The 144179-nt window shown below is 40.9% G+C and overlaps 2 protein-coding genes across 4 annotated transcripts in view; one reads left to right on the top strand and one right to left on the bottom strand.

Annotated features, from left to right (window-relative positions):
• Positions 1-22270, bottom strand: part of snx8a (sorting nexin 8a) — a 34594-nt gene extending 12324 nt beyond the window's left edge. Inside the window, exons 1-9 of one of the 2 annotated variants that reach the window (XM_061905267.1) lie at positions 22113-22270; positions 21934-22000; positions 17702-17829; positions 11222-11351; positions 6752-6942; positions 1131-1251; positions 917-1053; positions 712-792; positions 496-656 (exon numbers count right to left, since the gene is read on the bottom strand). In XM_061905267.1, the coding sequence (XP_061761251.1) occupies positions 496-656; positions 712-792; positions 917-1053; positions 1131-1251; positions 6752-6942; positions 11222-11351; positions 17702-17829; positions 21934-21970 (986 nt within the window). In that variant the 5' untranslated portion in view covers positions 21971-22000; positions 22113-22270. Of the gene's footprint in view, positions 1-495; positions 657-711; positions 793-916; positions 1054-1130; positions 1252-6751; positions 6972-11221; positions 11352-17701; positions 17830-21933; positions 22001-22112 lie in introns of those variants that run through there. The other variant, XM_061905268.1, reaches the window with a different exon arrangement.
• Positions 22271-28778: 6508 nt separating this feature from the next.
• On the top strand, positions 28779-113370 carry ttyh3a (tweety family member 3a). Of its 2 annotated transcripts, XM_061905265.1 has the most exons (16): positions 28779-29044; positions 32291-32464; positions 41918-42087; positions 58216-58327; positions 58422-58639; positions 61853-61948; positions 67856-67928; positions 69543-69618; positions 73838-73893; positions 80739-80831; positions 81236-81328; positions 82084-82220; positions 90081-90254; positions 96179-96254; positions 96644-96748; positions 112082-113370. In XM_061905265.1, exons 2-15 carry the CDS (start codon positions 32339-32341, stop codon positions 96722-96724), a joined length of 1581 nt encoding a protein of 526 aa, XP_061761249.1. In that variant the 5' UTR covers positions 28779-29044; positions 32291-32338; the 3' UTR covers positions 96725-96748; positions 112082-113370. The 2 variants fall into 2 exon arrangements, with proteins under 2 accessions (XP_061761249.1, XP_061761248.1); XM_061905264.1 differs by lacking the exon at positions 96644-96748.
• Positions 113371-144179: the final 30809 nt, after the last annotated feature.

The raw sequence follows: 144179 nt of genomic DNA, 5'->3' as shown, positions 1-144179 counted from the left end.
TCTTGGTAATGAATTATTCTTCCTTCATTTGTTACAAGATTCACGCCTTCTTTCTCTCGTAGTACCACTCGCACCACTCCGCTAGCATCACAGCTCATATTACCCATGTAATATTTGCGCGACCGTATGTAAGAAGGTGCGCTTGTTTTACGTCTCTGTGAGAAGCAGAGACAGGAAAGAGTGAGAAAAGCCTGTAGTGTAATGCCCGCAGCTAAAAGCAACTGCGTGAGAACGTATACTCCAATATCACGATATAGTCATTTTCAGTATCGTACACAGACAGACCCGCGATATATCGAGTACATCCGATATATCGCCCAGCCCTAATTCTAACAACCAATTTAATATCATGCAGCTCTTTTCTTTTGTGCAGGTGTACCTAATGCTCTGACCCAATACAATAAAGTAAAACAGCACTTCCTTTGTACTGCAGGGGGTCAGAATTCCATTTCTTTCTGCAGCCCTCTGGAATTACACTGCTATAATAGCAAATACCTGAGCTCTCTGCCAAACAGGAGGAGGTCGCTGGCATTCCCCTTGGAGCGCTCGGCGATCTTCTCGGCTCGCTCCCGCAGCTTGTAGAAGCTGTTGTGGATGTTCTTGATCAGCTCTCTGCTCAGGGAGAACTGCGCCTGGATGTCAGCGGGGAGGTAGTCCTGCAAAACGTAGGAGTTTGAGCGCTGGACTTTAACAGGATTGTGTTTAGCAGACCTTCGCTTGAGTCGCAATTCTGTTGGTCATGAACTCATCGCCAGTTTTCTTGTAAGCGTCACGCAGCCTGATCTGGACATCCTGTTTGGGAAGCAGGTAGAAGTGCGGAAAAGGAACAATGAGTAACTGAAGTCGTCATGGTGATAACAATCCTTGGATTGCAGAGAAAGCAAGTTTTTTTTTTTAAGAAAAGAAAAACACGTACAGAGCCACTAAAGGTTAGGAAGGTCTTGACCAGTTCATCCTCTGAGAAGAAAGGGTGCTTCGCCACCAAGTTGATGAACCGCCCCAGCGCACGCCGCCTCCCCTCGATGAACTCGCGCTCGGAAACGGAGGTCAGGACTGTGAACCACAGCAAAAAAACAGCTTCAAAATATCAGGGCATAGAAAAAGGGACTCTCAACGTGTATTTATTGTACCTCCTTTTAACATTCTTTTAGGAGGAAGCGACGGCACCACTCTGTAGGCGAAACGTTGCAGCAGAACCTCGTGGAAGACGTCAAAATCGCTGTAGCGTCGATAAACTGATATTTTGAAACGCTGCGAGGGAGGCAAACAGTGAGAATCAGAAAATGTACAGAATGACTTAGTATTTGTGAGATAAACAATCAACAAGGAAATGCACCGTTGTACTGTAGAGAAGTGGTTCTCAACCTTTTTTCAGTGATGTACCCCCTGTGAACATTTTTTTTTAATACAAGTACCCCCTAATCAGGGCAAAGCATTTTTGGTTGAAAAAAAGAGATAAAGAAGTAAAATACAGCACTATGTCATCAGTTTCTGATTTATTAGATTGTATAACAGTGCAAAATATTGCTCATTTGTAGTGGTCTTTCTTGAACTATTTGGAAAAAAAGATTTAAAAATAACTAAAAACTTGTTGAAAAATAAACAAGTGATTCTATTATAAATAAAGATTTCTACACATAGAAGCAATCATCAACTTAAAGTGCCCTCTTTGGGGATTGTAATAGAGATCCATCTGGATTCATGAACTTCATTCTAAACATCCATCCATCCATTTCTACCGCTTATTCCCTTTCGGGGTCGCTGGCGCCTATCTCAGCTACAATCGGGCGGAAGGCGGGGTACACCCTGGACAAGTCGCCACCTCATCGCAGGGCCAACACAGATAGATAGACAACATTCACACACTAGGGCCAATTTAGTGTTGCCAATCAACCTATCCCCAGGTGCATGTCTTTGGAACATTTCTTCACAAAAAAAAAAAATATTTAACATCATTATTTATGGAACATGTCCACAAAAAATCTAGCTGTCAACACTGAATATTGCATTGTTGGAGTTTTTTAACTTACATTCATATTTTGTTGAAGTATTATTCCAAAAATATGTTTATAAAGGATTTTTGAATTGTTGCTATTTTTAGAATATTTTAAAAAGTTTGCATACACAGTACACGTTCCCCCATTCGAGAACCACTGCTTTAGATAGATGGATCGATAGATAGATAGTACTTTAATGATTCCTTCAGGAAAGTTCCTTAAGGAAAATTAAAAGATTTTAAAAAGTGTAGATAACCATATTGTACCTGACTCACCATTTCCATGATTTTATTACAATACCCAAAACCAGCTAAGTCGGCATGATTAAGTAATTCATAAATAAAAACAGAATACAATGATTTTCAAATCCTTTTTAACTCGACAAAATGACAGAAGCTGCATTTCAAAGAAGAGTGGTTAAAAGGTTGACTGTTTGTGTGGAACTTATATAATAATACTATATTTATTGCCACATCATATTGCATGTGCTTTATGTTATTTCCAGCTCAATTTATTATATGACTCTAAAAATTGATTGTATTGCACCAAAATATACAGACCTTTATTTTTTGTTTCCAAAAAACATTTGGTTTTACAAAACCCAAATCCAGTGAAATTGGCACGTTGTGTAAATGGTAAATAAAAACAATGATTTGCTAATCCTTTTCGACTTATATTCCATTGAATAGACTGCAAAGACAAGATATTTAATGTTCGAACTGAGAAACAGATTTTTTTTTTTTCCAAATCATTTACGTATAATTTTTTGGCAGCAACAGATTGGAAAAAAGTTGGCACAGGGGCATTTTTACCACTGTGTTACATGGCCTTTCCTTTTAACAACACTCAGTAAACGTTTGGGAACTGAGGAGACACATTTTTGAAGCTTTTCAGGTGGAATTATTTCCCATTCTTGGGGGGGTCACCAATGCGGGCACCAGGTAGCCCGCAGGCCTGTTCTAAAAATAGCTCATATAGCAGCACTTACCAGTGAGCTGCCTCTATTATTTAAATGTTATTTATTTACTAGCAAGCGTGTCCCGCTTTGTTTGACTTTTTTTTTTCTAAGAGAGACAAAACTAAAGTAGAATTTGAAAATCTAAGAAAATATTTTAAAGACTTGGTCTTCCCTTGATTAAATAAATTCATTATTTTTTTTACTTTGCTTCTTAAAACTTTCAGAAAGACAATTTTAGAGAAAAAATACAACCTTAAAAATGATTTTAGGATTTTTAAACACATATACCCTTTAAATTCCTTCCTCTTCTTTCCTGACCATTTAAAATTTAAAGCCCTACAGGCTGCACCAAACTGTTGGTGCCTTGTTGACACAGAAAAGTACAGTGGTGTATGTGCAGCAGCTATTTGGTTCAACTTATCTTTGTGAATCAGCCTTTTCTGACATGAACTTCATCAAGAACAAACACAGAACACGCCTCACTGATGCACATCTGCAAGACTCACTCAGAGTTGCAGTGTCAAGTTACACACCAGAGTACAACACACTCGGTAACAGCATGCAATGCCGGGTTTCCCACTAACTGACAAAGAAACTGATAACAGATTTGGTGTTCAGTTCAAAGTGTGATTTATTTTTATTTTTGAGACACTAGTGATTTAGGGCTATACAAGTAAACTGATTGATTGATTGATTGATTGATTGATAATTTTATTAGTAGATTGCACAGTTCAGTACATATTCCATACAATTGACCACTAAATGGTAACACCCGAATAAGTTTTTCAACGTGTTTAAGTCGGGGTCCACGTTAATCAATTCATGGTAAAACATTGATTGATTGATTGATTTAAACATTTGCAGAATTGACTTTTGTATTTTACATGAGTTATTTGTACAAACATGGTGCAAAGTAATTCATGATTTGTTAAAAAAGGTTATTGGCTAGCTAGTTAAAATGGGATATTGTGATTTCACAAGACTGTCTTAGAAGTCATCATTTGAAAATGTTCAATTTGAAAAATGTACACTTAGAGAAAATATTAAAATAAAGTGTTGCATATTGATATTTATCTGTTTCTATATATATTTATTGTGAGAAATCATTAAGATGATCAGTGTTTCCACAAAGATAAATATCATTAATTATTAATAATAACAGAGTTAAAGGTAAATTGAGCAAATTGACTATTTCTGGCAATTTATTTAGAATAGAAAGTACTTTATTGATCCCTGTGGTAAATACAGGACCACAGTTTGTTCAAAATAAACAATAATAATAATAAATAATATAGAACATACATTATATATATATATATATTATATAACATATGAATAATATAAATATATTCTACATTTAAGTGCAGTCAAGAAGGAACATATGTATTATACAGTGTGTATCAAACTGGTAGCCCTTCGCATTAATCAGTACCTAAAAAGTAGCTCTTGGTTTTAAAAAGGTTGGTGGCCCCAGATGTACAGCTTAAGTTGTTCAACAGTTTGGGTTCTCCCCTGTGGTATTTCACACCTCATATGCGCCACACATTTTCAATGGGAGACAGGTTTGGACTACAGGCAGGCCAGTCTAGTACCCGCACTCTTTTACTACGAAGCCACGCTGTTGTAACACATGCGGAATGTGGCTTGGCATTGTCTTGCTAAAATAAGCAGGGGCGTCCATGATAACGTTGCTTGGATGGCAACATACGTTGCTCAAAAACCTGTATGTACCTTTCAGCATTGACGGTGCCTTTACAACATATGTTGCTCAAAAACTTGTATGTACCTTTCAGCATTAATGGTGCCTTCACAACATATGTTGCTCAAAAACCTGTATGTACCTTTCAGCATTAATGGTGCCTTCACAATATATGTTGCTCAAAAACCTGTATGTACCTTTCATCATTAATGGTGCCTTCACAATATATGTTGCTCAAAAACCTGTATGTACCTTTCAGCATTAATGCTGCTTTCACAGATGTGTAAGTTACCCATGCCTTGGGCACTAATACACCCCCAAACCATCACAGATGCTGGCTTTTCAACTTTGCACCTATAACAATCCGGATGGTTCTTTTCCTCTTTGATCCATAGGATATCCTTTACACATCTGCGGTCCCCTCCAAGGTTTCTCATCGTCCCATTGGGTTGAGTTTTTACTTGCCCTGATGTGGGATCTGAGCCGAGGGTGTCGTTGTGGCTTGTGCAGCCCTTTGAGACAATTGTGATTTAGGGCTATATAAGTAAAAATGTATTGATTGATTGATGTCAGAGGAAACATGGCAACATATAGATCAGGCCTGGGAAATTTTCTTGCCTCAGGGGGCCAAATTTAGAGAACAAAAAAAAAGTGTCTGGGTGCTATTTTTAGGAACACTAATACAATACCTCACGATAATGTGTGATTGAAAGCTAAAAACATTATGACAGACTGCCTCAAAAAACGGAATGGAATTTTTCGTTTTTTTTACTGGATGTCTAGAATGTACATAAAAATAAAAAATGTGGGATTTACAATATTAACTATGACCGATAAAACACTGAATATTGACAAAATACGAACGTCACACCCCCTCTCGATCGACAGCCGAAACGCAACAAAAATGCAACAAACTGAAATATGAACGCGAAGGGTAATGTGAATTATATTTATATAGCGCTTTTCTCAAGTGACTCAAAGCGCTTTACATAGTGAAACCCAATATCTAAGTTACATTTAAACCAGTGTGGGTGGCACTGGGAGCAGGTGGGTAAAGTGTCTTGCCCAAGGACACAACGGCAGTGACTAGGATGGCGGAAGCGGGAATCGAACCGGCAACCCTCAAGTTGCTGGCACGGCCACTCTACCAACCGAGTTAATTTTTTTTATTTATCATAAAAAAAATAAACTAAAACCGAACATCATCCCTACACACGACCTGGATGAATGAGAACATCCATACATACGGAGACAATTTATGATGATTGGTTGGTGTTCATATAAAATTATGGACTGGCCAATCAGAGGCAAGATAGTCATCGAAACTTGTAAGCAAAATCCTAACAGTTACATAATGACAAGGGAGTTGGAGACAGAGGGACGCTGCAAGCTGACAACTCACCCAAAAAAAAAAAAAACATACTTGAAGAAACAAAGCACTTCGATTTTATTTTTTGGTGTGATTTTAGGCCCAATGTGTTGATACCGTCGCTGTAGTTTATCACAGCCAAATGTATTTGTCCAATTCACTCGCATCTAAACCTGTGGAGTCTTCAGGTTTGGCTATGTCGTGGAAATTTCTTAAAGACTATCCTTTAGTGACAAATAGCTTTAAAATGATTTATTAAAGTAACAAACAAATAATAAGAAGCTTTGCAAAGCGAGAATAAACCAGAACGACACATCTGTTCGTTCCAGCTTGTTCTAACTCCTTTAGAATTTGACATGACAATTATACATTCTCAGAAGTCCCACCCTCCATGCTCATTTACATACAGTACACCAGTGCAATGAATACTCAAAGTCCTGTGAAGGGAAGAGGGTGTCGTTTGCCCAGAGGAGGGGGGTCACTCAGGAAAGGGGAACAATTTAGCTCTGTTGGGGGTCAAGAATAAATGACACATATGCCCAGGTCAACTAAAGTCCACATGTTACATCAAAGACACAGGAGACAGAGCTTGATCAGATAATAGATCTCTTGCTAAGTGTCACATTCCTGAGCCCAATAAACAACTTTTGGTACCCAGTTCAAAGAACATCATCTATTAAAACGAGTACAAGTAATTTTGCGATCACAGATACTAGGGGCTTCCTTACCTGGCTGGTGACCTGGTACTCCACATGTTTGAGAAACAGGCCCTTTTTCTCTGGTATGAGCTCCACCTGGACACTGTCTCTGCCGAGATGCTGGTCCAACGTCTGCGACAGCGTCAGCACATCCTCCTGAACGGGCTGCATCCTAAGAGCACACAAGTCGCCCAACTCCCCCAGCTGAGGCTTCGGTAGCTCTGTAACACACACAGCCAACAGCCCCCAACTTCTAATATTTACACACCAGCACTGATAATACCCAACACTTATTTCACTACTCTAGGCTGCAATTCCGCTCAAGTGTGAGGAATGCTGGTTTTTGAAAGTATCTCAGTTTTCTTTGTCGCAATACGTGCCGTACGCAGGGTTCTAGGTTTTTCCCGTGCATTCCAACAAAGGTCAAAGAATTGAATGCGACCAACGCACAAAACTTATTCTTGCACAAAAGAGGAAGTGGCATGTAGCTGCCCACACCTGAAATAACAAAAGTCTTTAAATAATCCCCTGCAAGTTAGCCTATTGGCTATAAAGTATTGACAACATTTTTGCTATAAAAAAGGAGGTTGGTATGAAGATGCAGGTTCAAACTGTTTTTATATATTAGTAGTTTTAACTTATCGCAGGGGTTTCAAACTCCAATCATCTGGGTGACGCTGGGCCACACCAAGTACCGTATTTTTCGGACTATGAGTCGCAGTTTTTTTCATAGTTTTGCCGGGCGTGCGAGATACTCCGGAGCGACTTATGTGTGAAACTATTAAAGGGGAACATTATCACCAGACCTATGTAAGCGTCAATATATACCTTGATGGTGCAGAAAAAAGACCATCTATTTTTTTAACCGATTTCCGAACTCTAAATGGGTGAATTTTGGCGAATTAAACGCCTTTCTGTTAATCGCGCTGGAAGCGATGACGTCAGAATGTGACGTTGCCGAGGTAATACATTTTCATTTTCAACACATTACAAACACCGGGTCTCAGCTCTGTTATTTTCCCTTTTTTCGACAATTTTTTGGAACCTTGGAGACATCATGCCTCGTCGGTGTGTTGTCGGAGGGTGTAACAACACTAACAGGGAGGGATTCAAGTTGCACCACTGGCCCGAAGATGCCAAAGTGTCTGCCGCCAGACCCCCATTGAATGTGCCAAAGTGGCTCCACATTTTACCGGCGATGACAGACATGGCACAGAGATGTATGGATAACCTGCAGATGCATTTGCAACGATAAAGTCAACAAAATCACAAAGGTGAGTTTTGTTGATGTTGACTTATGTGCTAATCAGACATATTTGGTTGCGGCGTGACTGCCAACTAATCGATGCTAACATGCTATGCTAATCGACGCTAACATGCGTTTTACCGGCGGTGCTAAAGCAGACATGGCACAGAGATGTATGGATAACCTGCAGATGCATTTGCAACTATATTACGTTTACTTCCACCCACATTTATTGCGAAAAAAACACTTACTAATCGAAGGATTTAAGTTGCTCCAGTGTCAAAAGATGCGAAAGTCCTGATCGTTTGGTCCGCACATTTTACCGGCGATGCTAACGCAGCTATTCGGCCATGCTATGGCTATGAATAGCGTCAATAGCTATTCGCTCAATAGCTTCAGTTTTTTCTTCAATATTTTCATACTCCAACCATCTGTTTCAATACATGCGTAAACTGTTAAATTGCTGAAATCCGAGTCTGAATCCGAGCTAATGTCGCTATATCTTGCTGTGGTATTCCCATTGTTTGTTTACATTGGCAGCACTGTGTGACGTCACAGGGAAAGGGATAGTCGCATCGCAAATAGCGAAAATCAAGCACTTTAAAGCTTTTTTTTTTTTAGGGATATTCTGGGACCGGTAAAATTTTGAAAAAAACTTCAAAAAATACAACCAGCCACTGGGAACTGATTTATATTGTTTTTAACCCTTTTGAAATTGTGATAATGTTCCCCTTTAACACGTTACCGTAAAAAATTAAATAATATTTATCTCATTCGCGGAAGAGACGAAGAAAATGTCAGCAATCGTCACACACACGTCAACCAATAAGAATACGGCGGGGGAGGGTCATGGCAGAAGTGCATTGTGGGTCAAGGGATGCTAACTGCTATATGCAATATGCTACTGCTGTAATTATTAAAATGGATCATTTCATCGTTGGAGGTAACTTATAAAAACTGAGAAGGGCTGAACAAAAATGGCACCGAAAGGGAAATCATGTACTGCAGATGACAAGCTGGACGTAGTGAAATATGCAGCAGAAAACGACAAGAAGAAGCGGCGCATACCTTTGGAGTTGGCAGAGTTGTTTAGAAGCGACAGAGGAAGAAGACTTCATGGGATTTATCGATTAGGAGTGACAGATTGTTTGGTAAACTTATAGCATGTTCTATATGTTATAGCTATTTGAATGACTCTTACCATAATATGTTAGGTTAACATAGCAGGCACCTTCTCAGTTGGTTATTTATGCCTCATATAACGTACACTTATTCAGCCTGTTGTTCACTATTCTTTATTTATTTTAAATTGCCTTTCAAATGTCTATTCTTGGTGTTTGATTTTAATCAAATAAATTTCCCCCCAAAGTGCGACTTATACTCAAATGCGACGTATATGTTTTTTTCCTTCTTTATTATGCATTTTCGGCAGGTGCGACTTATACTCCGAAAAATTTGGTATTTAGAATAACATTTGAACCATGTGACTAAATGTGTTAAATACTTCCACCAGCACAGTGGCCCTGAGCTATGGTAGGTAGCTATAAATGTCAAATTGAATGTAAAAATTGCACATTTTGAAGAGGGGTCATCCGATCTAATATTGGCAAAAAAACAAGTGCGGTTGATCTGGGCTTTAATGCAAAATGTCTGATATTAGCTCCGATACAAGCAGTCCTGCAGAGTATTTACTTGTGCAAATCTGGATAGTCAGTTAACATCTAAATGTCTTCCAATAAGCATCTGGAGGCCACAATAAATCATGAAGTTGAGCACAAGGAGTAACTCAAATGATGCAAACACATTTGTCACTGGATACTTTCAAAAACACTTCTGCCTTAGAGAATTTTTATCTGCAAGTAATAAGTCACTATAATTGTTTATTACTTGTTTACATGGACAAATGTGCTGTTTTAGACTGCAATATTGTATATAATTAGGACACTTGCTACGTACTGTATGTCTAGCTGCTGTGTGCTTAGCTGTTGTGTAACTGCTAGCTCGTACCGGCCTATAGCCAACAATGTTTACCTTTTTGCAAATGATTTGACAAAAATATAAGAATATTCTATTGTTATATTTTAGTCTAATCATGTTTTAGACTGAAGTATTGTTTAATTAGGCCACTTATGTACTGTATGTCTAGCTTGTGTGCTATTGTGTGCTTAGCTGTTGTGTAACTGCTAGCTCGTACCAGCCTATAGCCAACAAGGTTTACCTTTTTCCAAATGATTCGACTAAAATATAAGAATACTTTATTCTTATAATTCAATCAAATCATGTTTCAAACTGAAATGTTTGATTAGGACACATTACATACTGTATGTCTAGCTGTTGTGCTATTGTGTGCCTAGCTGTTGTGTAACTGCTTTTTTTGATTTATTGATTGATACTTTTATTAGTAGATTGCACAGTTCAGTACATATTCCGTACAATTGACCACTAAAAGGTAACACCCGAATAAGTTTTTCAACTTGTTTAAGGTCGGGGTCCACTTTAATCAATTCATGCTAGCTCGTAGCCAATAGCCAACAATGTTTACCTTTTTGCAAATGATTTCACTAAAATATAGGAATAGTTTATTCTTATATTTTAATCAAATCATGTTTCAGGCTGAATCATTGTTTAATTAGGACATTTATTACATACCGTATGTCTAGCTTGTGTGCTATTGTGTGTTTAGCTGTTGTGTAACTGCTAGCTTGTACTGGCCTATAGCAAAAAATGTTTACCTTTTTGCAAATGATTTGACTAGAATAAAAATTGTTTATTCTTATATTTTTATCAAATCATGTTTTAGACTGAAATATTGTTTAATTAGGACATTTATTACGTACTGTATGTCTAGCTTGTGTGCTATTGTGTGCTTAGCTATCGGTATCGGTTGATATCGGAGTTGGACAATATCGGAATATCGAATATTGGCAAAAAAGCCATTATTGGACATCTCTACTTTCCAACGGTATAACATTTGTGGGGGTTTGTTGGCCGGTTCGTTTTGTATGAACTTAATCAGAGGGCCACAAAATATGGGTCTGCGACTTTGAGAATCCTGTTTTAAACTATATTTAACTGTACAGGTTATTGACCTTTCAGAATTTTTCTTCTCGTCTTTTTAACGTCAGAAATCTTTCACTTTCTGTATGCTGTTAAACAATGACTTGCAAAAGCGTTTACAACCTTGAGCTTTGACACCCACCATCGTGACAGCCGAACTACTAACTAAGCAAAAACATTTTTATGCGGTTATCCACCTTGTATGTAGTTCTCCAGGACTTTGGGACTGGGCTGCTTCCCCTGCTGAGCGATGGCAATTAAAGCCAGCATTTTATAGAGTGTCAGCTTGCTCAGGAATCCGTCTGTAGAGTGGACGTGCTCGACTATCTGAAGGACAAAGACAGACAAGACAGTGTGTTACCGTCCCTCTGTAATACCACATCTTAATACAACTGTTCTTGTCCTTTGTTGCAGAAAGTACACTGTGAACATGAATTGTGACCAGCCATGTAATACTGTTAAAGGGGAACATTATCAGCAGACCTATGTAAGCGTCAATATATACCTTGATGGTGCAGAAAAAAGACCATTTATTTTTTTAACCGATTTCCAAACTCTAAATGGGTGAATTTTGGCGATTTAAACGCCTTTCTGTTAATCGCGCTGGAGGCAATGACGTCAGAATGTGACGTCGCCGAGGTAACACACCCACCATTTTCATTTTCAACACATTACAAACACCGGGTCACAGCTCTGTTATTTTCCGTTTTTTTTACTATTTTTTGGAACCTTGGAGACATCATGCCTCGTCGGTGTGTTGTCGGAGGGTGTAACAACACTAACGGAGGGATTCAAGTTGCACCACTGGCCCGAAGATGCGAAAGTGGCAAGAAATCTGCCGCCAGACCCTCATTGAATGTGCTGGAATGTCTCCACATTTTACCGGCGATGCTAAGACAGACATGGCACAGAGATTTATGGATAACCTGCAGATGCATTTGCAACGATAGTCAACGAAATCACAAAGGTGAGTTTTGTTGATGTTGACTGCCAGCTAATCGATGCTAACATGCTACGCTAATTGATGCTAACATGCTATTTACCAGACACGGTACAGAGATGTATGGATAACTTGTAGATGCATTTGCAACTATATTACGTTTCCTTCCACCCACATTTAATGTGAAAAAAAACACTTACCAATCGACGGATTTAAGTTGCTCCCGTGTCAAACGATGCGAAAGTCCTGATTGTTTGGTCCGCACATTTTACCGGCGATGCTAACGCAGCTATTTGGCCATGCTATGACTATGAATAGCGCCATTAGCTATTCGCTCAATAGCTTCAGTTTCTTCTTCAATATTTTCATACTCCAACCATCAGTTTCAATACATGCGTAAACTGTTGAATCGCTTAAGTCGCTGAAATCCGAGTTTGAATCCGAGCTAATGTCGCTATATCTTGCTGTGCTATTCCCATTGTTTGTTTACATTGGCAGCACTGTATGACGTCACAGGGAAATGGCCAGTGTCTTCGCAGAGAGCGAAAATAAGGCACTTTAAAGCTTTATTTAGGGATATTCCGAGACCGGTAAAATTTTGAATAAAACTTCAAAAAATACAATAAGCCACTGGGAACTGATTTTTATCGTTTTTAACCCTTTTGAAATTGTGATAATGTTCCCCTTTAATACTATCATGATTGTAATAAGTTTGAAGTTCAGTTGAAAGTTTCTGGAAAAGTATGTCTCAAAACAAAAACAGGGTCAAGTTCGGCTGCCCGGAAAAGGGTTGGGAACATTTGAAAATACTAGGGCTGTAACAGTACGTGTATTTGTATTGAAACGTTTCGGTACGGGGGTTCCGGTTCGGGGGTTCCGGTTCGGTTCAGAGGTGTACCGAACGAGTTTCCACACAAACATATGAAGTAACCGCCTAAGTTTAAAGGCCTACTGAAAGCCACTACTACCGACCACACGGTCTGATAGTTTATATATCAATGATGAAATATTAACATTGCAACACATGCCAATTCGGCCTTTTTTTGTTTACTAAATTGCAATTTTAAATATCCCGCGAAGTGTCCTGTTGAAAACGTTGCGGTATGATGACGCGTGCGTTTGACGTCTCGTTTTGTAGAGGACATTATTTTCCAGCCCGATCCAAGCTATAAGTAGTCTGCTTTAATCGCATAATTACACAGTATTCTGGACATCTGTGTTGCTGCATCTTTTGCAATTTGTTCAATTATTAATGGAGACGTCAAAGAAGAAAGATGTAGGTGGGAAGCTTTTAGCCTTTAGCAACACAAACACAGCCGGTGTTTCTTTGTTTAAAATTCCCGAAGGTGAAGCTTTACTATGGAACAGAGCGGTCAAGCGAACATGGATCCCGACCACATGTCAACCGGCAGGTTACGGTGAGAAATTCCTACCGTAGTTATGAGCGGAGCCTGCGTCCTCCTGCAGTTGCTGCGGCGACTATTACCTCCTCCCACGGAGACACTGGCGGTCACCACACCCGTGGCCACACCCCTCCGACTTTCAGGTACTATATAATCTCACTAAAACACTAGCAACACAATAGGCAGATAAGGGATATTCCAGAATTATCCTAGTAAATGTGTCTAATAACATCTGAATCGCTCCCACTGCCCTGTCTTTGTTTTCTTATTTTTTTGTTCTAGTCCTTCATACTCATCTACGAATCTTTCATCCTCGCTCAAATTAGTGGGGAAATTGTCGCTTTCTCGGTCCAAATCGCTCTAGCTGCTGGTGGCTATGACTGTAAACAATGTGAGGATGTGAGGAGCCCTACAACCCGTGATGTCACGCGCACATCAGCTGCTACTTCCGGTAAAGGCAAGGCTTTTTTTATTAGCGACCAAAAGTTGCGAACTTTACGACGATGTTCTCTACTAAATCCTTTCAGCAAAAATATGGCAATATCGCGAAATGATCAAGTATGACACATAGAATGGACCTGCTATCCCCGTTTGGATAAGAAAATCTCATTTCAGTAGGCCTTTAAGTCTTAACAAGCTGCTCCGCTCCCTTCTGCCTCTGTCTGTACACAGCACCCAGCATTGTCCCACCCACACAACCATCTGATTGGTTACATATATAGCAGTAACAGCCAATCGGCAGTGCGTATTCAGAGCGGTAACAACCAATCAGCATGTAGTCAGCGCTTCAGCTTCGAGCAGATAGGCGTTTAGCAGGTGAGCAGCGGACTATCCCCAAATTATAATAAACACCTCCCAGTCAACGTTCTAGATGACATTCTAGAATCAAACTGCAGCTCAGCTCGCTCGCAGTCCTGGCTTGAGTTGAAGGCTAATTAACTTTTAGCGTAAGGTTAGCTCATTTTGCGGTGTGTGTGTGTGTGTTAGCTCATTGTGCGGTGTGTGTGTGTATGCTAGTGATATAATAATCTAACTGCATCATAAAGCCTACATGAACTCCATGGTGTTCAGGGATGAATAGTCCTATTGCTATTGTACTATTTTTTTTAACTATAGTTACATTAATCATCAGTAATGTAGCTGCCTAGTTTTGAATGGTAGGGTCCCTGCTATTACATGTTGATAAAAATATAACATTTACATTAAAAAAAAATCAACTACAGGCTTCCCAAATACTGTAATTAATTAAGTATGATGAGTTGACTTACAACTGTTTAATGTTGCACTTTTTATATGTAGAAGAAAAGTTTTGTCATTTTATTTAATCTGAGCAACAAGTTGAGGTTGTTTATTGTTGATTAACGTGGGCAGATTTATTATAGTGTTCCCAATGTTAAAAGGATAAAGCCATTGTTTACAAATGTGGTAAATAAATAACCCAAAAATGTATATTTTGCTGTTTTCTTACTGTACCGAAAATTAACCAAACCATGACCTCTAAACCGAGGTACGTACCGAACTGAAATTTTTGTGTACCGTTAAACCTCTAGAAAAGACGCTTTATCAACTTTCTTGGTTTTATTTTCTCCATTTGAATATTTACTGGGGCTTGTTAGTAGGGCTGGATAATTACGGGAAAAAATATTAATCACGATTATTTAGATTGATAATGTAATCATTTGAAAAGGAGTAGTTTTTGTATCACCCAAACTATAATTATACAAAACCAGTGATGACAGGGAATGCTAATCAATAACAGTGCAATACTTTTTCATAACATGGTCACTACTGCCTAGTTTCTCTTGTTGTATTCTTATTTTACTGTTTTATTTGTATTCCCATTGTTGCTTTTTATTTTTATTCTTATTGTAATATTTGTCAATTTTGTTTCCACTTATATCCCAATTATTTACTTTTTTAATTGATCGCAACTCTGTACACTGCTGCTGGAATTTTAATTTTCCTGAAAGAACTCTCCTGAAGGAATCACAGTACTATTTACCTAAGCTGGCATGTTGTGTAAATCAGTGGTCCCCAACCACCGGTCCGCGGACCGGTAGATTGGTACCGAGCCGCACAAGAAATAAATAAATTAAATTAAATTAAAAAAAATATATATATATATATTTTTTGTAATTATTATTTTTCAATTTTTTTATTAAATCAACATAAAAAAACACAATATATACATTATATATCAATATAGATCAATACAGTCTGCAGGGATACAGTCTGTAAGCACACATGATTGTTTTTCTTTATGAAAAAGAAAAAAACAGAACCCCCTCCCCCACCAACTCCCTGGTCCATGGGACAAATTTTCAAGCGTTGACCGGTCTGCAGCTACAAAAAGGTTGGGGACCACTGGTGTAAATGGTAAATAAAAACAGAATACAATGATTAGCAAATACTTTTCAATCTATATTCAATTGAATAAATTGCAAAGACAAGATACTTAATGTTCAAATTGGAAAACTTTGCTATTTTTTGCAAATATTAGCAAATATTATTGGAATTTGATTTTTTTTAAAAAGCCAGCACAACAGGCACAAAAGACTGAGAAATTTGAGGAATGCTCTTTAAACACTTATTTAGAACATACCACAGGTGAGCAGGCTAATTGTTAACAACAGGTGGGTGTCATGATTGGGTATAAAAGCAGCATCCATAAAATGCTCAGTCATTCAGATAGGTCTTTATTGTCATTGCACAAGCACAACGACACTTTGGAGCGAGGGTCACCAGTTTGTCAACAAATGCGTGAGCAAATTGTCCGACACTTTAAGAACATTTCTCAACGAGCTACTGCAAGGAATATAGGGAATTCACCATCTCCAGTCCGTAATATCATCAAAAGGTTCAGAGAATCTGGAGAAATCACTGCATGTAAACGATGATATTACGGACCTTCTATCTCTCAGACGGTACTGCATCAAAAAGCGACGTCAGCGTGTAAAGGATATCACCACATGGGCTCAGAAACACTCCAGAAAACCACCGTCGGTAACTACAGTTGGTCGCTACATTTGTAAGTACAAGTTGGGGCGGCATGGCGTAGTGGGTAGAGCGGCCGTGCCAGAAACCTGAGGGTTGCAGGTTCGCTTCCCACTTATTGACATCCAAATCGCTGCCGTTGTGTCCTTGGGCAGGACACTTAACCCTTGCCCCCGGTGCTGCTCACACTGGTGAATGAATGATGAATGAATGATTGGTGGTGGTCGAAGGGGCCATAGGCGCAAACTGGCAGCCACGCTTCCGTCAGTCTACCCCAGGGAAGCTGTGGCTACTGATGTAGCTTACCACCACCAGGTGTGAATGAATGATGGGTTCCCACTTCACTGTTAGCGCTTTGAGTATCTAACAATAGAAAAGCGCAATATAAATCTATCCATCCATCCATTTTCTATCGCTTATTCCCTTTTGGGGTCGCGGGGGGTGCTGGCGCCTATCTCAGCTACAATCGGGCGGAAGGCGGGGTACACCCTGGACAAGTCGCCACCTCATCACAGGGCCAACACAGATAGACAGACAACCTTCACACTCACATTCAAACACTAGGGCCAAATTTAGTGTTGCCAATCAACCTTGGGGGGTGCTGGCCCCTATCTCAGCTACAATCGGGCGGAAGGCGGGGTACACCCTGGACAAGTCGCCACCTCATCACAGGGCCAACACAGATAGACAGACAACCTTCACACTCACATTCAAACACTAGGGCCAAATTTTGTGTTGCCAATCAACCTATAAATCTAATCCATTATTATTATCACTATTAAGTTAAAACTATATGCCATTTATCAACAACACCCAGAAAACGCCGCCGACTTTGCTGGGCCCGAGCTCATCTAAGATGGACTGATTCAAAATGGAAGTGTTCTGTGGTCTGACGAGTCCACATTTCAAATTGTTTTTGGAAACTGTGGACGTCATGTCCTCTGGAACAAAGAGGAAAAGAACCATCCGGATTGTTATAGGCGCAAAGTTAAAAAAACAGCATCCGTGATAACGTTGCTTGGATGGCAGCATATGTTGCTCCAAAACCTGTATGGACCTTTCAGCATTAATGGTGCCTTCACAGATGTGTAAGTTACCCATGCCTTGGGCACTATCAAAAATCAAATATCTTGTCTTTGTAGTGCCTTCAATTGAATATGGGTTGAAAAGGATTTGCAAATCATTGTATTCTGTTTATATTTACATCTAACACAATTTCCCAACTCATATGGAAACGGGGTTTGTAGTTTTATTACCCTGTGATGCATTAAAGATTGCAGCATTGAGATTGGTTAAATTGAACTCACTACCATATTTTGAGCATGTGTGTGCCATTTTACCTGGGCTTGAACGGCTTTGGAGAGTTTAGTCCTTTCCAGCAACCTATGGAAAACCTCCACTTGGACTTTTTCATCATTCCTGCAGCAGATGGCCTCGTAGACTTCTCTGTAGTAGGCAGGCACCGAGCCTGGTTTAAAAGAGAAAACATGGTAAAAAACAAACAAAAACAAAAAAAAACCCAGATCAATAAATGTTTATTTATATAGCCCTAAATCACTAGTGTCTCAAAGGGCTGCACAAACCACAACGACATCCTTGGTAGAGCCCACATATAGTGGGGCAAAAAAGTATTTAGTCAGCCGCCGATTGTGCAAGTTCTCCCACTTAAAATGATGACAGAGGTCTGTAATTTTCATCATAGGTACACTTCAACTGTGAGAGACAGAATGTGAAAAACAAATGCAGGAATTCAAATTGTAGGAATTTTAAATAATTTATTTGTAAATTATGGTGGAAAATAAGTATTTGGTCAACCATTCAAAGCTCTCACTGATGGAAGGCTCAAAATCTCACGATACATGGCCCCATTCATTCTTTCCTTAATACGGATCAATCGTCCTGTCCCCTTAGCAGAAAAACAGCCCCAAACATGATGTTTCCACCCCCGTGCTTCACAGTAGGTATGGTGTTCTTGGGATGCAACTCAGTATTCTTCTTCCTCCAAACACGACGAGTTGAGTTTATACCAAAAAGTTCTATTTTGGTTTCATCTGACCACATGACATTCTCCCAATCCTCTGCTGTATCATCCATGTGCTCTCCAGCAAACTTCAGATGGGCCTGGACATGCACTGGCTTAAGCAGGGGGACACGTCTGGCACTGCAGGAGTTTATTCTGTGTCGGCGTAGTGTGTTACTGATGGTAACCTTTGTTACTTTGGTCCCAGCTCTCTGCAGGTCATTCACCAGGTCCCCCCGTGTGGTTCTGGGATTTTTGCTCATTGTTCTTATGATCCTTTTGACCCCACGGGATGATATCTTGCGTGGAGCCCCAGATCGGGGGAGATTATCAGTCGTCTTGTATGTCTTCCATCTTCTGATAATTGCTTCCACAGTTGATTTATCCACACAAAGCTCCTTGCCTATTTTAGATTCACTCTTCCCAGTTTGGTGCAGGTCTATAATTATTTTCCTGGTGTCCTTCGACAGCTCCTTGGTCTTGGCCATAGTGGAGTTTGGAGTCTGACTGTTTGAGGCTGTGGACAGGTGTCTTTTATACAGATAACAAGTTCAAACAAGTGCCATTAATACAGGTAATGAGTGGAGGACCGAAGAGCTTCTTAAAGAAGAAGTTACAGGTCTGTGAGAGCCAGAGATCTTCCTTGTTTGAAGTGACCAAATATTTATTTTCCACCATAATTTACAAATAAATTATTTGAAATTCCTACAATGTGAATTCCTGGATATTTTTTCACATTCTGTCTCTCACAGTTGAAGTGTACCTATGATGAAAATTACAGACCTCTGTCATCATTTTAAGTGGGAGAACTTGCACAATTGGTGGCTGACTAAATACTTTTTTGCCCCACTATAAGGAAAACTCACCCCAGTGGGACGTCGGTGACAGTGACAATGATGACTATGAGAAACCTTGGAGAGGACCGCTCCCCCAGGGGACCGAAAGCAATGGATGTCAAGCGGGTCTAACATGATACTGTGAAAGTTCAATCCATAGTGCAGTGGTTCTCAACCTTTTTTCAGTGATGTACCCCATGTGAACATTCTTTTTAATCCAAGTACCCCCTAATCAGAGCAAAGAATTTTTGGTTGAAAAAAAGAGATTGAGAAGTAAAATACAGCACTATGTCATCAGTTTCTGATTTATTAAATTGTATAACAGTTTGACAACCAAATAATAAAACAAGGTGACTCGGTAAAGAATCTGGGTATTATCTTCGACCCAACTCTCTCCTTTGAGGCACACATTAAAAGCGTGACTAAAACGGCCTTCTTTCATCTCCGTAATATCGCTAAAATTCGCTCCATTCTGTCCACTAAAGACGCTGAGATCATTATCCATGCGTTTGTTACGTCTCGTCTCGATTACTGTAACGTATTATTTTCGGGTCTCCCCATGTCTAGCATTAAAAGATTACAGTTGGTACAAAATGCGGCTGCTAGACTTTTGACAAGAACAAGAAAGTTTGATCAAATTACGCCTGTACTGTATATACCTTTATATACATATATACATACATATATACCTATACTGGCTCACCTGCACTGGCTTCCTGTGCACTAAAGATGTGACTTTAAGGTTTTACTACTTACGTATAAAATACTACACGGTCTAGCTCCATCCTATCTTGCCGATTGTATTGTACCATATGTCCCGGCAAGAAATCTGCGTTCAAAAGACTCCGGCTTATTAGTGATTCCCAAAGCCCAAAAAAAGTCTGCGGGCTATAGAGCGTTTTCCGTTCGGGCTCCAGTACTCTGGAATGCCCTCCCGGTAACAGTTCGAGATGCCACCTCAGTAGAAGCATTTAAGTCTCACCTTAAAACTCATTTGTATACTCTAGCCTTTAAATAGACCTCCTTTTTAAACCAGTTGATCTGCCGCTTCTTTTCTTTTTCTCCTATGTCTCACTCTCCCTTGTGGAGGGGTCCGGTCCGATCCGGTGGCCATGTACTGCTTGCCTGTGTATCGGCTAGGGACATCTCTGCGCTGCTGATCCGCCTCCGCTTGGGATGGTTTCCTGCTGGCTCCGCTGTGAACGGGACTCTCGCTGCTGTGTTGGATCCGCTTTGGACTGGACTCTCGCTGCTGTGTTGGATCCATTATGGATTGAACTTTCACAGTATCATGTTAGACCCGCTCGACATCCATTGCTTTCCTCCTCTCCAAGGTTCTCATAGTCATCATTGTCACCGACGTCCCACTGGGTGTGAGTTTTTCTTGCCCTTATGTGGGCCTACCGAGGATGTCGTAGTGGTTTGTGTTGTGGTTTGTGCAGCCCTTTGAGACACTAGTGATTCAGGGCTATATAAGTAAACATTGATTCATTGATTGAACAGTGCAAAATATTGCTCATTTGTAGTGGTCTTTCTTGAACTATTTGGAAAAAAATTGTGTAAAAATAACTAAAAACTTGTTGAAAAATAAACAAGTGATTGTGGAGGGGGTCCGGTCCGATGACCATGGATAAAGTACTGGCTGTCCAGAGTCGAGACCCAGGATGGACCGCTCGTCTGTATCGGTTGGGGACATCTCTACGCTGCTGATCCGCCTCCGCTTGGGATAGTTTCCTGTGGACGGGACTCTCGCTGCTGTCTTGGATCCGCTTGAACTGAACTCTCGCGGCTGTGTTGGAGCCACTATGGATTGAACTTTCACAGTATCATGTTAGACCCGCTCGACATCCATTGCTTTTGGTCCCCTAGAGGGGTGGGGGGGGGGGGTTGCCCACATCTGAGGTCCTCTCCAAGGTTTCTCATAGTCAGCATTGTCACTGGCGTCCCACTGGATGTGAATTCTCCCTGCCCACTGGGTGTGAGTTTTCCTTGCCCTTTTGTGGGTTCTTCCGAGGATGTTGTAGTCGTAATGATTTGTGCAGTCCTTTGAGACATTTGTGATTTGGGGCTATATAAATAAACATTGATTGATTGATTGAATTTTAAATAAAGATTTCTACTCATCAACTTAAAGTGCCCTCTTTGGGGATTATAATAGAGATCCATATGGATTCATAAACTTAATTCTAAACATTTCTCCACAAAAAAAAAAAAAAGAGCTCTTTAACATCAATATTTATGGAACATGTCCACACAAAAAAATATTGCATTGTTCCATTTGTTTTCTCAGTTTATGAACTTATATTCATATTTTGTTGAAGTATTATTCAATAAATATATTTATAAAGCTGATTTGTTGCTATTTTTAAAATGTTTTTTTTTTTAAAGTCTCACGTATCCCTTTTTGAGAACCACTGCCACAGTGGATCCAACACAACCATGAGAGTCCAGTCCAAAGTGGATCCAATATATATCAAATTAGACCTCCCCAGTTATAGTTTATTACCGTGTCTCCCATTTTAGTGCAAGTTAGACGGAGTAAAACAAAATAAAGGCACACAACACACGAAGCCACCAACTCTGCTCTTTTTCTAACACGCTCGGCTACTTCCCCCGCGCGTCGGACGACATTGTTTGAAAAGCATTTCTACACTGCAAACATAAATTATCGACAAGAAAAAGAGGCGCAGAAGAGTGAGAAAAGGACACTTTGTACCTTCATTGATCTCCGCTGCCATGGCTCGGACTGTCATGTGAGCGCCACAATACCTCCATGTGACTTCCTGCAGGAAAGAAGAAGGGAAGGAGAAAAAAAAAAGTCACTTATTTCTTAAAGTTGTAGGCCGCTCTGGTTAAAGTCCAGCTCCCCGGAGAATATAAAGTGACATAACTGACTTATTTGAGGTCGTGTTTCGCCATTAATGTTTGGTCCGTCGTCGTCTAATGTTGTCCTACTTCCTGTTTTCACGGCTGATTTGTGTGCTGATTAGTGTGGGTTTTAGGACTTTCCCCACATATATCACGTGGATACCCTTAAAATGCTGCTCTTGTGCATGTTTTATTAATGTCCCCCTCATGTCACGTGTGCCATGTTTCACCAATTACACGTAAACACCCTTAAAAAAAACAGTGACCACGCAATCTTGTGTGGAGTGGGCGTTTTTCCGACGTCACTTGAACAGGTCATTAGCCTACTGTCTGCTAAGGGGTGTCCAAACTTTTTCCACTGAGGGCCGCACATGGAAAAATTAAAACAAGCGGGGGCCACTTTGATAGTTTTCATTTTCAAACCATAACAAAATATATGGATTTTTTTTTTTAATCATTAGGGCTCCTGGGGAGCATAGAGGGTCTCAGTCACTTAAATGTTAAAAATAAGTCAAATTATGATTATTATTCTTATTTAATGCTTACAGTAAATCTGTATATCAACTTGAGGTTGATACAAAGTAAAAAGTTTCTTTTTCACAGTAAAACTGAAATATGCAGTATCAATCAATCAATCAATGTATTTTATTTCGGCAATCTTCACATAAAACAAAGAACAACAACAAGAAAAAAAAAATAAATAAAAAAAAACACTCATTTGAGCAATGATTGAGCCGAAAGGGTGTAGGTTGAAGCAACGCTTATATAAACCTACCCCATCACAACAAGAACAAGGTTCAAAATATATAAAATCTAAAACATGCTTCACTTATATTACTTTTTTTTTTTAAACAATATATAAGCAACATATATGTAGCACACGTCTCATATACACAGTTTAACATTTAAATCAAACATATACATTTGTACACTTATATATATATATATATATATATATATTATATACACAATTTATTTAAATTCCATATAAAGTGGTAATATATACATTTTAATATAACCTATATGTATAATTATGAAATCATAAATTGTATTTATATACATATCATATATTATTGTCTTTCTAAAACAATGTTTGCTCTTCTTTCTTCTATTTACTAATGATAAATGATTTAAAAAGCTTTTTAAACTGGTTTATGTTGGTGCTGTGTTTTATTTCATCCTTTAAACAGTTCCATATATGCAGTATTTAGATAGATAGATGGGTGGATGGATGGATGGATGGATGGATGGATGGATGGATAGATAGATAGATAGATAGATAGATAGATAGATAGATAGATAGATAGATAGATAGATAGATAGATAGATAGATGGATGGATAGTACTGTATTGATTCCTTCAGCAGAGTTCCTTTATTTAGCAATTAAAGCCCTCAAAGATCAATAATGCAGGAAACCATTGATTTTTAATTATTTAATATTTTTGAGTAATCACAGTGATAAGTTAAATAAAATCCTACTAAATATATTTGAGATCCAAAAAGTTCCCCATTCATAAAGTGATGCATTTTTATTAGTTTTTTTTTTTAACTTTTAACACTTAAATTTCAAGATCAACTTCCGATATATCTGTCGGTTATAAGTTTGAACTATTATTTTGTTTGTTTTATGCTCTTTGGTCAAAACGTTGATGTTTTTATATGGCAACCACACAACATATGCAATATTTTTTTCACATATTTAGTTTAGTTTATTTAGTTTATTAAGGATCTGTGTTGGCCCTGCGATGAGGTGGCGACTTGTCCAGGGTGTACCCTGCCTTCCGCCCGATTGTAGATGAGATAGGCGCCAGCGCCCCCCGCGACCCCAAAAGGGAATAAGCGGTAGAAAATGGATGGATGGAAGGATCCCCATTAGTCTACACCGCAGTGGAGACTATTCTTCCTGGTTTTTTTTTTTTTTAACATTTTAAAGTGATATATTTTAAGTAATAATTCATCATAACATAATTTTTGTTGTCCTTTTTTTTTGAGCAATGGAAAAAAAAGAAAATAAAGACAAAAGGGGGAAAAAACTGCCTGCATGGCAGCTTTGTGTCAACATTGCCACTTTTTCCTCATTAAATTTCACCTCATTCCACTTTTTTAAATGTTTATTTTTTATTTTTGCAATACTATCAATTTTGCAATTTTTACAGAATGTGTAAACTATTAGCTGTGGGCCGCAAATGGCCCCGGGGCCGCACTTTGGACACCCCTGCTTTAGGGGGAATTAATTTGTCATTTCAAGATCAAAATAGTGACCACGAAATCCTTTCCTTTTTTAAATTTATTTCGAACATGACCTACATACAACATTATACATCAGTTAATTTCATCATTTCGCAATACACAATACATCATGTCCGAAAAGGAGTAGGAAGAAGCAAAGCTTATTTAATCCTACCCCTTTTCCACTTCAGGGCGCCCACAACATATACATTCATTCACTGACCTTCTTTACAGCAAAATATCAAAATGACATCTATGAGTGAGTAACACAGCAGTTTTCTAACATGTACTTAATTATTTCAGTCATTATTAACATACTAAGATGAAGAATATCTTATTTTCAATAAGTTTGAAAGTGTTTCTCATAATACTTCTTTGTAAGCACTATTAATTTGAACATTCTCATATCAGTACAATGTTTCACTTCTTCCATCCATCCATCCATCATCTTCCACTTATCCGAGGTCGGGTCGCGGGGGCAACAGCCTAAGCAGGGAAACCCAGACTTCCCTCTCCCCAGCCACTTCGTCTAGCTCTTCCCGGGGGATCCCGAGGCGTTCCCAGGCCAGCCGGGAGACATAGTCTTCCCAACGTGTCCTGGGTCTTCCCCGTGGCCTCCTACCGGTTGGACGTGCCCTAAACACCTCCCTAGGGAGGCGTTCGGGTGGCATCCTGACCAGATGCCCGAACCACCTCATCTGGCTCCTCTCGATGTGAAGGAGCAGCGGCTTTACTTTGAGTTCCTCCCGGATGGCAGAGCTTCTCACCCTATCTCTAAGGGAGAGACCCGCCACACGGCGGAGGAAACTCATTTCGGCCGCTTGTACCCGTGATCTTATCCTTTCGGTCATGACCCAAAGCTCATGACCATAGGTGAGGATGGGAACGTAGATCGACCGGTAAATTGAGAGCTTTACCTTCCGGCTCAGCTCCTTCTTCACCACAACGGATCGGTACAACGTCCGCATTACTGAAGACGCCGCACCGATCCGCCTGTCGATCTCACGATCCACTCTTCCCTCACTCGTGAACAAGACTCCTAGGTACTTGAACTCCTCCACTTGGGGCAGGGTCTCCTCCCCAACCCGGAGATGGCATTCCACCCTTTTCCGGGCGAGAACCATGGACTCGGACTTGGAGGTGCTGATTCTCATTCCGGTCGCTTCACACTCGGCTGCGAAACGATCCAGCGAGAGCTGAAGATCCCGGTCAGATGAAGCCAACAGGACCACATCATCTGCAAAAAGCAGAGACCTAATCCTGCGGTCACCAAACCAGATCCCCTCAACGCCTTGACTGCGCCTAGAAATTCTGTCCATAAAAGTTATGAACAGAATCGGTGACAAAGAGCAGCCTTGGCGGAGTCCAACCCTCACTGGAAATGTGTTCGACTTACTGCCGGCAATGCGGACCAAGCTCTGACACTGATCGTACAGGGAATGGACCACCACAATAAGACAGTCCGATACCCCATACTCTCTGAGCACTCCCCACAGGACTTCCCGAGGGACACGGTCGAATGCCTTCTCCAAGTCCACAAAGCACTTTCACTTCTTTACTTAATCCATTCCATCATTTAATTCCACATACTGATATGCTAAAAGTTTTAAGTGTTGTACGGGCATACAAATGTTTTAAGTTAGATTTTCCTCTAAGGTTACATTTCTCCTCTTTAGTTGAGAAGAATTGTTGTACATTCTTTGGTAGCAGCTTATAGTTTACTTTGTACATCAATTTAGCTGTTTGCAATTTTATCAAGTCATCGAGCTTTAATATTTTTGACTCAATAAATATGTTCTCTATATCCAACATTGTGTATTATTCTAATCGATCTTTTTTGTAACACAGTTAGCGAATGTAGCGCACATTTGTAGTTGTTCCCCCATATTTCTGCACAATAACTCAGATATGGTAACACTAGCGAGCAGTAGAGAATATAAAGTGATTTTTGGCCCGGGACGTATTTTGCTTTATTCATTATTGACATATTTTTTGCCACCTTATGTTGTATGTTTTGTATATGAGATTTCCAGTTCATTTTATCATCTATTAATACTCCCAAAAATCTGGTTTCTTTTACCCTTTCGATATCTATTCCATCTATTTGTATTCGTGTCTGATGCTCTTTTCTACTGTTACCAAATAGCATTATTTTAGTTTTAAATCCTGTGTGGAGTTGGCATTTTTCCGACGTCACTTGAACGCGTCATTAGCCCACTGTCTGCTGTAGGCAGCCTCTCTAGGGCAGTGGTTCTCGTAGGGGGTACGCATACCCCTGGAGGTACTTGAAGGCATGCCAAGGGTATGTGAGATTTTTTTTTAAATAGATCGACAGGCGGATCGGTGCGGCGTCTTCAGTAATGCGGACGTTGTACCGATCTGTTGTGGTTAAGAAGGAGCTGAGCCGGAAGGCAAAGCTCTCAATTTACCGGTCGATCTACGTTCCCATCCTCACCTATGGTCATGAGGTTTGGGTCATGACCGAAAGGATAAGATCACGGGTACAAGCGGCCGAAATGAGTTTCCTCCGCCGTGTGGCGGGGCTCTCCCTTAGAGATAGGGTGAGAAGCTCTGTCATCCGGGAGGAACTCAAAGTAAAGCCGCTGCTCCTCCACATCGAGAGGAGCCAGATGAGGTGGTTCGGGCATCTGGTCAGGATGCCACCCGAACGCCTCCCTAGGGAGGTGTTTAGGGCACGTCCAACCAGTAGGAGGCCACGGGGAAGACCCAGGACACGTTGGGAAGATTATGTCTCCCGGCTGGCCTGGGGAACGCCTCGGGATCCCCCGGGAAGAGCTAGACGAAGTGGCTGGGGAGCGGGAAGTCTGGGTTTCCCTGCTTAGGCTGCTGCCCCCGCGATCCGACCTCGGATAAGCGGAAGAAGATGGATGGATGGATGGATGGATGGATGGATTCTAAAAATGGCAACAATTAAAAAAAATCCTTTGTAAATATATTCATTGAATAATACTTCAAGAAAATATGACTGCAAGTTCATAAACTGTGAAAAAAAATGCAACAATGCAATATTCAGTGTTGACAGCTAGATTTTTTGTGGACATGTTCCATAAATATTGATGTTAAAGTTGTGAAGAAATGTTTAGAATTAAGTTCATGAATCCAGATGGATCTCTATTACAATCACCAAAAAAGGCACTCTAGAGCAGTGGTTCTTTACCTTTTTTCAGTGTGAACATTTTTTTTTAATTCAAGTACCCCCTAATCAGAGGAAAGCATTTTGGGTTGAAAAAAAAGAGATAAAGAAGTAAAATACAGCACTATGTCATCAGTTTCTGATTTATTAAATTGTATAACAGTGCAAAATATTGCTCATTTGTAGTGGTTTTCCTTGAACTATTTGGAAAAATACCTAAAAATAACAAAAAACTTGTTGGAAAATGAACAACTGATTCAATTATAAAAACAGATTTCTACAAATAGAAGTAATCATCAACTTAAAGTGTCCTCTTTGGGGATTGTAATAGAGATCCATCTGGATTCATAAATTTAATTCCAAACATTTCTTCACAAAAAAAGAAATATTTAACATCAATATTTATGGAACATGTCCACAAAAAAATCTAGCTGTCAACACTGAATATTGCATTGTTGTATTTCTTTTCACAGTTTATGAACTTACATTTATATTTTGTTGAAGTATTATTCAATAAATATATTTATAAAGGATTTTTGTATTGTTGCTATTTTTACAATATTTGAAAAAAAAAAATCGCACGTACCCCCAGGGGTACATGTACCCCCATTTGAGAACCACTGCTGTCGGGGGAACTAAACCGTCATTTCAAGATCAAAATAGTGACCACGCAATATTTTTTATTTTTTTATTGGATTAAAAAGATGCAGCACTCCAAAAACACAACGCTAGTCCGCTGTTCTCGTCTTTAAATAGCAACTTCCGGTTCTGCTGTCGAAATATGTGAAAACATCTGTGGTCCGTTTTATGTTTTTGCTGACCGGTCATTTGAATTGTGTTTGTATGAAATATTAAATTTAAATACAAAATAATTAGTTTTTGACAGTGAATGAGAAGAACGCTTTGTTTTTTCAATTCTTTCAAAATAAAACTCTCCAAATAAACCAATCGGAGTTTTTGTTTTTGTTTTTCGATACCGATTCATAAAACATACTGCGACCCATTTTGTACTAATCATGCTTCCTTTTATCCAGTAATTATCTTTCTTCGTCATTTTTTTTTGTTACCACGCAATTCTGTGTGTAGTTGTCATTTTTCCGACGTCACATGAACGCGTCATTAGCCCACTGTTTGCTATAGTCAGCCTCTGGGGGGCGCGAATGTGTCATTTCAAGATCAAAATAGTCACCACGCAATCCTGTGTGGAGTTGTCATTTTTCCGACGTTACTGAACGCGTCATTAGCCCACTGCCTGCTATAGTCAGCCTCTGGGGGGCGCTAATGTGTCATTTCAAACTCAACGCGGAGGAGGAGGAGGAGGAGGAAGGGCGGATGTGAACCAGATCTTTAGTCAACCAGACGAGTATCTCGATAGATCCAGTCCGGATCCATGGGGATCCCAGTCGAAGCCTCGCGTTTGTCGAAGCCGCTGGAATGAGAACGACGACGTTCACGGATCGGATCCGCTCAGCAGGATGTAAACAAACCGCAGGGAGAGAATGACGAGAGGAACAAAAGAGACTCGTTATCAGCTACTAACTAGCAGCTAAACCTTAGCTGCCGACCTCACTGCTGGTATGAACAATGCAAACATTTTTCATTTTCTGTTGTATAAACGTTGCATGCCAATTGTTTACATTACACCGAAGAACGAAAACGTTCAAGTTGACTAGTTGCTAGTACTAGTTGTGGTGCTAGCTTACTTACTTAAACGATACCAGCAAGCACACTCATTGACAACATGTTGAGACTTCAAATAGTCTGTATTGTTAGTATTTGGACAGGGATTACACTAATTTCATAAGGAGAAACAAAAGTAAGATATGTCTAATATTTTACACTGTTTCAGTCAGAGCTTTTCTTACTGTCACTCACATACCCAAAATGAGAATTTGCAAATGATTCAGGATCTCTGAGTAAAAGCGGCTACGAATAACGAATCGTGACACGGATTGGATCCGCTCAGCAGGATGTAAACAAACCGCACGGACAGAATGACGAAGAATTAAAACGTTAAAGTTAACTAGTTGCTAGTACTAGTTGTGGTGCTAGCTTACTTACTAAACAATGCTAGCAAGCACACTCCTTGACACAACATGTTGAGACTTCAAAGAGTCTGTATTGTTAGTATTTGGACAGGGATTACACACATTCAAAAGTAATGTTTTTTAAACTGTTTCAGTCAGAGCTTTTCTTACTGTCACTCACATGCACAAAATGATAGCTGGCAAAATCTCCAGGGTCCTGTCTTAGTAAAGTTAAAACACCAATGATTGCCCCACACACACTTGGTGTAGTGAGATTATCCTCTGCATTTGACCCATCACCCTCGACAACATGTTGAGACTTCAAAGAGTCTTTATTGTTAGTATTTGGACAGGGATTACACACATTCAAAAGGAGAAACAAAAGTAAGATATAAGATATGTCTAATATTTTGTACTTTTTCAGTCAGAGCTTTTCTTACTGTCACTCACATGCACAAAATGAGAGCTGGCAAATTATCCAGGGTCTCTTGGTAAGAACAAGAGCGATTACGAATAACGAACCGTGACATGGATTGGATCCGCTCAGCAGGATGTAAACAAACCGCACGGACAGAATGATGAAGAAGGAAAACGTTAAAGTTAACTAGTTGCTAGTACTAGTTGTGGTGCTTGGTTGCTATCTTGCTTACTAAACGATGCTAGAAAGCACACTCCTTGACACAACATGTTGAGACTTCAAAGAGTCTTTATTAGTATTTGGAGAGGGGTTACACACATTCAAAAGGAGACGATGTGGCTGATGTTTTAAACGGTTTCAGTCAGAGCTTTTCTTACTGTCACTCACATGCACAAAATGATAGCTGGTAAAATCTCCAGGGTCCTGTTTTAGTGAAGTTAAAGCACCAATGATTGTCACACACACACTGTGTGGTGAGATTATCCTCTGCATTTGACCCATCACCCTTGACAACATGTTGAGACTTCAAAGAGTCTTTATTGTTAGTGTTTGGACAAGGATTACACATTCAAAAGGAGAAACAAAAGTAAGATATAAGATATGTCTAATATTTTGTACTTTTTCAGTCAGAGCTTTTCTTACTGTCATTCACATGCACAAAATGAGATCTGACAAATTATCCAGGGTCTCTTGGTAAGAGCAAGAGCAACTACGAATAATGAACCATGGATCCGCTCAGCAGAATGTAAACAAACCGCACGGACAGAATCACGAAGGAGAAAAACGTTAAAATTAACTAATTAGTTGCTAGTACAAGTAGTGGTGCTTGGTTCCTAGCGTACTTACTACACAATGCTAGCAAGCACACTCCTTGACACAACATGTTGAGACTTCAAAGAGTCTGTATTGTTAGTATTTGGACAGGGATTACACACATTCAAAAGTAATGTTTTTTAAACTGTTTCAGTCAGAGCTTTTCTTACTGTCACTCACGTACACAAAATGATAGCTGGCAAAATCTCCAGGGTCCTGTTTTAGTAAAGTTAAAGCATTAAGGATTGACACACACACTTGGTGCGTTGAGATTATCCTCTGCATTTGACCCATCACCCTTGACAACATGTTGAGACTTCAAAGAGTCTTTATTGTTAGTATTTGGACAGGGATTATACACATTCAAAAGTAAAATATGTCTAATATTTTACACTGTTTCAGTCAGAGCTTTTCTTACTGTCACTCACATGCACAAAATGAGAGCTGGCAAATTATCCAAGGTCTCTTGATAAGCGCAAGAGCGACTACGAATAACGAACCGTGACACGGATTGGATCTGCTCAGCAGGATGTAAACAAACCGCACGGACAGAATAACGAAGGAGAAAAACGTTAAAGTTAACTAATTAGTTGCTAGTACAAGTAGTGGTTCTTGGTTCCTAGCGTACTTACTACACAATGCTAGCAAGCACACTCCTTGACACAACATGTTGAGACTTCAAAGAGTCTTTATTGTTAGTATTTGGACAGGGATTACACACATTCAAAAGTAATGTTTTTTAAACTGTTTCAGTCAGAGCTTTTCATACTGTCACTCACGTACACAAAATGATAGCTGGCAAAATCTCCATGGTCCTGTTTTAGTAAAGTTAAAGCATTAAGGATTGACACACACACTTGGTGCGTTGAGATTATCCTCTGCATTTGACCCATCACCCTTGACAGCATGTTGAGACTTCAAAGAGTCTTTATTGTTAGTATTTGGACAGGGATTATACACATTCAAAAGTAAAATATGTCTAATATTTTACACTGTTTCAGTCAGAGATTTTCTTACTGTCACTCACATGCACAAAATGTCACTCACATGCACAAAAGGATAGCTGGGCAAATTATCCAGGGTCTCTTGGTAAGAGCAAGAGCGACTACGAATAACAAACCGTGACACGGATTGGATCTGCTCAGCAGGATGTAAACAAACCGCATAGACAGAATGACGAAGAAAGAGAATGTTCAAGTGGACTAGTTACTAGTACTAGTTGTGTGGTGCTAGCTTACGTACTTAAACGATGCTAGCAAGCACACTCCTTGACAATATGTTGAGACTTCAAAGAGTCTTTATTGTTAGTATTTGGACAGGGATTACACACATTTAAAAGGAGAATATATGTCTGATGTTTTAAACTGTTTCAGTCAGAGCTTTTCTTACTGTCACTCACAAGCACAAAATGAGAGCTGGCAAACTCTCCAGGGTCTCTTATTCAGAGCAAGAGCATACCCACAATATTATGAATTATGCAAGTGATGCTGTTTGGAGTGCAGGCTAGGTTGTTTAGCTCTGGGAATTCAGCGCCGAACGCCCTTTGTTTTGTTTCCTGTACAGACTTTACGAGCGTCTTTGTTTACCAACCGACCGGACTTGTGGGTGGCCATGGCGGCGGTGGTTAGCTACTCTCCACCGTGGTGGGTCAACCTGCTGCACCGGCTCCCCCATTTCAACCTCATGTTCGAGCAAACCAGCAGTGACTTTCAGCCGGAGGACTGGACGTATCAGCAGGTAAGGCTATTTTTCGACCGGAGCAGACTTCAGAGAGACACAGCAGCTTCAGAAAAATAAGAAGAATCTAACTTTCGTTACGGCAAAGGCTAAGTCCAATTGATGAATATATTTTTTAGCTGTTGTCGTGAGAGAACGTTTCGAATTCTAGGGTGAGAAGAAAGTATGTTTCATAAAATCGTTATTCTGAGAGCTTCATTGATCCACAATTAAACTTCTGAGGTGATTTACTGTCAATATTTACATATGTTTAAGTAGGTGATAAAACAATATCAATATATATCGTGATAAGTATACACACATAAAAAATGTTTTTGATAAAATGTTGGATTTTTTTTCTTCTATTATGTCGGAAGAAACCCAAATTGCAAAACAAGGTTTGTTATCTGTAACCAACCAACGCAGGAATTATCGCTGATATGTGCAAGGGACAGTAAGCCTGGGCAGTAAAACGATCTGGGCGATATGGCTTTTTATTACTATCTCGATATTTTTAGGCCATATCGCGATATACGACATATATCTGGATATTTTGCCTTAGCCTTGAATGAACACTTGATGCATATAATCACAGCAGTATGATGATTCTTTGTGTCTACATTAAAACATTCTTCTTCATACTGCATTAATATATGCTACTTTTAAACTTTCATGCAGAGAAAGAACTCACAATTAAGTCAATTGACCAAAACTGTATTTATTAAACAGTTATTAACCAATGGCGCAAACATTCATGTCATTTTCAAAACAGGAAGTGCAAGATTGTCAGGGACATTTTAAGTGTCAAATATAAATGAGCTGCATGATAGGAAATCAAATAGTATTCGTCCTTCGCTATGTGGTATGTTACTACGGACGTTATGAAATCCTCTTCATTCTCGAGCTGGTGACTTTTCAAACGATGCTGCATCATACTTGCCAACCTTGAGACCTCCGATTTCGGGAGGTGGGGGGCGGAGGCGTGGTTGGGTTGGGGGGCGTGGTTAAGAGGGAGGAGTATAATTCACCAACTCGAGTATTTCATTTATATATATATATATATATATATATATATATTAGGGCTGGGCAACGATTAAAAATTTTAATCGAAGTTAATCGCACTATTTCTCCGATTAATCGCGATTAACTGCATTGTATACGCAAAGCCCAATAATGAATTCAAAAGTAGTGTGCAGTGCACCTTTATTGGAATATTCTCCCACATGAACAAAAGCGCCAAAACATTTGTTGTGCAAACACAATTTAAATCAGTCCTTGTTAAACAGTAGCAGTTAAATAGCATATTTTATGAAAATCAACTCAAAAAATGTAAATACAAACATTTAAGCTTATTGCCACTGCCAGAGTATTTAAGTTATCTTGTTTGTAATGGAAAATAAATATAATCTACATACAAATCTCTGAGCCACAATCATAACATCTGAACAGGCAATTTCTGAGGTAACAGCAGAAACATTTTTGTTTATCAGGGATCTTATGTTTAAAAAAACCTATATTATAGGTAGTGGGCTGTTTTAGGGAATTTTTGATCAAATTATCCGTAGTAGCAATATTAATAATGTTGTGTTTATTCTGCGTAGTGCACTTAAAATAATTATGACCATATCTAGGAATTGATATGATGGGAATTTTCCGATTGTTTGCTTGGTGCTTTGATAAACTGAACGCATCATATACATGGTACTATATTGTGATGTTATGAGCCAGGGGAAAAAAAGAACTACCCTACCCAGCATGCAACAGGAGTGACGAGCATGCACGGTAGCCTGGTATAGGTTGTGTCGCCATGACGGCATCTTGTATGTTGTGATAAATAGACAGACAACACATATACTCCGCTGCTTCACAGGCCGCTGGATGTAGCCGGCGAAGTATTCCCATGCTAGCTAGCCGGTTTAGCAAGCAAGCGGCATTCAGTCCAAAACGGCCCGATCTATCCACATCCAGAATTGTCTGGCGGTCGTAAGTGATCCTGGAGTGACCACGCTGTAAGCCAGCCATGAAATTTGCAGAATTGTCCGGTATTTTTGCCAAAAGTTCCATCTTTACCAAGAGCCCCTCGACCCTGTAGCCCATCCGGGCGACGCCATCTTTTTAAGAAAAGGCGTTAACAAAATAAAAGTATGTAAACAACATACACAAATGTGCGATAAAATAATTGTCGGCGTTAATAGATTGATGAGTTAACTCGTAATTAACGCATTAATTTTCCCACCCCTAATATATATATAAATATATATGTATGAAATAGTTGACTTTCAGTGAATTCTAGCTATATATATTTATTTTACTGTAGTGTATATATAAATAAAAGAAATAGTTGAATTTCAGACGGCACCTATCAAATACACAGTAATAAAAACACAGTTGTTCTACTAACTGTACTATGCTTGCTGGTTACTAAAAAACAACAACACTTACCTTTCACTATTTGAGTAACCTTTGTTCTTCCATTTGCGTACTGGCGAAAGTCACTCACTGTCAAGTGCGCAACACCACGTATATCGTTGGCCAATCAAAAAGCAACCCCATAACGCTATAGCCAACATTCACCAGGAGATGGCAACAGACAACATAGAATCACTCTATTACAGACGGCGTCGCCATGGCTGTAACTTCCTCGTTTTTATGCTTCGTTTCCTTGTGTGTGCAGTTTTTTATTCAAATCCGTAAATGTTGTAACGTGATCGGGCAGGCAAGCTGTTTATGTAGTGGGACGTGAAAACAGGCTGTCCCCACTCAGGTCCGCATGGAGCTGGAGGGGCCATGGCCTCCAGCTCCGCTGAATTTCGGCAGAAAATTTCTTCCGGGAGGTTTTCAGGAGAGGCGCTGAATTTCGGGAGTCTCCCGGAAAATCCGGGAGGGTTGGCAAGTATGTGCTGCATAGTAGCAGTAATGCTACTTTTTATAGCAACGCTTGTGCCGCATGCTTGACTCACTACGGTTGTCTGTTCAACATATTCCCACTTGAAGCCAAACCACCGCCAGACGATGGACCCCCTGCAGTTTTTCTTGGGAATTAATTCTTCATTCATTCGCACCTTTTTTCTCTCGTATTACCACTCGCACGATTCTGCTAGCACCACAGCTAACGTTACCCACGCTGCTACCTCTCTGCTGGCCGAGGGTGTATACCAGGGGTCGGGAACCTTTTTGGCTGAGAGAGCCAAAAAGCCAAATATTTTAACATTTATTTCCGTAAGAGCCATATAACATTTTTTTTAACACTGAACACAACTAAACACGTGCATTTTTAAGTAAGACCAATATTTCTAGAGTATAATAGGTGTCTTATTCTTTGTAATAACATTATTATTCTTAAGCTAACTGTGGAGGGGGCGTGGCCTGCTGGCCTGCAGTGATCTGGGGTGTGCCAGGACCGGCCTCTAAATCAGCCACAGGTGCGTAAAAGGCCCACGTGGGCCTTGTTATCTAATCACCTGTCGCTCTGTTATAAGCAGCAGCCAGGAGGAGAGATGGGGTTGGGGCTGGAGCCAGAGTGCGAGCGAAAACGAAAGAGCAAAAGACAATTGCTGGAAAGCAACTGAGAGACTTATTGAAAAATAAAACAATATTGTAACCCTGAAACAGGCTCCTATGTCGGTGCTTGGTGGTCTGCAGAACCCCAAGGAAGGCATGCCCCACACTAATAAATAATAAATGAATAACTTCTTACCATTAACGCAACTTCATGAACAGGTGTGGTAGGAAACGGATGGACGGATTAAAAATGCTTGACAATGTTTTATATTTTGAACATTATTTTCAACACTGTGATTACAAGTGGATTTATTCGTTACTTATCGTGTTAAGCAACGTCAGCTCAGATTTATCCGAGAGCCAGAGGCAGTCATCAAAAGAGCCACATCTGGCTCCCGAGCCATAGGTTCCCTACCCCTGGTGTGTACGTATGTGACGTATGACGTGACGTGTGTAAGAAGGTGCGCCTGCTTGTCTGCGAGAAGGAGAGACAGGAAAGAGCGAGAAGAGCCTGTAGTGTAATGCCCGCAGCTAAAAGCAACTGCGTGAGAACGTATACTCCAATATCACGATATTGATATTGGAGTATAACATGTTAGACCCGCTCGACATCCATTGCTTTCGGTCCCCTAGACAGGGGGGGTTGCCCACATCTGAGGTCCTCTCCAAGGTTTCCCATAGTCAGCATTGTCACTGGCGTCCCACTGGATGTGAATTCTCTCTGCCCACTGGGTGTGAGTTTTCCTTGCCCTTTTGTGGGTTCTTCCGAGGATGTTGTAGTCGTAATGATTTGTGCAGTCCTTTGAGACATTTGTGATTTGGGGCTATATAAATAAACATTGATTGATATAGTCATTTTCTATATCGCTTACATCGTGTATATCGATATATCGCCCAGCCCTAACATGATTGCATTTCCACTTCATATCCTTAATTTGAGTAGGTCATAAAACAGCCAATAATTACAGATCAACCAATATAACACACTTATATCATGATAGGGCTTCACGGTGGCAGAGGGGTTAGTGCGTCTGCCTCACAATACGAAAGGTCCTGCAGTCCTGGGTTCAAATCCAGGCTCGAGATCTTTCTGTGTGGAGTTTGCATGTTCTCCCCGTGAATGCGTGGGTTCCCTCCGGGTACTCCGGCTTCCTCCCACTTCCAAAGACATGCACCTGGCCACTAAAATTGGCCCTAGTGTGTGAATGTGAGTGTGAATGTTGTCTGTCTATCTGTGTTGGCCCTGCGATGAGGTGGCGACTTGTCCAGGGTGTACCCCGCCTTCCGCCCGATTGTAGCTGAGATAGGCGCCAGCGCCCCTCCCGCGACCCCAAAAGGGAATAAGCGGTAGAAAATGGATGGATGGTTGGATATATCATGATACAGTTTTCAGTCATATCGCCCAAGACATACAAGCTTACCATCATGGTTATGACTAATGTATGAATTCCCCCCCCATTCATGCTAATTCTTGGAAGATGAAATGTTTTCCTCAGCACCTGTTCTTCCACCTGCTAACCTCTTGGATCTATGGCACCATCTGTTTCGCTACTATATGTGTCTGCCTTGGCCTATTCAAGGCCTTAGACCAGCTGGTATTGTCCTAATCCAGGCCAAGCCACCTTAGTGGGGGGGCTTCCTTGCACATTTTTCATACACAAGCATTTTTACAATCCCATCCATCCTACCTGGTTTGTAGCACTTCCATCACGTTGTGATACGCCTTGGATCTCAAGCCTTTCAGAAGCATTTTTCTTTTACTTGACACAAAATGAAGCTCTTTTTTTCACACGATGATTCATAGTTCTATTTCAGTTGCTATGAAACGGAAAGACTCAGCCCCAGACGTGCGTCATTATCACATTGTCTCTTTACCAAGCGTTGCGCTGACATTCCATACACTGTGTACGTACAGTAAGTCATCTCAAAGGTGTACTTGAGTGGACACGGCGAGCCCTGCTCGGCGTCATAGCTCACAGATTAGATAGAACCAACGTTTGAAGTAAGGAGGACTTTATGACATGGAGTTCTTTCACACGTGTTGTCTGACCCCCACGGGTGTAATTGGGCAATTCTTGATAGGAAGTTTGGGTGGAACATTTGTAATGGTGCTGTTTGCAGACCGTACAAACAACCTCATAGGTAACAGTGGGAGGGTATTTGTAGTGCATTCTAAATCTATTCAGTTTAGGACCTATAACCTGTTTTGGAAAAGTTTCGTTATTCAAACCCTGTTTCCATATGAGTTGGGAAATTGTGTTAGATGTAAATAAAAACAGAATACAATGATTTGCAAATCATTTTCAACCCGAATTCAGTTGAATATGCTACAAAGACAACATATTTGATGTACAAAATACTGATAAAGTTGAGGAATGCTCATCAAACACTTATTTGGAACATCCCACAGGTGTGCGGGCTAATTGGGAACAGGTGGGTGTCATGATTGGGTATAAAAACAGCTTCCCAGTCTTTCACAAGAAAGGATGGGGCGAGGTACACCCCTTTGTCCACAACTGCGAGAGCAAATAGTCAAACAGTTTAAGAACAACGTTTCTCAAAGTGCAATTGCAAGAAATTTAGGGATTTCAACATCTACGGTCAAATAATATCACCAAAACTTTCAGAGAATCTAAAGAAATCACTCCACGTAAGCGTCATGGCCGGAAACCAACATTGAATGACCGTTACCTTCGATCCCTCAAAAACCGACATCCATCTCTAAAGGATATCACCACATGGGCTCAGGAACACTTCAGAAAAGCACTGTCACTAAATATAGTTGGTCGCTACATCTGTAAGTGCAAATTAAAGCTCTACTATGCAAAGCGAAAGCCATTTATCAACAACATCCAGAAACGCCGTCAGCTTCTCTGGGCCTGAGATCATCTAAGATGGACTGATGCAACGTGGAAAAGTGTTCTGTGGTCTGACGAGTCCACATTTCAATTTGTTTTTGGAAATATTCGACATGGTGACATCCGGACCAAAGGGGAAGCGAACCATCCAGACTGTTATCGACGCAAAGTTCAAAAGCCAGCATCTGTGATGGTATGGGGGTGCATTAGTGCCCAAGGCATGGGTAACTTACACATCTGTGAAGGCACCATTAATGCTGAAAGGGAACAACATATGCTGCCATCTAAGCGCCGTCTTTTTCATGGACGCCCCTGCTTATTTCAGCAAGACAATGCCAAGCCACATTCAGCACGTGTTACAACAGCGTGGCTTCGTAAAAAAAGAGTGCGGGTACTTTCCTGGCCCACCTGCATTCCAGACCTGTCTCTCATTGAAAATGTGTAGCACATTATGAAGCGTAAAATACGACAGCGACTGTTGAACCGCTGAAGCTCTACATAAAACAAGAATGGGAAAGAATTCCACTTTCAAAGCTTCAACAATTAGTTTCCTCAGTTCCCAAACGTTTATTGAGTGTTGTTAAAAGAAAAGTTGATGTAACACAGTGGTGAACATGCCCTTTCCCAACTACTTTGGCACGTGTTGCAGCCATGAAATTCTAAGTTAATTATTATTTGCAAAAAAAAAAAGTTTATGAGTTTGAACATCAAATATCTTGTCTTTGTAGTGCATTCAACTGAATATGGTTTGAAAATGATTTGCAAATCATTGTATTCTGTTTTATTTGCATCTAACACAATTTCCCAACTCAAATGGAAACGGGGTCTGTATTAAAAAAAAAAAAAAGAAACAACACATTGCGAGAACCCGTTTAGTTTCCTAATGAAGCATTAGCTTGACGCTCCTGTCCTTTTTCCGGCTCCCACTTGCTGCGGCAACAACCGACAAAACTCCAGATGCTCCTCTTCGTTTTGTATCGTTTACTTGTCAACGTAATCCTTAAAAAATGTAAAACAATAACGACGTGGGCACAAATGAATGGCAAAATAAAGCGATTTTGTTACAGTAAAGAAAGTAAGACTGAGGTCAAAAAACAGTTTTTGACCTCACAGGCGGTTTGAGGTGGGGGGATTGGGGGCAGCGGGTGGTGTTAATTATAGCGTTCCGGACGAGTTAGTGCTGCAAGGGGTTCTGGGTATTTGTTTGTTGTGTTTATGTTGTGTTACGGTGCGGATGTTCTCCCGAAATATGTTTGTCATTCTTGTTTGGTGTGGGTTCACCGTGTGGCGCATATTTGTAACAGTGTTAAAGTTGTTTATACGGCCACAGTGTGACCTGTAGGGCTGTTGACCAAGTATGACTTGCATTCACTTGTGTGTGCGTGTGTGTGTGTGTGTGTGTGTGTGTGTGTGTGTGTGTGTGTGTGTGTGTGTGAAAAGCTGTAGATATTATGTGATTGGGCCAGCACGCAAAGGCAGTGCCTTTAAGGTTTATTGGCACTCTACCTCTCCCTACATCCGTTTTAAAAAGTCACACATTTTACTTTTTGAAACCAATACCGATAATTTTGAAACCGATACCGATAATTTCCGATATACATTTTAAAGCATTTAAAGCATCCCTACTGTCAACTCAGATATTACATCGAATTTGTGTATTATTTCACTGATATTTAAAATGTGAGATCCAGGTTTTCTCTTAAAGGGGAACATTATCACAATTTCAAAAGGGTTAAAAACAATAAAAATCAGTTCCCAGTGGCTTGTTGTATTTTTTGAAGTTTTTTTCAAAATTTTACCGGTCTCGGAATATCCCTAAATAAAGCTTTAAAGTGCCTTATTTTCGGCTCTCTGCGAAGACACTGGCCATTTCCCTGTGACGTCACACAGTGCTGCCAATGTAAACAAACAATGGGAATACCACAGCAAGATATAGTGTCATTGGCTCGGATTCAAACTCGGATTTCAGCGACTTAAGCGATTCAACAGATTACGCATGTATTTAAACAGATGGTTGGTGTATGAAAATATTGAAGAAGAAACTGATGCTATTGAGCGAATAGCTATTGACGCTATTCATAGCCATAGCATGGCCGAATAGCTGCGTTAGCATCGCCGGTGAAATGTGCGGACCAAACGATCAGGACTTTCGCATCTTTTGACACTGGAGCAACTTAAATCCGTCGATTTGTAAGTGTTTGTTTCGCATTAAATGTGGGTGGGAGGAAACGTAATAGTTGCAAATGCATCTACAGGTTATCCATACATCTCTGTTACATGTCTGCTTTAGCACCGCCGGTAAATAGCATGTTAGCATCGATTAGCATAGCATGTTAGCATCAATTTGCTGGCAGTCAACATGAACAAAACTCACCTTTGTGATTTCGTTGACTATCGTTGCAAATGCATCTGCAGGTTATCCATACATCTCTGTGCCAAGTCTGCCTTAGCATCGCCGGTCAAATGTGGAGACACTCTGGCACATTCAATGGGGGTCTGGCGGCAGACACTTTGGCATCTTGGGGCCAGTGGTGCAACTTGAATCCCTCCCTGTTAGTGTTGTTACACCCTCCGACAACACACCGTTGAGGCATGATGTCTCCAAGGTTCCAAAAAATAGTCAAAAAAACGGAAAATAACAGAGCTGAGACCCGGTGTTTGTAATGTGTTGAAAATGAAAATGGCGGGTGTGTTACCTCGGCGACGTCACATTCTGACGTCATCGCCTCCAGCTCGATAAACAGAAAGGCGTTTAATTCGCCAAAATTCACCCATTTAGAGTTCGGAAATCGGTTAAAAAAATAGATGGTCTTTTTTCTGCACCATCAAGGTATATATTGACGCTTACATAGGTTTGGTGATAATGTTCCCCTTTAAGAAAATAGAAATAGTCTTATAGTCAGGGTTATTATAGTCCGATATTTAGGTCAGGACTAAAAGTGACTAGCTGCACATATTGACAACACAAGCTAAAAAGGTTTTAATACACGCTGATGCGAACACAACACTCTTGAGTGGTATTTCTCTCCAGAGCACTTGAAAACTCGAACGTCCATTATCCTCACAGTGTCGATAATGGTATCCATTATGTCTCCATCACCCTCTTCTCGTGCAGTCCATCCTCCTACTGGGAGGCACGGCGCTGGTCTGCCTGGCCCTGGACCTCCTGTTCCTGCTCTTCTACTCCATTTGGCTGTGCTGCAGGCGGAGCAAAACGGAGGAGCAGCCGTCAGCCGACTGCTGCTGCACCGCCTGGTGTGTCATCATCGCCACGCTGGTGTGCAGGTGAGTGCAGGTAGAATTGTTCAAAAGAGTGAAGCAGAGGGGAAAAAAAAAAAAATCCACTGCATTGTTACAAAATGCACCATCTGGAATTGCGTCAGCATTTGTTTCCTGTTTTTTTTTTTTTTCTCCGTATGTTTATGAGCCACTAGAGAGCCATCACAGTTGATTCAGAGCCACACAAAAAAAGAGCTTTGGGGACCTGACGAGGACGCCAACTGCATCACAATCACTCCGTGTGTCTGGTCGTTACTAATAGCAGTAAAGACGTCATGCTGAGCATCACTTGTCCAAACAGACTACTTAGGAGGATGGCTTTTAAAAATGGCTTTTCATAGTTTCCATACTCTTCCGCCCCTGTCCTGTTTTGCTGTCACACGGCTTTTGTCCTCTGTTTTTCCCACTGCCAAGCGTGAGAGGAAGAGATTAGCGGCCCAGGAAGAGGAGACGAGCACAATGATGCACTGTTGGCTTACCACCACTACACCGGTCTGACTCTTATTTTGAAGTGGTACTCATGTCATCACCCTACTTGACAACAGACAACCACTATGGTTTAAATGGATGTCATTAAAAGGGCAGATGCTGCCATTTCCACCCTGTAATAATCTTATAGAAAATAATGTAATAAGTGGTTGTTTAAGGTAAAACGTTTTAAACAAAAAATATAATAACACCACTTACTAGCTTATGTTACTTACCATTAGTGGTTTAACAGAAGATATATACAGTACAGGCCAAAAGTTTGGACACAATGAGTTTTCTCTGTTTTCATGACTATTTACATGGTAGATTGTCACTGAAGACATCAAAAATATGAACGAACACATGTGGAGTTATGTACTTAAAGGTGAAATAACTGAAAACATGTTTTGTATTCTAATTTCCTCCAAATAGCCACCATTTGCCCTGATTACTGCTTTGCACACTCTTGGCATTTTCTCGATGAGCTTCTAGAACAGGGGTAGGGAACCTATGGCTCTAGATCCAGATGTGGCTCTTTTGATGACTGCATCTGGTTCTCGGATAAATCTGAGCTGACGTTGCTTAACACGATAAGTAATGAATAATTCCACTTGTAATCACAGTGTTAAAAATAACGTTCAAAATATAAAACATTCTCATGCTTTTTTATGTTCAAGAAGTTACATTATGGTCAGAAGTAATTTATTTATTATTGGTTAGTGTGGCGCTTGCCCTTCTGGGGGTTCTTCAGACCACCAAGAGCCTGTTTTAGGGTTACAATATTGTTTCATTTTATTTTTCTCTCAGTTGCTTTCCAGCAATTGTCTTTTTCTCTTTCATCCTCACTCGTGCTCTGGCTCTAGCCCCAACCCTGTCTCTCCTCCTGGCTGTTGCTTATAACAGAGGGACAGGTTATTAGATAACAAGGCCCAGGTGGGCCATCTACGCACCTGTCGCTGATTTCGAGGCCGGTCCTGGCAACATCCTGTTTTGCTGCAGGCCCACAGGCCACGCCCCCTCCACAGTTAGCTTCAGAATAACAATATTATTATAAAGAATAAGATACCTATTATACCCTGGAAATGTTGGTCTTACTTAAAAATGCACACGTTTAGTTGTGTTCAGTGTTAAAAAAAATATTATATGGCTCTTAGGGAAATACATTTTAAAATATTTGGCTTCTTGGCTCTCTCAGCCAAAAATGTTCCCGACCCCTGTTCTAGACCAGTGGTTCTTAACCTTTTTTCAGTGATGTACCCCCTGTGAACATTTTTTTAATACAAGTACCCCTTAATCAGAGCAAAGCATTTTTGGTTGAAAAAAAGAGATAAAGAAGTAAAATATATCAATATGTCATCAGTTTCTGATTTATTAAATTGTATAACAGTGCAAAATATCGCTCATTTGTAGTGGTCTTTCTTGAACTATTTGGAAAAAAAGATATAAAAATAACTAAAGGCGTGTTGAAAAATAAACAAGTGATTCAATTATAAATAAAGATTTCTACACATAGAAGCAATCATCAACTTAAAGTGCCCTCTTTGGGGATTGTAATAGAGATCCATCTGGATTCATGAACTTCATTCTAAACATTTCTTCACAAAAAAAAAGAAATCTTTAACATCAATATTTATGGAACATGTCCACAAAAAACAGCGGGCGGTGTTGATGAACGTGGACCCCGACTTAAACAGGTTGGAAAGCTTATTGGGGTGTTAGCATTTAGTGGTCAATTGTATGTACTGTACTGTGCAAACTACTAATAAAAGTCTCAATCAATCAATAAAAAAAAACACTATGTGTAGAAAGGTCTTGTTAAGAAACCATTCTGAGCCTTATTTTATTTAGTTTTTATTTATATTGTTTTATTATATTGACCACATTAACCCTGGCAATGGACCCTGTGTGTATATGTATGTTATTCTATTGTTTACAAATTTGGTAAATAAATAACCAAACGGTGGCAGAGGGGTTAGTGCATCTGCCTCACAATACGAAGTTCCTGCAGTCCTGGGTTCAATCCCAGGCTCGGGATCTTTCTGTGTGGAGTTTGCATGTTCTCCCCGTGAATGCGTGGGTTCCTTCCGGGTACTCCGGCTTCCTCCCACTTCCAAAGACATGCACCTGGGGATAGGTTGATTGGCAACACTAAATTGGCCCTAGTGTGTGAATGTTGTCTGTCTATCTGTGTTGGCCTTGTGATGAGGTGGCGACTTGTCCAGGGTGTACCCCGCCTTCCGCCCGATTGTAGCTGAGATAGGCGCCAGCGACCCCTAAAGGGAATAAGCGGTAGAAAATCGGATGGATGGATGGATGGATGGATGGATAACCAAAACATTTATATTTAGTTGTTTTCTTACTGTACCGAAAATGAACCGAACCGTGACCTCTAAACCGAGGTACGTACCGAACCGAAATTTTTGTGTACCGTTACACCCCTAGAAAATATATCGTCAATAAAAGTGGCACTGAGGCTGGTAATTCTGGTTGGTCTTGTAATTTCAGGATTTTAAACTAGTGCTATATGTTGTATTGATGAAGTCATCAATGGTCTTTTGCTTATTGGGCTTCAAAAGGTCAATGTTGAAAGTCCTTAAATAAGTCAATTATTTTCATGAACTTAATTCCAAACATTTCTTTAACATCAATATTTATGGAACATGTCCACCAAAAAATCTAGCTGTCAACACTGAATATTGCATTGTTGCATTTCTTTTCACAGTTTATGAACTTACATTCATATTTTGTTGAAGTATTATTCTATAAATATATTTATAAAGGATTTTTGAATTGTTGCTATTTTTGAAAAATCTCACGTACCCCTTAGCATACCTTCAAGTACCCCCAGGGGTACGCATACCCCCATTTGAGAACCACTGTTCTAGAGGTAGACTGTTTGCATTGTAGATTGTCACTGAAGGCATGAAAACTGTGAATGAACACATGTGGAGTTATGTACTTAACAAAAAAGGTGAAATAACTGAAAACATGTTTTATATTCTAGTTTCCTCAAAATAGCCACCCTTTGCTCTGATTACTGCTTTGCACACTCTTGGCATTCTCTGCATGAGCTTCAAGAGGTAGTCACCTGAGAGGGTTTTCACTTCACAGGTGTCATAGTTTTGATGCCTTCAGTGACAATCTACAATGTAAATAGTCATGAAAATAGAGAAGTGTGTCCAAACTTTTTGCCTGTACTGTTTATATATTTTAACGGGTATGTTTTTTAACATAACTTATTATAATGACTAAAATAGGCTAAAGGAATTAGTTTGTTGTTCAGGCTTGTCACTCACCGCTGTCTCATCCACATGTACAGACAAGAGAGCGTGAGCACACACAGAAGCAGTCACCGAGAATCAACTGACAATTTGCAGTCACGTCATTACAATAGGCATTGATGAGCAGGACCGAGCTACATGTAGCTAAGCTATGTAGCTTAACTACATTTTCCAGTAATTTGGCGGTAGCTTATCTACTTTTAGACCCATGTAGCGAGGTAGTTTACAATAAAGCTACAAAGAGAGAAAATGGAGTGTGAATCCAGGACCCTGAAAAATACGGAGAAAATCCAAGATGATTGGTTGGTGTTTATATGTGTCAGGTTCAAATACTGATGACATCTATTAAACAGACAAGAAGCAAGGAATCATGCAGTGACAGAGTTCAATTTAGCTCATGAGGAGAACGCATGGAGCTGCACACTGTCACAGTCTCGCCCTATGCTCTAAGGTACAGCTCCCGGGTCCCTCTATTTATTCAGGAGTTGCCCAGTCAACATCACTGAGGTCGCCTCTAAAAGGAGTGGTCACACATATCATGCAAAGCAGCTCCAGTACGCACAATACATGACGGATTGTGCTGGGGCCTTGTAAATTTCGCCTTGTCTCCGCTTCGTCTGCTTGCTGTCTTATCTTCGTTGAGGTCCTTGAAGTCCTTGGCTGTTAGCGGGCTAAAACCAATATAACATCTGCGGCTGAGGCCACCCCTCAGACAATAGGTTTTTGTCCTTGCACAGATAGAAAAAGTACAGCTTGAGCACAATAACTAATAGCTTTTGCACAATCAGCCTTTTCATATAAAGCCATAAAAAAATCCATGATGATTGGTTGGTGTTTATATGTGTCAGGTTCAAACACTGATGACATCTATTAAACAGACAAGAAGCAAGGAATCATGCAGTGACAGAGTTCAATTTAGCTCATGAGGAAAACGGATGGAGCTGCACACTGTCACAGTCTCGCCCTACGCTCTAAGGTACAGCTCCCGGGTCCCTCTATTTATTCAGGAGTTCCCCAGTCAACATCACTGAGGCCACCTCTAAAAGGAGTGGTCACTTATGTCATGCAAAGCAGCTCAAGTACGCACAATACATGACGGAATGTGCTGGGGCCTTGTAAATTTCGCCTTGTCTCTGCTTCGTCTGCATGCTGTCTTATCTTCGTTGAGCTCCTTGAAGTCCTTGGCTGTTAGCTGGCTAAAACCAATATAACATCTGCGGTTGAGGCCACCCCTCAGACAATAGGTTTTTGTCCTTGCACAGATGGAAAAAGTACAGCTTGAGCACAATAACTAATAGCTTTTGCACAATCAGCCTTTTCATACAAAGCCATAAAAAAATCCATGATGATTGGTTGGTGTTTATATGTGTCAGGTTCAAACACTGATGACATATATTAAACAGACAAGAAGCAAGGAATCATGCAGTGACAGAGTTCAATTTAGCTCATGAGGAGAACGCATGGAGCTGCACACTGTCACAGTCTCGCCCTACGCTCTAAGGTACAGCTCCCGGGTCCCTCTATTTATTCAGGAGTTCCCCAGTCAACATCACTGAGGCCGCCTCTAAAAGGAGTGGTCACACATATCATGCAAAGCAGCTCCAGTACGCACAATAAGTGACGGAATGTGCTGGGGCCTTGTAAATTTCGCCTTGTCTCCGCTTCGTCTGCATGCTGTCTTATCTTCGTTGAGGTCCTTGAAGTCCTTGGCTGTTAGCGGGCTAAAACCAATATAACATCTGCGGCTGAGGCCACCCCTCAGACAATAGGTTTTTGTCCTTGCACAGATAGAAAAAGTACAGCTTGAGCACAATAACTAATAGCTTTTGCACAATCAGCCTTTTCATATAAAGCCATAAAAAAATCCATGATGATTGGTTGGTGTTTATATGTGTCAGGTTCAAACACTGATGACATCTATTAAACAGACAAGAAGCAAGGAATCATGCAGTGACAGAGTTCAATTTAGCTCATGAGGAAAACGGATGGAGCTGCACACTGTCACAGTCTCGCCCTACGCTCTAAGGTACAGCTCCCGGGTCCCTCTATTTATTCAGGAGTTCCCCAGTCAACATCACTGAGGCCACCTCTAAAAGGAGTGGTCACTTATGTCATGCAAAGCAGCTCAAGTACGCACAATACATGACGGAATGTGCTGGGGCCTTGTAAATTTCGCCTTGTCTCTGCTTCGTCTGCATGCTGTCTTATCTTCGTTGAGCTCCTTGAAGTCCTTGGCTGTTAGCTGGCTAAAACCAATATAACATCTGCGGTTGAGGCCACCCCTCAGACAATAGGTTTTTGTCCTTGCACAGATGGAAAAAGTACAGCTTGAGCACAATAACTAATAGCTTTTGCACAATCAGCCTTTTCATACAAAGCCATAAAAAAATCCATGATGATTGGTTGGTGTTTATATGTGTCAGGTTCAAACACTGATGACATATATTAAACAGACAAGAAGCAAGGAATCATGCAGTGACAGAGTTCAATTTAGCTCATGAGGAGAACGCATGGAGCTGCACACTGTCACAGTCTCGCCCTACGCTCTAAGGTACAGCTCCCGGGTCCCTCTATTTATTCAGGAGTTCCCCAGTCAACATCACTGAGGTTGCCTCTAAAAGGAGTGGTCACACATATCATGCAAAGCAGCTCCAGTACGCACAATACATGACGGATTGTGCTGGGGCCTTGTAAATTTCGCCTTGTCTCCGCTTCGTCTGCTTGCTGTCTTATCTTCGTTGAGGTCCTTGAAGTCCCCTACTGTTAGCGGGCTAAAACCAATATAACATCTGCGGCTGAGGCCACCCCTCAGACAATAAGTTGTTGTCCTTGCACAGATAGAAAAAGTACAGCTTGAGCACAATAACTAATAGCTTTTGCACAATCAGCCTTTTCATATAAAACCATAAAAAATCCATGATGATTGGTTGGTGTTTATATGTGTCAGGTTCAAACTCTGATGACATCTATTAAACAGACAAGAAGCAAGGAATCATGCAGTGACAGAGTTCAATTTAGCTCATGAGGAGAACGCATGGAGCTGCACACTGTCACAGTCTCGCCCTACGCTCTAAGGTACAGCTCCCAGGTCCCTCCATTTATTCAGGAGTTCCCCAGTCCACATCACTGAGGCCGCCTCTAAAAGGAGTGGTCACATATATAATGGCAAACAGGTCCAGGACGCACAATACATGACGGAATGTGCTGGGGCCTTGTAAATTTCGCCTTGGCTCTGCTTCGTCTGCGTGCTGTCTTATCTTCGTTGAGGTCCTTGAAGTCCCCGACTGTTAGCGGGCTAAAACCAATATAACATCTGCGGCTGAGGCCACCCCTCAGACAATAGGTTTTTGTCCTTGCACAGATAGAAAAAGTACAGCTTGAGCACAATAACTAATAGCTTTTGCACAATCAGCCTTTTCATATAAAGCCATAAAGGAATGGAACAACCTCACAACAAACTTGAAAAGTTTAACAGATTACTCTTCATTCACAATTGAAGTTAAAAAGTGGCTTTGGAGCAATCAAAGCTGGTCACAAAGGTGAGCACTGTGTTTGACAGTTCAACCTAAAGTGTATTATATTTATCCATGAGAGCATTTTTGTTGTAAATTGTGAGGTGTGTCTGTTAAAATCATGGTTGTTTTTTTTACAAATGATGACAGAGTATGTATTGTCTTTGTGTGATGATGTAAATGAGGTGTGGTTGTATTGTATATTAAGTATGTGTCCATGAAAGGGCATTTTATGATTTTTCTTAATTTGATTACATGATATGGTATGATATTATTGTCATTTTATTGCATGATTTTTGTATCCCTTCAATTTAGGTAGCCGGGGACTGCAGATGGAAATTAGCTATTTAGCTATAATCTGGTACAGAACTTATCTGTCTTTGAGTTTAATGTTTCTGTGCATTGTCCCTTCAAATAAAGACTAAATAAACAACTATAGCAATGGACTTTAGGCATACTAAAATTGTGTGACAACTTACACATAATTATACTAACAGTATGATGAGTCACATATGAGTCATATTTTATATATTGGCCAATCAGAGGCAAGATAAGTCGGGTCATCGAAACTAGACTTAGACTTCCTTTTTATTGTCATTCAAATTTGAACTTTACAATACAGATAAGAACACATTTTTGTTCCGTTAGCTCATGGTAGTGCAGGATTAAAAAAGTAATAAGGTGCATATATAAATAAATAGATGACTGTACAGATACATATATTGCACTTTTTCATATGCATTCACGTTTTATTCCAGCGAGTTAATCCATTTTTGCGGGAATTGAGGGCATAATTATGATGCGTTCAAGAGTCTTACGGCTAGTAAGCAAAATCATAACAGAAATGCACTCATGTCACATGTTGACAAGAGAGTCGGAGACAGAGGGACGCTTCAAGCCGACGACTCAAGAAAAAAATAAAATATATACTTTAAAATGGCAGAAGGATTCTCTCCCGCAGATTAGATTTTTCCTATAGTGATAAAGACGACATCCAGGAAACCCACATAAATGCAAGTCCTTGACCGTATTTGGACAGATGTATGCGTTTAGAGAAAACTTTATTTTTAGCGGTTTATTCTGTAAACCAAAATTATAGCTGCTTTATTAATCTAAGACGTCCAACACATATTTAGGAACACACATTTATTAAGGTGAGTTGAGCTCATGAAAAGTTTTACTGCACATAACCATTACCAACTGTTCCCAAACAACACACGTCTTTTGATTTTTTTTTTGCCAAGATACAGATAGATGCTGTTTTTTTTTTACTGTAGGTAGAGAAAATGAATAACATTATAGGGGTGGGCCAAAGAAAAGGCAAACTAAATAAATACATACATGAGTCCGGGGACCCATAGAGGTAGTTGTAGGGTGTCCCCAGCTAAATGACAGTGAAGTGAAGTGAAGTATATTTATATAGCGCTTTTCTCTAGTGACTCAAAGCGCTTTACGTAGTGAAACCCAAAATATAAGTTACATTTTTAAGCCAGTGTGGGTGGCACTGGGAGCAGGTGGGTAAAGTGTCTTGCCCAAGGACACAACAGTAGTGACTAGGTTGGCAGAAGCGGGGATCGAACCTGGAACCCTCAAGTTGCTGGCCCGGCCACTCTTCCAACTGAGCTATACCGCTATACCGCCGACACATAGTTATTAGGTCCATTTGTACACTTTAACTTATATTAACGTTAATTTTATACAGGTGGGCCAAAAGATATCCATCCATCCATTTCCTACCGCTTATTCCCTTTTTTGGGGTTGCGGGGGGCGCTGGCGCCTATCGCAGCTACGATCGGGCAGAAGGCGGCCAAAAGATATAAATGCAATTAAATGTAGCAAACTACTTTGGTAGCTAGGTACAATTCTGCCGGGATAGCTTCCCCTGTCGCTAAACTACATTTAATCGAGAGTAACTTGTAGCTTAGCCTACAACATTTTCCAAGTAGCTTGTCCGCCACTGGCAAAATGCTATACATTCAATGATAGCTAAAGTTAGACAACGAAATTTCTATCACTAGTTAAGACGCGTACAATCGTAGTTTGTCTGTGTTAAAGCCGTAAAAGGGCAGATTATGTCCATCCTTCCATCCATTTCCTACCGCTTATTATCTTTGGGTCTTTATGTGTTAAAAACCGTAAGAGGGCAGAATATAATGCTTAAAACTAGGGATGTCCAATAATATCGGACTGCCGATATTATCGGCCGATAAATGCTTTTAAATGATCGGTATTGGTTTCAAAATTATCGGTATCGGTTTCAAAAAGTAAAGTGTATGACTTTTTAAAACGCCGTTGTGTACACGGATGTAGGGAGAGGTACAGAACGGCAGTAAACCTTAAAGGCACTTCTTTTGCACATACTATCTACGGATTTTCACACAAACAAACGAATGCAACGCATACTTGGTCAACAGCAATACAGGTCACACTGAGGGTGGCCGTATAAACAACTTTAACACTTGTTACAAATATGCGCCACACTGTGAACCCACACCAAACAAGAATGACAAACACATTTCGGGAGAACATCCGCACGGTAACACAACAGAACACATAACCAGAACCCCTTGCAACACAAAATCTTCCGGGACACTAAAAAAAAATAATGCACTTTGTAACTTCAATAATAAATATGCCAGTGCCATGTTGGCATTTTTTTTCCATAACTTGAGTTGATTTATTTTGGAAAACCTTGTTACATTGTTTAATGCATCCAGCGGGACATCACAACAAAATTAGGCATAATAATGCGTTCATTCCACGACTGTATATGTAGGTATCGGTTGATATCGGAATCGGTAATTAAGAGTTGGACAATATCGTCAAAAAAGCCATTATCGGACGTCTCTCCTTAAATCACATAGGAAAGTTAGCGCCCTATAGGCATCTACGTAAAGGTGGCAACTAAGCCTGGGCCAATTGTCAATAAATAATAGAACAATAAATGCAGCCGGAATAGATGCCAGCCCCCCGCAACCCCATAAGGAACAAGCAGTAGAAATGGATGGATTGATGGAATAAATAGATATTAACTCTAAAACTTTGCTGTCATTGATAAATTGTATTTTCTTCCGTGTGTGTGTTTGTTTTTGTCTCTGGCTTTCAAACAGGGTATAAGAGGGTTTACTTTATGCATCACTCTCAGCACCTGAGCTCAATTGCAGAGTTAAACCAACGTAGATAACCCTCTTGTCTGTCATCAACAGTAGTTGTCTGGGTGGAATATTTTGATGAGCCCATAATAATAATAATAATATTACATTTTACTTATAAGGCGCCTTTCTGGGCATTCAAGGACACCGTACAAAATCTAAACAATAAAATCAAATTGGATAAAAACAACAACAACAAAGATGGATAAGATAAGATGATTACAATGAATAAGCAGTCAGAATTGTTTTGAGTCTTAATTTAAAGAGGGATATTGAGTCTAAGTTACAAAGGTCTGGTGGTAAAAAGTTCCAAAGATGTGGGGCAGAGCGGCTGAAAGCTCGAGCACCCATGGTGGACACTTTAAATAAGGGGACAGTGAGATGGATGGATGAAGAAGATCTTGGGGAACGTGAGGGCGTGGCGACATGGAGCAGGTCGGAGAGATATGACGGAGAGAGTTTATGGATAGCTTTGAAAGTGAGGAGAATTATTTTAAAGTGGATACATGTACACATTGTTGGAAAGGGACCGCAACAAAACCAAAAAAATCAAGCAAACCACTCAACTTTTTTTTACCAACTGAAAAAAACTGCACTTCATGATGTTCACTGATATTTATTGAAGTGCATTTTTTGCTAACAGAGGTTAATAATAATAATTCTACCTGCCCAACCAGTCTACATGTGCTTTGTGGACTTGGAGAAGGCATTCGACCGTGTCCCTCGGGAAGTCCTGTGGGGAGTGCTCAGAGAGTATGGGGTATCGGACTGTCTTATTATGGCAGTCCGATCCCTGTACGATCAGTGTCAGAGCTTGGTCCGCATTGCTGGCAGTAAGTCGGACACGTTTCCAGTGAGGGTTGGACTCCGCCAAGGTTGCCCTTTGTCACCAATTCTGTTCATAACTTTTATGGACAGAATTTCTAGGCGCAGTCAAGGCGTTGAGGGGTTCCGGTTTGGTGACCGCGGGATTAGGTCTCTGCTTTTTGCAGACGATGTGGTCCTGTTGGCTTCATCTGGCCGGGATCTTCAGCTCTCACTGGATCGGTTCGCAGCCGAGTGTGAATCGGCCGGAATGAGAATCAGCACCTCCAAATCCGAGTCCATGGTTCTCGCCCGGAAAAGGGTGGAGTGCCATTTCCGGGTTGGGGAGGAGACCCTGCCCCAAGTGTAGGAGTTCAAGTACCTAGGAGTCTTGTTCACGAGTGGGGGAAGAGTGGATCGTGAGATCGACAGGCGGATCGGTGCGGCGTCTTCAGTAATGCGGACGTTGTACCGATCTGTTGTGGTGAAGGAGGAGCTGAGCCGGAAGGCAAAGCTCTCAATTTACCGGTTGATCTACGTTCCCATCCTCACCTATGGTCATGAGCTTTGGGTCATGACCGAAAGGATAAGATCACGGGTACAAGCGGCCGAAATTAATTTTGGTCTCTTCCTTAGAGATAGGGTGGGAAACTCTGTCATCCGGCGGGAGCTCAAAGTAAAGCCGCTGCTCCTCCACATCGAGAGGAACCAGACGAGGTGGTTCGGGCATCTGGTCAGGATGCCACCCGAACGCCTCCCGAGGGAGGTGTTTAGGGCACGTCCAACCGGTAGGAGGGCACGGGGAAGACCCAGGACACGTTGGGAAGACTATGTCTCCCGGCTGGCCTGGGAACGCCTCGGGATCCCCCGGGAAGAGCTAGACAAAGTGGCTGGGGAGAGGGAAGTCTGGGCTTCCCTGCTTAGGCTGCTGCCCCCGCGACCCGACCTCGGATAAGCGGAAGAAGATGGATGGATGGATGGATGGAGATTAGGAGTCAGTTTTATTTTTATTGTTTGTTTACTTATCTAGAATAATTACAGTTTTTAGACTTCCAGTTGCAAGGGGTAAAAAAAAACAACTCATGAAAAATCTAACTTTATTGTGTTTGAAAGGAGTATTTGCATTATATTTATTATATGAGTATGTTAGCGCTTAATTTTAGCTCAAATTAATACTGCAATAATATTGTTAAAAGGCAATACTATGAGGGACATTCTCCTGCAAAATGTCTTTTCAGCCCAGGCCTACCATTTAACTGTACAGGCATGTTGAACAGTAACATTCTAAACTGTCATTCAAAAAAACGTTCAACACCATCTTATGATTTAAACGTAGCCTTACTGTCGCACATTTCCAAGGCGCACCCATTATTCCAAACTTGTCATGCTAGTGCAGGGTTCTGCAACTTGGGGCTTGCCTTTGACATAAAATTGCACGAAATAATGGCTATTTAATTTGTATTAATTATATTTTATTTGTTTAGTTTATTTTAATGTTACGGTTTTTATTTTGGATAGTTCTGTGATCATCCATCCATCTTCTTCCGCTTATCCGAGGTCGGGTCGCGGGGGAAACAGACTAATTGTATAAAAAAAAAAAAAAAAGTAATATAAGTGAAGCATGTTTTAGATTTTATATATTTTGAAGCTTGTTCTTGTTGTGATGGGGTAGGTTTATATAAGCGTTGCTTCAACCTACACCCTTTCGGCTCAATCATTGCTCAAATGAGTGTTTTTTTTGTTTTTTTTTCTTTTCTTGTTGTTGTTCTTTGTTTTATGTGAAGATTGCCGAAATAAAATACATTGATTGATTGATTGATAAGCAGGGAAGCCCAGACTTTCCTCTCCCCAACTACCTCGTCCAGCTTGTCCCGGGGGATCCCAAGGCGTTCCCAGGTCAGCCTGGAGACATTGTCTTCCCAACGTGTCCTGGGTCTTCCCCGTGGTCTCTTACCAACCGGATGTGCCCGAAACACCTCCCGAGGGAGGCGTTCGGGTGGCATCTTGACCAGATACCCAAACCACCTCATCTGGCTCCTCTCCATGTGGAGGAGCAGTGGCTTTACTTTGAGTTCCTCCCGGATGACAGAGCTTCTCACCCTATCTCTAAGGGAGAGCCTTAGAGCCTTCGGCCGCTTACACCCGTGATCTTGTCCTTTCGGTCATAACCCAAAACTCATGACCTTAGGTAAGGATCGGAACGTAGACCAACCGGTAAATTGAGAGCTTTGACTTCCGGCTCAGCTCCTTCTTCACCACAACGGATCGATACAGCGTCCGCATTACCGAAGACGCCGCACCGATCCGCCTGTCGATCTCTCGTTCTTTCATCTTGTAATATAAGAATAAAACGTAATTTAATATTTTGTAGATCGAAAAGCAATGTCACACCCCCTATTGTTTTTATTATCATTTGGTAAGCTGGCAATTAAATGATAAATGATAAATGGGTTGTACTTGTATAGCGCTTTTCTCCCTTCAAGGTACTCAAAGCGCTTTGACACTACTTCCACATTTACCCATTCACACACACATTCACACACTGATGGAGGGAGCTGCCATGCAAGGCGCTAACCAGCACCCATCAGGAGCAAGGGTGAAGTGTCTTGCTCAGGACACAACGGACGTGACGAGGTTGGTACTAGGTGGGATTTGAACCAGGGACCCTCGGGTTACGCACAGCCACTCTCCCACTGCGCCACACCACGCCAATTGATGGAAAATACATTATTTAATGCTTCGTGGACAGATTTATTTGCCCTCACTGTTGAAGAGGTTGGTTCACCTGTGTGCTTATTAATATGTGGGGAGAAAATAGCACCAACAAAAAAAAAGAAATGAGAACAAACGCACAGCATTTTCGGACAAATACCCAGCTGGAAATGACCGAAAAAGCTGATCCGAGCCAAAAAAAACTTGGCGAGTCATTCTCTTGTCTCGGGTTTGATTTTAATGAATGCGATTTCATAAGAGTAGTGAAAGTGTAGTGGTGTTCTCGTCATTTTTAGGGATCAAACAGAGTTTGCGGGTCTCTGTGGATTTTATTTGGTGGGAAATGGGCTCAAACGGCTCCCCATGAATTGATTAACTTGGACCCCGACTTAAACAAGTTAAAAAACGTATTCTGGTGTTACCATTTTAGTGGTCAATTGTACGGAATATGTACTGTACTGTGCGATCTACAAATAAAAGTTTCAATCAATCCAAAAAAATAATTTAAAATAATTCTCCTCACTTTCAAAGATATCCATAACTTCTCTCCGTCATAACTCTCCGACCTGCTCCATGTCGCCATGCCCTCTCGTTCCCTAAGATCTTCTTCATCCATCCATCTCTCACTGTCCCCTTTTTAAAACTGTCTTATCATTCGGTGTCCGAGCTTTCAGCCGCTCTGCCCCACATCTTTGGAACTCATTCCCACCAGACCTTTGTAACTTAGACTCAAAATCCCTCTTCAAATCAAGACTCGAAACACACCTATTCAATCAATCAATCAATCAATCAATCAATGTTTATTTATATAGCCCTAAATCACAAATGTCTCAAAGGACTGTACAAACCATTACGACTACAACATCCTCGGAAGAACCCACAAAAAGGCAAGGAAAACTCACACCCAGTGGGACGCCAGTGACAATGCTGACTATGAGAAACCTTGAAGAGGACCTCAGATGTGGGCAACCCCCCCCCCCTCTAGGGGACCGAAAGCAATGGATGTCGAGTGGGTCTAACATGATACTGTGAAAGTTCAATCCATAGTGGCTCCAACACAACCGCCAGAGTTCAGTTCAAAGCGGATCCAAGACAGCAGCGAGAGTCCCGTCCACAGGAAACCATCTCAAGCGGAGGCGGATCAGCAGCGTAGAGATGTCCCCAACCGATACATCCTGGGTCTCGACTCTGGACAGCCAGTACTTCATCCATGGTCATCGGACCGGACCCCCTCCACAAGGGAGGGGGGGACATAGGAGAAAAAAGAAAAGAAGAGGCAGATCAACTGGTCTAAAAAGGAGGTCTATTTAAAGGCGAGAGTATACAGATGAGTTTTAAGGTGAGACTTAAATGCTTCTACTGAGGTAGCATCTCGAACTGTTACCGGGAGGGCATTCCTGACTGCTTATTCAATGTAAGCATCTTATCGATCTTTGTTGTTGTTGTTGTTGTTTTTATCCAATGGATTTTATTGTTTAGATTTTGTACGGTGTCCTTGAGTGCCCAGAAAGACGCCTTATAAGTAAAATGTATTATTATTGTGTTGTAAAAAGGCCAAAGAAAAAGAAAAACATTCAACGTTGAGCTTTTTTTTCAGTCTTTGCTGAGTTGAGCTCTCATATTATTGTCAAATTCATAATTATGGAGTGCCCAGAAAGGCGCTTTTCAAGTAAAATGTATTATTATTATTATTATTATTATTGTGTTGTGAAAAGGCCAAAGAAAAACATGCAAAGTTGAGCTTTTTTTTTTTTTTTTACAATCCTTGCCGAGTTGAGCTCTCATATTATTGTCAAATTGATAATTATGGAGGCCAGATATTGGATTTCTACTGGCTTCTATTTGCATTCATCACTCAATGCTGAATTTGCCACATTAAAATACAGAAAATGAAATTTCAGTCCTGCTTTTCTGCACGCCGAGGCCGTTCTTTTCACATCGGATCTGATAAGCCGAGCAAAGTGCACCCTTTTGTCGGCACACATACTGTACTCATACAGGGTCCATTCCACGATGTTCCCATGGTTCTGAAAAGAAGCCTGGCCAAGTGGCGTCTGAACTACTGGGGTTAATTTGGGGTTCACATGCCTCCTCCTCTCCCTGGCTCGCCGTCTCCCTCGTCCGTTTGTCTTTTTAAGCAAATCCCCTTCCCGCCCCCTTCGCTCGTCTCTCCTCCCCTTCCTTATTCCCTTTGTCTCCTCCCAGTGCTGGCATTGCTGTGGGTTTCTATGGGAACGGCGAGACTTGTGATGGAGTGAACCGGCTGACGTACTCCCTGCGCCACGCAAACCGCACAATCACTGGTGTGCAGTATCTGGTAAGAGCACATAAAACTGAAGTATTTCATAACTCAGCCAGACCAAGTTTCACATTCCTTCTTCACCATGACTGTCCCCCTCGCCGGGGTCCAGGTTTCCAACGGTACGTCCTCGCTGAACCAAACCATAGATGACAAGCTGCAGCAACTCGAGAGCCAGTACGCGCAGAATGCAGACTACCAGTCCATCATCCAAAAGCTGCAGGGCCAGCTGGACGAGCTCGTCAGACAGATGGTGGAGATTCCTTTCTGGGACAACACAATCTCCCTGGAGGAGCTGGCTGTCAGGATCGAGCTGTATGACTGGTACAGGTGAGCCAGAAAAAGTGCTATTCACTTATAAAGCTTCAATTGGTAAACATCACTGCATCTGCAACATGTTTCGAATATTTTGCCCCTGTCATGTCGCTAAATAAGGATGAAGGTCGTCTCTCTAGCTTTGGACCTCATTAGATTGAGTCATGAATGTTTTATTGTCCTTAAGCTAATGAGCAAAGATGCTATTTTTCACTTTTACCTGGTTTCAGTCTCATTGGCCTTCTTTAGGATTACTTAGCATTTTGCATATGGACTATAGCAGTGGTTCTCAAATGGGGGTACGCATATCCCTGGGGGTACTTGAAGGTATGCCAAGGGGTACGTGAGATTTTTTAAAAATATTCTAAAAATGGCAACAATTCAAAAATCCTTTATAAACATATTTATTGAATAATACTTCAACAAAATATGAATGTAAGTTCATAAACTGTGAAAATAAATGCAACAATGCAATATTCAGTGTTGACAGTTGGATTTTTTGCGGACACGTTCCATAAATATTGATGTTAAAGATTTCTTTTTTTGTGAAGAAATGTTTAGAATTAAGTTCATGAATCCAGATGGGTCTCTATTACAATCCCCAAAGAGGGCACTTTAAGTTGATGATTACTTCTATGTGTAGAAATCTTTATATATAATTGAATCACTTGTTTATTTTTCAACTAGTTTTTAGTTATTTTTTTATATCTTTTTTCCCAAATAGTTCAAGAAAGACCACTACAAATGATCAATATTTTGCACTGTTATCAATCAATACATCAATCAATGTTTATTTATATAGCCCTAAATAATGGGTTGTACTTGTATAGCGCTTTTCTACCTTCAAGGTACTCAAAGCGCTTTGACACTACTTCCACATTTACCCATTCACACACACATTCACACACTGATGGAGGGAGCTGCCATGGAAGGCGTCAACCAGCACCCATCAGGAGCAAGGGTGAAGTGTCTTGCTCAAGACACAATGGACGTGACGAAGTTGGTACTAGGTGGGATTTGAACCAGGGACCCTCGGGTTGCGCACGGCCACTCTCCCACTGCGCCACTACGACATCCTCGGAAGAACCCACATAAGGGCAAGGAAAACTCACACCCAGTGGGCAGGGAGAATACACCCCCAGTGGCACGCCAATGCTGACTATGAGAAACCTTGGAGAGGACCTCAGATGTGGGCAACCCCCCGCCCCCTCTAGGGGACCGAAAGCAATGGATGTCGAGCGGGTCTAACATGATACTGTGAAAGTTCAATCCGTAGTGGCTCCAACACAGCCGCGAGAGTTCAGTTCAAAGCGGATCCAAGACAGCAGCGTAGAGATGTCCCCAACCGATACACAGGCGAGCGGTCCATCCTGGGTCCCGACGAGCGGTCCATCCTGGGTCTCGACTCTGGACAGCCAGTACTTCATCCATGGTCATCGGACCGGACCCCCTCCACAAGGGAGAGTGGGACATAGGAGAAAAAGAAAAGAAGCGGCAGATCAACTGGTCTAAAAAGGAGGTCTATTTAAAGGCTAGAGTATACAAATGAGTTTTAAGGTGAGACTTAAATGCTTCTACTGAGGTAGCATCTCGAACTGTTACCGGGAGGGCATTCCAGAGTACTGGAGCCCGAACGGCAAACGCTCTATAGCCCGCAGACTTTTTTTGGGCTCTAGGAATCACTAGTCTTTTGAACGCAGATTTCTTGCCGGGACATATGGTACAATACAATCGGCAAGATAGGATGGAGCTAGACCGTGTAGTATTTTATACGTAAGTAGTAAAACCTTAAAGTCACATCTTAAGTGCACAGGAAGCCAGTGCAGGTTATACAATTTGATAAATCAGAAACTGATGACATAGTTCTGTATTTTACTGTTTTATCTTTTTTTTTTCAACCAAAAATGCTTTGCTCTGATTAGGGGGTACTTGAATTCAAAAAATGTTCACAGGGGGTACATCACTGAAAAAAGGTTGAGAACCACTGGACTATCGTGTAGGTTCTTCAGTGGTCTGCTACAGTATGCAGAATCAGTGATTGACAAAATAATAATTATGTGATAGCAGCGTAGGGCTGGGCGATATGGCCTTTTTTAAATATCTTGATATTTTTAGGCAATGTCACGATACACGATATATATCTCCATATTTTGCCTTAGCTTTGAATGAACACTTGATGCATATAATCACAGCAGTATGATGATTCTATGTGTCTACATTAAAACATGCTTCTTCATACTGCATTAATATATGCTCATTTTAAACTTTCATGCAGAGAGGGAAATCACAACTAAGTCAATTGACCAAAACTGTATTTATTAAGCAGTGGCACAAACATTCATGTCGTTTCAAAACAGAAAGTGCAAGATTGTCAGAGACATTTTAAAAAAAGCTACGAATGCACTTTTGTGCATGATGTCACTAAGATGACATATCAAAACAACACTAAATTAAAGTGCACTTTTTGTACAGAACGCCACTACAATAGTTTAAAACAAATAAAGTGCACTTTTTTGCATGACGGCACACAAGATATTTCAATAACTGTCAAATAAAAATGAGCTGCATAATAGGAAATCAAATAGTGTATGTCCTTCGCTATGTGGTAGGTTCCTGCGGACGTTATTGCCTTCTGTTGTTGACTATTTTGTTTTCATACGGTGTTGATGTGGAAATGGTTGCCTCGGCATTTTGTTGGTGTGGCACCGAACGGAGATGTTGACATGCGGAGTTTCAAACACTCATTCTCTAGCGGGTGACTTTTCAAATGATGCTACAAATTAGCAGTAATGCTACTTTTTGTAGCAACGTTTTTTCCCCACACTTGACAAATTACGGTTGTCTGTTCGACATATTCCCGCTTGAAGCCAAACCACCGCCAGACGATGAACCCCCTGCTGTTTTTCTTGGGAATTAATTCTTCCTTCATTTGTTTCCAGATTCGCACCTTCTTTCTCTCGTACTACCACTCGCACCACAGCTAACGTTACCCATGCCGCTACCTCTCTGCTCCGCGAGTGTGTATACGTATGTGACGTATGTAAGAAGGTGCGCTTGTTTTATGTCTCTGTGAGAAGCAGACAAGAAAGAGTGTAATGCCCGCAGCTAACATATACTCGAATATCACGATATATGCATTTTCTATATCGCATAGAGACAAACCCGGCGCTACTATACGCCCAGCCCTATAGTATCGCTCACTATTTTTTTGTTTATGTATGCTTACAGGTGGCTGGGCTACCTTGGTCTGCTGCTGTTCGATATCCTCATTTGTCTGCTGGTGCTGTTTGGCCTCATTCGAAACTCCAAAGGCACCCTCATTGGGTAAGTTTCCACCATGAGATTGCATGTAACTGGCTCACAGTTAAAGGGGAACATTATCACAATTTCAAAAGGGTTAAAAACAATAAAAATCTGTTCCCAGTGGCTTGTTGTATTTTTTGAAGTTTTTTTCAAAATGTTACCGGTCTCGGAATATCCCCAAATAAAGCTTTAAAGTGCCTTATTTTCGCTCTCTGCGAAGACACTGGCCATTTCCCTGTGACGTCACACAGTGCTGCCAATGTAAACAAACAATGGGAATACCACAGCAAGATATAGTGACATTAGCTCGGATTCAGACTCGGATTTCAGCGATTTAAGCGATTCAACAGATTACGCATGTATTGAAACAGATGGTTGGAGTATGAAAGTATTGAAGAAGAAACTGAAGCTATTGAGCGAATAGCTATTGACGCTATTCATAGCCATAGCATGGCCGAATAGCTGCGTTAGCATCGCCGGTAAAATGTTCGGACCAAACGATCAGGACTTTCGCATCTTTTGACACTGGAGCAACTTAAACCCGTCGATTGGTAAGTGTTTGTTTTGCATTAAATGTGGGTGGGAGGAAACGTAATATAGTTGCAAATGCATCTGCAGGTTATCCATACATCTCTGTACCATGTCTGCATTAGCACCGCCGGTAAATAGCATGTTAGCATCGATTAGCGTAGCATGATAGCATCGATTAGCTGGCAGTCAACATCAACAAAACTCACCTTTGTGATGTCGTTGACCATCGTTGCAAATGGATCTGCAGGTTATCCATACATCTCTGTGCCATGTCTGCTTTAGCACCGCCGGTCAAATGTGGAGACACTCTGGCACATTCAATGGGGGTCTGGCGGCAGACACTTTGGCATCTTCGGGCCAGTGGTGCAACTTGAATCCCTCCCTGTTAGTGTTGTTACACCCTCCGACAACACACCGACGAGGCATGATGGGTCCAAGGTTCCAAAAAATAGTCAAAAAAATGGAAAATAACAGAGCTGAGACCCGGTGTTTGTAATGTGTTGAAAATGAAAATGGTGGGTGTGTTACCTCGGCGACGTCACATTCTGACGTCTTCGCCTCCAAAGCGATAAACAGAAAGGCGTTTATTTCGCCAAAATTCACCCATTTAGAGTTCGGAAATCGGTTAAAAAAAATAAATGGTCTTTTTTCTGCACCATCAAGGTATATATTGACGCTTACATAGGTCTGGTGATAATGTTCCCCTTTAAGAATATTTGTATAATGGATGCCACCTAGTGTGGCGGTGCGTGGACTTCCTCACTTCCTGACACCTTAAGAGCAACGCTAGACAATGAACTGACAGCTCAGGGCTTTTAGCCATTGCTGGGGATTTTTTGGTCACTGGTTTGCGCCCAAGGCTTAGCTGATGGCTACTGTTTTATCCGCCCAATTTAATGGGACACAAAATATATAATGCATAATAACAATGTTCTAACATTAAAATGTGTCCCTAGAACAGGGGTCGGGAACCTTTTTGGCTGAGAGAGCCAAGAATCCAAATATCTTAAAATATATTTCTGCAAGAGCCATATAATATTTTTTTCGACACTGAACACAACTAAACGCGTGCATTTTTAAGTGAGACCAATTCCTACAGTATAATAAGTCTCTTATTCTTTGTGATAACATTGTTATTCTGAAGCTAACTGTGGAGGGGGCGTGGTATGCGGGCCTGCAGCGAAGCGGGGTGTGCCAGGGCCGGCCTCGAAATCAGCGACAGGTGCGTAGATGGCCCACCTGGGCCTTGTTATCTAATCACCTGTCGCCCTGGAGGAGAGACTGGGTTGGGGCTGGAGCCAGAGTGCGAGCGAGAACGAAAGAGAAAAAGACAAAAACGGAGAGACTTATTGAAAAATAAAAAATATTGCAACCCTGAAACAGGCTCTCATGTCTGAAGAACCCCCGGGAGGGCAAGCCCTAAACTAACCAATAATAAATAAATCACTTCGTACCCTTAATGCAACTTCTTGAACAAGTGCGGTAGGAAAAAGGATGGATGGATTCAAATGCATGAGCACGTTTTATATTTTGAACGTTACTTTTAAAACTTTGATTACAAGTGGAATTACTCACTACTTATCGTGTTAAGCAGTGTCAGCTCAGATTTATCCGAGAGCTAGATGTAGTCATCAAAAGAGCCACATCTGGCTCCCGAGCCATAGGTTCCCTACCCCTGCCCTAGAACCTGTTTTTGAGTACTAAACGTGGCAATCATCTTGTTGGCTCCAGTTTTGAGAGAAGAGCCACTCAAGAGCGAGCTTGCCCCCTGTATACTTCCATACCCCTAAAAACGGGGCATTCAATCGATCGCAAATGGACTGTTAGGTTTGTCTTAGAAGACGTTTCGCCGCTCATCCGAGGAGGCTTCATCATTTCGTGCTTGTACACTTAGATTGGTCAAATCAGTGTGGCAGACCTCATAGTGAGCACCTCAAATGATTCATATGTTTTACTTAAGTTAGGGGTAAGATTAAGGTTTTGATTGGACATTAGTGTGACCCCTCCGCACCTTTTAAGGGAGACGGGATGCCTCGTTAGGTAGGAAAAATTAATCTGGTTTTAGCAAGGTTTTGCTGGGACCAATGGCGGTAAGATTGTTGCCTCTAATGACCTCATTAGTCAATGTTTTGGGAGACAATGATATGATGTTTAAAAAGCTCATATTATAGATAGAGTGCTTTTTTGAGGATTTTTTTTAATGGTATACGTAGTGGCTTCACGGTGGCAGAGGGGTTAGTGCGTCTGCCTCACAATACGAAGGTCCTGGGTTCAATCCCAGGTTTGGGATCTTTCTGTGTGGAGTTTGCATGTTCTTCCCGTGAATGCGTGGGTTCCTCCCACTTCCAAAAACATGCACCTGGGGATAGGTTGATTGACAACACTAAATTGGCCCTAGTGTGTGAATGTGAATGTCTATCTGTGTTGGCCCTGTGATGAGGTGGCGACTTGTCCAGGGTGTACGCCGCCTTCCGCCCGATTGTAGCTGAGATAGGCGCCAGCGCCCCCCGCCAACCCAAAAGGGAATAAGTGGTAGAAAATGGATGGATGGTATCCGTAGTACTGATGTTAATAACAATGAGTTTATTTTGTGTCGTGCACCTTAAATAAGTTTGATCACATGGTTTGTTAGTTCTAGCTTAACTGACTCTTCACCTGGACCAGCAGACACTGTAATAGCCTGTGTCCGAGCATGCTCTAGTGTAGTTAGTCAGGGTTAACTCAAATAGTGGTCTATATTTCTGGACACACTGGAGGCCGTCCCTCAGCAAGCCTGGTTTGACCTAGAAAAAGGGCCGATTATCAATAAAACGTTAGTCCAGGATCTCTACAAAAACTAGAGAGCCACTTGTTAAGCGAGACTTATCTGCCATACCTCTCATCATTGCGTCTCATAGGCAGGTGGCCAGAGACAAATACTCGATGCCAGAACATCTTTCTAGCGAGATTACAACCCTTGCTATGTTAGTCTTTATAGTCTCTGACTGTCTCATCATAGAGTCATGGGAGCCGACATGTACAACTATGTTCACGTAGCTAGTGACGCAATTAGCCTGTCATACGTGTTTACGAGGCATGTTGCGAGTCAGCTCCCTGAGACTACCTTCAATGTCAGGTGCTCTGGTTCCAGGAATACACTAAACTATGGCTGGTTTGCTAAGATTTATGTTCCACGTAATGGAGTCGCCTATATAAGGTGTGGTACCCGGTAGACTGGGGTGGAGGACTAGCTAAAGGGCTAAATCTAGTATGCGCCTCAACCAGTTCACCGTGGATTGTATACTTTAGCTTAGGGTTGTCACAAGTTGGGCTAGTCAGCTCGCGACAGCTAACGCCAATGGTAGTCTACCGACTACCATTGCCTTGCCAGGTCTGTCACGTTTTTGATAATTTCCTATTATTTCTTTAGTTCAATGAATATCATCTGATTGTTTTCCTCAGCACTCTGTCACGCTCACATTCCCCGTTCCCATAGTTGAAGAAAAAAATGTATGCGGACTTCTAGCTATAAGCTAATGCTTGCTAGTATGACCGGATGTTTTAGGGGTGGATCTTATGGGGTTTGTTCCAACAGTCCGTATGCCCACAAGTGATGTGAAGTGAAGTGAATTATATTTATATAGCGCTTTTCTCTAGTGACTCAAAGCGCTTTCTTTACATAGTGAAACCCAATATCTAAGTTACATTTAAACCAGTGTGGGTGGCACTGGGAGCACGTGGGTAAAGTGTCTTGCCCAAGGACACAACGGTAGTGACTAGGATGGCGGAAGCGGGAATCGAACCTGCAACCATCAAGTTGCTGGCACGGCCACTCTACCAACCGAGCTATAGTGGCATACTTTCCAACCTTCCCGATTTTCCCGGGAGACTCCCGAATTTCAGTGCCCCTCCCGAAAATCTCCCGGGGCAACCATTCTCCCGAATTTCTCCCGAGTTCCACCAGTAGAACAATATCAGGGGCGTGCCTTAAAGGCATTGCCTTTATTTATTTATAATTTTTAATTAAGGATCCCCATTAGCTGTTTTCCCCAACAACCCACTTCCTGGGGTCCACAACTCAATACAATTACAAGTAAAAGCATATAATTATAACTACTCGATACAGAAAAAAATAAAAGCATCAATAAGAAAACAGGCAAACAATTTCCATTCCCAGAATAATTATTACCATGTAAATATAACTATACAATATAAAACCAAACAAAATCATCAACGAGCAAACTACCGTATTTTTCCGATTATAAGTCGTAGTTTTTTTCATAGTTTGGCCAGGGGTGCGATTTATACTCAGCAGCGACTTGTGTGTGAAATTATTAACACATTACCGTAAAATATCAAATAATATTATTTAGCTCATTCACGTAAGAGACTAGACGTATAAGATTTCATGGGATTTATCGATTAGGAGTGACAGATAGTTTGGTAAACGTATAGCATGTTCTATATGTTATAGTTATTTGAATGATTCTTACCATAATATGTTAGGTTAACATAGCAGTTAGTTATTTATGCCTCATATAACGTACACTTATTCAGCCTGTTGTTCACTATTCTTTATTTATTTTAAATTGCCTCTCAAATGTCTATTCTTGGTGTTGAGTTTTATCAAATAAATTTCCCCCCAAAATGCGACTTATACTCCAGTGCGACTTATATATGTTTTTTTCTTTCTTTATTTCGCATTTTCGGCAGGTGCGACTTATACTTTGGAGCGATTTATACTCCGAAAAATACGGTAATTTAAAGACTCAGATAAAATATTATTTTTAAAAACCTGTTTACTTTCAATGCCTAATACTTTGGCGTCCTCTACAACCTGTCGCCACGTCCGCTTCTTCTAAATACAAACAGCGTGCCGTACCAGCCACATAATATAAGCAGCTATTACACACACATAAGTGAATGCAAGGCATTCTTGAACTACAGCCATACAGGTCACACTGAGGGTGGTCGTATGTATATAACACAGTTACAAATATGCGCCACTCTGTGAACCCACAACAAACAAGAATGACAAACACGTTTTGGGAGAACATCCGCACCGTAATACAACATAAACACAACAGAACAAATACCCAGAAACCCTTGCAGCACTAACTCTTCCGGGACGCTACAATATACAACCCCGCTACCACTGAACCCCCCCCACCTCCACAATTCGGAGGTTGGCAAGTATGGTTATGGGGAGGCTCCTACTTCCAATTTATGCTCACAACTTGAAGCATAGCAAAAAGCAGAGATTTTATCTCAAAATACTCCTAAATTGATGCACCATTGTACAGTATCCGTAAAAGCATGATTGCAGTATTATTAAATGATGTAGATATACATAAGTCTAAGTACATTCTTCAAGACTGTATCACTTTTACAGTTTCAATGGTGTGCTTCTCTTGACAGGGTGTGCTTGTTTGGTGTTTTGGCGCTGGTGGTCAGTTGGGCCTCGCTCGGTCTGGAAATCGCCGCCTCTGTGGTAGGTTTGAATCTGTATAGATCAGTGGTTCTCAAATGGGGGTACGCGTACCCCTGGGGGTACTTGAAGGTATGCCATGGGGTACGTGAGATTTTTTTTTAAATATTCTAAAAATAGCAACAATTCAAAAATCCTTTTATAAATATATTTATTGAATAATACTTCAACAAAATATGAATGTAAGTTCATAAACTGCAACAATGCAATATTCAGTGTTGACAGCTATATATATATATATATATATATATATATATATATATATATATATATATATATATATATATTTTTTTATTTTTTTATTTTTATTCAATTCAACAAAACAATACACAGCAATACCTTAACAATGCAATCCAATTCCAGAACCAAACTTGACCCAGCAACAATAAACAGAGCTACTATTCAATCAATCCATGTTTATTTATATAGCCCTAAATCACAAATGTCTCAAAGGACTGCACAAACCATTTTGACTACGACACCCTCGGAAGAACCCACAAAAGGGCAAGGAAAACTCACACCCAGTGGGCAGGGAGAATTCACATCCAGTGGGACGCCAGTGACAATGCTGACTATGAGAAACCTTGGAGAGGACCTCAAATGTGGGCAACCCCCCCCTCTAGGGGACCGAAAGCAATGGATGTCGAGCGGGTCTAACATGATACTGTCAAAGTTCAATCCATAGTGGCTCCAACACAGCCGTGAGAGTTCAGTTCAAAGCGGATCCAAGACAGCAGCGAGAGTCCCGTCCACAGGAAACCATCTCAAGCGGAGGCGGATCAGCAGCGTAGAGATGTCCCCAACCGATACACAGGCGAGCGGTCCATCCTGGGTCTCGACTCTAGACAGCCAGTACTTCATCCATTGTCATCGGACCGGGCCCCCTCCACAAGGGAGGGGGGGACATAGGAGAAAAAAGAAAAGAAGCGGCAGATCAACTGGTCTAAAAAGGAGATCTATTTAAAAGCTAGAGTATACAAATGAGTTTTAAGGTGAGACTTAAATGCTTCTAAAAAAAATAACTCTTTAACATCAATATTTATGGAACAATTGAAACTTTAGCCTGAACATTTGGTCCTATTAAGGTATTGAAGGGACACACAAGCACATGAAAATGCAGTACCTTAATAGGACCAAATGTTCAGGCTAAAGTTTCAATTGTTCCATAAATATTGATGTTAAAGAGTTCTTTTTTTTTGTGAAGAAATGTTTAGAATGAAGTTGATGAATCCCGATGGATCTCTATTACAATCCCCAGAGAGGACACTTTAAGTTGATTACTTCTATGTGTGGAAATCTTTATTTATAATTGAATCACTTGTTTATTTTTCAACAAGTTTTTAGTTATTTTTATAACTTTTTTTCCAAATAATTCAAGAAAGACCACTACAAATGAGCAATATTTTGCACTGTTATACAATTTAATAAATCAGAAACTGATGACATAGGGCTGTATTTTACCTCTTTATCTCTTTTTTTCAACCAAAAATGCTTTGTTCTGATTAGGGTGTAACTTGAATTAGACAAATGTGCACAGGGAAAAGGTTGAGAACCACTGGTATAAATGATATCTTTCTGTATTTTATGTGACATCCTTCATCTTTTCAACTCTCCCAGACCTCCAGTGACTTCTGCGTGGCTCCTGACATGTACGTAATCCAACTAGCAGACCAGCATGGAGTCATCAATCAAGGTAGGATTATTTTGCACGTTGTGTTCTCACCATCATCTCTAAAGTGGCCTTCTCCATTTCCTTTTTCCCTGCGCTCAATGCCGCGATTATTGCGCAGCAGTGAGATGTCATTGTTCTAAAGAGCAGGGCTTTTGCGCCGCTTATGAAAAAAGCCCCGAGTAGTGGCTGCCAGCCGTGTCACAGGGCAACGGGATACCATTTTAGGCTGAACAGAAGCTTCTATAGACTACAGCTCATTCTAGTAATTGGTCAAAAACGATGAGGCATGGTTGCAGAAAGACCTTTTTTTTTTAAAGACAGAGAGGCTTGTGTAGAGGCAAATAAGATGAATGGAATAGTTCAATAGACTCCACTGTTGTCAAAGTATTTCGGACATGTTCTATTTTTCCTCACCGCTAAAGGCTAAAAATCTGTTCTAAAAATTGGATGCCCTTGTGGTTGAAAATCCAAGCGTTTGACAAAAGCTGCAGGGAATAGGCCAATTTTTATTGAGCTTGCACAAGCTGTATTCTTTGAAGCAGTCATGTGATTCCTTTTCGATTTTTTATCAACAATCACAATTGGCATGAGTCACAACCAAAGCTTTGTTCGAATACTACACGGTCTAGCTCCATCCTATCTTGCCGATTGTATTGTACCATATGTCCCGGCAAGAAATCTGCGTTCAAAGGACTCCGGCTTATTAGTGATCCCCAAAGCCCAAAAAAAGTCTGCGCTTTTTCATTTCGGGCTCCAGTACTCTGGAATGCCCTCCCGGTAACAGTTCGAGATGCCACCTTAGTAGAAGCATTTAAGTCTCACCTTAAAACTCATTTGTATACTCTAGCCTTTAAATAGACTCCCTTTTTAGACCAGTTGATCTGCCGTTTCTTTTCTTTTTCTTTTATGTCCCACTCTCCTTTGTGGAGGGAGTCCGGTCCGATCCGGTGGCCATGTACTGCTCGCCTGTGTATCGGCTGGGGACATCTCTGCGCTGCTGATCAGCCTCCGCTTGGGATGGTTTCCTACTGGCTCCGCTGTGAACGGGACTCTCGCTGCTGTGTTGGATCCGCTTTGGACTGGACTCTCGCGACTGTGTTGGATCCATTATGGATTGATCTTTCACAGTATCATGTTCTCATATGTTCTCATAGTCATCAGTATCATCAGTATCACAGTATCATGTTCTCATAGTCATTATTGTCACCGACGTCCCACTGGGTGTGAGTTTTCCTTGCCCTTATGTGGGCCTACCGAGGATGTCGTAGTGGTTTGTGCAGCCCTTTGAGACACTAGTGATTTAGGGCTATATAAGTAAACATTGATTGATTGATTGATTGAAGGTGGAAATGTGATCCAGAACTAACCGTAAAGAACCATAGACAAGTTTGCTTCATGCTTGTTATTAGGGTTTTTTTTAGCAGCATGAAAACAAACTGTGTTCACTTCAGGAAATGTGCTGCTCTTGATATTGTTTGTGACAGATGTGGTTATCTTCTGAAACGTCTCATGAGTCAGCATTGACGTGTGCTTGCTTGCACATCACTTAGTATTTGTTGGTCCTCTTTCAGCCCAGCTTGTAAACTTACAATAGCTCCTTCACAGTTACATTTGAAAAAAAAACATAATATAAAGCACTTACAGGATCGTAGTGATGCGGACCGTGTATCCATAGCATACCATACCATACCAACTTTATTTAAAAAGCCCTTTAAAAACAACCGCAGTTGAAGAACAAAGGGCTGTACACCACAAAGGACAGACTAAAAAAATAACATTTAAAACAGATGTAAAAAACACATTGAAATAGCAAATACAAATTACCCTAACAATTTAAAGTCTTATGCTGGGTTAAAAGCCTGTGAATAAAAATGGGTTTTAAGTAGGGTCTTAAAAATAGCCAAAGAAGGGGCCTGTCTCACAAAATGAGAGGGAGATCGTTCCAGAGATTTTGGACCCGCAACAGAGAAGGCTCTGTCCCCTCTGAGCTTGCGCTTTGATTTGGGTACCTCCAGGATCAGCTGATCAGCTGACCTGAGGGACCGGCGTGGGGGCATTGAGGTGGAGCAGCTTAGAGATCCGTAGTGGTGAAAAAGGAGCTGAGCCGGAAGGCAAAGCTCTCAATTTACTGGTCAATCTACGTTCCCATCCTCACCTATGGTCATGAGTTTTGGGTAAGGACAAAATTAGTCTTCGGATAAGGGGACTGGATTGATAGAATCATGTCAGCCCGACAATTTTCCGTCCAAACTTTATCATGCACCCCTGTTATTAACTTGTGTGGGCAATACAGAGAGCCGATGAGAAAGTACAGTAAGATGTAACAGAGTTCAGAAACGTAACGATCATCAAAACATTAGGGTCTGAGCATGGAGGTGGAAGGTTTCATTTTTTATTATTCTCATTCCTGCAACGAAATCGCCATTTGCGGGCATTTTTACGTACTTGAAAACTGTGTGTCAAAACGTGTACCTGTACTCTAACAAAAATATATGCATTTTGAGCACGAAATAATAAAAAAAATCACATGTTCTGAAATTTAGTCAGCGGTTTTGTTTTGTATTGTTCCCAAAAGAAGCGCAGTCCTTCAACTCATTAACAATCTATTAAAAAACAACATATGATGGAAGGGTGAGCATTTGCTCTTTTCAGTCTGAGCTATTATCCCTCCCCATCAATTTGACTTTCTTTGGATCAATGGCAGCATCATCAGCGGGAAAAACGATGATGTAATGCTTAAGAATCCTATAAAAAATGTATGTTCTTCTCTTAACTAACGGCGTGCGCGGTTGGGAGAGTGGCCGTGCCAGCAATCTGAGGGTTCCTGGTTCAATCCCCACCTTCTACCAACCTTGTCACGTCTGTTGTGTCCTTGGGTGAATGTGGAAATAGTGTCAAATCAATCAATGTTTATTTATATAGCCCCAAATCACAAATGTCTCAAAGGAACGCAGATTTGTGCAGTCCTTTGAGACATTTGTGATTTGGGGCAATATAAATAAACATTGATTGATTGATTGATGACTGCACAAATCATTACGACTACAACATCCTCGGAAGAACCCACAAAAGGGCAAGAAAAACTCACACCCAGTGGGCAGGGAGAATTCACATCCAGTGGGATGCCAGTGACAATGCTGACTGAGAAACCTTGGAGAGGACCTCAGATGTGGGAAACCCCACCCCCCTCTAGGGGACAGAAAGCAATGGATGTCGAGCGGGTCTAACATGATACTGTGAAAGTTCAATCCATAGTGGCTCCAACACAGCCGCCAGAGTTCAGTTCAAAGCGGATCCAAGACAGCAGCGAGAGTCCCGTCCACAGGAAACCATCACAAGCGGAGGTGGATCAGCAGCGTAGAGATGTCCCCAACCGATACACAGGCGAGCGGTCCATCCTGGGTCTCGACTCTGGACAGCCAGTACTTCATCCATGGTCATTGGACCGGACCCCCTCCACAAGGGAGGGGGGGCACATAGGAGAAAAAAGAAAAGAAGCGGCAGATCAACTGGTTTAAAAAGGAGGTCTATTTAAAGGCTAGAGTATACAGATGAGTTTTAAGGTGAGACTTAAATGCTTCTACTGAGGTAGCATCTCGAACTGTTACCGGGAGGGCATTCCAGAGTACTGGAGCCCAAACGGAAAACGCTCTATAGCCCGCAGACTTTTTGGGGGCTTTAGGAATCACTAATAAGCCGGAGTCCTTTGAACGCAGATTTCTTGCCGGGACATATGGTACAATACAATCGGCAAGATAGGCTGGAGCTAGACCGTGTAGTATTTTATACGTAAGTAGTAAAACCTTAAAGTCACATCTTAAGTGCACAGGAAGCCAGTGCAGGTGAGCCAGTACAGGCGTAATATGATCAAACTTTCTTGTTCTTGTCAAAAGTCTAGCAGCCGCATTTTGTACCAACTGTAATCTTTTAATGCTAGACATGGGGAGACCCGGAAACAATACGTTACAGTAATCGAGACGAGGCGTAACAAACGCATGGATAATGAACTCGGCGTCTTTAGTGCACAAAATGGAGCAAATTTTAGCGATATTACGGAGATGAAAGAAGGCCGTTTTAGTAACGCTTTTAATGTGTGACTCGAGGTACTCAAAGCGCTTTGAGTACCTTGAAGGTAGAAAAGCGCTACACAAGTATAACCCATTCATTTCTAACAAATGCATTCAGTCCTTGTCTACATTCCGAGAGTATGCTAATCTGTTCCCTTCTGTTTAATTCCCAGAAATCCTCAAGTACTACCTGAGTTGCAGTTTGGACCAAACCAACCCTTTCCAGCAGGTCAGTTCCTTGTAAATACAACATTACGATCACAAGGGTTTGCCTTTAAACTTATAGTTTGCTATTAACACAGCGTTTGCTGATGTTATTCGAATCCTGGTGGATACATTGCATCAATAGTTTGTATATTGTGTACAATTGTGGGCACAGCAAGTGACAACTGCAGCCCTAGAGAATATGCTGACAATCTTACTGCTAATAGCATCGCGTTTATTAGATCAAAGATATTACACTGAAATGGAACTTCCTTTTTATTTTTGCAAATAATCTATACCGTATTTTTCAGACTATAAGTCGCAGTTTTTTTCATAGTTTGGCCGGGGCTGCGACATATACTCCGGAGTGACTTATGTGTGAAATTATTATCAATCAATCAATCAATGTTTACTTATATAGCCCTAAATCACTAGTGTCTCAAAGGGCTGCACAAACCACCACGACATCCTCGGTAGGCCCACATAAGGGCAAGGAAAACTCACACCCAGTGGGACATCGGTGACAATAATGACCCAGTGGGACGTCGGTGACAATGATGACTATGAGAACCTTAGAGAGGAGGAAAGCAATGGATGTCGAGCGGGTCTAACATGATACTGTGAAAGTTCAATCCACAATGGATCCAACACAGTCGCGAAAGTCCAGTCCAAAGCGGATCCAACACAGCAGCGAGAGTCCCGTTCACAGCGGAGCCAGCAGGAAACCATCCCAAGCGGAGGCGGATCAGCATCGCAGAGATGTCCCCAGCCGATACACAGGCAAGCAGTACATGGCCACCGGATCGGACCGGACCCCCTCCACAAGGGAGAGTGGGACATAGAAGAAAAAGAAAAGAAACGGCAGATCAACTGGTCTAAAAAGGGAGTCTATTTAAAGGCTAGAGTATACAAATGAGTTTTAAGGTGAGACTTATATTATTCATCTCATTTGCGGAAGAGACGAAGAAAATGTCAGCAATCGTGACACACACGTCAACGGGGGAGGGTCATGGCAGAAGTGCATTCTGGGTCATGGGATGCTAACTGCTAAAGGCTATATGCTGCTGCCGTAGCTATTAAAATGGATCATTTCATCGTTGGCGGTAACTTTTAAAAACTGAGAAGGGCTGAACAAAAATTGCACCGAAAAGGAAATCATGTACTGCAGATGACAAGCTGGATGTAGTGAAATATGCAGCAGAAAACGACAAGAGGAAGCGGCGCATACCTTTGGAGTTGGCAGAGTTGTTTAGAAGCGACATCAAGGAAGAAGATTTCATGGGATTTAGCGATAAGGAGTGACAGATTGTTTGGTAAACGTATAACATGTTCTGTATGTTATAGTTATTTGAAGGACTCTTACCATAAGCCAGGGGTGTCCAAACTTTTTCCACTGAGGGCCGCACACTGAAAAATCAGCAAGCTGGGGCCATTTTCATAATTTTTATTTTAAAAACCAATACAATATATGATTAAAAAATATACATTTATGCCTCCACTCAGTTATGATCCCGGGGACCCCAAAGGGTTTTGGTCAAAAAAAAATATAAAAAATGTGTCATTATTCAGTATTATAATTTTTATTATCATGCAAGTTTTAAATCTCTAGATCAGGTGTCGGGAACCTTTTTGGCTGAGAGAGCCATGAAAGCCGAATATTTTAAAATGTATTTCCGTGAGAGCCATATCATATTTTTTAACATTGGATACAACTAAATGCGTGCATTTTTTAAGTAAAACCAAATTTTTTAGAGTATAATAAGTCTCTAATTATTTTTAACAACATTGTTATTTTTTGAACAGGTGCGGTTGAAACGGATGGATGGATTAAAATGCATGAGAATGTTTTATATTTTGAACGTTATTTTTAACATCGTGATTACCAAGGGAATTATTCATTACTTATCTTGTTAAGCCAGTGGTTCTCAAATGGGGGTACGCGTACCACTGGGGGTACTTGAAGGTATGCCAAAGGGTACGTGAGATTTTTTTTTAAATTCTAAAAATAGCAACAATTTAAAAGTCCTTTATAAATATATTTATTAAATAACACTTCAACAAAATATGAATGTAAGTTCATAAAGTGTGAATAGAAATGCAACAATGCAATATTCAGTGTTGACGGCTAGATTTTTTGTGGACATGTTCCATAAATATCGATCTTAAAGATTTCTTTTTTGTGAAGAAATGTTTAGAATTAAGTTCATGAATCCAAATGGATCTCTATTACAATCCCCAAAGAGGACACTTTAAGTTGATGATTACTTCTATGTGTAGAAATCTTTATTTATAATTGAATCACTTGTTTATTTTTCAACAAGTTTCTAGTTATTTTAATATCTTCTTTTCCAAATAGTTCAAGAAAGACCACTACAAATGAGCAATATTTTGCACTGTTGTAAAATGTAATAAATCACCAGTTGATAACATAGTGCTGTATTTGACTTCTTTATCTCTTTTTTTCAACCAAAAATTATTTGCTCTGATTAGGGGGTACTTGAATTAAAAAAAAATTCACAGGGGGTACATTACTGAAAAAAGGTTGAGATCCACTGTGTTAAGCAATGTCGGCTAAGATTTATCTGATAGCCAGATGCAGTCATCAAAAGAGCCACATCTGGCTCTAGAGCCATAGGTTCCCTACCCCTGCTCTAGATCAACATTAGAAAAAAAAAATGGAAAGAACAAAAAATATGCAATATTTTCACCCAATAACTTTTTTAGGTGGAATATTTGAGATTAAATAATAATTGGAGCCTTAATTTTGGATTTTGATTCATTATTACTTTTTGAGCAATGACACTTAAAAACAAATCACACTAAAATAATTGGGGATCCAAAAGTGTCCTACTTATTAAAGTGTTAAAAAAATAAATTATACATTTTTTTTACTGTTTACTTTTAGCACAATAATCTCAAGATCAACTTCAGATACATTGGGACGGCGTGGCGCAGTGGAAGAGTGGCCGTGCGCAACCCGAGGGTCCCTGGTTCAAATCCCACCTAGTACCAACCTCGTCACGTCCGTTGTGTCCTGAGCAAGACACTTCACCCTTGCTCCTGATGGGTGCTGGTTAGCGCCTTGCATGGCAGCTCCCTCCATCAGTGTGTGAATGTGTGTGTGAATGGGTAAATGTGGAAGTAGTGTCAAAGCGCTTTGAGTACCTTGAAGGTAGAAAAGCGCTATACAAGTACAACCCATTTATCCGTCAATTTTAAGTTTTACTGTTGTTTATGTTTGTTTGTGTGTTTTAGGCCCTTCTTTAAAAAAACAGCTCAGTTTTTTATATGGCAAAACACAAAATATGCAACATTTTCCCCCAAAAATATCTCAAAGTAAAATATTTAATGTGACGTAATCGAAGCCTTGAAAAGGTTAATAATTCAAAATGACATTGATTTTGATTCATTATTATTTTTTAAAGAAAGAAACAGCCTGCATGGCAGCTTTGTGTTATAAGAGTAAGCATTGCAACAATTTCTTGTTACATTTCACCTGTTTGCTCTTTTATACCACTTTTTATGTTTTTAATTTTTAATTTTTTTCAATTGTTCAATATGTTACGTTAACATAGCAGGCACCTTCCCTTCCAGGATATCTACACAAACTAGTGAGCCACTTGTTAAGCGAGACTTATCTGCCATACTTCTCATCATTGCGTCTCGTAGGCAGGTGGCCAGAGACAAATACTCGATGCCAGAACATCTTTCTAGCGAGATTACAACCCTTGCTATGTTAGTCCTTGTAATCTCTGACCGTCTCATCATAGAGTCATTGGAGCCGACATGTACAACTATGTTCGTGTAGCTAGTGACGCAATTAGCCTGTCATACGTGTTTACCAGGCATGTTGCGAGTCAGCTCCCTGAGACTACCTTCAATGTCAGGTGCTCTGGTTCCAGGAATACACTAAACTATGGCTGGTTTGCTAAGATTTATGTTCCACGTAATGGAGTCGCCTATATAAGGTGTGGTACCCGATAGACTGGGGTGGAGGACTATATGCACCTTAACCAGTTCACCGTGGCTTGTAGATTTAAGCTTAGGGTTGTCACAAGTTGGGCTAGTCAGCTCGCGACAGCTAACGCCAATGGTAGTCTACCGACTGCCATTGCCTTGCCAGGTCTGTCACGTTTTTGATAATTTCCTATTATTTCTTTAGTTCAATGAATATCATTTGATTGTTTTTCTGAGCACTCTCAGTCACGCTCACATTCTCCGTTCCCATAGTTGAAAAAAAAAAATGTATGCGGACTTCTAGCTATAAGCTAATGCTTGCTAGTATGACCGGATGTTTTAGGGGTGGATTTTACGGGGTTTGTTCCAACAGTCCGTATGCCCACGAGTGATGGGCATACTTTCCAACCTTCCCGATTTTCCCGGGAGACTCCCGAATTTCAGTGCCCCTCCCGGAAATCTCCCGGGGCAACCATTCTCCCGAATTTCTCCCGATTTCCACCAGTACAACAATATCAGGGGCGTGCCTTAAAGGCATTGCCTTTATTTATTTATTTTTTTTAATTAAGGATCCCCATTAGCTGTTTTCCCCAACAACCCACTAGTCTTCCTGGGGTCCACAACTCTATACAATTACAAGTAAAAGCATATAATTATGCTTAATTATGACCTCGGACTACGTTAAGGTAACGTGTGGAGTTCCCCAGGGTTCGGTCCTTGGCCCTGCACTCTTCAGCATCTACATGCTGCCGCTAGGTGACATCATACGCAAATACGGTGTTAGCTTTCACTGCTATGCTGATGACACCCAACTCTACATGCCCCTAAAGCTGACCAACATGCCGGATTGTAGTCAGCTGGAGGCGTGTCTTAATGAAATTAAACAATGGATGTCCGCTAACTTTTTGCAACTCAACGCCACAAAAACGGAAATGCTGATTATCGGTCCTGCTAGACACCGAACTCTATTTAATAATACAACTCTAACATTTGACAACCAAACAATTAAACAAGGCGACACGGTAAAGAATCTGGGTATTATCTTCGACCCAACTCTCTCCTTTGAGGCACACATTAAAAGCGTTACTAAAACGGCCTTCTTTCATCTCCGCAATATCGCTAAAATTCGCTCCATTCTGTCCACTAAAGACACCGAGATCATTATCCATGCGTTTGTTACGTCTCGCCTCGACTACTGTAACGTATTATTTTCGGGTCTCCCCATGTCTAGCATTAAAAGATTACAGTTGGTACAAAATGCGGCTGCTAGACTTTTGACAAGAACAAGAAAGTTTGATCACATTACGCCTATACTGGCTCACCTGCACTGGCTTCCTGTGCACTTAAGATGTGACTTTAAGGTTTTACTACTTACGTATAAAATACTACACGGTCTAGCTCCATCCTATCTTGCCGATTGTATTGTACCATATGTCCCGGCAAGAAATCTGCGTTCAAAGGACTCCGGCTTATTAGTGATCCCCAAAGCCAAAAAAAGTCTGCGGGCTGTAGAGCTTTTTCATTTCGGGCTCCAGTACTCTGGAATGCCCTCCCGGTAACAGTTTGAGAGGCCACCTCAGTAGAAGCATTTAAGTCTCACCTTAAAACTCATTTGTATACTCTAGCCTTTAAATAGACTCCCTTTTAGACCAGTTGATCTGCCGTTTCTCTTCTTTTTCTTCTATGTCCCACTCTCCTTTGTGAAGGGAGTCCGGTCCGATCCGGTGGCCATGTACTACTCGCCTGTGTATCGGCTGGGGACATCTCTGCGCTGCTGATCAGCCACCGCTTGGGATGGTTTCCTACTGGCTCCGCTGTGAACGGGACTCTCCCTGCTGTGTTGGATCCGCTTTGGACTGGACTCTCGCGACTGTGTTGGATCCATTATGGATTGATCTTTCACAGTATCATGTTCTCATATGTTCTCATAGTCATCAGTATCACAGTATCATGTTCTCATAGTCATTATTGTCACCGATGTCCCACTGGGTGTGAGTTTTCCTTGCCCTTATGTGGGCCTACCGAGGATGTCGTAGTGGTTTGTGCAGCCCTTTGAGACACTAGTGATTTAGGGCTATATAAGTAAACATTGATTGATTGATTGATTGATATAATTATAACTACTCGATACAGAAAAAAATAAAAGCATCAATAAGAAAACAGGCAAACAATTTCCACTCCCAGAATAATAATTACCATATAAATATAACTACACAATATGAAACCAAACAAAATCATCAACGAGCAAACTACCGTATTTTTCCGACTATAAGTCGCAGTTTTTTTCATAGTTTGGCCAGGGGGTGCGATTTATACTCAGCAGCGACTTGTGTGTGAAATTATTAACACATTACCGTAAAATATCAAATAATATTATTTAGCTCATTCACGTAAGAGACTAGACGTATAAGATTTCATGGGATTTATCGATTAGTAGTGACAGTTTGGTAAACGTATAGCATGTTCTATATGTTATATGATTCTTACCATAATATGGAATCAGTTGGTTATTTATGCCTCATATAACGTACACTTATTCAGCCTGTTGTCAACTATTCTTTATTTATTTTAAATTGCCTTTCAAATGTCTATTTTTGGTGTTGGATTTTTATCAAATACATTTCCCCCAAAAATGCCACTTATACTCCAATGCGACATATATATGTTTTTTCCCTTCTTTATTATGCATTTTTGGCCGGTGCGACGTATACTCCGGAGCGATTTATAATCCGAAAAATACGGTAGTTTGACTGCATGAATAAGTCACAGCCTCTGAGTGCTTGCAGGCATCTATCGTTAAAAATATTCCGTAGTGCCTACAGTGTGCATCGTCGGTCTATAAACTGACAGCATGCTTTCACGTGAGCGTGAATCAAAACCTTGACTGTTAAGTCCTAATGCTCTCTTTTGCAGAAGCTTTCTGGGAGCCACAAAGCGCTCGTTGAGATGCAGGACGACGTGCTGGAGCTTCTGCGATCCGCCACCGGGGAATACAAACAGACTCAGGTCCATCTCAGCGTGCCGAGACTCACATACGCCATTGTTCTAATTTATGATGACACGCAGCGAAGCACAGTGCACCTGGGGCCTTGGCATTATGTCCATTTAGCTGCATTAGCCTTTCAGTCAATGCGGAGCTCCGTTATTGTCCTCCCCCTGTGTGTTGATGGGCACAAACTGCAGCTGATTTTTTTAGCGAGAAATGTGCTGAGCTGGTGGAATCATTTGTGAGAGGCAGACTTTTTTTTTTACACTGGTGCACAATTGCTAAATAAAAACTATGCTAGCGTCCTGTTATTGTTACTATATTGCTGTAGCATTGCTATTCATTTATAATGCTTACTACAAGCTTTGTTGTACGTGTAGCATGCAGTAAAGTCTGTCTTTTTCCCTGCCTCGTTAATTTTCAGGTAAGCTTGGAGGAGATTCAGGGGATACTGAACACCACTGAGATCAGCCTTCATCAGCTTACCGCCCTGGTGGACTGCCGCAGCCTACACATGGTGAGCCGCCGAGACTTTTCTGCCTTGTGGGGCGGTATAGCTCGGTTGGTAGAGTGGCCGTGCCAGCAACTTGAGGGTTGCAGGTTCGATTCCCGCTTCTGCCAGCCTAGTCACTGCCGTTGTGTCCTTGGGCAAGACACTTTACCCACCTGCTCCCAGTGCCACCCACACTGGTTTAAATGTAACTTAAATATTGGGTTTCACTATGTAAAGCGCTTTGAGTCACTAGAGAAAAGCGCTATATAAATATAATTCACTTCACTTCACTTGCTCCTCTGCTCGCAAGGAGAAGGTGGCCAGGCGGGCGCTGATGTGTTGTGACATCAGCGCAGCGCAGCGCTAAAGTTACATAAAAGGCACCTTTCTTCCATGCAGCTGACTCCACTCGTCTTCATAAATAACAACTCCTGCACGGGACTTCCTGTCCGCTGTGAGGACTCGCTGTAGTCGCATCCAAATTGCACATGTGCGCCCTTTTTCCTTCTTACGGTCTTGACTTCTCCTTCGAGCCTTTTCCCCGTTACCAAGCCATGCATATAAGATGGGGGGTTTGTGTAGTGCTTTCTGAATGTAGGAGAGAAAATATGCGGCTTCTTGCTTGTGTGTGTGTGTGTGTGTGTGTGTGTGTGTGCCAACTGTGAGCTCAGCACTTTGACCTAGTTAGAATCGCAAAAACCAAGAAATGTGAAAATAGAAACTCTCGCGTTGTCATTATTAGGTCTGCTTTTCATCCCTGCCGTCTCTCCAATTTGCAGGACTACGTCCAGGCCGTGACCGGGGTGTGCTACGACGCACTGGAGGGCCTCATCTACCTGGTGCTCTTCTCCTTTGTGACGGCCCTCATGTTCAGCTCCATCGTCTGCAGCGTTCCTCATACCTGGCACAGCAAACGGTCAGTAAGCCCTGAAACTGTAGAGCACGGGTGTCAAACTCTGGCCCGCGGCCGCCGTGTAATTTCATTTGGCCCTTGAGGTAATATCAAATTAAGATTAGAGCTGGCGATGCCTTTGTAACACTGCATCCACCGCTGATACTCATACTTGCCAACCGTCACGATTTTCCCGGGAGACTCCCAAAGTTCAGTGCACCTCCCGAAAATCTCCCGGGGCAACCATTCTTCCGAATTTCTCCCGATTTCCACCCGGACAACAATATTGGGGGTGCCTTTAGCGTCTTCTACAGCCTGTCGTCACGTCCGCTTTTTCTTTCCGGTCCAGTCGCATAATATATGCTGCTTTAAAGGGGGACATTATGACAATTTCAAAAGGGTTAAAAATAGTAAAAATCAGTTACCAGTGGCTTGTTGTATTTTTTGAAGTTTTTTTCAAAATTTTACCGGTCTCGGAATATCCCTAAATAAAGCTTTAAAGTGCCTTATTTTCGCTATCTTCGAAACCACTATCCATTTCCCTGTGACGTCATACAGGGCTGCCAATACAAACAACATGGCGGTTACCACAGCAAGATATAGCGACATTAGCTCGGATTCGGACTCGTATTTCAGCGGCTTAAGCGATTCAACAGATTACGCATGTATTGAAACAGATGCTCGGAGTATGGAGGCAGATAGCGAAAACGATATTGAAGAAGAAATTGAAGTTATTGAGCGAATAGCTATTGACGCTATTCGGCCATAGCGTGGGTGTACCTAATGAAGTGGCCCATAGCATGGCTGCCTTATTAGCATCGCCGGTAAAATGTGCGGACCAAACGATCAGGACTTTCGCATCTTGTGACACTGGAGCAACTTAAATCCGTCGATTGGTAAGTGTTTGTTTCGCATTAAATGTGGGTATCTGGTTTCAAATGTACATACAGCTAGCGTAAATAGCATGTTAGCATCGATTAGCGTAGCATGTTAGCATCGATTAGCTGGCAGTCATGCTGCTACCAAATATGTCTGATTAGCACATAAGTCAACAACATCAACAAAACTCACCTTTGTGATTTCGTTGACTTAATCGTTGCAAATGCATCTGCAGGTTATCCATACATCTCTGTGCCATGTCTGTCTTAGCATCGCCGGTCAAATGTGGAGACACTCTGGCACATTCAATGGGGGTCTGGCGGCAGATTTCTTGCCAGTGGTGCAACTTGAATCCCTCCCTGTTAGTGTTGTTACACCCTCCGACAACACACCCACGAGGCATGATGTCTCCAAGGTTCGGAAAAATAGTCGAAAAAACTGAAAATAACAGAGCTGAGACCCGGTGTTTGTAATGTGAAAATGAAAATGGCGGCTGTGTTACCTCGGCGACGTCACATTCTGACGTCATCGCCTCCAGAGCGATAAACAGAAAGGCATTTAATTTGCCAAAATTCACCCATTTAGAGTTTGGAAATCGGTTAAAAAAATTCATGGTCTTTTTTCTGCAACATCAAGGTATATATTGACCCTTCATAGGTTTGGTGATAATGTTCCCCTTTAACACACACAAGTGAATGCAAGGCATACTTGATCAACAGCCATAAGGGTCACACTGAGGGTGGCCGTATAAACAACTTTAACACTTTTACAAATATGCGCCACACTGCGAAGCCACACCAAACAAGAATGACAAACACATTTCGGGAGAACATCCGCACCGTAGCAAACATAAATTCAACAGAAGAAATACCCAGAACCTCTTGCAGCACTAACTCTTCCGGGACGCTACCATTTTTATTTACATTTTATTTGATATGCCATTGATATTTTTTACTCATTATTATAATTTGAAACTCGATTTTGTATGTGACTATAAAGCTACATAAGCCTCGCTTGTTTGATATTCAATGCAAAACTTGTTTGGGTCCCTATTAAAAGGTTAATTTGCTCTACCTTGGCCCGCGGCTTTCTTCAGTTTTAAAATTTGGCCCACTCTGTATTTGAGTTCGACACACCTGCTGTAGAGGCTTTTTGAAGGGGACCTGCCTTTTGGGGGGATTTTGCCTAATTTTCACAATCCTTATATGTAAAGAGAATCACACGTTTTTACTTTTTTAGTGCATTCTAAATAGTAAATAAATGTCATTGAAAGTCAGCTTACAATACAGCCTATGAGAATCACTCTATTCTGCCTATAAAGCCCTTAAAAAAACATTAAAACCCCTCCATAAAGGTTTTATACACATGCTGTGAGTATATACCGTATTTTTCGGATTATAAATCGCATTTTATTTCATAGTTTGTTTGGCCGGGGGTACGACTTATACTCAGGAGTGACTGATGTGTGAAATTATTAACATATTACTGTAAAATATCAATCAATCAATCAATCAATGTTTATTTATATAGCCCCAAATCACAAATGTCTCAAAGGACTGCACAAATCATTACGACTACGACATCCTCGGAAGAACCCACAAAAGGGCAAGGAAAACTCACACCCAGTGGGCAGGGAGAACTCACATCCAGTGGGACGCCAGTGACAATGCTGACTATGGGAAACCTTGGAGAGGACCTCAGATGTGGGCAACCCCCCGCCCCCTCTAGGGGACCGAAAGCAATGGATGTCGAGCGGGTCCAACATGATGCTCCGAAAGTTCAATCCATAGTGGCTCCAACACAGCCGCGAGAGTTCAGTCCAAAGCGGATCCAAGACAGCAGCGAGAGTCCCGTCCACAGGAGACCATCTCAAGCGGAGGCGGATCAGCAGTGTAGAGATGTCCCCAATCGATACAGGCGAGCGGTCCATCCTGGGTCCCGAGGAGCGGTCCATCCTGGGTCTCGACTCTGGACAGCCAGTACTTCATCCATGGTCATCGGACCGGATCCCCTGCACAAGGGAGGGGGGGACATAGGAGAGAAAAGAAAAGAAGCGGCAGATCAACTGGTGTAAAAAGGAGGTCTATTTAAAGGCTAGAGTATACAGATGAGTTTTAAGGTGAGACTTAAATGCTTCCAATAATATTATATATCTCACTCACGTAAGAGACTAGATGTATAAGATTTCATGGGATTTAGCGATTAGGAGTGACAGATTGTTTGGTAAAGGTATAGAACAGGGGTAGGGAACCTATGGCTCGCGAGCCAGATGTGGCTCTTTTGATGACTGCATCTGGCTCTCGGATAAATCTTAGCTGACATCATATTAAGCAACAAGTAATGAATAATTCCACTTGTAATCACAGTGTTAAAAATAATGTTCAAAATATAAAACATTCTCATGCATTTTTAATCCATCTGTTTTCTACCGCACCCGTTCAAGAATTTGCGCTAATGGTAAGAAGTTATTTATTTATTCTTGGTTAGTGTGGGGCTTGCCCTCCTGAGGTTTGTCAGACCACCAAGGACCAACATGAGAGCCTGTTTCAGGGTTACAATATTGTTTTATTTTTCAGCCAGTCTCTCAGTTGCTTTCCAGCAATTGTATTTTTCTCTTTCGTTTTCGCTTGCGCTCTGGCTCCAGCCCCCAACCCCGTCTCTCCTCCTGGCTGCTGCTTATAACAGAGCGACAGGTGATTAGATAACAAGGCCCAGGTGGGCCATCTACTCACCTGTCGCTGATTTTGAGGCCAATCCTAGCACACCCCAGTTCGCTGCAGGCCAGCAGGCCTCGCCCCTCCACAGTTAGCTCGAGAATAACAATGTTATTACAAAGAATAAGAGACCTATTATACTCTAGAAATGTTGTCTTACTTAAAAATGCACGCGTTTAGTTTTGTTCAGTGTAAAAAAAAATATTATATGGCTCTTACGGAAATATCAATCAATCAATCAATGTTTACTTATATAGCCCTAAATCACTAGTGTCTCAAAGGGCTGCACAAGCCACAACAACATCCTCGGTTCAGATCCCACATCAGGGCAAGGAAAACCTCAACATAATAGTGTGAGAGTCCAGTCCATAGTGGCTCTAACATAATAGTGAGAGTCCAGTACATAGTGGATCGAACATAATAGTGTGAGAGTCCAGTCCATAGTGGATCGAACATAATAGTGAGAGTCCAGTCCATAGTGGATCTAACATAATAGTGTGAGAGTCCAGTCCATAGTGGATCTAACATAATAGTGAGAGAGTCCAGTCCATAGTGGATCTAACATAATAGTGAGAGAGTCCAGTCCATAGTGGATCTAACATAATAGTGAGAGAGTCCAGTCCATAGTGGATCTAACATAATAGTGTGAGAGTCCAGTTCATAGTGGATCTAACATAATAGTGAGAGTCCAGTCCATAGTGGATCCAACATAATAGTGAGAGTCCAGTCCATAGTGGATCTAACATAATAGTGTGAGAGTCCAGTCCATAGTGGATCTAACATAATAGTGAGAGTCCAGTCCATAGTGGATCTAACATAATAGTGAGAGTCCAGTCCATAGTGGATCTAACATAATAGTGTGAGAGTCCAGTCCATTTTAAAATATTTGGCTTTTTGGCTCTCTCCGCCAAAAAGGTTCCCGACCCCTGGTATAGCATGTTCTATATGTTATAGTTATTTGAATGACTCTTACCATAATATGTTAGGTTAACATAGCAGGCACCTTCTCAGTTGGTTATTTATGCCTCATATAACGTACACTTATTCAGCCTGTTGTTCACTATTCTTTATTTATTTTAAATTGCCTTTCAAATGTCTATTCGTGGTGTTGGGTTTTATCAAATAAATTTCAGCTTTTTTTGTTAAGTACATAACTCCACATGTGTACATTCATAGCGTTGATGCTTTCAGGGACAAGCTACAATTCAAATAATCATGAAAATAAAGAAAACCCGTTGAATGAGCAGAAGGTATGTCCAAATTTTTGGCCTATACAGTTTTGATTGATTGATTGATACTTTTATTAGTAGATTGCACAGTGCAGTACATATTCCGTACAATTGACCACTAAATGGTAACACCCGAATAAGTTTTTCAACTTGTTTAAGTCGGGGTCCACGTTAATCAATTCATGGTACAAATATATACTATCAACATAATACAGTCATCACACAAGTTAATCATCATAGTATGTACATTGAATTATGTACATTATTTACAATCCGGGGGGTGGGATGAGGAGCTTTGGTTGATATCAGAACTTCAGTCATCAACAATTGCATCAACAGAGAAATGTGGACATTGAAACAGTGTAGGTCTTATTTAGTAGGATATGTACAGCCAGCAGAGAACATAGTGAGTTCACATAGCATAAGAACAAGTATATACATTAGAAGTACATTTGAGTTGTTTATAATCCGGGGAGATGGGATGTGAATGGAGGAGGGTATTAGTAAAGTGTTGAAGTTGCCTGGAGGTGTTGTTTTAGAGCGCTTTTGAAGGAATATAGAGATGCACTTACTTTTATACCTGTTGGGAGTGCATTCCACATTGATGTGGCATAGAAAGAGAATTAGTTAAGACCTTTGTTAGATCGGAATCTGGGTTTAACGTGGTTTGTGGAGCTCCCCCTGGTGTTGTGGTTATGGTGGTTAAGGAAGTAGTTCGACATGTACTTCGGTATCAAGGAGGTGTAGCGGATTTTATAGACCAGGCTCAGTGCAAGTTGTTTTACTCTGTCCTCCACCCTGAGCCAGCCCACTTTGGAGAAGTGGGTTGGATTGAGGTGTGATCTGGGGTGGAGGTCTAAAAGTAACCGGACTAGCTTATTCTGGGATGTTTGGAGTCTAGATTTGAGGGTTTTGGAGGTGCTGGGGTACCAGGAGGTGCAAGCGTAATCGAAGAAGGGTTGAATGAGAGTTCCCGCTAGAATCCTCAAGGTGCTTTTGTTAACCAGAGAGGAGATTCTGTAGAGGAATCTCGTTCTTTGGTTGACCTTTTTGATCACCTTGGTTGCCATTTTATCACAGGAAAGATTAGCCTCTAGAATGGAACCAAGGTAGGTGATCTCATCCTTCCTGGTGATAACAATGTCACCCACTTTTATAGTGAAGTCACTGACCTTCTTAAGTTTGATATGGGACCCAAATAGGATGGATTCCGTATATTTACAAGTTAGAGTGCATTGAAAAAAATACATCTGTCGTCATGTCCTTCACAATGATAATGTCAAATATTGGCAAAATCCCCCCCCCCAAAAAGTGCAGTTCCCCTTTAAAGCTTTTATTGGCACATGCGTGTGTGTGCGTGCACAACTAGGAATGATTTATGAGGACAAACACATAAATTAATCATGGCTTCAAAACATGTACTGCAAGGTCTCGTTTGGACATGAAACCAGTAAGTGTTGTTTTTTGTGTGTGTGTGTTGAGCACAAATTACTCGGCAAACATTCACTTCCGGACTACACCAGCTGCGTCCTCAAGTAGTACTCATTTCCTCCCCCCACGCTAAATTGTGAAGAGTCGGCCTGAATCTGTCACAGCCACTGCCAGAGTTGAAGTCATCTCCCACATCGGGAAGGCGGATTTACTCAGATGTGTTTGCTCTGGCAGATTTTTTTGCATTCTTCTCACAGGAAAGTCTCACACTTAATTAAGGGATCCCTCAAGCTAATGAAGGTAGCGTGTTCATCTGCTCCATCACAGCTGGAGCTTCCTGTTAGAGCAGGGGTGTCCAAACTTTTTCCACTGAAAAATTGAAGCAAGCTGGGGCCATTTTGATATTTTTATTTTAAAAACCAATACAATGTATTATAAAAAATACACATTTAGGCCTCCACTCAGGGTTTTGGTCAAAAATATATAAAAAGTGTGTCATTATTTAGTATTAATATTATTATTATTATAGGCTTGAATCTCTAGATCAACATTAGGTCTATCGTTCAATATAACATTGAAAAAAAATTAAGTTGTTTGCAGTTTTTGTCAAAGAAAACCATTTTTTTATAGAAAAAACCCCAAAATATGCAATATTTTTACCCAATAACATTTTAAAGTGGAATAGTTTAGATTATATAATAAGTGTAGCTTTAAAAAGGTCAATAAGTCATAACAACATTGATTTTAATTCATTATTATTTTTGGAGCAATGACACTTAAAAAAAAAAAATCACACAAAAATGATTGGGGATCCAAAAATAAATTATAATTTTTTTGTTTTATTTTTAACACAATAATCTCAAGATCAACTTCAGATCCATCCGTCAGTCATAAGTATTATTGTTGTTTATGTTTTTTGTTTGTTCGTTTCAAAAACAAAAACATGTGGCAAACACTAAATGTGCAACATTTTACACCAAAAATACCTCAAAGTGGAATATTTAATGTGATGTAATTGGAGCCCTGAATAGTTTTAAGTTTTATTGTTGTTTACGTTTTTTGTTTGTTCGTTTCAAAAACAAAAACATGTGGCAAACACTAAATATGCAACATTTTACACCAAAAGTACCTCAAAGTGGAATATTTAATGTGACGTAATTGGAGTCCTGAATAGGTCATAATTCACAATGACATTGATTTTTATTCACAATTTTTTTTTTAAAGAAAGAAACCGGCTGCATGGTAACTTTGTGTTATTAGAGTCAACATTGCAACATTTTCTTGTTAAATTTCACCTCTTTGCTCTTTTATACCACTTTTTATGTGTTGTATTTTTTTAATCGTATTTTTTAGAATGTGCTGTGGGGCCTTTAAAAAATTCCTTGCGGGCCACACTTTGGACATCCCTGTGTTCGACACTGTTCTGCTCAGTTCTCCCTGCAAAGCTGATGCGATGCACATAATTAGTTTTGTGTGTCTTTTATTTCTTTACCCTACAGGCGCTAATGAATCGGCAAACGTGACAACAAGGCACGGCTTCCATATTCCTGTCAATTTGAAAAAAAAAAAAGACAGGGACGGGGCTCCCTCTGGTGGCTCACATTGCCTGTGCTTTTTTTTTTTTTTTGCAGGGCTGAGGAGGAGAGCGATGACGGCTCCCTGGGTCGCGGCGGGAGGCAAAACCACGACAACCTGTACCGCGTGCACATGCCGAGCCTGTACAGTTGCGGCAGCAGCTACGGCAGCGAGGCGTCCATCCCGGCCACCGCACACACCGTCAGCAACGCCCCCGTCACCGAGTACATGTAAGACACTCCCCTTTGTCAACTACACCGTCTCTCTCCAGCTGTGATGCATGTGAAACCCCAAAGTGACAAATAAACAGCGGAATATACAGTCTGTCACATAGAGAGGGGGATGTTTGACTAGTCTTTTTTGCAGTAGGTGCTTAAAACCCACTAGAGTGCTCGCGTCAAATGGAGGATGTTTGATTAGCCTTTTTTGCAGGACGTCCTTTCAATACATTTCGAGGATTTCTGATTTAAAACCAACAGAGCCTTTTTGTCATGTAGAGCAGAGTTTCTCCAATGGGGGTATGCGTACCCCTGGGGGTACTTGAAGGTATGCCAATGGGTACGTGAGATTTTTAAAAAGTATTCTAAAAAAAAAAAGCAACAATTCAAAAATCCTTTATACATATATGTATTGAATAAGGGACGGCGTGGCGCAGTGGGAGAGTGGCCGTGCGCAACCCGAGGGTCCCTGGTTCAATCCCCACCGAGTACCAACCTCGTCACGTCCGTTGTGTCCTGAGCAAGACACTTCACCCTTGCTCCTGATGGGTGCTGGTTAGCGCCTTGCATGGCAGCTCCCTCCATCAGTGTGTGAATGGGTAAGTGTGGAAGTAGTGTCAAAGCGCTTTGAGTACCTTGAAGGTAGAAAAGCGCTATACAAGTACAACCCATTTATCATTTACTTCAACAAAATATGAATGTAAGTTCATAAACTGTGAAAAGAAACACAACAATGCAATATTTAGTGTTGACAGCTAGATTTTTTTTGTGGACATGTTCCATAAATATTGATGTTAAAGATTTCTTATTTTGTGAAGAAATGTTTAGAATTAAGTTGATGAATCCAGATGGATCTCTATTACAATTCCCAAAGAGGGCACTTTAAGTTGATGATTAATTCTGTGTAGAAGTCCATCCATCCATCCATTTTTCTACCGCTTATTCCCTTTTGGGGTCGCGGGGGGCACTGGCGCCTATCTCAGCTACAATCGGGCGGAAGGCGGGGTACACCCTGGACAAGTCGAAGTCGTTATTTATAATTGAATCACATGTTTATTTTTCAACAAGTTTTTAGTTATTTTTATATCTTTTTTTCCCAAATAGTTCAAGAAAGACCACTACAAATGAGCAATATTTTGCACTGTTATACAATTTAATAAATCAGAAACAGATGACATAGTGCTGTATTTTACTTCTTTATCTCTTTTTTTTCCTACCAAAAATGCTTTGCTCTGATTAGGGGGTACTTGAATTAAAAAAATGTTCACAGGGGGTACATCACTGAAAAAAAGGTTGAGAACCACTGAAGTAGAGGATCCCTGGCTTGTGCGTTTATATTTTAGTATTTTACAAGGACCAGAATCTGTTTAAATATATACGGTAAATCAAAACAGTTGGCATTGTGACAATGGCCCCACCACAACTATTTAATTCATGGGTGTCAAACTCTGGCCCGCGGGCCAAATTTGGCCCGCCGTGTAATTTTATTTGGCCCTTGAGGCAATATCAATGTAACATTAGAGCTGGCCCGCCGATATCATACAGCGACGGTGCCGCTGTAACACTGCATTCACCGCTAATACTCATACTTGCCAACCCTCCCAGTTTTCCTGGGAGACTCCCAAAGTTCAGTGCCTCTCCAGAAAATCAACCATTCTCTCGAATTTCTACCAAATTCCACCCGGACAACAATATTAGCGTTCCCTACAACCTCTCATCACGTCTGCTTTTCCTCCGTACAAACAGCGTGCCGAACCCAGACACATTAATATTTGCGGCTTTTACACACACACACACACACACACACACAAGTGAATGCAACGCATACTTGGTCAACAGCCATACAGGTCACACTGAGGCTGGCCGTATAAAAACAACTTTAAGACTGTTACAAATATGTGCCACACTGTGTACCCACACCAAACAAGAATGACAAACACATTTCGGGAGAACAAATTGTATTTAATATACCATTGATGATTTTTTTTTAAAGTTGATTTTGCACTATTAAGTTATGTGTTATAGCAAATTAGTGTAGCAAACTGAGCAGTATTTTTTTTTTTTTGTTTACCTCAGAACGCTGCAAATAGAAAAGAGGCATTCCATTTTTATTAAAATGGTATTTGATATGCCATTGATATTTTTGTATTATTATTATTTGAAACTGGATTTTGCATGTCACTATAAAGTTATACAAGCCTTGCTTGCTCAATATTCAATGCAAAACTCATTTGCGTCCCTATTAAAGATTAATTTGTGCAACTTTGGCCCAGTTCAGTTTTAAATTTTGGCCCACTCTGTATTTGAGGTTGACACCCCTGATTTAATTAGACACTCCAGACCTAACCCTATAAGAGCGCTTGAAGAAGATTACAAAGCAGACCTAGAAAGAGTAACTTAAACGAACCCTATAAGAGCACTTAAAGAAGATTACAAAGCAGACCTAGAAAGAGTAACAAGAGAGCTTAAAGATAAGAGAAAAGCAAAAACAGAATACAAAGAAGATGGGAGAAGTGTGCAGGAATATATAGAAAGTCTTCAAAGTCAGAATAACAACATAAGAAAGGACTTTCAGGAAATGCGACAAGAAATGAGGATTCTTCAAGAAGTTATTGCAGTGAAACGAGACAACATGTTGAGGAATATCTGGATAAACGAATGAATGATATCATCGAATTAAACCAACATCCTACGTGAAAGCTGTGAATAATGGAGAACCAGATGAAATATGTGTTGCTTCAGCAGAACAGCAAGTGGTCATCTTTCTGCATTGAAAGGAAATTTAAATGGACATTAATACCATCGAAACATGCATCCCACCGATTGGAAGAAACCACACCAGTCCTCCAGTCTTCTGAAACTCGTTAAAGAAGCTGAAGGGAGAAAATGTGTACATGAATGAGAATCTCAAAGGAAAGTTAAAATTCCAGCCGCAGTGTACAGAATTGAGATCGAATTTAATAAATAAAAAGTAAATAATGAAGGTATAAATAGAAACAAAATAGAAAAATATAACCTTAGAGGCAGGGTTTCCTCCCCAACCCGGAGATGGCATGCCACCCTTTTCCGGGCAAGAACCATGGACTCGGACTTGGAGGTGCTGATTCTCATTCCGGTCGCTTCACACTCTGCTGCGAACCGATCCAGCGAGAGCTGAAGATCCCGGTCAGATGAAGCCATCAGGACCACATCATCTGCAAAAAGCAGAGACCTAATCCTGCGGTCACCAAACCGGAACCCCTCAACGCCTTGACTGCGCCTAGAAATTCTGTCCATAAAAGTTATGAACAGAATCGGTGACAAAGGACAGCCTTGGCGGGAGGGACTCAAAGTAAAGCCGCTGCTCCTTCACATCGAGAGGAGCCAGATGAGGTGGTTCGGGCATCTGGTCAGGATGCCACCCGAACGCCTCCCTAGGGAGGTGTTTAGGGCACGTCCAACCGGTAGGAGGCCACGGGGAAGACCCAGGACACGTTGGGAAGACTATGTCTCCCGGCTGGCCTGGGAACGCCTCGGGATCCCCCGGGAAGAGCTAGACGAAGTGGCTGGGGAGAGGGAAGTCTGGGTTTTCCTGCTTAGGCTGTTGCCCCCGCGACCCGACCTCGGATAAGCGGAAGAAGATGGATGGATAACCTTAGAGAAAAAATTGTTTACACGTGCTTTAAACTGATCAAAGTATGCAGTGTAATGCAGTAATTCAACTTGAACCCAGCAGTTTAAACCCAACAAATCAGGATAGTCCAGTCAGCAAATTAGCGAGCTTGCAGGTTCAAGTTGAGCATATCAAACAAAGCATTTCGATCCTCATCAAATGAAGCATATTCACCGACCAGTGGTGTGTTTGGAGAAACTTGTTGAGTGGATCTTGCGGTTGTGGCTGCTTGCTGTTCTTCCTTCCATGTAGCTTGTTTGCACTGCAAAAAGTGTGTTCAAAAACAAGGGGAAAAAATACAAAAATGAGGGGTATTTTACTTGAACTAAGCAAAATTTTCTGCCAATTGAACAAGAATGTGAGTGTGAATGTTGTCTGTCTATCTGTGTTGGCCCTGCGATGAGGTGGCGACTTGTCCAGGGTGTACCCCGCCTTCCGCCCGATTGTAGCTGAGATAGGCGCCAGCGCCCCCCGCGACCCCGAAAGGGAATAAGCGGTAGAAAATGGATGGATGGATGGATGAACAAGACAATTTGTCTTGTCAAGACTCTCCAAAACAAATAAAATTAGCTAACCTCAATGAACCCCAAAATACCTTAAAATAAGTATATTCTTACTAATAACAACTGTACTTTTCTTGATAGAAAAAACAAATATGAGACCTTTTTGCTCAACATGTTGAAAAATATTCTTAAATTTAGTAAATGCTAGTGCCATTATTTTGACATAATAATATGCGCTCGGCATTACATTTCTTAAAACCAGCAAACTTATACTAAAAACTGATTAATTGTTGTAATGGAAAGGCAAAAGGCAACCGCTTGTTACTCTCAGGGTCTATTAGCCATTTAGGCAAATCATCAATCAATCAATGTTTACTTATATAGCCCTAAATCACTAGTGTCTCAAAGGGCTGCACAAACCACCACGACATCCTCGGTAGGCCCACATAAGGGCAAGGAAAAACTCACACCCAGTGGGACGTCGGTGACAATGATGACTATGAGAACCTTGGAGTGGACGAAAGCAATGAATGTCGACCCGCTCGACATCCATTGCTTTCGTCCACTTTTAAGTAAACATTGATTGATTGATTGATTGATAAGATCTGCTTAGTGAGAAGAATGATCTTTTCAGACAGAAAATAAGCAAATATCAGAGCTATCTAATCTTACTTAGAGTTCAGTTTTTGCAGTGTGGTGAATGAGTCTGACTGAACCTCCTTCCTTTTCAGCTGCCTTTCATACTCAATCAATCAATGTTTATTTATATAGCCCCAAATCACAAATGTCTCAAAGGACTGCACAAATCATTACGACTACAACATCCTCGGAAGAACCCACAAAAGGGCAAGGAAAACTCACACCCAGTGGGCAGGGAGAATTCACGTCCAGTGGGACGCCAGTGACAATGCTGACTATGAGAAACCTTGGAGAGGACCTCAGATGTGGGCAACCCCCCCTCTCTAGGGGACCGAAAGCAATGGATGTCGAGCGGGTCTAACATGATACTGTGAAAGTTCAATCCATAGTGGCTCCAACACAGCCGCGAGAGTTCAGTTCAAAGCGGATCCAAGACAGCAGCGAGAGTCCCGTCCACAGGAAACCATCTCTAGCGGATCAGCAGCGTAGAGACGTCCCCAACCGATAGACGCGAGCGGTCCATCCTGGGTCCCGACGAGCGGTCCATCCTGGGTCTCGACTCTGGACAGCCAGTACTTCATCCATGGTCATCGGACCGGACCCCCTCCGCAAGGGAGGGGGGGACATAGGAGAAAGAAAAGAAGCAGCAGATCAACTGGTCTAAAAAGGAGGTCTATTTAAAGGCTAGAGTATACAGATGAGTTTTAAGGTGAGACTTAAATGCTTCTACTGAGGTAGCATCTCGAACTGTTACCGGGAGGGCATTCCAGAGTACTGGAGCCCGAACGGAAAACGCTCTATAGCCCGCAGACTTTTTTTGGGCTTTGGGAATCACTAATAAGCCGGAGTCTTTTGAACGCAGATTTCTTGCCGGGACATACGGTACAATACAATCGGCAAGATAGGCTGGAGCTAGACCGTGTAGTATTTTATACGTAAGTAGTAAAACCTTAAAGTCACATCTTAAGTGCACAGGAAGCCAGTGCAGGTGAGCCAGTACAGGCGTAATGTGATCAAACTTTCTTGTTCTGACACTTCAGAGTTTTTAACTCCGCAACCACTACCGCCATCATTTCCATATTCAAGCACTGCAAACGTCTCATTTCATTGTTTGATATCGATCCTTCTTTTCCCTTTTGCAGGGCGCAGAACGCCAACTTCCCCAACTCCCGCTGTGAGAACACTCCTCTGATCGGACGAGAGTCTCCTCCCCCCTCGGTGAGTTCAAAGCGACAAATGCCCTGGAACCTACAGCTAAACCCAAATCACCACAACAGATTATTTTAGTATATTTATCGCTCGTTGAAAACATGGCGCTATAACCCTGAAACGGGAAGATCCACCAAGAATCCTGTAGTAACATGAGCGCCCTCTCTGGCTGGTATTATTACTTAAGTCATTTTAAAAAAGCTGACAGTTTCATAGTGGTCACCAGCTATCCCACAGCTAACACCACCCCCTTTCTCCAGTCTAAACCCCCACACCCTCTCTCTCCTCATTACCTCGTGTGTCTGACCTGGACACTGCTGCTTCACATTTCTTCTCTACTCTCTTGTCGTCTTTTTTTTTCTCTCTCCCACTTCGACCCCCTTTGCCAATCCATCCAGTTGTATTTGACTCCCGCCCACACTAACAGTGGCCACAGCTGGCAGTTAAAGCCTTCGGACAGCTCGAGGTCGTTTTGGTAACCTTCTGGTCTGCTATGCTAACAGGTACAACACTAACCGCCCTCCCCCTGTTCCCCACCTGTTGGCCTGTAAACCCCAAGACCCGCTTCCCTTCAAGTGCAACCTCCCAATACCCGGCTCAACTTACCCTCTCGATTCTTGCTCAGTGTCCCACCTGTTTGTTGCCTGCAGCCCAATGGGCTGCATTCCACCCTTTTGCAGCCCCTCACATTCTTTGGATTCAATGACGCTATGTTGAATTATGTACACATACGGGAGCCACATTCAAAATGGAGTCATCAATAACAAGTTACAGCAAGCTGCAAAAACATATACCGTATTTCCTTGAATTTCCGCCGGGTATATAGTATGCGCCTGCCTAGAATTACTGCCGGGTCAAACTCGTTTCGCAAAATAATTAGCGCATGCTTAGCATTACCGCCGGCTCAGCATTAACGCCGGGTCAAACTCGTTTCGCAAATTATTATTTTTATTAGCGCATGTCTAGAATTTCCGCCGGGTCAAACTCGTTTCGCCAAATAATTTGCATATGCCTAGAATTTCCACCGGGTCAAACTCGTCACGTCACGAGTGACACTTCTTCACCTGTCATCATTTTCAAAATGGAGGAAGCTGATTTCAATAATTTGAAATCGACTTGTCCAGGCTGTACCCCGCCTTCCGCCCGATTGTAGCTGAGATAGGCGCCAGCGCCCCCTGCGACCCCGAAAGGGAATAAGCGGTAGGAAATGGATGGATGGATGGATGGTTGAAATCGCTTAAAGGGAAGAAGATTAAGAGCTATTCAGTAGGATTCCAGGTCCAAGATTTTGAATATGCTAAAAAGAACAGTAAGCAGCTATGTTTTATTAATATACCGTAGCTGCGTGTGTCAAATATGAGTCATTAAGTGACTCCCGCCTCCTGGTGGTAGAGGGCGCTAGTGATCCTTCTTGCGACTACTCGGCTGCGGAAGAAGTGACAACAAGCAGCAAGAGTGAGCAGCGATCGTTTATTTTTTCCTCTCGCTTGCACTTTTAACATGGAGGATTACATATCTAAAATAAAACAATTTTCTAAACTGGACTTTTAATCGAAGCAGGAGGTAATAAAGGAAGATCTTCATCGGGACAGAGATTTTTAAAACTGAAGAAAGATAAGGAAGACTTCTATAAACAAGTTATCAATGCGGCGGCATAGCTCGGTTGGTAGATTGGCAGTGCCAGCAACTTGAGGGTTGCAGGTTCGATTCCCGCTTGTGCCATCCTAGTTACTGCCGTTGTGTCCTTGGGCAAGACACTTTACCCACCTGCTCCCAGTGCCACCCACACTGGTTTAAATGTAACTTAGATATTGGGTGTCGCTATGTAAAGCGCTTTGAGTCACTTGAGAAAAGCGCTATATAAATATAATTCACTTCACTTCACAATTGAGTCAAAGTCATGATTTTGGATGAAATTGGAAATTATTACTTTAAAAAAGCAGTTTTATACTTGTGAGTGTTGATGACACAGCTTTGCAACAGTTGATATTCTAGTTTCAAGCATGTTTCACTCAATATAGGTCATGGGTGTCAAACTCTGGCCCAAGGGCCAAATTTGGCCCACCGTGTAATTTAATTTGGCCCTTGAGGCAATATCAATTTAACATTAGAGCTGGCCCTCCGATATTATAACACCGCATTCACCACTAATACTCATACTTACCAACCCTCCCGATTTTCCCGGGAGACTCCCGAATTTTAGTGCCCTTGCCGAAAATCCCCCGGGGCGAGCATTCTCCCGTATTTCTCTCGATTTCCACCACAAACAACATCATTGGGGACGTGCCTTAAAGGCACTGCATTCAACGTCCTCTACAACCTGTCGTCTTGAGAAAAGCGCTATATAAATATAATTCACTTCAATGCTTTTGATCAGAAGGAGCTGCGCATGGACTTCATTTATAAGTAAAGGTAAGACCATAATAACATTTTTTTTTATTAAATGTGCTTTTCATGATGGTATCCTTACATCACACTCAAATTTATAAGCGCAGGCCTAAATTTACCGCATGCCTTTGGTAAGCATTCAACATCCTCTACAACCTGTCGTCTTGAGAAAAGCGCTATATAAATATAATTCACTTCAATGCTTTTGATCAGAAGGAGCTGCGCATGGACTTCATTTATAAGTAAAGGTAAGACCATAATAACATTTTTTTTTTTAAATGTGCTTTTCATGATGGTATCCTTACATCACATTCAAATTTTTAAGCGCAGGCCTAAATTTACCGCATGCCTTTGGTAAGCATTCAACGTCCTCTACAACCTGTCGTCTTGAGAAAAGCGCTATATAAATATAATTCACTTCAATGCTTTTGATCAGAAGGAGCTGCGCATAGACTTCATTTATAAGTAAAGGTAAGACCATAATAAAATTTTTTTAATTAAATGTGCTTTTCATGATGGTAGCCTTACATCACACTCAAATTTTTAAGTGCAGGCTTAAATTTACCGCATGCCTTTTGTAAGCATTCAACGTCCTCTACAACCTGTCGTCTTGAGAAAAGCGCTATATAAATATAATTCACTTCAATGCTTTTGATCAGAAGGAGCTGCGCATGGACTTCATTTATAAGTAAAGGTAAGACCATAATAACATTTTTTTTTATTAAATGTGCTTTTCATGATGGTATCCTTACATCACACTCAAATTTTTAAGCGCTGGCCTAAATTTACCGCATGCCTTTGGTAAGCATTCAACATCCTCTACAACCTGTCGTCTTGAGAAAAGCGCTATATAAATATAATTCACTTCAATGCTTTTGATCAGAAGGAGCTGCGCATAGACTTCATTTATAAGTAAAGGTAAGACCATAATAAAAATGTTTTAATTAAATGTGCTTTTCATGATGGTAGCCTTACATCACACTCAAATTTTTAAGCGCAGGCCTAAATTTACCGCATGCCTTTGGTAAGCATTCAACGTCCTCTACAACCTGTCGTCTTGAGAAAAGCACTATATAAATATAATTCACTTCAATGCTTTTGATCAGAAGGAGCTGCGCATGGACTTCATTTATAAGTAAAGGTAAGACCATAATAACATTTTTTTTTAATTAAATGTGCTTTTCATGATGGTATCCTTACATCACACTCAAATTTTTAAGCGCAGGCCTAAATTTACCGCATGCCTTTGGTAAGCATTCAACGTCCTCTACAACCTGTCGTCTTGAGAAAAGCGCTATATAAATATAATTCACTTCAATGCTTTTGATCAGAAGGAGCTGCGCATGGACTTCATTTATAAGTAAAGGTAAGACCATAATAACATTTTTTTTTATTAAATGTGCTTTTCATGATGGTAGCCTTACATCACACTCAAATTTTTAAGCGCAGGCCTAAATTTACCGCATGCCTTCGGTAAGCGCCGGAGTGAGAAGAGGTCTTAAATTAATTAGCGCATGCTTGCCTTTACCGCATGCCTTTGGTAAACGTCGGAGTGAGAAGAGGTTTTAAATTAATTAGCACCCCGGCGGCAATTCAAGGAAATACGGTACTCCAAAATCTTCTTGCGATAACGGTATACAGTACAGGCCAAAAGTTTGGACACGCCTCATTTCAATATGTTTTTTTTTTTTTTTAATCAACGTAAAAAACACAAGATACACTTACAATTAGTGCACCAACCCCCAAAAAAACTCCCACTCCCATTTACATTTATTCACACAAAATAAATGGTAAATGGTCGTACTTGTATAGCGCCTTTTCTCCCCCTTTTTAAGGAAGACTACTTCCACATTCACCCATTCACACACACATTCACACACTGATGGCAGGAGCTGCCATGCAAGGCGCTAACCAGGACCTAATAGGAGCACGGGTGAATTTAGAACCCAAGTGGTGTTTTGTTATTGGACTTTTGTGCTGGTCCCAGATTGTCCATAACAAACACCATGTTCAAACATAAGGGTGTCCATATGTGCACTTGGCACCAGGACACTATAGGCCGCAGTTCCATGATCGACTTTGTAGTTCTGTCGTCGGATTTGGGGTCTCATGTTTTGGACACTCGGGTGAAGAGAGGGGCGGAGCTTTCTACCGATCCCCACCTGGTGGTGAGTTGGCTGCGAGGGTGGGGGAGGATGGCAGGGTCCAAACACATTGTGAGGGTTTGCAAAGTTGTTTTTTGAACTGGAAATATTCCCCCGTTTTCCTGAAATTCCAGTAATTCCGTAATACCATTTCTCAATGCAAAATGTTACTACCTTAACGTTTTTTGAGTGATTTGAAAAATTCCAACACCAACCATTTCAACTCATTCCGAACATTCACATATCTGAGCATTTTCAAAAAAAAATTGTCGCTTTTTTAGAAATTCCCATATTTCCGCGAAGTGAAGTGAATTGTATTTAAATAGCGCTTTTTCTCGAGTGATTAAAAGCGCTTTAATAGTGAAACCCAGTGTCTAAGTTACATTTAAACCAGTTTTCACTGGGAGCAGGTGGGTAAATTGTCTTGCCCAAGGACACAACGGCAGTGACTAGGACGGCGGAAGCGGGGATCGAACCTGGAACCCTCAAGTTGCTGGCACGGCTGCTCTACCAACCGAGCTATGCCGTTCGAGCAATTGCCATGGATAAGAATGGGACATTTTTCAAAGTTCCACATATTTTTTATCTGGTTTTAACCGTTTCAACTTCAAAATAATCAGCCTGTTCAGGAATTGTGTGCTCTTTATAAACAATTATACAAAAAAATTCCCAGATTTCCTAGAATTCCCAGTCTTTAGGGACATTTTCCTCATTCAAAATGAATTATCCATTCTTTTAAACTTTCACAATTCCCACATTTTTCAACCGATTCAAACCTTTCCAACATCAACACATTCAATTCATTCCGGAAATTAAAACAACCATTTTTCCACGTTCAACATTTCCAGAAATGTCAGTTTTTTTCCAACCTCGTCTCCAACCTTTTATTAGTGTGATGACTCCTTTCACATTTTTCAACGCATTTCAACCGTTCCACCGTCAAAATATTCCTCTTAGTCATGACAAAAAAAAAACAAGTTGATTTAAGAACTTGAAAAATTCCCGGTTTTTCTGAAATTACATAATAACATTTCTTGCCTGAATTAAACAATTTCAACACTAACCAGTTCAACCCATTCAGGACATTCATGCTCTTAATAATTATTTGTTTTTATTCCCACTTTTCCCAAATTTCAATGAAATTCCTTTTGAAATGAATGGGACATTTTCCAAGTTGCAAAATTCCCACGTTTTTCAACCTATTCAAACCTTTCCAACATCAACACATTCAATTCATCCCGGAAATTAAAACAACCATTTTTCCACGTTCAACATTTCCAGAAATTTCTGTTTTTTTCTAACCTCGTCTCCAACCTTTTATTAGTGTGATGACTCCTTTCACATTTTTTAACGCATTTCAACCGTTCCACCGTCAAAATATTCCTCTTAGTCGTGACAAAAAACCAAGTTGATTTAAGAACTTGGAAAATTCCCGGTTTTCCAGAAATTCCATAATAACATTTCTTGACCGATTTAAACAATTTCAACACTAACCAGTTCAACCCATTCAGGACATTCATGCTCTTAATAATTATTTGTTTTTATTCCCACTTTTCCCAAATTTCAATGAAATTCCTTTTGAAATGAATGGGACATTTTCCAAGTTGCAAAATTCCCACGTTTTTCAACCTATTCAAACCTTTCCAATATCAACACATTCAATTCATCCCGGAAATTAAAACAACCATTTTTCCACGTTCAACATTTCCAGAAATTTCAGTTTTTTTCCAACCTCGTCTCCAACATTTTATCAGTGTGATGACTCCTTTCACATTTTTCAACGCATTTCAACCGTTCCACCGTCAAAATATTATTTTTAGTCATGAGAAAAAACCAAGTTGATTTAAGAACTTGGAAAAATCCCGATTTTCCAGAAATTCCATAATAACATTTCTTGACCGATTTAAACAATTTCAACACTAACCAGTTCAACCCATTCAGGACATTCATGCTCTTAATAATTATTTGTTTTTTATTCCCACTTTTACCAAATTTCAATGAAATTCCTTTTGAAATGAATGGGACATTTTCCAAGTTGCAAAATTCCCACGTTTTTCAACCTATTCAAACCTTTCCAACATCAACACATTCAATTCATCCCGGAAATTAAAACAACCATTTTTCCACGTTCGACATTTCCAGGAATTTCTGTTTTTTTCTAACGTTGTCTCCAACCTTTTATTAGTGTGATGACTCCTTTCACATTTTTTAACGCATTTCAACCGTTCCACCGTCAAAATATTCCTCTTAGTCATGACAAAAAACCAAGTTGATTTAAGAACTTGAAAAATTCCCGGTTTTCCAGAAATTCCATAATAACATTTCTTGACCGATTTAAACAATTTCAACACTAACCAGTTCAACCCATTCAGGACATTCATGCTCTTAATATATATATTTTTTTTATTCCCACTATTACCAAATTTCAATGAAATTCCCATTGAAATGAATGGGACATTTTCCAAGTTGCAAAATTCCCACGTTTTTCAACCTATTCAAACCTTTCCAACATCAACACATTCAATTCATCCCGGAAATTAAAAAAAAACATTTTTCCACGTTCAACATTTCCAGAAATTTCAGTTTTTTTCCAACCTCGTCTCCAACATTTTATCAGTGTGATGACTCCTTTCACATTTTTTTACGCATTTCAACCATTGCACCGTCAAAATATTATTTTTAGTCATGACAAAAAACCAAGTTGATTTAAAAACTTGAAAAATTCCCGGTTTTCCTGAAATTCCATAATAACATTTCTTGCCCAATTTAAACAATTTCAACACTAACCAGTTCAACCCAATCAGGACATTCATGCTCTTAATAATTATTTGTTTTGATTCCGGCTTTTCCCGAAATTCCCAAATTTAAACGAAATTCTCATTGAAATGAATGGGACATTTTCCAAGTTGCAAAATTCCCACGTTTTTCAACCTATTCAAACCTTTCCAACATCAACACATTCAATTCATCCCGGAAATTAAAACAACCATTTTTCCACGTTCAACATTTCCAGAAATTTCAGTTTTGTTCTAACGTTGTCTCCAACATTTTATCAGTGTGATGACTCCTTTCACATTTTTCAACGCATTTCAACCGTTCCACTGTCAAAATATTCCTCTTAGTCATGACAAAAAAACAAGTTGATTTAAGAACTTGAAAAATTCCCGGTTTTCCTGAAATTCCATAATAACATTTCTTGACCGATTTAAACAATTTTAACACTAACCAGTTCAACCCATTCAGGACATTCATGCTCTTAATAATTATTTGTTTTTATTCCCACTTTTCCCAAATTTCAATGAAATTCCTTTTGAAATGAATGGGACATTTTCCAAGTTGCAAAATTCCCACGTTTTTCAACCTATTCAAACCTTTCCAACATCAACACATTCAATTCATCCCGGAAATTAAAACAACCATTTTTCCACGTTCAACATTTCCAGAAATTTCTGTTTTTTTCCAACCTCGTCTCCAACATTTTATTAGTGTGATGACTCCTTTCACATTTTTCAACGCATTTCAAATGTTCCACCGTCAAAATATTCCTCTTAGTCATGACAAAAAAAAAACAAGTTGATTTAAGAACTTGAAAAATTCCCGGTTTTCCTGAAATTCCATAATAACATTTTTTGACCGATTTTAATAATTTCAACACTAACCAGTTCAACCCATTCAGGACATTCATGCTCTTAATATATTTTTTTTTTTTTCCCACTTTTCCCAAATTTCAATGAAATTCCTTTTGAAATGAATGGGACATTTTCCAAGTTGCAAAATTCCCACGTTTTTCAACCTATTCAAACCTTTCCAACATCAACACATTCAATTCATCCCGGAAATTAAAACAACCATTTTTCCATGTTCAACATTTCCAGGAATTCCTGTTTTTTTCCAACCTCGTCTCCAACATTTTATCAGTGTGATGACTCCTTTCACATTTTTTAACGCATTTCAACCGTTCCACTGTCAAAATATTCCTCTTAGTCATGACAAAAAACCAAGTTGATTTAAGAACTTGAAAAATTCCCGATTTTCCTGAAATTCCATAATAACATTTCTTGTCCGATTTAAACAATCAACACTAACCAGTTCAACCCATTCAGGACATTCATGCTCTTAATAATTATTTTTTTTTTATTCCCACTTTTCCCAAATTTCAATGAAATTCCTTTTGAAATGAATGGGACATTTTCCAAGTTGCAAAACTCCCACGTTTTTCAACCTATTCAAACCTTTCCAACATCAACACATTCAATTCATCCCGGAAATTAAAACAACCATTTTTCCACGTTCAACATTTCCAGAAATTTCTGTTTTTTTCCAACCTCATCTCCAACCTTTTATTAGTGTGATGACTCCTTTCACATTTTTCAACGCATTTCAACCGTTCCACCGTCAAAATATTCCTCTTAGTCGTGACAAAAAACCAAGTTGATTTAAGAACTTGAAAAATTTCCCGTTTTCCTGAAATTACATAATAACATTTCTTGCCTGAATTAAACAATTTTAATACTAACCAGTTCAACCCATTCAGGACATTCATGCTCTTAATAATTATTTGTTTTTTATTCCCACTTTTACCAAATTTCAATGAAATTCCTTTTGAAATGAATGGGACATTTTCCAAGTTGCAAAATTCCCACGTTTTTCAACCTATTCAAACCTTTCCAACATCAACACATTCAATTCATCCCGGAAATTAAAACAACCATTTTTCCACGTTCAACATTTCCAGAAATTTCAGTTTTTTTCTAACCTCGTCTCCAACCTTTTATTAGTGTGATGACTCCTTTCACATTTTTTAACGCATTTCAACCGTTCCACCGTCAGAATATTCCTCTTAGTCATGACAAAAAACCAAGTTGATTTAAGAACTTGAAAAATTCCCAGTTTTCCTGAAATTCCATAATAACATTTCTTGCCCAATTTAAACAATTTCAACACTAACCAGTTCAACCCATTCAGGACATTCATGCTCTTAATAATTATTTGTTTTGATTCGCACTTTTCCCAAATTTAAATGAAATTCTCATTGAAATTAATGGGACATTTTCCAAGTTGCAAAATTCCCACGTTTTTTAACCTATTCAAACCTTTCCAACATCAACACATTCAATTCATCCCGGAAATTAAAACAACCATTTTTCCATGTTCAACATTTCCAGAAATTTCTGTTTTTTTCCAACCTCGTCTCCAACCTTTTATTAGTGTGATGACTCCTTTCACATTTTTTAACGCATTTCAACCGTTCCACCGTTAAAATATTCCTCTTAGTCATGACAAAAAACCAAGTTGATTTAAGAACTTGAAAAATTCCCGGTTTTCCAGAAATTCCATAATAACATTTCTTGACCTATTTAAACAATTTCAACACTAACCAGTTCAACCCATTCAGGACATTCATGCTCTTAATAATTATTTGTTTTTATTCCCACTTTTCCCAAATTTAAATGAAATTCCTTTTGAAATGAATGGGACATTTTCCAAGTTGCAAAATTCCCACGTTTTTCAACCTATTCAAACCTTTCCAACATCAACACATTCAATTCATCCCGGAAATTAAAACAACCATTTTTCCACGTTCAAAATTTCCAGGAATTCCTGTTTTTTTCTAACCTCGTCTCCAACATTTTATCAGTGTGATGACTCCTTTCACATTTTTTAACGCATTTCAACCGTTCCACTGTCAAAATATTCCTCTTAGTCATGACAAAAAAAAACAAGTTGATTTAAGAACTTGAAAAATTCCCGGTTTTCCTGAAATTCCATAATAACATTTCTTGACCGATTTAAACAATTTCAACACTAACCAGTTCATCCCATTCAGGACATTCATGCTCTTAATAATTTTTTTTTTTTATTCCCACTTTTCCCAAATTTCAATGAAATTCCTTTTGAAATGAATGGGACATTTTCCAAGTTGCAAAATTCCCACGTTTTTCAACCTATTCAAACCTTTCCAACATCAACACATTCAATTCATCCCGGAAATTAAAACAACCATTTTTCCACGTTCAACATTTCCAGAAATTTCTGTTTTTTTCCAACCTCGTCTCCAACCTTTTATCAGTGTGATGACTCCTTTCACATTTTTTAACGCATTTCAACCGTTCCACTGTCAAAATATTCCTCTTAGTCATGACAAAAAAAACAAGTTGATTTAAGAACTTGAAAAATTCCCGGTTTTCCTGAAATTCCATAATAACATTTCTTGCCTGAATTTAAAAAATGTCAACACTAACCAGTTCAACCCATTCAGGACATTCATGCTCTTAATAATTATTTGTTTTGATTCCGGCTTTTCCCGAAATTCCCAAATTTAAATGAAATTCTCATTGAAATGAATGGGACATTTTCCAAGTTGCAAAATTCCCACGTTTTTCAACCTATTCAAACCTTTCCAACATCAACACATTCAATTCATCCCGGAAATTAAAACAACCATTTTTCCACTTTCAACATTTCCAGAAATTTCTGTTTTTTTCCAACCTCGTCTCCGACCTTTTATCAGTGTGATGACTCCTTTCACATTTTTTAACGCATTTCAACCGTTCCACTGTCAAAATATTCTTTTTAGTCATGACAAAAAACATAGTTGATTTAAGAACTTGAAAAATTCCCGGTTTTCCTGAAATTCCATAATAAAATTTCTTGCCTGAATTAAACAATTTCAACACTAACCAGTTCAACCCATTCAGGACATTCATGCTCTTAATAATTTTTTTTTTTTTTATTCCCACTTTTACCAAATTTCAATGAAATTCCTTTTGAAATGAATGGGACATTTTCCAAGTTGCAAAATTCCCACGTTTTTCAACCTATTCAAACCTTTCCAACATCAACACATTCAATTCATCCCAGAAATTAAAACAACTATTTTTCCACGTTCAACATTTCCAGAAATTCCTGTTTTTTTCTAACCTCGTCTCCAACCTTTTATCAGTGTGATGACTCCTTTCACGTTTTTCAACGCATTTCAACCGTTCCACTGTCAAAATATTCTTTTTAGTCATGACAAAAAACCAAGTTGATTTAAGAACTTGAAAAATTCCCGGTTTTCCTGAAATTCCATAATAACATTTCTTGACCGATTCAATCAATCAATCAATCAATGTTTACTTATATAGCCCTAAATCACTAGTGTCTCAAAGGGCTGCACAAACCACCACGACATCCTCGGTAGGCCCACATAAGGGCAAGGAAAACTCACACCCAGTGGGACGTCGGTGACAATGATGACGATCATAAAAGCTTTTTTTACAAAAATCTACTACTCTGCTAGCATGTCAGCAGACTGGGGTAGATCCTGCTGAAATCCTATGTATTGAATGAATAGATAATCCTTTTAAATCGGGAAAAAAAAATCGATTTTGAATCGAGAATCGTGTTGAATTGAAAAAAAAACAAAAAGATTTTGATCGAATCGTGACCCCAAGAATCGATATTGAATCGAATCGTGGGACACCCAAAGATTCGCAGCCCTAGGTGAGAAGCTCTGCCATCCGGGAAACCACTGCTCCTCCACATCGAGAGGAGTCATATGAGGCGGTTCAGGCATCTGGTCAGGATGCCACCCGAACACCTCCGACCGGTAGGAGGCCACGAGGAAGACCCAGGACACGTTGGGTAGACTATGTCTCCCAGCTGGCCTGAGAAGGCCTCGGGATCCCCCGGTAAGAGCTGGACGAAGTGGCTGGGGAGAGGGAAGTCTGGGCTTCTCTGCTTAGGCTGCTGCCCCCGCGACCCGACTTAATCTGCAGGTTTTTGATAGCATCCAGAGACCTGTAGACCGTCTCTCCTGTGTCGGTGTTGCACCAGTCTGACATCACCGCGCACAAGCTAGGCTTCACACAAACTTTCTTCTAAATTACGACTGCTTATCCAACTTGGATGAATTTGAACGGACCAAAACGAGCGAACTGTACAGGAAAATGACGACCAGCTAGCCACGCCCCGCTAATTTACAAAAGCACAACGCTAACAGAGTTCTGGTTGCCATGGAGACGAGCCGTCTAACTTCTTCTCGAGCAATGACGCAGAAACAACCTCGCAGCCAAACGAAATATAGTGTAGTCGAATATAATCGACTAAAAATAGCAGTTAAGGTTTTTTTTTTTTTGCGTTTTTAGTTTTTCTGTAGGTGAGGTTAAACAATTTCAACACTAACCTCATGCTCTTAATACTTTTTTTTTTTAATTCCCACTTTTCCCAAAATTCCCAAATTTCAATGTAATTCCCATTCCCACATTTTTCAACCTATTCAAACCTTTCCAACATCAACACATTCCACTCATCCTGCACATTCAAACTAACACTTCCCCAAGTTCCAAACCAAATTCCGGTTTTCAAACTATTCAAACTATTCCTACATTCATACTACTTTCTGTCAGCATTTCAGTTCAACTTCAGCATTCCTTCAGGAATTGGCCCATCTAGTTAAAGTTGAAAGTCTATACTTCAATCACAGACTCATTTATTCAGACTTATACCTCCTTTTTATTGTCATTCAAATTTGAACTTTACAGCACAGATAAGAACAACATTTTGTTACATAAACTCATGGTAGTGCAGGATAAAAAAGGCAATAAGGTCCATATATAATTAAATAAATATATATAAATAAATAAATAGATTACTGTACAGATAAATATATTGCACTTTTTCACATGCATCCACGTTTATAGATGTATGTTATATTCCATCCATCCATTTTGTACCGCTTATTCCCTTTTGGGGTCGCGGGGGGCGCTGGCGTACTGATTAATGCAAAGGGCTACCAGTTTGATACACACTTAAATAAATTGCCAGAAATAGCCAATTTCCTCAATTTACCTTTAATAAGTAAATATATTTATATATATATATATATATATATATATATATAAATGGGTATTTCTGTCTGTCATTCCGTCATACATTTGTTTTCCTTTTACGGAAGGTTTTTTGTAGCGAATAATGAAAAAAAAAACAGGGAAAAAATGAAAAAAAGTTTATCTTCAATTTCGACTCTTTAAGATTAAAAATTCGACCGAAAAAAATGAAGAGAATAACTACCTAATTCGAATCTTTTTGAAAAAAAATTTAAAAAAGAATTTATGGAACATCATTAGTAATTTTTCCTGATTAAGATGAATTTTAGAATTTTAATGACGTTTTAAATGGGTTGAAGTCCACTTTGAAATAAGATTTCAATCTGATTCCACAGATTTTCGAGATTTGCCAGAATAATTTTTGGGAATTTTAATCCTAATAAGTTTGAAGAAATATTTCACAAATATTCTTCGTCGAAAAAAAAGCTAAAATGAAGAATTTAATTAAAATGTATATATTAATGTACTGATTAATGCAAAGGGATACCAGTTTGATACACACTTAAATAAATTGCCAGAAATAGCCAATTTGCTCAATTTACCTTTAATAAGCAAATATATATATATATATATATATATATATATATATATATATATATATATATATATATATATGTATATATGTATATATATATATATATATATATATATATATATATATATATATATATATATATATATATATATATATATATATAAATGGGTATTTCTGTCTGTCATTCCGTCATACGTTTGTTTTCCTTTTATGGAAGGTTTTTTGTAGAGAATAAATGATGAAAAAAACACTTAATTGGACGGTTTAAAAGAGGAGAAAACAGGAAAAAAAATGAAAAAAATCATCTTCAATTTCGACTCTTTAAGATTAAAAATTCGACCGAAAAAAATGAAGAGAATAACTAGCTAATTCGAATCTTTTTGAAAAAAATTAAAAAAAGAATTTATGGAACATCATTAGTAATTTTTCCTGATTAAGATGAATTTTAGAATTTTAATGACGTTTTAAATGGGTTGAAATCCACTTTGAAATAAGATTTGAATTTGATTCCACAGATTTTCTAGATTTGCCAGAATCATTTTGGGGAATTTTAATCCTAATAAGTTTGAAGAAATATTTCATAAATATTCTTCGTCGAAAAAAAAGCTAAAATGAAGAATTAAATCAAAATGTATATATTAATGTACTGATTAATGCAAAGGGCTACCAGTTTGATACACACTTAAATAAATTGCCAGAAATAGCCAATTTGCTCAATTTACCTTTAATAAGCAAATATATATATATATATATATATATATATATGTATATTTATATATAGATATATAGATATCTATATATATATATATAGATATATATATATATATATAAATGGGTATTTCTGTCTGTCATTCCGTCATACATTTGTTTTCCTTTTATGGAAGGTTTTTTGTAGAGAATAAATGATGAAAAAAACACTTAATTGGACGGTTTAAAAGAGGAGAAAACAGGAAAAAAAATGAAAAAATGTATCTTCAATTTCGACTCTTTAAGAGTAAAAATTCGACCGAAAAAAATTAAGAGAATAACTAGCTAATTCGAATCTTTTTGAAAAAATAAAAAAAAAGGATTTTTTAGAACATCATTAGTAATTTTTCCTGATTAAGAAGAAATTTAGAATTTTAATGACGTTTTAAATGGGTTGAAATCCACTTTGAAATAAGATTTCAATTTGATTCCACAGATTTTCGAGATTTGCCAGAACCATTTTTTTAAATTTTAATCCTAATAAGTTTGAAGAAATATTTCACAAATATTCTTACAGAAGCTAAAATGAAGAATTAAATTAAAATGTATATATTATTCTTTACAATAAAAAAAAAATACTTGAACATTGATTTAAATTAACAGGAAAGAGGAAGGAATTTAAAAGGTAATAAGGTATGTGTTTAAAAATCCTAAAATTATTTTTTTCTCTAAAATTGTCTTTCTGAAAGTTATAAGAAGCAAAGTAAAAAAAGTAATAATAATAATTTATTCAAACAAGTGAAAAGACCAAGTCTTTAAACTATTTTCTTTGATTTTAAAATTCTATTTGAGTTTTGTCTCTTAGAATTAAAGATGTCGAGCAAAGCGAGACCAGCTTGCTAGTAAATAAATCCAATTTAAAAAATAGAGGCAGCTCACTGGTAAGTGCTGCTATTTGAGCTATTTTTAGAACAGGCCAGCTGGTGACTCATCTGGTCCTTACAGGCGTTGGTGACCCCTTCTGTTTGACTCAGTAGACCTTTGCACCCCCTAGTGTGCAGTTTGCAAAGTGAAACCCTTGCATGTGTAGCCTCTGTTTGTGTGTGTGTCCCCTTTTCTCCTCCTGTTTGAAGCTCTTTGAACATCCTGCAGAGAGTTAAACGTTTTTATTTTGTCCATCCTTTCAACCTCCCATCTGATTGTCACACACAGTACACCTCCAGCATGCGGGCAAAGTACATCGCTAACAGCCGACCGGAACCCCAGAACACGCCCCCGTCGTCATCAAACTAGCAGGAAATGGACCTCCAATATCTGCCACTTCTTTTTTTTTTTTTTTTTTAAAACGTCACTCCCAGCTTTCTCTTTGAAGTTTTTATTCTCCAAACATCCTCGGATCGCTCCTTCTTAGCCGTTTTCCCGGCGACTTTTCACTGAATTTCACTCCCAGCTTTCTCTCTGAAGTTTTTTACTCTCCCAACATCCTCGGATCGCTCCTTCTTAGCCGTTTTTTCACAGAATTTTTCCTTTTACTGGAAGGAATGAAGAAAAAAAGACTTCACATGTCCTGACTGTACCTGATATAGTATTCCTTTCATTCTTAGTCTTAACCCTGGTGTTGGGGACCAAGTCAATCCTGCACAACTTGCATGCATTACAAGCCTGAAACGGAGCATTTTTTTTTTTAATCCAAACATTTCCCGCAGCGCTGACCAGCCACAAAGCTGTGAATTTGGAGGATTTGATTTGTTGCATTGGGGGAGAGAAAAAAAACAAGAGGTTTCTGTCAGAAGGATGAAAAAATGTGAATCAAAAGAGGGTTTAAAACTTGACTTTTTTTTTTTTTTTTTTTTTTTGGACAACTACTGGAAAGCGGAACATTTTTTTTTTACAGTACCACTAGGTTTCTTGTTGGGTTTTTTTTTGGAAGATCGTCCGCCTCGCCGTCTTCAAACCTGCTCACTGCAACAGCAAAAAAACGGAAAAAAAAACAAAACAAAGGGCGCTTATAACAGTGCAGCAGTTTACAGTAAAAGACACCTGTGTGCAAGTTGATGTGAAATAAGCATTTTTTTTTTGTTTTGTTGTGGGGTAGACTTCCAAAGCTTTTTGCGTCGGTATTGCAGCGTCTCACAAATGTGTTTTAGCATTTTTTTTTTTTAACAAATAGATGACTACGACCGGATGTTTATGCCAGTTTACAGACGGTGCCAAACAAACCTTTTTAAATGTCTTAAATGAGCCTAATTTTTTTGTTTTTTTTTTGTTTGGCCGTCTTATTATCTTTGTGTGTCATTGTTGAGTTACTGAAATCAGACTTTTTTTTTGTTGCTTTAAATTTGATTGGATTTTTTTTTTTTTGCTTTATTTTAATAGTAAAAATTATGTGGATAATAATAGATGTTTTCCTTTTTAATCAGGTTTTATACAGTTATGTGATCTCAAACTGTGGTTAATGAGCTTGAACGCCGTGTTTTCAAAATTAAATACATTTAACTGTAGTTCCTTTTGTGTGTAATTACACCACCAGGCAGCAGATGGCAGCAGAGCACCGCATGGGTTCTGCTAGTTTGTTATCAATTTGCTAGATACTCACTTAAAGGGGAAATGCGCTTTTTTTTTTTGCAAGTTTGCTTATTGCTCACAATCATTATGAAATACATGTCGACATATGCATTTAAAAAAACAATAATAATACAAAACCATGTAAGTTGGCATGTTGTGTAAATTGTAAAAAAAAAGACAAAATACAATTATTTTCAACCTATATTCAGTTGAATGTACTGCAAAGACAAGATACTTAAAATTTGAACTGGAAAACTGTGTTATTTTTTGTAAATATTAGCTCATTTGGAATTTGATAGCTGCAACATTTTTCAAAAAAGCTGGCACGCGCGGCAAAAAAGACTGAGAAGTTTGAGGAATGCTCATCAAACACTTATTTGGAACATCCCACAAGTGAACAGGCTCATTGGGTACAGGTGGGTGCCATGATTGGGTATAAAACTTCCATGAAATGCTCAATCATTTACAAACAAGGACGGGGACGAGGATCACCACTTTCTGAACAAATGCGTGAGCAAATTGTCCAACAGTTTAAGAACAACATTTCTTAACAAGCTATTGTAAGGAATATAGGGATTTCACCATCTGCGGTCCGCAATATCATCAAAAAGTTCAGGGAATCTGGAGAAATCACTTCACGTAAGCAATAATACGGACTTTCGATTCCTCAGGCGGTAATGCATCAAAGAGTGACATCAGTGTATAAAGGATATCACCACATGGGCTCAGGAACACTTCAAAAAAATCACTGTCATCAACTACAGTTTGTCGCTACATCTGTAAGTGCAAGTTAAAACTGTTAAATGCAAAGCCAAAGTCATTTATCAACAACACCCATAAACGCCACCGGCTTTGCTGGGCCCAGCTCATTTGAGATGGACTGATGAAAAGGATTCGGTGGTCTGACAAGTCCACATTTGAAATATTTATTGGAATTTGATTTTTTTAAAAAGCAAGCACAAGAGGCACAAAAGACTGAAAAAGTTTAGGAATGCTCTTCAAACACTTATTTAGAACATACCGCAGGTGAGCAGGCTAATTGGTAACAACAGGTGGGTGTCATGATTGGGTGTAAAAGCAGCGTCCATAAAATGCTCAGTCATTCAGATAGGTCTTTATTGTCATTGCACAAGTACAACAACACTTTGGAGCGAGGGTCACCAGTTTGTCAACAAAAGCGTGAGCAAATTGTCCAACACTTTAAGAACATTTCTCAACGAGCTACTGCAAGGAATATAGGGAATTCACCATCTGCGGTCCATAATATCATCAAAAGGTTCAGAGAATCTGGAGAAATCACTGCATGTAAACGGTGATATTACGGACCTTCGATCCCTCAGACGGTACTTCATCAAAAAGCGACATCAGTGTGTAAAGGATATCACCACATGGGCTTAGGAACACTTCAGAAAACCACCGTCGGTAACTACAGTTGGTCGCTACATTTGTAAGCGCAGGTTCAACTATATGCCATTTATCAACAACACCCAGAAAACGCCGCCGACTTCGCTGGGCCCGAGCTCATCTAAAATGGACTGATTCAAAATGGAAAAGTGTTCGGTGGTCTGACGAGTCCACATTTCAAATTGTTTTTGGAAACTGTGGATGCCGTGTCCTCCGGACCAAAGAGAAAAAAACCATGCGGATTGTTTTAGGCGCAAAATTCTAAAAACCAGTGTCTGTGATGGTATGGGTGTGTATTAGTGTGCAAGGCATGGGTAACTTACACATCCGTGAAGGCACCATTAATGCCAAAAGGTAGGTATAAGTTTTGGAGCAACATATGTTGTTATCCCAGCAACGTTATCATGGACGCCCCTGCTTATTTTTTAGCAAGATAATGTGTTGTTGCCATTACATTCTACATTCATGGTTATTTGCAAAACAATTAAACGTTTCTCAGTTCGAACATTAAATATCTTGTCTTTGCAGTCTATTCAATTCAATATAAGGTCAATTGGAATTAGCAAATCATTGTATTCGGTTTTTATTCACAAATTACACAACGTGGCAACTTCATTGGTTTTGGGTTTTATATGAGTGATTATATTATAACTATTAAGCAGACAAACTGCTTATTGCGGTGCCGCGTGTTATGTTTACCTTCCTCACTTCTCTGCTTCCTGTAAGTTTATTGTAGATCATAAATCATGTATCTCACATGGACTAGAAGAAGTCTGAGCAGGTATTCCGACAAGCTGGTACACTTTGACAGCCATTTAGGACCCGAAACTGGTGAGGACGACACTTAAAGACATAAAGACCACCTCGTTACTCGGTGAGGATTATGATGTATTTTTCATCTGAATGGGAATACATGAACATCCTAACAGTTGGCATCCTAATGACCGCAGAGCTTGTACAGTGTGTGATGTTTTATCATGTTTGTTGGCTCTCATGAAGTCTGCAGTGAGTAATAATCAGTGAAAAAAAAGAAAACATGATGTATTTTTGAAATGATCGAAATACGTAAATAATAAATTGTTAGAACAACTTTAGTATGCTTAAAGTCAGTTGCTTTAGTTTTTAGCTATTGTGCTCAATTTAGACTTTTTGTAATCTATTCAAGGACAAATCTTTTCTGAGGAGTGGCCTCGGCCACAGATGTTATCTTTGTTTTAGCCCGCTAACAGCCAAGGACTTCAAGGACCTCAACGAAGATAAGATGACAACAGGCAGACGAAGCAGAGACAAGGCGAAATCACAAAGCCCCCAGCCCATTCCGTCACGTACTGTGCGTCCTGGACCTGCTTTGCATAATATATGTGACCACTCCTTTTAGAGGCGGCCTCAGTGATGTTGACTAAAAGAGGGACGCGGGATCTGAACCTTAGAGCGTAGGGCGAGACTGTGACTGAGTGTGCAGCGCCATGCGTTCTCCTCATGAGCTAAATTGAACTCTGTCTCTGCATGATTCCTTGCTTCTTGTCTGTTTAATAGATGTCATCAGTGTTTGAACCTGACATAAATGTGCCTGTTACTACAAACCCCGTTTCCATTTGAGTTGGGAAATTGTGTTAAATGTAAATATAAATGGAATACAATGATTTGCAAATCCTTTTCAGCCCATATTCAATTGAATGCACTACAAAGACAACATATTTGATGTTCAAACTCTTAAAGTTAGTTTTTTTTTGCAAATGATAATTACCTTAAAATTTCATGGCTGCAACATGTGCCAAAGTAGTTGGAGAAAAAAAAGTACCCGCACTCTTTTTTTACGAAGCCAAGCTGTTGTAACACGTGCTGAATGTGGCTTGGCATTGTCTTGCTGAAATAAGCAGGGGCGTCCATGAAAAAGACGGCGCTTAGATGGCAGCATTTGTTGTTCCAAAAGCTTTATGTACCTTTCAGCATTAATGGTGCCTTCACAGATGTGTAAGTTACCCATGCCTTGGGCACTAATGCACCCCCATACCATCACAGATGCTGGCTTTTGAACTTTGCGTTGATAACAGTCTGGATGGTTCGCTTCCCCTTTGGTCCGGATGACACAATGTTGAATATTTCTAAAAACAATTTGAAATGTGGACTCGTCAGACCACAGAACACTTTTCCACTTTGCATCAGTCCATCTTAGATGATCTCGGGCCCAGAGAAGCCGGCGGCGTTTCTGGATGTTGTTGATAAATGGCTTTCGCTTTGCATAGTAGAGCTTTAACTTGCACTTACAGATGTGGCGACGAACTGTTTTTAGTGACAATGGTTTTCTGAAGAGTTCCTGAGCCCATGTGGTGATATCCTTTAGAGATTTATGTCGGTTTTTGATACAGTGCCGTCTGAGGGATCGAAGGTCACGGTCATTCAATGTTAGTTTCCGGCCATGCCGCTTACGTGGAGTGATTTCTCCAGATTCTCTGAACCTTTTGATGATATTATGGACCGTAGATGTTGAAATCCCTAAATTTCTTGCAATTGCACTTTGAGAAACGTTGTTCTTAAACTGTTTGACTATTTGCTCACGCAGTTGTGGACAAAGGGGTGTACCTCGCCCCATCCTTTCTTGTGAAAGACCGGGAAGCTGTTTTTTATACCCAATCATGGCACCCACCTGTTCCCAATTAGCCTGCACACCTGTGGGCTTGTTCCAAATAAGTGTTTGATGAGCATTCCTCAACTTTATCAGTATTTATTGCCACCTTTCCCCACTTCTGTTTATCAGTTTGAACATCAAATATGTTGTCTTTGTAGCATATTCAACTGAATATGGGTTGAAAAGGATTTGCAAATCATTGTATTCTGTTTATATTTACATCAAACACAATTTCCCAACTCATATGGAAACGGGGTTTGTTTTTTTATATATATGTCATATATGGCGGTGTTTACATGCTTTTTAAGGGCTTTGTAGGCAGAATTGCATGTGCTCCATTGTAAGCCGACTTTTGATTGCATGCATTTGCTATTTGGAATGCCAAAAAAAAAAAAAGATCCATCGCCGTGTCTTTTATATTGATTCTGAACGATAGGCAACGTTCCAAAAAAAAAAGTGCAGTCCCCCTTTAACAGCTTTCAATAGACATCAGCTCGTTTGTGCGGGTGAAGGACAAAGCAGGTGTTGTGCGTCTGACGTTTCGCTGGCGTCGAGGTCAAAGTCGGCGCCAAAACCTCCCGTCTGGTTTAGTCAGCTTTCCCCGCTTGTTGCCAACCAGCTGCTGCTGCTGCTGTTCCCCGTCACGTGGGGGCCGGGGCTGCCCGGGGTGGGGCTTCCAGGTTTCATATAACATGCAACACCAAGATGGTGCTATTGGATCAATGGCGGCGCTGTTATTTACTATAACCCCAAAAGTCAGATTGGATTGAAATTTCTCACACGGTTTGGATTAGGTTGAGTTTTCCTCATTCAGAAAACACCATCCATCCATCCATTTTATACCGCTTGTCCTTGTTGGGTCGCTGGGGGGGCGCTGGAGCCTATCTCGGCTGCATTCGGGCAGAAGGCGGGGTAAACCCTGGACAAGTCGCCACCTCATCACAGGGCCTCATTAAAAGAAAATATAAACATATTTTTTCCACACCTTTTTTTATTTTCATACGTTTCTGAAAAAGCTCCAGGCGGCGCTAAAGACCCCAGGTCTAGAATATGAGCAACTTAGAGGGACAAGCGGTCGAAAATGGATAAATGGATGGTTGATAACCAGAATTAATGATCATAATTAAAGATAAATTATTATTTTTAATTAATTTCCCTATATATCTAAAAGTATTCATATTCTCTGGCCCTGCGACGAGGTGGCGACTTGTCCAGGGTGTACGCCGCCTTCCGCCCGATTGTAGCTAAGATAGGCACCAGCGACCCCAAAGGGAATAAGCGGTAGGAAATGGATGGATGGATTCATATTCTCTTCATGTCATAGTATGCTCCTTCCAGTGTTGTTGTTTTTAGGTTAGAGTTTTTATCCAATCAGAATTCAGCTAGCTTATGTTGCCATGCTGTACCAAATTTGCCCGGGGCTTTCAGAATCAACAATGCAGACGTTGATGCACTGTAAGTGAACGGACGCATACAGTTGATAGACAATTGCGATTGGCAGTAAGGCCTTCAAGCTGGCTTAAGGTTGAACGTGACATTTACACGTCCTGAGATTGGATACTCACCGGGACCGTTAGCGGTTAAATTTGAGAACACATACAGTTGATAGACAGTTGGGATAGCCAATCAGATCACAAGTCGTTGACAGTAGTCTAGCTAGGTAGCCTGATGTTAACAAGCCTGTGATTGGATACTCACTTGTCATTCCAGAGGGAGTATCCAATCACAAGTTTCAACTTAGCAGGAACCATGAAGTGTATATATATTTGCATTCCATTTTCAAGAAGGATATTTAAAGAGAAACTACACCTTGTGAGACGACGTCGGCGATGAAATGGGGAAAATGGCAGCCGTTTCCACTCGAATCAACCGACTACGAGGGTCTACACAACGTTGAATGGGTGCTACAAATTGTGAGTATATTTTATTTCTTTTTTTTTTTTTACGTTTAATATGTGTTTTGCACTTTTAATTTTGACGGTGCCACATAAGATATGTTTTAATTGCTGACGCGGGTTTATGGACTTTTAAATACAAAATAAATTAACCTGTTTTGTACACTGTTGATGTGTTTCAATGTGAACGGGACTCTCGCTGCTGTGTTGGATCCGCTTTGGACTGGACTCTCGCAACTGTGTTGGATCCATTATGGATTGAACTTTCACAGTATCATGTTAGACCCGCTCGACATCCATTGCTTTCCTCCTCTCCAAGGTTCTCATAGTCATCATTGTCACCGACGTCCCACTGGGTGTGAGTTTTCCTTGCCCTTATGTGGGCCTACCGAGGATGTCGTAGTGGTTTGTGCAGCCCTTTGAGACACTAGTGATTTAGGGCTATATAAGTAAACATTGATTGATTGATTGATAAATGGTAAATGGGTTATGGCTTTTCTACCTTCAAGGTACTGGTGACAGTTCCTTGCTGTCGTCGTGCGGGTTCCATGGACCACTCAGGAAGGACATGGCTTTGAGCAGGTTTGACTCTTTTTATTTTTTCAAATAAAGCTGTCACTTGCCGGGTTGCTTTTCAGCTCGTCTGCTGCTCGCTCTTCGGTCGCTTTCGTCGTCGCCGTCTTCTCTCTGTCGCTCTTGCGCTGCATCTGCTGCGGACTCTGCTCCTTCTGCCTCTATCTTTCCTCCTTCTCCCCTTTTATACAGTGTGAGGAGATAAGTTCATCGTCTGCCGGTGCGTGAACTCCGCACCTGAATTAGATCGTAGCGTCGCTCCTGGCACGCCCCGCCTCTCCGCTCAGCCTTGCCGCCATCTTGGGCAGGGCTCCAGCGTGCCCTGCCCAGCCTCTCCACAGTACTCAAAATGCTTTGACACTATTTCCACATTCACCCATTCACCACACATCCACACACTGATGGCGGGAGCTGCCATAACCACCACCCATCAGGAGCAAGGGTGAAGTGTTTTGCTCGAGGACGTCGACGAGGTTGGTAGAAGGTGGGGATCGAACCAGGAACCCTCAGGTTGCTGGCACGGCCACTCTCCCAACCGCGCCACGCTGTGTTTCTGTATAGTATTTCTCCAGCAATGGTCAAGTGGTGACACAAAAGATAGTATTTTGAGAGAGTCGGACATCACTGGAGGCCTAGGTGGGAAACGCACGGCCCGCCACTGTTAAAGGGGAACATTATCACAACTTCAAAAGGGTTAAAAACAATAAAAATCAGTTCCCAGTGGCTGGTTTTATTTTTCGAAGTTATTTTCAAAATGTTACACCTCCTGGAATATCCCTAAAAAAAGCTTTAAAGTTCTTGATTTTCGCTATTTGCGATGCGACTATCCATGTCCCTGTGACGTCATACAGGGCTGCCAATACAAACAACATGGCGGTTACTACAGCAAGATATAGCGACATTAGCTCGGATTCAGACTCGGATTTCAGCGGCTTAAGCGATTCAACAGATTACGCATGTATTGAAACAGATGGTCGGAGTATGGAGGCGGATAGCGAAAACGAAATTGAAGAAGAAACCGAAGCTATTGAGCGAAAAGCTATTGACGCTATTCGGCCATAGCGTGGGTGTACCTAATGAAGTGGCCAATAGCATGGCTGCCTTATTAGCATCGCCGGTAAAATGTGCGGACCAAACGATCAGGACTTTAGCATCTTGCGACACTGGAGCAACTTAAATCCGTCGATTGGTAAGTGTTTGTTTCGCATTAAATGTGGGTATCTAGTTTCAAATGTACATACAGCTAGCGTAAATAGCATGTTAGCATCGATTAGCGTAGCATGTTAGCATCGATTAGCTGGCAGTCATGCTGCGACCAAATATGTCTGATTAGCACATAAGTCAACAACATCAACAAAACTCACCTTTGTGATTTTGTTGACTTAATCGTTGCAAATGCATCTGCAGGTTATCCATACATCTCTGTGCCATGTCTGTCTTAGCATCGCCGGTCAAATGTGAAGACACTTTGGTACATTCAATGGGGGTCTGGCGGCAGATTTCTTGCCAGTGGTGCAACTTGAATCCCTCCCTGTTAGTGTTGTTACACCCTCCGACAACACACCGACGAGGCATGATGTCTCCAAGGTTCCAAAAAATAGTCGAAAAAACGGAAAATATCAGAGCTGAGACCCGGTGTTTGTAATGTGAAAATGAAAATGGCGGGTGTGTTACCTCGGTGACGTCACATTCTGACGTCATCGCTACGAGACCGATAAACAGAAAGGCATTTAATTTACCAAAATTCACCCATTTATAGTTCGGGAACCGGTTAAAAAAATACATGGTCTTTTTTCTGCAACATCAAGGTATATATTGACGCTTGCAATTTGTTCAATTAATAATGGAGACGTCAAAGAAGAAAGATGTATGTGGGAAGCGGTGTATTGCGGCCGCCTTTAGCAACACAAACACAGCCGGTGTTTCCTTGTTTACATTCCCGAAAACTGACCGTGAAGCTTTACAATGGAACAGAGCGGTCAAGCGAACACGGTTCCCTACCACATGTCAACCGGCAGGTGTCGGTGAGAAAATGGTGGTAATAAGTCGGCTCTTACCGTAGACATGAGCGGAGAGTTTGCGTCGTTCTTCCTGCAGCTGCGGACTCTCTTGCCTCCTCCCACCGGCCGCCGGTGTTTCCTTGTTTACATTCCCGAAAACTGACCGTGAAGCTTTACAATGGAACAGAGCGGTCAAGCGAACACGGATCCCTACTTGATTGATTGATTGATTGATACTTTTATTAGTAGATTGCACAGGTCAGTACATATTCCGTACAATTGACCACTAAATGGTAACACCCGAATAAGTTTTTCAACTTGTTTAAGTCGGGGTCCACGTTAATCAATTCATGGTACTACCACATGTCAACCGGCAGGTTTTGGTGAGAAAATGGTGGTAATAAGTCGGCTCTTACCGTAGACATGAGCGGAGAGTTTGCGTCGTTCTTCCTGCAGCTGCGGACTCTCTTGCCTCCTCCCACCGGCCGCCCCCGACTGTCGTATGCTTATACCGTGAAGGAGGGGGGTGGGGAGAAATCTCAGCCCGGCTGCCTTGCCTCGTTGTTAAGAAACGTGGCTTCCCTCGGAGACACTGGCGGTCACCACACCCGTGGCCACACCCCTCCGACTTTCAGGTACGACCATATAATCTCACTAAAAAACTAGTAGCACAATAAGGGATTTTCCAGAATTATCCTAGTAAATGTGTCCAATAACGTCTGAATCGCTCCCACTGCCCTCGTCTTTTTTTGTTTTTTTTCACGGCGTGGCGCAGTGGGAGAGTGGCCGTGCGCAACCCGAGGGTCCCTGGTTCAAATCCCACCTAGTACCAACCTCGTCACGTCCGTTGGGTCCTGAGCAAGACACTTCACCCTTGCTCCTGATGGGTACTGGTTGGCGCCTTGCATGGCAGCTCCCTCCATCAGTGTGTGAATGTGTGTGTGAATGGGTAAATGTGGAAGTAGTGTCAAAGCGCTTTGAGTACCTTGAAGGTAGAAAAGCGCTATACAAGTACAACCCATTTATCATTTATTTTTCCTTCACTCTAACTTTCCTCATCCACGAATCTTTCATCTTTGCTCAAATTAATGGGGAAATCGTCGCTTTCTCGGTCCGAATCGCTCTCGCTGCTGGTGGCCATGATTCTAAACAATGTTCAGATGTGATGAGCTCCACAACTTGTGACGTCACGCGCACATCGTCTGCTACTTCCGGTACGAGCAAGGCTTTTTTTATTAGCGACCAAAAGTTACAAACTTTATCGTGGATGTTCTCTACTAAATCCTTTCAGCAAAAATATGGCAATATCGCGAAATGATCAAGTATGACACATAGAATGGACCTGCTATCCCCGTTTAAATAAGAACATCTCATTTCAGTAGGCCTTTATTAAAACTACTTGTTTGCTATCAAACAAGTGTGTTATCAAGTATTGTTTGGATTAGCAACCGTTTTAAAATGATCCTCAATTCCAGTAGTTTGAAGAGTGTCACCATTGTCATGACAACAAAGAGAAGCAATGACATCATCATCCCGGCTGCTAAACAAGGCTGTGAACAAACAGCGCGGCGGTACAGGGGGGGGGGGGGGGGGGTTTGATGGCTCGAGGGGGGATGTCATCATCGGCCGTGGTCCGCAGAGGGCCAGGGCAGATGTAAATTAAATTTCACACGGCCTCTCGCCGTCGGGAGAAAATTGAATTAGCTCACCCGTTGCCGGGGCTGCAGAGGAATGCATCGCTAAAGCTTTGAGGCAAAGACCTCAATGGTCATGGAGGTGGGCGGGGGGGGGGGGGATGCAGACACCAACACCCCTCCGCACCCTCCTGGCGGACACTTCCTGGGTCTGCCCGGGCCGAGCGCCAGCTGCTTTGCTTGTGACGCCGCACAGGGCAGCTGCAGCATGAAAAGCATTGAGAGACTACAAGGAGACTTCTATTGCTTTTCAACATAGCCTTGTTTTTTTTTTTTTTCCAACTGTTTTGCATCCTTCCCTTGCAAAACTACTCCTCTGGTCACAAAAACCCCCGTTTCCTTTAAAACATGAATAAAACGAGCGTAATTATGTCATGTGTACCATTTAAAAACAAATGTTGCTGTTGCATTCCGGTTCTGTAGGGCTGGGCGATACGGCCTTTTTTTTTATATATATCTCGATATTTTTTTAGGGCCATGCCGCGATATAAATCTCGATATTTTGCCTTGAATGAACACTTGAAGCATATAATCACAGCAGTATGATGATTCTATGTGTCTACATTAAAACATTCTTCTTCATACTGCATTAATATGAGGGAAATCACAACTACAAACCCTGTTTCCATATGAGTTGAGAAATTGTGTTAGATGTAAATATAAACAGAATACAATGATTTGCAAATCCTTTTCGACCCATATTCAGTTGAATATGCTACAAAGACAACATATTTGATGTTCAAACATCACGTGCCAGCAACACGTGACAAAGAAGTTGGGAAAGGTGGCAATAAATACTGATAAAGTTGAGGAATGCTCATCAAGCACTTATTTGGAACATCCCACAGGTGTGCAGGCTAATTGGGAACAGGTGGGTGCCATGATTGGGTATAAAAACAGCTTCCCAGTCTTTCACAAGAAAGGATGGGGCGAGGTACACCCCTTTGTCCACAACTGCGTGAGCAAATAGTCAAACAGTTTAAGAACGTTTCTCAAAGTGCAATTGCAAGAAATTTAGGGATTTCAACATCTACGATCCATAATATCATCAAAAGGTTCAGAGAATCTGGAGAAATCACTCCACGTAAGCGGCATGGCCGGAAACCAACATTGAATGACCGTGACCTTCGATTCTTCAGACGGCACTGTATCAAAAACCGACATCAATCTCTAGAGGATATCACCACATGGGCTCAGGAACACTTCATAAAACCACTGTCACTAAATACAATTGGTCACTACATCTGTAAGCGCAAGTTAAAGCTCTACTATGCAAAGCAAAAGCCATTTATCAACAACATCCAGAAACGTCGCCGGCTTTTCTGGGCCTGAGATCATCTAAGATAGACTGATGCAAAGTGGAAAAGTGTTCTGTGGTCTGACGAGTCCACATTTTAAAAAATTTTGGGAAATATTTGACATTGTGTCATCCGGACCAAAGGTTAAGTGAACCATCCAGATTGTTATCGACCCAAAATTCAAAATCCAGCATTTGTGATGGTATGGGGGTGCATTAGTGCCCAAGGCATGGGTAACTTACACATCTGTGAAGGCACCATTAATGCTAAAAGGTACATACAGCTTTTGGAACAACATATGCTGCCATCTAAGTGCCGTCTTTTTCATGGACGCCCCTGCTTATTTCAGCAAGACAGTGCAAAGCCACATTCAGCACATGTTACAACAGCGTGGCTTCGTAAAAAAAGACTAAGGGTACTTTCCTGGCCCGCTTGCAGTCCAGACGAGTCTCCCATGGAAAATGTGTGAAGCGTAAAATACGACAGCGGAGACCCCGGACTGTTGAACGACTGAAGCTCTACATAAAACAAGAATGGGAAAGAATTCCACTTTCAAAGCTTCAACAATTAGTTTCCTCAGTTCCCAAAGGTTTATTGAGTGTTGTTAAAAGAAAAGGTGATGTAACACAGTGGTGAACATGCCCTTTCCCAACTACTTTGGCACGTGTTGCAGCCATGAAATTCTAAGTAAATCATTATTTGCACAAAAAAAAAGCAACGTTTACGAGTTTGAACATCAAATATGTTGTCTTTGTAGCATATTCAACTGAATATGGGTTGAAAAGGATTTGCAAATCATTGTATTCTGTTTATATTTACATCTAACACAATTTCCCAACTCATATGGAAACACGGTTTGTATGATGTAGACCACATGGAAGTGTTTTCCATTTAGAAAAAATAATAATATTACTCCTTTTATGCGCCTTATCATCCGGAAAATATGGTACATAACCAAATGCTGAGATAGGCTCCAGCACACCCCGCGACCCTAAAAGGGACAAGCAGTAGAAAATAAATGGATGGATGCATGGACAAAACAATGCACCAATTAAGGCCTAATTGTTATTTGGTTTCAGTCCTTCAAAATAAGACTTGTGTTGATTTTTGCACTTCAGCTGTTACTTATTGAAGTGACAATTAATAGTTCAATTCTATTTTTAGCCTGGGATTGTCTGCCGTTAGAAAGCAAACAGCAGCCGAGCGACTGATGAGCAATCGGCAAACATTGAAGTCCTTGTGCGTGTGGTAGTGATGCTATTCTATTGTCTTCTGCTCACAAGGAGGCAGCTGCATCCTGGATGGCTTTTTAGAAACGGGGGGGTGGGGTGGGGGGGGGGGGGGGTTGGCGAGTCAGTCAGTGGTTGTGGTGGCGTCACGTTATTAACGCCTCGCCTCCTCCTTTGTACACGTCAGCCACGGCAGTCAGAGGGAGCATGCAGCCAATGAAGGATTTATGGAGCTCTATAAAGAAAGAAAAGACGCCTTCTCCCCAGGATGCTATTTGCCCCTTTACTACCGACATTGTCACCCCCCCCCCCAACATTTAGAGAGTTGGCATTTTAACAGTCAAAAAGGGGTTGAAAGGAGTATACAGAGTTTAAATTGTTAATTAGTATCCCTTTGGTGATTAACATGAGTCTATTAATAAAGTTTAACAAAAAAATAATGATAACAATCGCAAAATTCATCTATTAAAAATATTTCTCTCAATATTTTTTTTAGGTTTTTATTCAAAGACAGCAAAAAGGAAAACAATTATAACGGTGGGAATATAGTCCGTTTGGTGTTTAAAATGTAAATCAGATTAAGTTCATTTACAAACCCCGTTTCCATATGAGTTGGGAAATTGTGTTAGATGTAAATATAAACGCAATACAATGATTTGCAAATCCTTTTCAACCCATATTCAGTTGAATATGCTACAAAGACAAGATATTTGATGTTTTTCTTGCAAATTATAATTAACTTAGAATTTCATGGCTGCAACACGTGCCAAAGTAGTTGGGAAAGGGCATGTTCACCACTGTGTTACATCACCTTTTCTTTTAAAGGGGAACATTATCACAATTTCAAAAGGGTTAAAAACAATAAAAATCAGTTCCCAGTGGCTTGTTGTATTTTTCGAATTTTTTTTCAAAATTTTACCGGTGTCGGAATATCCCTAAATAAAGCTTTAATGTGCCTTATTTTCGGCTCTCTGCGAAGACACTGGCCATTTCCCTGTGACGTCACACAGTGCTGCCAATGTAAACAAACAATGGGAATACCACAGCAAGATATAGCGACATTAGCTCGGATTCAAACTCGGATTTCAGCGACTTAAGCGATTCAACAGATTACGCATGTATTGAAACAGATGGTTGGAGTATGAAAATATTGAAGAAGAAACTGAAGCTATTGAGCGAATAGCTATTGACGCTATTTATAGCCATAGCATGGCCGAATAGCTGCGTTAGCATCGGCAGTAAAATGTGCGGACCAAACGATCAGGACTTTCGCATCTTTTTACACTGGAGCAACTTAAATCCATCGATTGGTAAGTGTTTGTTTCGCATTAAATGTGGGTGGAAGGAAACGTAATATAGTTGCAAATGCATCTGCAGGTTATCCATACATCTCTGTGCCATGTCTGCTTTAGCACTGCCGGTAAATAGCATGTTAGCATCGATTAGCGTAGCATGTTAGCATCGATTAGCTGGCAGTCAACATCAACAAAACTCACCTTTGTGATTTCGTTGACTATCGTTGCAAATGCATCTGCAGGTTATCCATACATCTCTGTGCCATGTCTGCTTTAGCACCGCCGGTAAATAGCATGTTAGCATCGATTAGCGTAGCATGTTAGCATCGATTAGCTGGCAGTCAACATCAACAAAACTCACCTTTGTGATTTCGTTGACTATCGTTGCAAATGCATCTGCAGGTTATCCATACATCTCTGTGCCATGTCTGCCTTAGCATCGCCGGTAATATGTGGAGACACTCCGGCACATTCAATGGGGGTCTGGCGGCAGATTTCTTGCCACTTTGGCATCTTCGGGCCAGTGGTGCAACTTGAATCCCTCCCTGTTAGTGTTGTTACACCCTCCGACAACACACCCACGAGGCATGATGTCTCCAAGGTTCCAAAAAATAGTCGAAAAAACGGAAAATATCAGAGCTGAGATCCGGTGTTTGTAATGTGTTGAAAATGAAAATGGTGGGTGTGTTTCCTCGGCGACGTCACATTCTGACGTCATCGCCTCCAGCGCGATAAACAGAAAGGCGTTTAATTCGCCTAAATTCACCCATTTAGAGTTCGGAAATCGGTTAAAAAAATAGATGGTCTTTTTTCTGCACCATCAAGGTATATTTTGACGCTTACATAGGTCTGGTGAAAATGTTCCCCTTTAACAACACTCAATAAACGTTTGGGAACTGAGGAAACTAATTTTTGAAATTTTGAAAGTGGAATTCTTTCCCATTCTTGTTTTATGTAGAGCTTCAGTCGTTCAACAGTCCGGGGTCTCCGCTGTCGTATTTTACGTTTCATAAAGCACCACACATTTTCCATGGGAGACAGGTCTGGACGGCAGGCGGGCCGGGAAAGTACCCGCACTCTTTTTTTTTTTTTACGAAGCCATGCTGTTGTAACACGTGCTGAATGTGGCTTGGCATTGTCTTGCTGAAATAAGCAGGGGCGTCCATGAAAAAGACGGCGCTTAGATGGCAGCATATGTTGTTCCAAAACCTGTATGTACCTTTCAGCATTAATGGTGCCTTCACAGATGTGTAAGTTACCCATGCCTTGGGCACTAATGCACCCCCATACCATCACAGATGCTGGCTTTTCAAATTTGCATCAATAACTGTCTGGATGGTTCACTTCCCCTTTGGTCCGGATGACACAATGTCAAATATTTCCAAAAACTATTTGAAATGTGGACTCGTCAGACCACGGAACACTTTTCCACTTTGCATCAGTCCACATCTTAGATGATCTCGGGCCCAGAGAAGCCGGCGGCGTTTCTGGATGTTGTTGATAAATGGCTTTCGCTTTGCACAGTAGAGTTTGAACTTGCACTTACAGATGTAGCTACAAACTGTATTGAGTGACAGTGGTTTTTGAAGTGTTTCTGATCCTATGTGGTGATATCCTTTAGAGATTGATGTCGGTTTTTGATACAGTGCCATCTGAATGATTCAAGGTCACGGTCATTCAATGTTGGTTTCCGGCCATGCCGCTTACGTGGAGTGATTTCTCCAGATTCTCGGAACCTTTTGATGATATTATGGAGCGTAGATGTTGAAATCCCTAAATTTCTTGCAATTGCACTTTGAGAAACGTTGTTCTTAAACTGTTTGACTATTTGCTCACACAGTTGTGGACAAAGGGGTGTACCTCGCCCCATCCTTTCTTGTGAAAGACCGAGCATTTTTTGGGAAGCTGTTTTTATACCCAATCATGGCACCCACCTGTTCCCAATTAGCCTGCACACCTGTGGGATGTTCCAAATAAGTGTTTGATGAGCATTCCTCAACTTTATCAGTACTTAATGCCACCTTTCCCAACTATGTTGTCACGCGTTGCTGGCATCAAATTCTAAAGTTAATGATTATTTGCACAAAAAAAAAAAAATTTTATCAGTTTGAACATCAAATATGTTGTCTTTGTAGCATATTCAACTGAATATGGGTTGAAAAGGATTTGCAAATCATTGTATTCTGTTTATATTTACATCTAACATAATTTCCCAACTCACATGGAAACGAGGTTTGTAAGTTTTGTCATGATCATGTTTTTTGTAATTTTCGGTTTAAGGCTCCTTCGGTTCCTGTTTTTTGTGCACCCTTGTTTGTTTTAGCTACCATGGTTACTTATTATTTCTACCCGCCTCTGATTAGTGTTCACCCGCTCACCTGCTGCCCGAGCCACTATTCAGAGGCATTATTTAAACCTGCCTTGACCTCCAGTCAGGGCTGGAGTATTGTTTGTGGTATCCTGTGGACTGCCTGTTTCTTGAAGGCCGTGAGCTATTCCCTGGATCCTGACTCCTGTCCCTGTTTGCTGTTTCCTGCGTTCTGGTTCGTGTTTTACTTGCCTTTTTTTTTTTGAACATTAAAACAATGTTTTCATGTACCAAGCCTGTCATGTCTGGATCTTGGGGTTCGTCACCACTACTTTGTGACAAGTTTATAATTCTTACCACTACTGTTGTATGATTTCTTAAAATAGTTAAAGGGGAACATTATCACCAGACCTATGCAAGCGTCAATATATACCTTGATGGTGCAGAAAAACGACCATATTTTTTTAACCGATTCCCGAACTCTAAATGGGTGAATTTTGGCGAATTAAACGCCTTTCTGTTTATCTCTCTGGAGGCGATGACGTCAGAATGTGACGTCGCCGAGGTAATACAGCTGCCATTTTAATTTTCAACACATTGTAAATATTGGGTCTCAGCTCTGTTTTTCGACTAGTTTTTGGAACCTTGGAGACATCATGCCTCGTCGGTGTGTTGTCGGAGGGTGTAACAACACTAACAGGGAGGGATTCAAGTTGCACCACCGGCCCGAAAATGCAAAAGTGTCTGCCGCCAAACCCCCATTGAATGTGCCGGAGTGTCTCCACATTTTACCGGCGATGCTAAAGCAGACATGGCACAGAGATGTATGGATAACCTGCAGATGCATTTGCTATGATTAAGTCAACAAAATCACAAAAGTGAGTTTTGTTGATGTTGACTTAAGTGCTAATCAGACATATTTGGTCGCGGCGTGACTGTCAGCTAATCGATGCTAACATGCTACGCTAATCGACGCTAAAATGCTATTTACCGGCGGTGCTAAAGCACACATGGCACAGAGATGTATGGATAACCTGCAGATGCATTTGCAACGATAAAGTCAACGAAATCACAAAGGGGAGTTTTGTTGATGTTGACTGCCAGCTAATCGATGCTAACATGCTACGCTAATCGATGCTAACATGCTATTTACCGGCGGTGCTAAAGCAGACATGGCACAGAGATGTATGGATAACCTGCAGATGCATTTGCAACTATATTACGTTTCCTTCCACCCACATTTAATGCAAAACAAACACTTACCAATCGACGGATTTAAGTTGCTCCAGTGTCAAAAGATGCGAAAGTCCTGATCGTTTGGTCCGCAAATTTTACCGGCGATGCTAACGCAGCTATTCGGCCATGCTATGGCTATGAATTCGCCCAATAGCTTCAGTTTCTTCTTCAATACTTTCATACTCCAACCATCCGTTTCAATACATGCGTAATCTGTTGAATCGCTTAAGCCGCTGAAATCCGAGTTTGAATCCGAGCTAATGTCACTATATCTTGCTGTGGTATTCCCATTGTTTGTTTACATTGGCAGCACTGTATGATGTCACAGGGAAATGGATAGTGGCATCGCAAATAGCGAAAATCAAGCACTTTAAAGCTTTTTTTAGGGATAGTCGGAGACCGGTAAAATTTTGAAAAATAATAAAACAAGCCACTGGGAACTGATTTTTATTGTTTTAAACCCTTTTGAAATTGTGATAATGTTCCCCTTTAAGCTTTTGTGCGAAAAGGGGGGAAAGCATTGACAACAGCAACTAATTAAGGATAAGGAAGCAATTTTGTAAGTTTTTTTAATGAATTTTTGTAGAAATGTATTTAAAAAACAGAATTTTTCATTTTTAGTATAATGCATGTAATATAATAATTATTGCCTGATTAATTTCAAATACTTTATTTTTATGTTTTTGTTATGATCCGGCGTTTTGGTTATTGAGTCCTTTTGTGTTTTGTCGATCGTTTTGGACTCTCCCTGTTCTTAGTTTTTGCACTTCCCGTTTACCTTGTTACCATGGGTTTCGCATTTGTTCCACCTGCTATGCTTTTTGACGCACACCTGTAGTAATTGTTAGCTTTAGTATTTAAGCCTGCCTTCGACATCAGTTCATTCTGGATCCTTTTTTGCTATAGGCAACACTCACGTTGGCTTTTCTAAGTCTTTGTATCTTTGCTAAGTAGCTAATTAGCCTCTTGTGCACTCGGCACGCTATTTTTGGACTCTTGGACTGCATGCTAGTTAGCGTTAGCTTCTCGTGCGTTCGGCACGCCGTTTCTTTGCTGTTTTGTACCAGTGTTTTTTTATTTTTGTATTAAACCAAGCTCCTGCCTGTCTTGGTCCTTGTGCATCTTGGGGTGACTCAACACAATGCGCTTCCAATGCGACGGTTTTTGTTAAATATTTGTGCAAATATTTTTATTACCATTTTTAAATTTAAAAATGTATTAACAAATATTTGTTACATACTTCACTATTATGTTAGATCCACTATGGACTGGACTCTCACTATTATGTTAGATCCACTATGGACTGGACTCTCACTATTATGTTAGATCCACTATGGGCTGGACTCTCACTATTATGTTAGATCCACTATGGACTAGACTCTCACTATTATGTTAGATCCACTATGGACTGGACTCTCACTATTATGTTAGATCCACTATGGACTGGACTCTCACTATTATGTTAGATCCACTATGGGCTGGACTCTCACTATTATGTTAGATCCACTATGGACTGGACTCTCACTATTATGTTAGATCCACTATGGACTGGACTCTCACTATTATGTTAGATCCACTATGGACTGGACTCTCATTTTATTATGTTAGATCCACTATGGACTGGACTTTCACTATTATGTTAGATCCACTATGGACTGGACTCTCACTATTATGTTGGATCCACTATGGACTGGACTCTCCCTATTATGTTAGATCCACTATGGACTGGACTCTCACTATTATATTAAATAAATATTTGTTACTATTTTAAATATTAAATAAATACAAAGAAGTACGCAGGAGAGGAAAGGGGAGCGTCCGCCCTCGATGAGTGCCAGAGAGAAAGACTGCACATTTATCGCAGGAAAACAAAGAATAATCATTTGCAAAATGAAGACTTTAATTGGAAACATGTTTTTAAGGTCTTGTGAGAGGTTTACAGACCCTCAACAGGTCTTAGAGTTGTGGAGTGTTGCCCTCTACAAAGCTGAAGTCCCAACAGTGACACGTGATAGCAGGATTTGTCTCGAGTCCCTCTCGTGTGCCGCCCAGAAGGATCAGAACCTTTTCTGCCAGTTGCTGTCCCACATCCGATCTGGCAGACAATACCGACGCTTAATTGGACGCGGCGGAGGGGAAGCCACGAAGACAATGTGTGAGTGGACGCCGTCTGCGTAATCCCCTGAAATCTGAGGAATGTCCCTCGCTGGCTGCCATGTCCACTTCACACCCCCGTGGCCCCCCCGCCCTCCAAAGAGCCATTATACCTGCTGTTATCCTTGGCTTTCATTCGGTCGTAAACGAGACTTAAACGGAGCTGACAAACTTCACGGGTTCCCTGTGGGCGTCCAACAACGGGAGGTGTGAGGAGGCACAGCTTTGTGTTTGTGTTGCAGTCTATCAGTTAACACACACTTGTCACCATGTCCCTTGTTCTTGGTCCAGTCTGTAGTCTCCCCCGTGAACCACTGGTCCAGTCTGTAGTCTCCCCCCTGAACCACTGGTCCAGTCTGTAGTCTCCCCCTGAACCACTGGTCCAGTCTGTATTCTACCCCTGAACCACTGGTCCAGTCTGTAGTCTACCCCTGAACCACTGGTCCAGTCTGTAGTCTCCCCCTGAACCACTGGTCCAGTCTGTAGTCTCCCCCTGAACCACTGGTCCAGTCTGTAGTCTACCCCTGAATCACTGGTCCAGTCTGTAGTCAACCCCTGAACCACTGGTCCAGTCTGTAGTCTCCCCCTGAACCACTGGTCCAGTCTGTAGTCTACCCCTGAACCACTGGTCCAGTCTGTAGTCAATCAATCAATCAATCAATCAATGTTTACTTATATAGCCCTAAATCACTAGTGTCTCAAAGGGCTGTCCAGTCTGTAGTCAACCCCTGAACCACTGGTCCAGTCTGTAGTCTCCCCCTGAACCACTGGTCCAGTCTGTAGTCTACCCCTGAACCACTGGTCCAGTCTGTAGTCAATCAATCAATCAATCAATCAATGTTTACTTATATAGCCCTAAATCACTAGTGTCTCAAAGGGCTGTCCAGTCTGTAGTCTACCCCTGAACCACTGGTCCAGTCTGTAGTCTACCCCTGAACCACTGGTCCAGTCTGTAGTCTACCCCTGAACCACTGGTCCAGTCTGTAGTCAACCCCTGAACCACTGGTCCAGTCTGTAGTCTCCCCCTGAACCACTGGTCCAGTCTGTAGTCTACCCCTGAATCACTGGTCCAGTCTGTAGTCTACCCCTGAACCACTGGTCCAGTCTGTAGTCTACCCCTGAACCACTGGTCCAGTCTGTAGTCAATCAATCAATCAATCAATCAATGTTTACTTATATAGCCCTAAATCACTAGTGTCTCAAAGGGCTGTCCAGTCTGTAGTCTACCCCTGAACCACTGGTCCAGTCTGTAGTCTCCCCCTGAACCACTGGTCCAGTCTGTAGTCTCCCCCTGAACCACTGGTCCAGTCTGTAGTCTACCCCTGAACCACTGGTCCAGTCTGTAGTCAACCCCTGAACCACTGGTCCAGTCTGTAGTCTCCCACTGAACCACCGGTCCAGTCGTTAGTCTACCCCTGAACCACTGGTCCAGTCTGTAGTCTCCCCCTGAACCACTGGTCCAGTCTGTAGTCTACCCCTGAACCACTGGTCCAGTCTGTAGTCAACCCCTGAACCACTGGTCCAGTCTGTAGTCTCCCACTGAACCACCGGTCCAGTCGTTAGTCTACCCCTGAACCACTGGTCCAGTCTGTAGTCTCCCCCTGAACCACTGGTCCAGTCTGTAGTCTCCCCCTGAACCACTGGTACAGTCTGTAGTCTACCCCTGAACCACCGGTCCAGTCTGTAGTCTACCCTTGAACCACTGGTCCAGTCTGTAGTCTACCCTTGAACCACTGGTCCAGTCTGTAGTCTACCCCTGAACCACTGGTTCAGTCTGTAGTCTACCCCTGAACCACTGGTCCAGTCTGTAGTCAACTCCTGAACCACTGATCCCGTCTGTAGTCTCCACCTGAACCACTGGTCCAGTCTGTAGTCTCCCCCTGAACCACTGGTCCAGTCTGTAGTCTACCCCTGAACCACTGGTCCAGTCTGTAGTCTACCCCTAAACCACTGGTCCAGTCTGTAGTCTCCCCCTGAACCACTGGTCCAGTCTGTAGTCTCCCCCTGAACCACTGGTCCAGTCTGTAGTCTCCCCCTGAACCACTGGTCCAGTCTGTAGTCTCCCCCTGAACCACTGGTCCAGTCTGTAGTCTCCCCCTGAACCACTGGTCCAGTCTGTAGTCTACCCCTGAACCACTGGTCCAGTCTGTAGTCTCCCCCTGAACCACTGGTCCAGTCTGTAGTCCACCCCTGAACCACTGGTCCAGTCTGTAGTCTACCCCTGAACCACTGGTCCAGTCTGTAGTCTCCCCCTGAACCACTGGCCCCTAAATTTCTTACAATTGCACTTTGAGAAACGTTGTTCTTGAACTGTTTGACTATTTGCTCACGCAGTTGTGGACAAAGGGGTGTACCTCGCCCCATCCTTTCTTGTGAAAGACTGAGAAGCTGTTTTTATACCCAATCATGGCACCCACCTGTTCCCAATTAGCCTGCACACCTGTGGGATGTTCCCAATAAGTGTCTGATGAGCATTCCTCAACTTTATCAGTATTTATTGCCACCTTTCCCAACTTCTTTGTCACGTGTTGCTGGCATCAAATTCTAAAGTTAATGATTATTTGCATTAAAATAATTTTTTATCAGTTTGAACATCAAATATGTTGTTTTTGTAGCATATTCAACTGAATATGGCTTGAAAATGATTTGCAAATCTATTCCGTTTATATTTACATCTAACACAATTTCCCAACTCATATGGAAACGGGGTTTTTAAATAGTTCCAATGTTTATATTTGGAGAGCAGTGCAAAAAGAGGCAACAAAAAGGTTAAGACAAGACAAAGAAGCCAACAGGAGAGTTATTAGAACGTATCAAAACACGAATTGGTATGTCAGACTTAGCCCTGTCTTGGTTTAACTCTTATCTTACTGACAGGGTGCAGTGCGTCTCCCATAACAATGTGACCTCGGACTACGTTAAGGTAACGTGTGGAGTTCCCCAGGGTTCGGTCCTTGGCCCTGTACTCTTCAGCATCTACATGCTGCCGCTAGGTGACATCATACGCAAATACGGTATTAGCTTTCACTGTTATGCTGATGACACCCAACTCTACATGCCCCTAAAGCTGACCAACACGCCGGATTGTAGTCAGCTGGAGGCGTGTCTTAATGAAATTAAACAATGGATGTCCACTAACTTTTTGCAACTCAACGCCAAAAAAACGGAAATGCTGATTATCGGTCCTGCTAGACACCGACCTCTATTTAATAATACAACTCTAACATTTGACAACCAAACAATTAAACAAGGCGACTCGGTAAAGAATCTGGGTATTATCTTCGACCCAACTCTCTCCTTTGAGGCACACATTAAAAGCGTTACTAAAACGGCCTTCTTTCATCTCCGTAATATCGCTAAAATTCGCTCCATTCTGTCCACTAAAGACGCCGAGATCATTATCCATGCGTTTGTTACGTCTCGTCTCGATTACTGTAACGTATTATTTTCGGGTCTCCCCATGTCTAGCATTAAAAGATTACAGTTGGTACAAAATGCGGCTGCTAGACTTTTGACAAGAACAAGAACGTTTGATCACATTACGCCTGTACTGGCTCACCTGCACTGGCTTCCTGTGCACTTAAGGTTTTACTACCTACGTATAAAATACTAAACGGTCTAGCTCCATCCTATCTTGCCGATAGTATTGTACCATATGTCCCGGCAAGAAATCTGCGTTCAAAAGACTCCGGCTTATTAGTGATTCCTAGAGCCCCAAAAAAGTCTGCGGGCTATAAAGCGTTTTCATTTCGGGCTCCAGTACTCTGGAATGCCCTCCCGGTAACAGTTCGAGATGCCACCTCAGTAGAAGCATTTAAGTCTCACCTTAAAACTCATTTGTATACTCTAGCCTTTAAATAGACCTCCTTTTTAGACCAGTTGATCTGCCGCTTCTTTTCTTTTTCTACTATGTCCACCCCCCCTCCCTTGTGTAGGGGGGGACATAGGAGAAAAAGAATGAAGTACTGGCTGTCCAGAGTCGAGACCCAGGATGGACCGCTCGCCTGTGTATCGGTTGGGGACATCTCTACGCTGCTGATCCGCCTCCGCTTGGGATGGTTTCCTGTGGGCGGGACTCTCGCTGCTGTCTTGGATCCGCTTTGAACTGAACTCTGGCGGCTGTGTTGGAGCCACTATGGATTGAACTTTCACAGTATCATGTTAGACCCGCTCGACATCCATTGCTTTCGGTCCCCTAGAGGGGGGGGGGGGTTGCCCACATCTGAGGTCCTCTCCAAGGTTTCTCATAGTCAGCATTGTCACTGGCGTCCCACTGGATGTGAATTCTCTCTGCCCACTGGGTGTGAGTTTTCCTTGCCCTTTTGTGGGTTCTTCCGAGGATGTCGTAGTCGTAATGATTTGTGCAGTCCTTTGAGACATTTGTGATTTGGGGCTATATAAATAAACATTGATTGATTTGACACTATTTCCACATTCACCCAAGGACACAACAGACGTGACAAGGTTGGTAGAAGGTGGGGATTGAACCAGGAACCCTCTAGTGATTCCTAGAGCCCAAAAAAAGTCTGCGGGCTATAGCGCGTTTTCATTTCGGGCTCCAGTACTCTGGAATGCCCTCCCGGTAACAGTTCGAGATGCCACCTCAGTAGAAGCATTTAAGTCTCACCTTAAAACTCATTTGTATACTCTAGCCTTTAAATAGACTCCCTTTTTAGACCAGTTGATCTGCCGTTTCTTTTCTTTTTCTCCTATGTCCCACTCTCCCTTGTGGAGGGGGTCCGGTCCAATCCGGTGGCCATGTACTGCTTGGCTGAGTATCGGCTGGGGACATCTCTGCGCTGCTGATCCGCCTCCGCTTGGGATGGTTTCCTGCTGGCTCCGCTGTGAACGGGACTCTCGCTGCTGTGTTGGATCCATTATGGATTGAACTTTCACAGTATCATGTTAGACCCGCTCGACATCCATTGCTTTCCTCCTCTCCAAGGTTCTCATAGTCATCATTGTCACCGACGTCCCACTGGGTGTGAGTTTTTCCTTGCCCTTATGTGGGCCTACCGAGGATGTCGTAGTGGTTTGTGCAGCCCTTTGAGACACTAGTGATTCAGGGCTATATAAGTAAACATTGATTGATTGAAAGGGGAGCGTCTGCCCTCAATGAGTGCCAGAAAGAAAGATTAAAATATTGTTAATTTTTGTATTAGTGTTCCTAAAAATCAGATATACCGGCCCCCCAGACTATTTTTTTTCTTCTAAATTTGGCCCCCCGAGTCCAGAATAATCTCCCAGGCCTGTTCTAATGATGATCCAAGATTATTCCCAGCCAGCGCACAATAATAGTCATGAGCTCGAGAGTATTTCTCTGTAACTGAAGGGATGTGATTCTGTGGAAAAGTCAATAAAAACAAAAGTCACGCCCGGAAGTCAGAACATTCCCTCCACAAATCATCAACATGATGCTTTTTTTTTTTTTTTTTGTGCCTTGCAGGGAAGTGGAATGGAGATAAAGCGTTTAGTGTCAGACGGACATCCATCATCTTCCCGTCGTCGCCGCAACGGGTGAGTCCGTGAGCGCTTTTTTATTCGCCGCCCAAATAAACGGTCCTGTCTTGTTCCGCCCCGTCGTGGGAACGCCGAGCATGTGTGTCCTCGTGGAGGATTGGACTGGCAAGCGTGAAATGTGCAAACAGTCAACTTTTTTGTTGGCTAACAAAGCAGTGGAAAGGTTTTTAACCCTTTTGTGATTGTTGTCGTTCTCAGGAGTCACTTTTAGGGAACTCTGTTTTGTTGTTGTTGTGATTGTTTGTTTTAATAGGAGATGATTCCCTTTTTAGGATGTATTAAGGAGAACATTTGCAAAGACCTAAGTCTGTAGTCCCCAACCAACGGTGCGGGGGCCGGTGCTGGTCCATGATGCATAATTTATAAACGACCGCATTTTTTCCAACTTAACTCCGGCCAGTCCCACTAAACACACTAATAAGCTTGTTTATAGATTGTTTTTCTCATGTGGCGAGTATGGGAATGTGCCCCCATATCTCCCTTGTGGACTGGGGGGCATAGGTCCAGTGGCCATGGATGAGGTGCTGGCTGTCCAGAATCGAGACCCGGGGTGAACCACTTGCCTGGGCATCGGTTGGGGACATCTCTGCGCTGCTGACCCCACTATGGACTGGACTCTCACTATTATGTTGGATCCACTATGGACTGGACTCTCACTATTATGTTAGATCCACTATGGACTGGACTCTCACACTATTATGTTAGATCCACTATGGACTGGACTCTCACTATTATGTTAGATCCACTATGGACTGGACTCTTAACTATTATGTTAGATCCACTATGGACTGGACTCTTAACTATTATGTTAGATCCACTATGGACTGGACTCTCACTATAATGTTAGATCCACTATGGACTAGACTCTCACAATATTATGTTGGATCCACTATGGACTGGACTCTCACAGTATTATGTTAGATCCACTATGGACTAGACTCTCACTATTGTTAGATCCACTATGGACTGGACTCTCACTATTATATTAGATCCACTATGGACTGGACTCTCACTATTATGTTAGATCCACTATGGACTGGACTCTTTAACTATTATGTTAGATCCACTATGGACTGGACTCTCACTATTATGTTAGATCCACTATGGACTGGACTTTCACTATTATGTTAGAGCCACTATGGACTGGACTCTTAACCATTATGTTAGATCCACTATGGACTGGACTCTCACACTATTATGTTAGATCCACTATGGACTGGACTTTCACTATTATGTTAGAGCCACTATGGACTGGACTCTTAACCATTATGTTAGATCCACTATGGACTGGACTCTCACTATTATGTTAGATCCACTATGGACTGGACTCTCACACTATTATGTTAGATCCACCATGGACTGGACTCTTAACTATTATGTTAGATCCACTAAGGACTGGAGTCTTAACTATTATGTTAGATCCACTATGGACTGGACTCTCACTATTATGTTATATCCACTATGGACTGGACTCTTAACTATTATGTTGGATCCACTATGGACTGGACTCTCACTATTATGTTAGATCCATTATGAACTGGACTACTCTCACTATTATGTTAGATCCACTGTGGACTGGACTCTCACTATTATTTTAGATCCACTATGGACCGGACTCTCACTATTATGTTAGATCCACTATGGACTGGACTCTCACTATTATATTAGATCCACTATGGAAGGGACTCTCACTTTATTATGTTAGATCCACTATGAACTGGACTCTCACTATTATGTTAGATCCACTATGGACTGGACTCTCCCACTATTATGTTGGATCCACTATGGACTGGACTCTCACTATTATGTTAGATCCACTATGGACGGGACTCTTAACTATTATGTTAGATCCACTAAGAACTGGACTCTCACTATTATGTTGGATCCACTATGGACTGGACTCTCACTATTATGTTAGATCCACTATGGACTGGACTCTCACACTATTATGTTAGATCCACTATGGACTGGACTCTTAACTATTATGTTAGATCCACTATGGACTGGACTCTTAACTATTATGTTAGATCCACTATGGAAGGGACTCTCACTTTATTATGTTAGATCCACTATGAACTGGACTCTCACTATTATGTTAGATCCACTATGGACTGGACTCTCCCACTATTATGTTGGATCCACTATGGACTGGACTCTCACTATTATGTTAGATCCACTATGGACGGGACTCTTAACTATTATGTTAGATCCACTAAGAACTGGACTCTCACTATTATGTTAGATCCACTATGGACTGGACTCTCACTATTATGTTAGATCCACTATGGACTGGACTCTAACTATTATGTTAGATCCACTATGGACCGGGCTCTCACTATTATGTTGGATCCACTATGGACTGGACTCTCACTAGTATGTTAGATCCACTATTGACATAATAGTAAGAGTCCAGTCCATAGTGTATCTAACATAATAGTGAGAGTCCGGTCCATAGTGAAACTAAAATAATAGTGAGAGTCCAGTCCATAGGACCTATGGACTGGACTCTCACTATTATTTTAGTTTCACTATGGACTGGACTCTCACTATTATGTTAGTTTCACTATGGACTGGACTTTCACTCTATTATGTTAGATCCACAATGGACTGAATTCTCACTATTATGTTAGATCCATTATGGACTGGACTCTATTATGTTAGATCCACTATGGATTTGACTCTCACTATTATATTAGATCCATTATGGACTGGACTCTTACTATTATGTTAGATCCACTATGGACTGGACTCTTAACTATTATGTTGGATCCACTAAGGACTGGACTCTTAACTATTATGTTGGATCCACTATGGACTGGACTCTCACTATTATGTTAGATCCACTATGGACTGGACTCTCACTATTATGTTCGGATCCACTATGGACTGGACTCTCAGTATTATGTTAGATCCACTATGGACTGGACTCTCCCACTATTATGTTAGATCCACTATGGACTGGACTCTTAACTATTATGTTAGATCCACTATGGACTAAACTCTCACTAGTATGTTAGATCCACTATGGACTGGACTCTCACTACTATGTTAGATCCACTATGGACTGGACTCCCACACTATTATGTTAGATCCACTATGGACTAGACTCTCACACTATTATGTTAATATGTTTGTCATTCTTGTTTGGTGCGGGTTCACAATGTGGCGCATACATGTAACAGTGTTAAAGTTGTTTATACGGCCACCCCCAGTGTGACCTGTATGGCTGTTGACCAAATATGCCTTGCATTCACTTGTGTGTGTGAAAAGCCCCCCCACCACCATCTGTATAATAATCCCTCAGCATCTGTGTGCCACTCTGACATCACAGAAGGCATTTCTGACATCAAAATGACAGCACCGGTCTCTGCTGCCGCACCAGAGTTTGCTGTTGCAATTATGCACATTCCCATGCTCGCCACATGAGGAAGACCTCCCACGTCTGAGTCCTGCTTTGACATTCCATCCTGGGTTCATACAGTCAGTGGGGCTTTTATGGAGTGTGTACCAGTCAGGCACTAACCATGGAAGTCATAGTAATGAGCTGCACAGGAAACTGAATATTCCCAGTATTTTCCGCACCATAAAGCACGCTAACATGAATTGATTAACGTGTTGTGTTAAAACTTATTCGGGTGTTACCATTTAGTGGTCAATTGTACGGAATACCGTATTTCCTTGAATTGCCGCCGGGTGTATAGTCTGCCCTTGTCAAACTCGTTTCACAAAATAATTAGCGCATGCTTAGCATTACCGCCGACTCAGGATTAACGCTGGGTCAAACTCGTTTTGCAAAATATTATTTTTATTAGCGCATTTGTAGAGTTTTCGCCGGGTCAAACTCGTTTCACCAAATATGTATGACGTCACAGGGAAATGGATAGTGGTTTCGCAGATAGCGAAAATAAGGCAATTTAAAGCTTTATTTAGGGATATTCCGGGACCGGTAATATTTTGAAAAAAAAGCAACTGGGAACTGATTTTTATTGTTTTTAACCCTTTTGAAATTGTGATAATGTTCCCCTTTAAAGCAGACTTGAGCAAATTAAAGCTTTTCAATCTGGCCCGCTGGACATTCCCAAATATTTATTTTATCATTCAATCAATCAATGTTTATTTATATAGCCCCAAATCACAAATGTCTCAAAGGACTGCACAAATCATTACGACTACAACATCCTCGGAAGAACCCACAAAAGGGCAAGGAAAACTCACACCCAGTGGGCAGGGAGAATTCACATTCAGTGGGACGCCAGTGACAATGCTGACTATGAGAAACCTTGGAGAGGACCTCAGATGTGGGCAACCCCCCCCTCTAGGGGACCGAAAGCAATGGATGTCGAGCGGGTCTAACATGATACTGTGAAAGTTCAATCCATAGTGGCTCCAAGACAGCAGTGAGAGTCCCGTCCACAGGAAACCATCTCAAGCGGATCAGCAGCGTAGAGATGTCCCCAACCGATACAGGCGAGCGGTCCATCCTGGGTCTCGACTCTGGACAGTCAGTACTTCATCCATGGTCATCGGACCGGACCCCCTCCACAAGGGAGGGGGGGACATAGGAGAAAGAAAAGAAGCGGCAGATCAACTGGTCTAAAAAGGAGGTCTATTTAAAGGCTAGAGTATACAGATGAGTTTTAAGATGAGACTTTTAGATCTTTAAGATGGAAAGTGTAGCTAGCATTATGATGTGCAGCCGGGGTGTCATACTCATTTTAGTCAGGGGTCGCATGGAGGAAATTCTATTCCCAAGTGGGCTGGAAGGGTAAAATCACGGCATGATAACTTACAAATAAAGACAACTCCAGGTTGTTTTATTTCGGCCAAAAATAGAACAAGCCCATTCTGAAAATGTACAAATCATGGCTAATCCTCTAGACCATGTGTGTCAAACTCTGGCCCGCGGGCCAAATTTGGTCCTTGGCCCTTGAGGCAATATCAAATTAACATTAGAGCTGGCCCGCCGCTAACACCACATTCACCGCTAATACTCATACTTGCCAACCCACACGATTTTCCCAGGAGACTCCCGAAGTTTAGCACCCTTCCCGAAAATCTCCCTGGGCAACCATTCTCCCGATTTCCACCCGGACAACAATATTGGGAGCGTGCCTTAAAGGCACTGCCTTTAGCGTCCTCTACAACATGTCGTCACGTCCTCTTTTCCTCCAAGTCACATAATATATGCGGCTTTCACACACACATACTTGGTCAACAGCCATACAGGTCTCACTGAGGATGGCCGTATAAACAACTTTAAAATTGTTACAAATATGTGCCACACTGTGAACCCACACCAAACAAGAATGACGAAACACATTTCGAGAGAGAACAACATAAACACGACAGAACAAATACCCAGAACCCCTTGCAGCTCGGACTTTTTCAGAACGCTACAATATACACCAAACCCGGCCCAACTCATTTTTTATTTTATTTTCGAATTTATTAGCCTGTGGAAAAAGTTAATGATATTTACCTCAGAAGGCTGCAAATAGAAAAGAGGTATT

The sequence above is a fragment of the Nerophis ophidion genome, linkage group LG07, assembly GCF_033978795.1.
Source record: "Nerophis ophidion isolate RoL-2023_Sa linkage group LG07, RoL_Noph_v1.0, whole genome shotgun sequence".
Classification (NCBI taxonomy): Eukaryota; Metazoa; Chordata; class Actinopteri; order Syngnathiformes; family Syngnathidae; genus Nerophis; species Nerophis ophidion.
Note: the sequence above shows the minus strand (reverse complement) of the source record. Positions and strands in the feature narration are given on the sequence as shown.

Coding starts and splice junctions, on each gene's coding strand:
- ttyh3a (XM_061905264.1), top strand. CDS start 32,339: ATGGCGGCGGTGGTTAGCTACTCTCCACCGTGGTGGGTCAACCTGCTG. Junction 42,088..58,215: donor ATCGCCACGCTGGTGTGCAG/GTGAGTGCAGGT, acceptor GTCTCCTCCCAG/TGCTGGCATTGCTGTGGGTT. Junction 80,832..81,235: donor GGGAATACAAACAGACTCAG/GTCCATCTCAGC, acceptor GTTAATTTTCAG/GTAAGCTTGGAGGAGATTCA.